The 135,055-nt window shown below is 40.5% G+C and overlaps 23 protein-coding genes, 2 long non-coding RNA genes and 1 other non-coding gene across 48 annotated transcripts; 13 read left to right on the forward strand and 13 right to left on the reverse strand.

The window, feature by feature from the left end:
• Positions 1-1,245: 1,245 nt before the first annotated feature.
• On the reverse strand, positions 1,246-2,512 carry LOC135630966 (uncharacterized). The gene has a single exon (XM_065138300.1). The coding sequence runs from the start codon at positions 2,261-2,263 to the stop codon at positions 1,394-1,396; it is 870 nt and encodes a 289-aa protein (XP_064994372.1). The 5' UTR covers positions 2,264-2,512; the 3' UTR covers positions 1,246-1,393.
• A 2,061-nt stretch (positions 2,513-4,573) lies between these two features.
• LOC135631398 (putative kinase-like protein TMKL1) lies at positions 4,574-7,638 on the reverse strand. Of its 2 annotated transcripts, XM_065139047.1 has the most exons (3): positions 6,880-7,638; positions 5,691-6,311; positions 4,574-5,609 (listed from the first exon to the last, which is right to left on the reverse strand). In XM_065139047.1, the coding sequence occupies exons 1-2, from the start codon at positions 7,379-7,381 to the stop codon at positions 5,725-5,727; spliced, it is 1,089 nt and encodes a 362-aa protein (XP_064995119.1). In that variant the 5' UTR covers positions 7,382-7,638; the 3' UTR covers positions 4,574-5,609; positions 5,691-5,724. The 2 variants fall into 2 exon arrangements, with proteins under 2 accessions (XP_064995119.1, XP_064995118.1); XM_065139046.1 differs by having other exon boundaries at positions 4,574-6,311.
• A 497-nt stretch (positions 7,639-8,135) lies between these two features.
• Positions 8,136-11,674, reverse strand: LOC108952155 (uncharacterized). The gene is made up of 3 exons (XR_001976743.2): positions 10,934-11,674; positions 9,579-9,672; positions 8,136-8,610 (listed from the first exon to the last, which is right to left on the reverse strand). It is a non-coding gene; the product is annotated as an uncharacterized LOC108952155 (long non-coding RNA).
• A 303-nt stretch (positions 11,675-11,977) lies between these two features.
• Positions 11,978-15,481, reverse strand: LOC135631207 (homeobox-leucine zipper protein HAT4-like). Its single transcript, XM_065138686.1, has 4 exons — positions 13,261-15,481; positions 12,804-13,153; positions 12,605-12,684; positions 11,978-12,507 (listed from the first exon to the last, which is right to left on the reverse strand). The coding sequence occupies exons 1-4, from the start codon at positions 13,403-13,405 to the stop codon at positions 12,174-12,176; spliced, it is 909 nt and encodes a 302-aa protein (XP_064994758.1). The 5' UTR covers positions 13,406-15,481; the 3' UTR covers positions 11,978-12,173.
• Positions 15,482-17,608: 2,127 nt separating this feature from the next.
• LOC135631999 (ubiquitin-conjugating enzyme E2 4-like) lies at positions 17,609-28,887 on the forward strand. 2 transcript variants are annotated; one of them, XM_065140232.1, is made up of 8 exons: positions 17,609-17,884; positions 24,278-24,337; positions 24,435-25,465; positions 25,551-25,630; positions 26,206-26,320; positions 26,454-26,506; positions 26,630-26,758; positions 28,614-28,887. In XM_065140232.1, exons 3-8 carry the CDS (start codon positions 25,422-25,424, stop codon positions 28,742-28,744), a joined length of 552 nt encoding a protein of 183 aa, XP_064996304.1. In that variant the 5' UTR covers positions 17,609-17,884; positions 24,278-24,337; positions 24,435-25,421; the 3' UTR covers positions 28,745-28,887. The 2 variants fall into 2 exon arrangements, with proteins under 2 accessions (XP_064996304.1, XP_064996305.1); XM_065140233.1 differs by lacking the exon at positions 17,609-17,884 and having other exon boundaries at positions 24,207-24,337.
• A 648-nt stretch (positions 28,888-29,535) lies between these two features.
• Positions 29,536-33,871, forward strand: LOC135631724 (uncharacterized). 10 transcript variants are annotated; one of them, XR_010494443.1, is made up of 5 exons: positions 29,537-29,780; positions 30,729-32,567; positions 32,694-32,819; positions 32,901-33,009; positions 33,591-33,871. XR_010494443.1 is itself a non-coding variant. In XM_065139521.1 (4 exons), the coding sequence occupies exons 2-3, from the start codon at positions 30,747-30,749 to the stop codon at positions 32,781-32,783; spliced, it is 1,905 nt and encodes a 634-aa protein (XP_064995593.1). In that variant the 5' UTR covers positions 29,536-29,780; positions 30,729-30,746; the 3' UTR covers positions 32,784-32,813; positions 32,901-33,401. The 10 variants fall into 10 exon arrangements, 8 of the variants coding, with proteins under 8 accessions (XP_064995593.1, XP_064995590.1, XP_064995591.1 ...); XR_010494444.1 differs by lacking the exon at positions 33,591-33,871 and adding an exon at positions 33,183-33,401; XM_065139521.1 differs by lacking the exon at positions 33,591-33,871 and having other exon boundaries at positions 29,536-29,780; positions 30,729-32,561; positions 32,694-32,813; positions 32,901-33,401.
• LOC103975893 (dehydrodolichyl diphosphate synthase 6-like) lies at positions 33,863-35,339 on the forward strand. Its single transcript, XM_009391016.3, has 2 exons — positions 33,863-33,986; positions 34,410-35,339. Exon 2 carries the CDS (start codon positions 34,421-34,423, stop codon positions 35,276-35,278), a length of 858 nt encoding a protein of 285 aa, XP_009389291.1. The 5' UTR covers positions 33,863-33,986; positions 34,410-34,420; the 3' UTR covers positions 35,279-35,339.
• Positions 35,340-35,452: 113 nt separating this feature from the next.
• LOC103975892 (large ribosomal subunit protein eL21z/eL21y-like) lies at positions 35,453-37,550 on the reverse strand. Its single transcript, XM_009391015.3, has 2 exons — positions 37,250-37,550; positions 35,453-35,872 (listed from the first exon to the last, which is right to left on the reverse strand). Exons 1-2 carry the CDS (start codon positions 37,484-37,486, stop codon positions 35,615-35,617), a joined length of 495 nt encoding a protein of 164 aa, XP_009389290.1. The 5' UTR covers positions 37,487-37,550; the 3' UTR covers positions 35,453-35,614.
• A 1,025-nt stretch (positions 37,551-38,575) lies between these two features.
• LOC135630944 (uncharacterized) lies at positions 38,576-39,780 on the forward strand. Its single transcript, XM_065138273.1, has 2 exons — positions 38,576-39,182; positions 39,307-39,780. The coding sequence occupies exons 1-2, from the start codon at positions 39,058-39,060 to the stop codon at positions 39,521-39,523; spliced, it is 342 nt and encodes a 113-aa protein (XP_064994345.1). The 5' UTR covers positions 38,576-39,057; the 3' UTR covers positions 39,524-39,780.
• Positions 39,781-43,526: 3,746 nt separating this feature from the next.
• On the forward strand, positions 43,527-51,607 carry LOC103975890 (nuclear transport factor 2). The gene is made up of 9 exons (XM_009391013.3): positions 43,527-43,826; positions 43,908-44,042; positions 46,647-46,953; positions 48,189-48,448; positions 48,524-48,707; positions 49,112-49,233; positions 49,326-49,391; positions 49,717-49,792; positions 51,088-51,607. The coding sequence occupies exons 1-9, from the start codon at positions 43,788-43,790 to the stop codon at positions 51,249-51,251; spliced, it is 1,353 nt and encodes a 450-aa protein (XP_009389288.2). The 5' UTR covers positions 43,527-43,787; the 3' UTR covers positions 51,252-51,607.
• A 465-nt stretch (positions 51,608-52,072) lies between these two features.
• On the reverse strand, positions 52,073-54,051 carry LOC135631395 (noroxomaritidine synthase-like). The gene has a single exon (XM_065139040.1). The coding sequence runs from the start codon at positions 53,779-53,781 to the stop codon at positions 52,195-52,197; it is 1,587 nt and encodes a 528-aa protein (XP_064995112.1). The 5' UTR covers positions 53,782-54,051; the 3' UTR covers positions 52,073-52,194.
• Positions 54,052-55,599: 1,548 nt separating this feature from the next.
• Positions 55,600-60,650, forward strand: LOC135582699 (protein PHOSPHATE STARVATION RESPONSE 2-like). Of its 7 annotated transcripts, none has more exons than XM_065138813.1 (9): positions 55,620-55,752; positions 57,195-57,537; positions 57,643-57,824; positions 58,161-58,371; positions 58,459-58,535; positions 58,628-58,667; positions 58,948-59,005; positions 59,495-59,564; positions 59,982-60,530. In XM_065138813.1, the coding sequence occupies exons 2-9, from the start codon at positions 57,213-57,215 to the stop codon at positions 60,300-60,302; spliced, it is 1,284 nt and encodes a 427-aa protein (XP_064994885.1). In that variant the 5' UTR covers positions 55,620-55,752; positions 57,195-57,212; the 3' UTR covers positions 60,303-60,530. The 7 variants fall into 7 exon arrangements, with proteins under 7 accessions (XP_064994888.1, XP_064994885.1, XP_064994886.1 ...); XM_065138814.1 differs by having other exon boundaries at positions 57,655-57,824; XM_065138815.1 differs by lacking the exon at positions 55,620-55,752 and adding an exon at positions 55,907-55,987 and having other exon boundaries at positions 57,655-57,824; positions 59,982-60,650.
• A 271-nt stretch (positions 60,651-60,921) lies between these two features.
• On the forward strand, positions 60,922-60,992 carry TRNAG-GCC (transfer RNA glycine (anticodon GCC)). The gene has a single exon. It is a non-coding gene; the product is annotated as a tRNA-Gly (tRNA).
• Positions 60,993-61,325: 333 nt separating this feature from the next.
• LOC135631059 (uncharacterized protein At4g13230-like) lies at positions 61,326-62,186 on the forward strand. Its single transcript, XM_065138447.1, has 3 exons — positions 61,326-61,587; positions 61,670-61,783; positions 61,867-62,186. Exons 1-3 carry the CDS (start codon positions 61,468-61,470, stop codon positions 62,074-62,076), a joined length of 444 nt encoding a protein of 147 aa, XP_064994519.1. The 5' UTR covers positions 61,326-61,467; the 3' UTR covers positions 62,077-62,186.
• Positions 62,187-62,263: 77 nt separating this feature from the next.
• LOC135582702 (WAT1-related protein At5g07050-like) lies at positions 62,264-63,919 on the reverse strand. 2 transcript variants are annotated; one of them, XM_065138446.1, is made up of 6 exons: positions 63,694-63,919; positions 63,420-63,599; positions 63,088-63,328; positions 62,759-62,917; positions 62,535-62,686; positions 62,264-62,431 (listed from the first exon to the last, which is right to left on the reverse strand). In XM_065138446.1, the coding sequence occupies exons 1-6, from the start codon at positions 63,858-63,860 to the stop codon at positions 62,356-62,358; spliced, it is 975 nt and encodes a 324-aa protein (XP_064994518.1). In that variant the 5' UTR covers positions 63,861-63,919; the 3' UTR covers positions 62,264-62,355. The 2 variants fall into 2 exon arrangements, with proteins under 2 accessions (XP_064994518.1, XP_064994517.1); XM_065138445.1 differs by having other exon boundaries at positions 63,679-63,919.
• A 2,169-nt stretch (positions 63,920-66,088) lies between these two features.
• Positions 66,089-66,790, reverse strand: LOC135631127 (heavy metal-associated isoprenylated plant protein 45-like). Of its 2 annotated transcripts, XM_065138558.1 has the most exons (3): positions 66,733-66,790; positions 66,575-66,650; positions 66,089-66,492 (listed from the first exon to the last, which is right to left on the reverse strand). In XM_065138558.1, the coding sequence occupies exons 1-3, from the start codon at positions 66,778-66,780 to the stop codon at positions 66,170-66,172; spliced, it is 447 nt and encodes a 148-aa protein (XP_064994630.1). In that variant the 5' UTR covers positions 66,781-66,790; the 3' UTR covers positions 66,089-66,169. The 2 variants fall into 2 exon arrangements, with proteins under 2 accessions (XP_064994630.1, XP_064994628.1); XM_065138556.1 differs by having other exon boundaries at positions 66,575-66,790.
• Positions 66,791-67,404: 614 nt separating this feature from the next.
• On the reverse strand, positions 67,405-68,710 carry LOC135630836 (heavy metal-associated isoprenylated plant protein 44-like). Its single transcript, XM_065138068.1, has 3 exons — positions 68,314-68,710; positions 67,984-68,059; positions 67,405-67,834 (listed from the first exon to the last, which is right to left on the reverse strand). The coding sequence occupies exons 1-3, from the start codon at positions 68,494-68,496 to the stop codon at positions 67,518-67,520; spliced, it is 576 nt and encodes a 191-aa protein (XP_064994140.1). The 5' UTR covers positions 68,497-68,710; the 3' UTR covers positions 67,405-67,517.
• A 1,377-nt stretch (positions 68,711-70,087) lies between these two features.
• Positions 70,088-74,332, forward strand: LOC103975885 (uncharacterized). The gene is made up of 4 exons (XR_010494166.1): positions 70,088-70,350; positions 72,225-72,299; positions 73,480-73,735; positions 73,834-74,332. It is a non-coding gene; the product is annotated as an uncharacterized LOC103975885 (long non-coding RNA).
• Positions 74,333-75,727: 1,395 nt separating this feature from the next.
• LOC135631475 (B3 domain-containing protein Os02g0683500-like) lies at positions 75,728-77,220 on the forward strand. The gene has a single exon (XM_065139185.1). The coding sequence runs from the start codon at positions 75,941-75,943 to the stop codon at positions 76,940-76,942; it is 1,002 nt and encodes a 333-aa protein (XP_064995257.1). The 5' UTR covers positions 75,728-75,940; the 3' UTR covers positions 76,943-77,220.
• A 5,375-nt stretch (positions 77,221-82,595) lies between these two features.
• Positions 82,596-85,640, reverse strand: LOC135630818 (flavanone 3-dioxygenase 2-like). 3 transcript variants are annotated; one of them, XM_065138042.1, is made up of 5 exons: positions 85,327-85,640; positions 85,000-85,247; positions 83,857-83,966; positions 83,642-83,782; positions 83,186-83,529 (listed from the first exon to the last, which is right to left on the reverse strand). In XM_065138042.1, exons 1-5 carry the CDS (start codon positions 85,522-85,524, stop codon positions 83,351-83,353), a joined length of 876 nt encoding a protein of 291 aa, XP_064994114.1. In that variant the 5' UTR covers positions 85,525-85,640; the 3' UTR covers positions 83,186-83,350. The 3 variants fall into 3 exon arrangements, with proteins under 3 accessions (XP_064994112.1, XP_064994114.1, XP_064994111.1); XM_065138040.1 differs by lacking the exon at positions 83,186-83,529 and adding an exon at positions 82,596-83,072 and having other exon boundaries at positions 83,642-83,966; positions 85,327-85,618; XM_065138039.1 differs by having other exon boundaries at positions 83,642-83,966; positions 85,327-85,633.
• Positions 85,641-87,759: 2,119 nt separating this feature from the next.
• Positions 87,760-93,757, reverse strand: MADS2 (MADS-box transcription factor 6). Its single transcript, XM_009391001.3, has 8 exons — positions 93,473-93,757; positions 91,649-91,730; positions 90,268-90,329; positions 90,033-90,132; positions 89,702-89,743; positions 88,411-88,452; positions 88,207-88,340; positions 87,760-88,108 (listed from the first exon to the last, which is right to left on the reverse strand). The coding sequence occupies exons 1-8, from the start codon at positions 93,652-93,654 to the stop codon at positions 88,024-88,026; spliced, it is 729 nt and encodes a 242-aa protein (XP_009389276.1). The 5' UTR covers positions 93,655-93,757; the 3' UTR covers positions 87,760-88,023.
• A 2,254-nt stretch (positions 93,758-96,011) lies between these two features.
• On the forward strand, positions 96,012-101,984 carry LOC103975881 (uncharacterized). Its single transcript, XM_009391000.3, has 8 exons — positions 96,012-96,245; positions 96,334-96,355; positions 99,385-99,441; positions 99,523-99,604; positions 100,895-100,990; positions 101,191-101,315; positions 101,406-101,424; positions 101,513-101,984. The coding sequence occupies exons 1-8, from the start codon at positions 96,146-96,148 to the stop codon at positions 101,711-101,713; spliced, it is 702 nt and encodes a 233-aa protein (XP_009389275.2). The 5' UTR covers positions 96,012-96,145; the 3' UTR covers positions 101,714-101,984.
• A 624-nt stretch (positions 101,985-102,608) lies between these two features.
• On the reverse strand, positions 102,609-109,150 carry LOC135631202 (uncharacterized). 2 transcript variants are annotated; one of them, XM_065138675.1, is made up of 4 exons: positions 108,865-109,150; positions 106,876-107,218; positions 104,249-106,779; positions 102,609-104,158 (listed from the first exon to the last, which is right to left on the reverse strand). In XM_065138675.1, exons 2-4 carry the CDS (start codon positions 107,095-107,097, stop codon positions 102,997-102,999), a joined length of 3,915 nt encoding a protein of 1,304 aa, XP_064994747.1. In that variant the 5' UTR covers positions 107,098-107,218; positions 108,865-109,150; the 3' UTR covers positions 102,609-102,996. The 2 variants fall into 2 exon arrangements, with proteins under 2 accessions (XP_064994747.1, XP_064994748.1); XM_065138676.1 differs by lacking the exon at positions 108,865-109,150 and adding an exon at positions 107,714-108,858.
• A 4,189-nt stretch (positions 109,151-113,339) lies between these two features.
• Positions 113,340-114,359, forward strand: LOC103976347 (uncharacterized). Its single transcript, XM_009391543.3, has one exon. It carries the CDS (start codon positions 113,539-113,541, stop codon positions 114,229-114,231), a length of 693 nt encoding a protein of 230 aa, XP_009389818.2. The 5' UTR covers positions 113,340-113,538; the 3' UTR covers positions 114,232-114,359.
• A 2,121-nt stretch (positions 114,360-116,480) lies between these two features.
• On the reverse strand, positions 116,481-117,998 carry LOC135630648 (E3 ubiquitin-protein ligase ATL4-like). Its single transcript, XM_065137735.1, has one exon. The coding sequence runs from the start codon at positions 117,962-117,964 to the stop codon at positions 116,954-116,956; it is 1,011 nt and encodes a 336-aa protein (XP_064993807.1). The 5' UTR covers positions 117,965-117,998; the 3' UTR covers positions 116,481-116,953.
• A 5,783-nt stretch (positions 117,999-123,781) lies between these two features.
• LOC135631439 (receptor-like protein EIX2) lies at positions 123,782-128,810 on the forward strand. Its single transcript, XM_065139117.1, has 3 exons — positions 123,782-125,594; positions 125,804-126,382; positions 126,592-128,810. Exons 1-3 carry the CDS (start codon positions 123,842-123,844, stop codon positions 128,556-128,558), a joined length of 4,299 nt encoding a protein of 1,432 aa, XP_064995189.1. The 5' UTR covers positions 123,782-123,841; the 3' UTR covers positions 128,559-128,810.
• Positions 128,811-135,055: the final 6,245 nt, after the last annotated feature.

Here is a 135,055-nt window from a genome sequence, read left to right on the forward strand (position 1 = left end):
TGCGAGCTATGAGCTTATTCTCTCTGTTAAAAGCCCACAACAGATCCAACTCTTCGTTCTTAGTTTGGGTCAATATACAGGACGATGCTTCAAGTCAACTCACATGTCAACTTTTGGTGCCACTAACCCACGAGCCATACTCCAAATTTGTGTCAGGATTTCAACGACATGTATAGTCTCCGTCTCTCCTACATTCACAAACTCAATTCCCCAACATCCAGAAGATATGGTGCCCTTGCTATAACGGAGATCATCAGAATTGCAATGACTTTTGACTGAGGACAGACCTGCGATCAAAGATGAAGCAGCAGGCAGGAAAGGCAGCCTTTGGTCCCCTCGATTCATAAATGATGATAACTCGAGAGTGAGCTATTAATTCCGGAAGTCAGCAAGTCTTCTCGCAGAAGAGTCAGAAGGAAGGTAATAGTGTTCCCCACCCCACTCAGTAAAGGCCAGTGATGAAACGGAGTCACGACCTGTTGTAGGTTATATAGGTGATGGATGCATCCATCGATTCCACTTCCTCGAAGAGAAGATCCTGCGATGACAAACATGAAATCCAAGGACTTTTCCTTGGTTTCACAGCAATCTCATGTTACCTTGAGGCGAGGAAAGCATTCTGTATCTTGATTCCAAGTGTTGCCAGGGGACTCTGTTCCATGACTTGGTTCTTGAGCAGCAAGTTGCAGTGAGTTCACTGGCTAGAATGTCTTCGGTACTTCAATCCACACTCCATCCATGCTTACCTTTGGACAAAAGCTGGATTGGATTCCTCGAGTTACTGAGCAAGATGCTTGTCACTGAGTAAATCCAAGTAGGGACCATGCCTGCCATGGATGCAGCGGGGGATCAGCTTGGCCATCGAAAGAAGAAGTTCATCTATTTGCCTAACATATCTAATCTTCTTCATCATCATCATCCAAGCTTCCTCCCATCAACATAGAATTGTTTTGAGAAGATCCAACAAACTATATGTATATATATATGTTACCGAGATTAATCTGCTTTGACCAGTGTAATTCAACAATTGGATCCTTCTTTTCGTGGATTTTTGGCTCTCCTAAGCTTGGCAGAAACACACACTGGTCCACACTTTTGTCCCCAGACAGATCCAAATCCTCTAAACCACACCAAACAAATCCAACAACAAACGAAGAAGCTTCTTACAACACACACACAAATATACAGCTGACACACTCGAGCACGCCAAGAACAAAATGGAAAACTTGAAAGAAGACAAGGGGCAACAGAACAAAAATTCTATACCTGTTTGGAAAAACCAGAGACCACCGAGTCGGTTGACCGAGTTAGAGAATCGGCACAAAGAAAGAAGAGATTTCTTTTTATGGAAGAGAAATCTTTAAGAGGAGGAAGTAATCGTTAATGGTTAGGTTTAGAGCTTGTAGATGATAAGGAAGCAGGGGAGCACGGCTCTGGGATCCAATACCACAAGCTCTCCGTTCCCCAGGCTCACCGACTCGGCCGCCGAGTCGGGGTTCGACTCGCCCCTCACCCGGCCAGCGATGACCCGGCACACCAGCATCGACTGTCGCCCGGCCCCGCCGCCGCCGTACGCATGCGCCCCGCCGCTCCCCGCGAATGTCCGGACCCCCTCCACCTTCCTCCCCGCCGAACACACCGCGCCGCACGCCACGCCGGCGTCGTACACGCACCCGGCGCCACCCCCGCAGTAGAACCGCATCATCTCGTTGCCGTCGGCGGCGCAGCGCGCGTCGTTGTGTGCCCGGGCGCGGACCGCCGCGCGGTACTCCTCGAACCGGACCACCGTCCGGGCCGGGTTGTGGACCCGGAAGAGCATCTCGATCTCGCCCGGGAAAGCCGCAGCACCGCTGCCGTTGCCGGAGGAGGAGGAAGATGCCCAGCTCGAGCTAAATATTATCTCCACCACACGCCGCGAGGAGTGGCCCGCCGGCAGCTCCGCCAGCGTCGGGAACGGGTTCGCGTGGGTGGGCCCCACGAGAACCCGCGCCGTCTGCGGTGGCTTGGACGGGCGGGCGGGCCTCGGTCTAGTGTGATGCTTGGCCCTCGTCTTGGACCGGTGCTTTTCGGCGAACGAGGACGAGGACGACGCCGAGGAGGGGCGCTTAGGGACGAGGGAGACGACTTCCTTAACGGCGTGAGAGGAGTTGCCACAGGAGACGGAGGCAAGCAGCGGCTTCTTGGACGACGGCGTCGGGGGGTAGACGACGTCCTCCACGGCGCTAGACTTGCAATGCAGGGACTTGACCCACCCGGTCGCCATGTCACGGCGACGCTGACGGCTATGACAGCCAAAAATGGCAGAGAGGGAAGGAGAGCATATAAGAGATGATACAAACAAAAGATGAAGAGAAGACGAGAGTTAGTATGGTGGGATGCTGCTGTTGGGGGCGGGGAGAGGAAATGGTGGTCCTGTTTGTGATGTATGCATCATTTATGCTTCTGCTCTGCTCTGCATTAGATTTTGTTGTGACTAGGAGTTATATCTAATACATTCATACTGGATCTTATGGAGAGGTTCCCCTCTCTCTCTCTCTCTCTCTCTCTCTCTCTCTTTCTCTCTCTCTCTCTCCTGGAACTGCTCTCTGTTACATTTACACCTCTTTATTGCACTTAGCTTTGACCTTTTCTCTTTGGGTCCAGAGACTGAAAACATTAACATCTCCTCTCAATTAATGTGTATGCATGTATTCATTCTTTCATGCTCTTCATCTGACTCCAAATTCTAACATTACTTCCATTGTCTTTCAACTTTGCAGGGGAGGATGCTGTTGCCAATTCGGACCCATTCCAAACCTATTACTACATAGCCACAAACACTGTACTTAGTTGGCTACACCCTGCTCCAGCAGACTTGATGTAATCTTCTTGCAGCTAAAGAATAAAATCCAACCTCTGAAATGGTATTTGCAGCTAAAGAACTATGCAATCATATTCTCATGTCATGTGCAGGAACAGTCCACACAAATTGCATGGAGGAGGGATTCGTCGGTAGACATGACATCAACAAGCCAACGCCCATCCCTTTGAGAACTTTCTACGGTGGTCAATGAGATATCTGAAACACGCAATGGACAAGAAGGACAGCGCCATGGAAATGGCATGTGGAATAGACTAAGCTTATTGGAGTCCTTTGAAGCCTTTTCTTTTGCTTTCTGTGAGCTTCTGTGCGCAAACTCTCTCCGAATCCTCCTCTATTGATTTTGCCACCTTTCTGAAGACAGGAAGAGCGCCTTCACAGTCTTCCTCTTTGGCAGGTGCATGTGAGTTGCAGGTAGAGATCCATCATAGGCTTGTTATTGTGCACACTCAACAGTAAGCAGGTCTCTTGCTGGTTAATAAGAGGCCTGGTGATGGAATTGAAGGCCTTCAGAAACCATGGCAAGTGCAGTCAAAGGTGATTCACTCCCCCCCCATCAGAATTCTGTACTGAAGTGAAATGGAATGGACCAGAATAATGAATACATTGTAGTTGTCACAGACAAACATGCACGACCCATCACTGCTGGCGCTGGTTGCGAGGATAACCCATTAAGCATGCAATTGACCTTGATGCATGCTACTTTGGTCATCTTCTTCTTCTCCAACCGGAGGAAGGAAGCTCCTCGATGAAGAAGAGGGTCAGAAGGTGAACCAAAGTTTGAGCCAAAAAGGTAAAGAGGAGTTTCTTTTCGTGTAACCCATCACTGCTTTAGCATCATCATCATCAGCAGTCGTGGAGCTCGGAGCTTGTGGGGGACAAGGCCACGGGAAAGACGACAGCTTTGAGATTTTTGGCATGATGAAGCGATGGAGTGGGGCGGTGTTCAAGGTAATGGAAACTGGAACAACGGAAGCCTGTTTGCGTGAGGATAGTTTGAATGGCAATGGAAACCACTTTAATCGAGGTGAGGGACAGTCGAGCTTATTACTGTCAGCCTTTGTTCACTCACGCCTACTTCGAATCGCAGCCAAATCCTGCATTTTGGGAAGAGGACTGCGTGTCGATGCATCGATGGAGGAAATGAGTGTTGTGAGAACCCTTCAAGTCACCATCGAAAAGGCCCATGGACCTCAGCCTATCACCAGTTGTTTGCAATGATTGAGAGCTCAGCTGATGGACTCATTCCAGCATGTTTCTGATCCAGTAGATAAGGATTGGATTTAGTAGACAGACAGACATATCATCACCATCAGTGTACAGTTGATGCACGACAATCATGTGCTCAAGTTTGATTCCAAGCAGAAAGTGACAGGGTGTCCTGTTCAGCTCGTGAGGGTCTCCTGTTAGATCAATCTCCTTCCACCTTCTCAGAGAGTTCACTGTTGCGAAGACTGCAACCATCTGAGCTGCAGGTAGGGGATGAGAACTTATGTTGGAAACAGATTCAGATGATTGGACCTTGAATGGATCAAATAGGTGTGTGCTGATTCATTCAGAGAACTTATGATACAAGCAGTTCTGTTCTTTGAACACAAGAAAGACCAGTATGCTGGGATAAAAAATTTCTGTGAACGCATCACATGTTGTTGCCACCGAATGAAGTGATCCACCAAACACTGCATACATTCTGGTATAAAGTTACAGCCATCATTCAACATCCAAAGACTACATTTATTCCACTCCAAAGTGGGCAGTCTGTACTACCCCACTAGATTATACAATACAAGTGAAGCTCAACTGCTGGACCATTCTTACACTCTATATGAAGCTAAAGAAAAGCAAGCATCAATGAGGACATCTTTTGGAAAGGGTGAGACAAATCTGCAACTGTGAACATCTCAATTGTTAATAGTGAGTTTATATACATCAAGAGTGAGACTATAGTGAGTTTATATAAATCTGCAAATCTGGCACACCATGGATCATGTGTCTACTGTCAAGAATAATTTCTGGCAGTATGCTCTCTCAGGTGTGGTGAGTTGTATCCACAATTCCTATGGCTTGGAATTGAAAAGATGAAATCCAGAGACAGCCTGCATCAACAGAAAGAAGTTCTTGCAATGTGCTTTTGTAATGCTGTACTTTCCAACTGGCTGCGTCCACCCGAAACCAATCCTCTTTACTAAGTGGCAGTGAAGGTCAAGTCCCTGCACATCTAGCCAAATGCAAATTAAGACTTTTAGAAGGCCAAAAGCAACAAATCCCGATCACATGATCTCTTCTTCAATGCATCAGCTGTAAAGTAGACACTAAAGACCAGATGTACCACACCGGAAGCCTCTGATCAGAGACAAAAATTGATATCATTGGATTTTGTTGATTTCATATCCTTGCAATCTATCTAAACCATCGGTGAATGGTGAATCATGATGCATCTCCAGATTGTTTTGTCCAAAGAAGAGAGAAGGCAACCAAAACAAGGTTCAGAAGTGTTTTGTAGTTCGATGTTTTTCTCCCGGTCTCGTTAGGGAAAACTTTAGATGTCAGATGTGCAAGTGGTAGTATGAAAGTCATCAAGTGGAATCACCATGAGCCATGCATGATGTTTCCTGGTAATAAAGCTAATGCACATCTCGACAACCATATGGTCCATGCAGCGAATCCACCATTCTGACCCTTGCTGAGATATCCGATCCAAAGCTCACAAGTGATGCAAATTTGCTAAACAAACACATGGAACTGTCACCTATAAAAGTGGATCTCATAAAATGTTTGCTATTTCCAAGAGTTAAATCATTTTTGTTGGCACATGGACGAGACAACTTACAGCACTGCAGTTATCACTACCAGATGAAAGATCATCATCTACCGATGTCTTCAAGCCGCCTGATAACTGCTCTGATATCTGGTCGGAGAGCAGGTGAAGGAGAGCAACAAGTCATTGCAAGTTGAAACAGCATCAGTAAACCTTCTTCATTAGTGGAATTCTGATTTATACTATCCTCTAGGAGATTGGAGCTAAAAACATCCGAGACTTTATGCTCAAGAACTAAAATTCTCAGGGAGGTGGGGAGATGAAGGTCTTTGGACTGCAAGAAATTGTTGGTGAGGGGGTCCTTTTGAGTGAGCATTTCAAGAAATACCACCCCCAAACCGTAGATATCGGTCTCTCTGCTGGCATCTTTCATCTTTATCAGCTCAGGTGCTCTGTAACCCTGGGATGTCGGGGCTTCAAGCATCTCTAGGGCAGCTGCGGGATTCAAGATGATGTGCAAGCCGAAATCTGAGAGCCGAGGCTGGAAATCAGCATCAAGTAAAATGTTGTTCGATTTGAGGTTGCCATGGATTATGGCCTTCTCGTACCCATTGTGCAGGTGGTCAAGCCCCCTTGCGACACCACAAGCTAATTTGTAGATAATATCCCATCTGTGTGCTTCAGCAACACCGGCTGTGAATGGAAGAAACTGTTAAATTCCATGAGTAAAACTCAAGTGTGAATCAAAGGACTATGTATACCGAACCAAACAATTTGAGAAACCAAGTGTAGAACAACCAAATAATATAGCCAAGCACAAAAGCTATCTATATATAAGATGGAAAGACCTAAATCTTCAACACCCAAATTTGTAGCATATGTCAACCATTTGTTCCAAATCATTCTCTTTTTCTCCCTAAAAAAGCCTCCGTTTTGTTTCTTAGTACAAGATTCTGGTCCAAATGAATTACAAACTGACAAATGCATGACAATTCTGCCTCTCCAAATTCAATCACTGAACATAACATATAACTCGAATGCCAAATCTAAGAGAAAATATTCAAGTAGCTAATATATAAAACAGAAGATAAACACAAAAGAACGTAAAAAGGAGTACAATGCATATCAAAACTATTCTAATAACAAAACTCATGCAAAATCCTGATTAAAAATGATTTTAAAGTTACATTGCAATCTTAAATGCCACAAATGAACCCAAAAAATAGTTCAAAACTGATGAAAAAGATGACAGAAATCACACCTCTTAAGAACTGAGCAAGAGTTCCAGAAGCATAGAACGGATGCACGAAGAGCTTCTCCTCTCTCGGCCCCACGTACATGGCCCCCGTCGGCACCAGATTCGGGTGCCGGACTGACCCCAGCATCCGGACCGCTGGCAGCACCTCCTCAATCCGCCCGATACAATCCGGCCGGACAAAGCGGAGCAGAGCCACCGACTTGCTCCGCCGAATGCACGCCCGATAAAGAGTCCCATAGCTCGACTTGGCGACCACCTCCCCCGGCGCGTCCAAGATGTCGTGAGCCGTCAAAGTCTCCCAACCGGCGAACTTGATCAGCTCTTCCGTCACCAATTCCTCCTCTACCGCGTACCGAACTCCGCCGCCGTCCTCCAAAGAACCTTCTTTCGTTCTTCTCGACAGAAATCTCCTCCGAAAACAATGATGCCATGCGTACAAGAGGAGGAGGATAAGAAACGAGCAGGATAAACCAAGAAAGACCTTAGCACCGTGGTTCTTCCCCATATCCTTCTTTCTGACCTTGATCTAGCTGCGATACCTCGAAAAAGACTTCACTTTTGCCTTAAAACAAAGGGAAAACAGAGATTTCTTTTTGTTGTTGGAGTGAGGATTAGACTAGGAATGCAGAGACGGGAAGCTTCGGATGTGGGAGGAGGAGGAGGAGGAAATGAACAAAAAGTGGTACCTTCCGTTCTTGGGAGGAGGAATCGATGGAACTTTTAAGGGGGAAGAACCCCAGAGATGCCTTGGGGAAGCAAATGGCCGCCGAAAGACTAAGGGGCGAGGGGAAACTGGTTGGGTTATCATCGTTAGCGTGGTGGGTCACACGCGGAGCGTTCTGGTTTGCTGGAGGCAGACTGTGCGGTGTTCTAGGCCGTGTTTTGGTCATTCCTGGAGGAGGCACGCCGCGTGCGGACGAAAGCGATCGAATCTTAATATTTGTTGCGTGAACAAGAAGATTCGGGTGTTAGGGTTTAGGTACCCCAGAAGATTCCGGTGTTAAAGTACCCCAAAGCAGTGGTTTCGGTACGGTCACGATGTCCTCTACAACCACATAGATGCTACACGTTTTGTATCCTCCACAAGATTCAGAGGTTTGTTCGTCAGAGAATACAAACTCCGTATTAATATTAATCTCAGATAATTTTTCTTTAGCATGTCCTCTCTTAGCAAGAACTCAAGCAAACGTAGAAATGCTACATTATTGAATCCAATTTGGCCTAGATGTTGTGCTTGGGAAAGAAATGTGAATTCATGATTACGATAAACAGGGGAATAACATAAATGGAATAGATAATTACTGTAGTTATGAAGTCACTCAACACAACACAGTAGCATTTATCCATATACAGCATTTGCATCACCGTTGAGTGGACGGAAACAAAACCAAGGAAACGAAAAGTGTTACTGGAATTGTCGGCTTATTTGCTGATTCAGTAAACAGCGATGTTCATTTCTGAGCTGCTCCTGTGTGCATGGCATTTGATCCAGAAATGCGAGAGCCTAGCAAGGGCTGCTGCTTGCCTAGCGATTTCAAGTCTGTACATTAACCTCAGCTCTGCCCACACAGCATTGCCCACACGGCCTGCTTCAATGCTCCCGTCATACCCATCGAGGTCAAATGCTCCAAGGTTTCTAGAGAAAAGAAGCATTTGTGCCTTCACAACAAGGTTTTCAGAATAGATGGACCTTCCTTTCTTTTGCACCCTGAGATGGTAGAAGTCTTGGACGGCCTGCAAGACATAAAATTCACAGGAATCAAGTTAATGAGAAGAGAAGTTTTCTCCATTTATCATGCTGCTCGAGCAACTCGAGCACTATTGAAGGTACGCTTATCAAGACATTTAAAGATGCTATCTGATAAAAGGCTTGCGAGCAACAAATCTTACTTTCCTCTGTGAAGAGGCTAAAACTACTCTGGGCCTGGTCAATTTGACATATTGGTATACTACAGTAATTGGTGTTATGTTCTTATGTTGCAACTATAAAATGATATTTAATACTGATCATTGCATCATACAAAACATAAAAAACTTTTCTAAATAAAATTTGGAAAAGCCAAGAAACAGAGAACAATGGTTGTGCTGCGTCCTCGATCTCTGTTTCTTGATCATTCCTACAGATAGCATTTTCTTCAAAAAAATTGATGAAGAACCAAAAGTGCCACATTACAACAAGAAGAAATGAAACATGAGCAAAGAGATTGAAAAATAAGGACCATAGTATTTCGAAGATAAACAAGAAGATGATTCTCTTATTCAATAATTAAATGTTGGCATCTGACTCTTAACAGTAATCCACCTGCATTTGCTGGCATCTTATGCATGGCAGCTACTTTTGTGCAAAGATACACTTTGAGCATGACTTGGACAAATTTTAGAAAGTACATTTGTGATTCTAACTCTAACAGTAACAACTATTAAAAAAAAGTATTTCACAACATAAGCAATTCGAAAACATAAGAATAAAATTGATAATGCGTCTCAACTGCAACTGCAAGAACCTTAGTTAACCACTTTACAAATTCAGAAGAAAGTTGCAAAAATGTATTCATGACTATGGCATGCAAATCTTTAGCAGGAGCCTCATGACAAATCAAGTACCAATAATGGAGATAATGTAAATAAAAACACTTGTGACGTCTCAAAGGGTATCACAAATATTTGTGTGTTCACAATGAGCAAGAGATGGTGGCGCTTACAATGGATGAAGTCCACAGCTTGGCATATATCTCCAAGTGATGAAGCAAAAAGGTAATCTCTTGTTGGCATCAGCAAATGTTCTATCCCATGAGCCTACTCAGAAGAACCAAAGATTTAATACCAAAACGAACACTTTATGAGTTCATAAAAGTAGTGACCAAAGTAGAAATACATTTTCAGTAAGAAGGGCATGCTACTTGATATCATAAAGAGAAAAATGCAATAACCATGGAGTATGATGATGGTTCCAACTTATGGGAAGACAACCAAAGTACTAGCAACAAAGATAACAATATACAGGAGTTAAAAATTTCACTTACCTTTTAATATGAAACAAGACTAAGAAACAAGCAAAATATCACAAAAGAGAGCAGAGAACAATTATGATCAAGGATGCTTCACAAATAAAATATATATTTCAATTACGAAACATGGTATCTCTATTTGATGTGAAAGAATCTCCAACTTTTGTTTCCGCATGATTCATAAGTTAGATAAAATCTCTTCTGAGATTCAACAATGAAATTTTAAACTCAACAGATAATTACTGAGGTTACTGGACTTTAAGCATTTCTTCTGGTGACATCAAACACTGGCAGAATAACCGGAGGCCGTGAAGGAAAAAAAATATGGTGGAAGATGATGATATAATTTCAAAATATGATAATCCATTATGATTTGCAAACTGAACAGAGTAAATTGATCCGAACATCATATCAAATGATTAAAAATTTTGTTACAGCTGAAATCATTTAAAGATAATAGAATAAAATTTCAGTTGAAATTTCAAACATATTGAATCAACTCTGATGACTAATTGTATAGCTTAACAAAATCCTTTAATGCGGCAAGTGAACTTTGTTTCCAAAAACGACATAGTGATTGTGTATAGCCAAATTTTACTAGTGAAGAAAAAATGATCAGGTTTAAGGATCCACTAATAAGTGAAAGTGAACTTGACTGAGGAATAAGAACACATAGTATCATAATAAGATCAGTCAGATCTATGAAATAATAGAAAACAAATTGTCTTCTCATTTCGTAGAATCTATAGAGCAAGAACAAGGACATAGAACAAGTACATAATTTGATACAAACACATTGACATGGAAAATCTTATAAAAGTATGACAAGATGCATCCTGCACATGATAAACCAAACAGCTGGGAACATTATGGTTCATTATTATATATGTTGTACACCTAAGAAGCATAATAACTGCCGCAATAAGCAAAAATCACTATATATATATATATATATATATATATATATATATATATATACACTGACATGTGCATAGATCTCTTATGTAGATGATATAAATGCCTTACATGTTTTCCATATGTTAGCATACCTGAAGTACAGGGCTCTTGTAGATTTGCTGGCTATAAAGGGCTCTTGAACCCATCTGCTCTCCAATGTGAAGTGTTGCCAATCAAATAAGGCCTCTTCCATGCTTGGCAGGAGGGCTTCACATCGATAGTATTGGAGACTGACTCCTTGATATTGAAAGAATGCATCACAAATGACAAGACTAGCCATGGGAGATAAGGAACCTTCTGTTGGACATTCGCTCCCGAGTCCTCGAGTTCCTTTCTTTTGCGTACAACATTATACATCAGCGTCGTGTAGAAGAGAATCCGAGCCTCGACTCCCACAGCCCCCCTCTTCGCATCCACAAACCCAGTCCTTGGGCCACGAATCCTCCAAACCAACCTTTCCCCCTCTCATCCTCCGACGCAGTCCTCATCTCCTAATTCCTCAATCCACATATATCCACACCAATTTTTTCAGCCTAAAATCACAATCCAAAAAAAGAGAAGCAACGGCGTCGGATCAAACAGCCAAATTGTCCACTATCTTTCCAATCAAGAACAAAGAGGAGACCATCTAGGGTTTTGCGACGGTGGAGGGAACTGTTCAAGATCCGGGGAGCAGTCCTCCTCTGCCACAAACAATCCCCGGTTGCGTGGACTTGGATCGAAGAAGCGATCTCTCTCTCTCTCTCCTTGATTTCTCGTCGCTCCTTCGCTCCAGTAAACAACCACCAGCTGACCTTCTCGGCCACCGCTCATCGGCGCAACAAATTAATACCAACGAGGTGGTCAGGACGAATAACGATAGTTGATCGGGGGAGAAGATTGTATGGACGTTCGAGATCGTGTGGGTCCCGCCGGTTCCTCCGTTCGCGCTTACCGGTCTCGAATGACGCGCCAAACGGAAGAAAGGAGTTTCTCTATTCGTTGGAATGTTTGGGGCCCACAAGCTCGGCGGATCTGTAAGTCAAAAGCGACGTCGTGTGCCCCATGTTGATGTGGTCGGAAAGAAGCCTCCATGTTATTGGTGTAGAACACAAACAATAGAAAATACATAATAATCTGACATTCCAAAAGCGATATTTTTAAGAAAATGAAGATCTAGTCTTTGAGTTTTTTGTCTGGGAAATAACTCATCATAAAGCTCACAACAGGATATATATATATATATATATCATAGTCCCATAAGTGAATCGGCAGGATCAAAACAGTATTGCAAGATATGGAAGTGCAACAGTACTGATCAACCGACCATGGTGGTGCTGCTCTGATTAGTGGTTAAGATCGCTGAGGAATGGAATCAAGAAAAAATGGCTCAAGCGGGAACGGCGCCCATGATGCGGCGGTCTGGCGGTCATGGTTGCTGTACTGATGGTGCTCCGAAGGCTGCGGGTTGGCCGGCGAGGAGGTGGTGGCTGGATTGGAGACTCGCTCACAGGAAGGGCACATAGTGAGCGTGGTGGGAGGGGTCATTTGCATGTAAAGCTGGGGCGACAGCTTCAGGGCTCTCAGCTCCTGGACTTCTTTCTGAAGCCTTCTGTTCTCTTCCGTCAGGCTCTCACAGCACTTCTTGAGGAACTCGCAGTCCACCTCCGTCTGCTTCAGCTTGGTCCTGCAACAACCGCATCAATATTGTTCGGTTTAATCCTTAAATGTCACTCTCATATCTACAATATAAAGACAAATGAGGATCTATGCATGTTGAACACCTTGCTCTTCTGTTTTGGAACCAGACTTCCACCTGCCTTGGCCGCAGATTGAGTTGTTCGGCCAATGCTAGCTTTTGCTTCTGCTCACCAAACAGAGACGGGAACATTATCTACGCAGCTACCATTTCGTATCATTCGCTGTTGTAGGACTGACGGGAAGAGAAAGAGAGAGAGAGAGGAAGAGGGGAGAAAGGCTTACGGGGTTCAGGGTGCTGTGCTTCTTGAAGCTCTCCTCGAGGACGGCGGACTGATCCTTTGAGAGACGGAGCTTCTTGCGGGAGCCCTCGCCATCCTCTTCGTCACTGACTACCCTGAAGCAGGCTCGCTCAGCGTCGTGGTCGTCCCCAGCGAGGGCGTGACGCTCAGCCCGCTTGCCGCCCACGCTTGAGACCGCGCTGTTGAGGGAGGACGCGCCTCCCTCCTCCTCCTCCTCCTCCTCCTTACTGACCTTTCCTGCTGTCGCAGCCACAGACGGCGCCCGATTCACGTCGATCATTGTCAATAGTGGTCGCGTCTCTCCTGCTCCACCCACGTTCGAGATTGATCCACCTGCAACCAACATGTAACGTGTCACTGTTTACCGATAGATTTTAGCAAAAGTGAAAACGGCAGCATCAGATCTACCGAGTCAAAAATGAACAAGGCTGAAACAGTACCTGAAGGACCGAGGAGGCGATGGCTTGACATTGGCCAAGAAGGGGAGGAAGAAGGAGCCATGAGGCTAAGACGAGGAGGGAAGTAATTGGTGGAAGTGTTTAAGCCAAGGCTTAGTGCTAGATCCTCTTTTTCCATCATCATCATCGCTATGTTTGTTTGCTTACAACCTTCCTTCACTTGTCACTCTACTTCCTCTGCGTATTCTCAGCGTCACTGGAGTTCTTTGAGATGACACCACACGAAAAGATGGAGGAGAGAAAGCAGCCGAAAAAAGAGAAGAGTAGACCGGAGGAGGGGGTGCTCTCTTCTCCTTGGAGAATGGAATGCGGCAAGGGATGGGGGAACGGACTATATAGTAGTTTGTGCCCTCTCCATTGCGGCAATGATGACCTGTGTCAGAAGCTCCCCATTTCTTGCAATCATGAATGCTGGTACTGAATCCATCGACTGTTCAGATTAATGATTTGTTCTTATTTCCAAAAGTTCAGTCTCGACAGTTCCATCACTGTTCTCCGTCTCCACGCGTCACTGAACACCATAAACACAGGGCTTTTCCTCCGGTTGACCATTGACCGATTCATGCTTCCACGTAGTTCCACAAAATATCACCAACAAAGTGGGTTTTTTTTCCCTCTGGTAGAATCTAATGTGACAAATTACAAGCGATAAGAACTTTAAGATGAAGAAAAGGACTGGTCCTCTTTTGTCTTCCACAAAAGTGGCACGAGTTGACCGAGTTGTGTGCATTGACCCTGAACAGTCTCGTGAATCCAAAGATGCTACCAATCTATGTGCATCATTTGCTTGGCCTTTTGAGTTGTGCAATTATCACGGTGTGTTGATGACATGGGGAACTACCACTCCATTCCCCTCCCCCATGCCATGGTAGGTGTGGCCAAGCTTCAACCAGCAGTCACAACAGTCTCACCTTAACCAACTCTGCTGTGCAACCATCATCACACTATCATCATCAACCATGATCCATCCTTGCTACCAAAGTCATCTTTTCAATTGCATATAACAGTATGTATAAGAGAACAATCAGCATAAAAATAATTTTCCATCATCACGATCATGTTCTGTAAATCATTAGATAGTTGTTGAATCATTCATCATGAGTTCTATGACTTCATCTAAAAACATTAACCAATATTCCAAAAATTATCTGATGGCAATCTTCAACTATCTTTCCTCAACTTCTTTCTCCTTTCACATGTAAGTGTGAGCAACACCAACTGATCCAAAAGTTACGGGAAACACCAATCCATAGTTTCTCCATCCTGGCACAGCCATGTAACAGTGTTCTTCGAGTATGATCCATATATCAATGAGATGATATGTCATTTTCCCTCAACAGAATAGAACTCTTCTTCTTTCTCCTTGCTTGAGAAAACAGCAACGTGTTCTATGTTTACTTGCAATTTTTTCTAGTGATTAGGGTGCTCACTGAGTTCGCAGGAAAGACGAGAAGAAGTCTTCCATTAGGAATACACATAGATATCGAATTTTTTGCTGCATGGATTTGCCATTTGCAAGTTTCTGAACAGGAGAATCGAATGGGTGTCGCCATCAACACTAAGGAGAGGTTTGTAAGCGAGAAAGGAACATATTATTAGATCAACAACATTTTTGTAGCACTTCACATGACAAGGTGGAAGAACACACCGACAAAAACCTTTTACCTCACAGGCTGGGAATCTTTCGAGCTCCATCGGCAACGTTATATCACGAAAGTCATGGTGTTGAGCCTCGCCAACCGACTCCATATGGCCGGAGATGTGGATCGCGAACGCAACACGCACTCACGAAAGCCTTGAATCCTCGAAACCAGAAGCACCAGTCGTCTGCATGGTGCAAGAACGAGGGTGAAGGGGATGATCCAGATTCCCAGTTCCAGTAGCAGCATCGTGCAGGCTCCTCTTCTGCTGGTTACTTCTTCTTGGCGCCCGCGACCATGCTTGTGTCTGCCACCGGGTTTCCTGCAGATGATGCTTACTAGCTTTAAATGGCTGGAAGACTTCATCCACCTTCCTAAAATGCACAGTCCAGTTGGTCATTCACGCAGAAAGACCGCCACAATTACTGCATGTGATGCCCAAAGTCGCTTGATCAAGTGAAGACACAGGTTAACTTTTGATGGTTTCAAGCTCCAGTAATTTATCGATCGATGCCCTTGGGATTGTGTGATCACATCAGCCACTTGGACTTTGGTGACACTATATACCTTGCTTGGCGTGTCTGCAAACGCAGAAGATTGCCGATACTGAAAGCGTGACATCTTCCTGTCATTTTGCTCACGAATAATAGCGTCATTGCGGTTCCCTTGGCTGTCTTGTCATATCATACAAAGTAATTGTTCATGCATCACGAGGGTGAGATAAAATAATGTTTTCGATTCATATAATACGAAGTCTGGAGATGTACGTACCACATTTGTCTTATTGTTATAGGTTCCAACACTGTTGAGCAATTCAATTATCCAGATCTAAGAACAGAAGTTTGACGAGGCATTGATCAGGATGAAAAATGAATTAGGTTGCGTTTGGATGCTTGAATGAGTGGAAGAACTGTCCCGATCATAGGCAAGAAATGAAATGATCGTGCAAGTAATAAAAGTGATTAAGATCGATTCTTCGTGAACCTTAGGTTATTTTTTGGAGTGAAAATAATATTTACTATCTTCTGAAACATTTCATGTCTCAAATAAAATATATTAAATATTTACAGAATATTAAAGAAATTATCATATCATTTTTTACTATTAAATTACTCAAATTATATGATGATAGTCCTATTATAGATCCCATAGAATACCAATAAGTATTTAGCTCCTTATAGTATTTATCCCTCGAGATATCTCATTTGTAGTTAATAAATTAATATAATTCATACATGAGTCTTCTATTATACATTTGTTTATGGTAAAATGAGTATTATAATATATAAAATAGATTTTCGATCATTGACTTCTTCTTCGTAAACACTTATCGTTTTATCTCATGCCTTCATCGATGTTGATTAGGCATATGACATTGATGATAAAACATCTACATCAATATATATTATTTTTTTAAAACAAATTCAAACAGTTTGAATTCTAAGAAATAAAAAATAGTCGCAAAGTTCACTATTGAAGCTGAATATCGAGCCATCACCACTACTGCTGTAGAACTCAATTGGGTTACCAATCTACTACAAGAACTTGACATTAACTCCAAATCTACATATATAATATACTGTGATAATATCACTGTCACGTACCTATAGGTTAATTTAATGTTTTATTCACATATGAAACATATTGTTATCGACTTTTATTTTGTCAGAGATCAAGTCATTAGACATCCCTGATAAAAACTTAATTTTACAGGGACATGATAGAAGATCATGATAAAAGCATATAAGGAATAAATATCTGTTTTCTCATATCTTCATAGAGGATTAATCATAGATTTAAATAAGTGATTTGATTTCTTGATGAGAGTGATCGAAATACTTTTTTTCCTAAAAATATATATAAATACTCTTTACCTTAACGAGTGAAATCTCAAATTTTCAATTATAATATGAGAAATTAAGAAAACTCAGATAATTCTCTCAGGTTGATTTCAGATGGAGCCCACCAACAGAGGAATTCTCAAACTGCTTGTTTAAACAATATTTGATGATCCCATCGTTTAAATTAAATTCTTCCTTACCGACAGACCATAGTCTAAAATTTATGGGACCATAAGCAAACATATTAAAACGTTATTCAGATAATAGTTTAATTTTTGTATTCAATAATAGTTCAAATTTTCATATATGGAAAAAGGCGGCGTAGGTGTAATGGATATGCTCTGTGCACATAGATAGAGGAACGATAATTTTCGCACCCTAATTATCGATACCTATGTGTCTATCTGCACCTCTATAGGACGAAACGCAGGTTCTGTTCCTGGGCCCCAAAGCTAAACGAGACAACAATGCTTGGTAGTTTTGCGCAGGTGAGAAAGTACGTTCTAAGAGAGACGGTACAAAAATGTTGTAGTCACTACATGCTGTTTGTCATCTTCCACACCACAGCGGAAGACAGTCGCAATCACTCGCCACGTAGACGATTCAGCGGACCTTTATCGGTTCATAGGAGACATACGTTCTACGATGCTTAATGCTTCTCTCTTCGTAGACGGTTCGGTGTGGGCCCATCTTCGCTTATCCAACCACATAACGGGGATGGGATTGGGTAAGAATAATAGAGTCGAGGAATCATTTACGCTCCTCATACCGTCTACAAATCTGCGTCCGCCCTCGCTTCTCTCTGTCCCCTGTTACCCCGATCTCTCTCATTCCCAATCCTCTCTGTTCTTCGGGTCCAAAGCCCTAAGGATTTGGAAATCGAGGTCTGAAGGAGGTTGCTGCGAACGAGGAGGACGCAGCCACACTAGCCACGACTCCCGGACGTGCTCCAACCACTGAGTGAAGCTCTTCGTTGTGCGGCTCGACGGATTCGTCCGGAAGAACAGTAGCATGGAGCACTTCTCCTCGCCGGATCCAACGGCGGCGCGTCGCCAATCAACAGGCCGGAGCCTGGCGACGGCGCCGCAGCGGACGGTTACGCGTCGGAGGATTTCGCCAAGAAGGGTGAGTCTTCCTTGATCTTTCGTCCCTTTTGCTTCAGTTATTCCTTGGTTTTCGTAGAAAAGGAAAAATAAGATTCTTTTAAGCCGAATGTGAGCTTTTTGAACATATTTCAATACGTTTCTTTAGTTTTCTATTATTACGGGACTACTGCAACCATAAGATTTGTTGGTAACCTTTTTCATGAACAAAGTAGGCTGTTGGGGTAAATGCCACTTATGATATTCTATTTTTGTTTCATATTGTGGAATTCTGAAGTTGCTACTGTTCATCTATCTTGCAACACAAATGAATAGTATACCAAATGGATAGTCAGCTTCATGGGCTTTTTCATACTCAAACACAGGAGTGGTCAGTGGTCGATTCAGGGGGTTAGTGTACCTTTTCTTCGATAGATAAGAAGAGCCAAATCACCGGATGCTTGGCAGAAACCAAACCGAAAGCAAATTATACGAGAATAAAACAGATCACCAAATCAACTTTTATGGTTCGATTTGGTGGTTTAGTTTGTTTATTTTGGAGATAAAATTGAAAATAAATATTCTGAAACTTTACAGTGCATGGCGACAAATATCATAGGTTTTGTGGAGTAATTAGGGTTTGAAAGAAAAATATTATGCTTTTTTTGACTGCTGTGGTTGACAAACCATCGCATATTTACTTCATTGAAGCTATTGATAAGCTATTTATTAGTGGCCTTCACTCATATAACTCAGACAAAAGTGTTATACAGCTGTTCTTTTAACCATCGCATATTCGACAAAAGTCATTGGATGAAATCATATTTACTTCATTGAGGCTATTGATAAGCTATTTATTAGTGGCCTTCACTCATATAACTCAGACAAAAGTGTTATACAGCTGTTCTTTTAACCAGGGTGTTTCCTCTCCAAATTACTCTTTATTGTGCTTTTCGGCCATCTTAATGTTTCTTTGGTACATATATCCGTATTATATTCAGATTTAACTATTTACACACTGCATTAAATTAAAACTATTGCTTTGTCACTACACTTTAATGTCAATAATTAGATTAATCTAACTAGAAAATTTATGTTCAATGATGACAAAATGGTACTTCCAACATACAAAAAGCACACATCACACAAATTAGTCCTTTAGCTTGTATTCATGACTTTAATCGCCTATATCACAAAGCAACAGTCTTAGCATGGCTCCAATACTCATACTCTAGTACTTCAGCTTTCATAATCTTGCAAAATTCTTGACTAATATGGATGATATATTAGAGGAAGACAAGCCTTTCTTCTGAATTACAAACAGATGATGTCGGGTGGTGCAACAATTGATGATTTCTGATTATTGACTAACCATTGCTGCCCACTTTTCTTCTCTTGCTAAACTTCCCATCATCAAGAAGGCCATCTTGGTTCTGCTTATTTCTCCAATCATCAAATGATTCTCTAGCCATGCTGTGATGATTGTTCACAACATCATCATAGTTCTGCCGGTTCTCCTGTACTTGATATCTTTGCTTGGAGGCTCGAAGTCCACGCCTTTCTTTGTTGTTTGTTGATTGCAGATCTGAACCAAGAGTTTCAACCAATGATACTATTAGAATCAAAGCTAAGACCTTCATATTTCAGAACAAAACTTTCACTCTTCAGTAAAGAAAAGATAGAGCAGCACAAGTCAAATAAATCAACTAGGGGTGCACAGTAGAGGTGTGGTACATTCATGCTACTATTTATAGAAGCAATGGAATAGCAAATGGAACTGCTATAGTGCAAGTCTCTAATCTGCTTTGTTTGTGGACAATCCACCCAAGTCAAGATCAATGGATGGTGGGTGGTTATATATCACTATACAAGCATATTTTAATAGCAATAATTTGCAGAGTAAAGGAAAACCTAGCATGGGGCACTGAACCTACCAAATAGGCATTTAACAGCATGCTATCATAAGCTCTCATTTTAAGTCAACCACTACTAGTTATAAAGCTTTCTGTTGTGTTATTTAGAGTATGAGGGGGCCTCTTCAAGGAAAAGCAGGATTCTTTAAAGAGAAGGATAGGAGTCAGTGGATCCCTGATTATATTTTATCATCTTCCTATGATGTTTTACTGTACTCTTGTTGGTTCATAGAGCAGAATCAACTTTAATAAAAAGAAAAAACCAAAAACAGTACTAAAATCAAGGAACAATTGCTTGCAGTATCAATGCTTTAATATAAAGAAAAGGGACAGCTACCGTTACTGTACCATTGGCAGTATAAAGTTTTTGTTGCTGATGTATAGCTCCATAGAATTTCTAGTACAAACTACATTATACATACTGTCATGATCGTGTCACCATTGCAAATTGGCTTTTTCTGGACTACTCGTCTTTACTACTAAGATCCAACATGAAGATCAAAATGATACAAACTGATGCCTACATATTCAGTTCAGTTTTGTTACTCTGGTTCATGACTGCATCTGTTAGAATGGTGCAAATTCGTTATATAGAGGTCTCTTTTTTCCCCCAATTTCATGTGGGTTTAATTGACATCATAAATGCTGTCCTTAAGCATCAAGTTTACGCTGATATTGGATCTTCTTTTTCACATGACAGTAAATTCAATGCTTGTTCAACCACTCTCATGATTGTTTTACAATCCTAAACCAGTAGCAGTTCTGGGATAGAAGGACTTTATAATTATACTTCTATTGTTACATGAACAAATATCTTTTACTTTCCTGGACTTATTCTTTTCTGCAATTTACATGAGAAGTTTCAACATAGAACATACCGGGATCTGGCTAGTTGTATCCAATATTAAAGATTTTGCTATAAGGAGATCAATAAAACCAAACTTGAAATCTTTATCTTAATTGATCTCATTTCCATCCATCTATGGCTACAACAACTCAGTTTTTGTACCCTTGGACCTTTATTCTAATAAAGCCAAATTTTCTATATCTGCATGACATGTAACTTAACAGTTACATTTTTTTTTACCTGCAAGGGTTGTGATACTTCATATACTACAGTATATTGGCAAGCACTCTATTATGTAGTACACAGCTACACACTATCAAGTACTTAACATCTTCAGTCTAATTTATGCCACCACCTCCATTTCCTTGGTTGCTTCCATCATCTCCATATGGGGGCTGCTGACTGGTGGCACCACCCCGGCTGTTATATTGATCTCTTGGTATGCTGTGATGGTTATCAACACTGCTGCCAGAATACCCAAGTGTTGTCTTAACCTTTTCCATATCTCCTCTATCTCTTTGATCCAGATGGCCTAGTTTGTGTCTAGCGGAGCTGCATGTCGCCATTATGAGCACAAGAAACAGCAGAAGAGATACCGACTTCATTCTGGGTTTCTTTTGCTTCTTTACAAGAAATATTTAGTTAAGTAAAATGGAAGAAACTGCAGATAAAGTCAGTATTCACTTGGAGTTTGTTCAGTACAATAAGAGGAAAAATGAAAAAGAGAACCTACCTAATAGAAGAACAACACTAGGGAAATTTGAGAGGCAGGCCTGTGTTAGAAAAGGGTCAGGAGATGTACCAGCTTTTATAGTGATAACTTAAGTAAAAAAAATGGTAATGTGGTCTCCACCAATTACCGACATTATTAAGTGGATGGGCTCATGTTTCCGCTAATGTGTATCTAATATAATTAAGTGAGAGGACCACAAGAATTCTGTGATGTGAAATTGCACTGCAAATTGCCCTACTTTTCACTATGCTTTGTGATGTAAAAAGTTCTCTTAAGCATCCACCTCTTTTTTTGTATAAATCAAAGGCTGAGTTATTGTTCAGGGAGCAGGTTCTGCTATTTATTTTGGAAAATTGATCCTAGTGAGGATAGATTTTGACCATTGACCTTTGTAGAGTTTTGATTTTCAGTTTTAATTTACCTTTTAATACTTGTTTGAAGTTTGATTTAATTGAAGATCCATATATAATTCAAATGTACAGGAAAAATTAATTGTAAAGGATGCATATATAGATGTATGGCTTATAGTCATACTTCAGTGAAAAGAATATGATTATAAATATAAACATCTTTGTTAAGTTAAAACTACATGAAATTAAATGCTTAAGAAATGTGTATGAATGCAAAGGATGTGAATGTGACTGTGAAAATTTTAGTGGTAAAGAGAATACAGATATATTTTCAAATTTTAAAGACAGGTCAAAATGCAGTTGAAACATCAGATTTCCTTATTAGTCAAGTTTTGTTGGTAATCATAAATTGGGCATCTGTAGGCCACCAAATACCAATGATTTCTTTCGTTAATTATGTAATATCATCACCAACAAAAACTAACTTGTCATTATTTCACTTCCATATGCATTGAACCATTTGCTGAGAATGATATCAGAGTTAGTGGTTTGGTGTTGCTATGCATGCAATTAGGTTTAAGCCATTATAGGATTACATTTTTGCCACTCAGTGGGCTGCTTCTTTTTGAAAAGTAACTTTTACTTGCCTGTAGGAAATATATCTTCCTTAACTTTACTGAGATTACCATTTCATTGCTTGTTGCCATCTAATCCTTGAATAAAGAAAACTGAGCACCAGACACTTGGCTACCATTTGAAAAATCATCCTCTAATTTGATATTACATCTGAGAGTACATTACTGATATCACATGAAACAGCTACTAGATTCTCTAGTAAAGGATTATTCTTTTATCTCCATTGCCTGCCTTACATGTTTACATGGTTTGCTTCAGATTGTATGTAGTATTGATGTTGAACAACATGGTAAGGCTCTGAGGCTCAACCTAGTGCCAAACCAGTATTAATAACTACATTTGAATGCCTGTAATATCATGATGCAGGAAGGAAATCTATTTATGAAGACCTCATGAATCATTTTACCACAACACTATGGCTATTAAAAGAACAAGCACTATTTACTGAAGCCTCATCATGAAATAACATACATAGATCTATTAATTTGTACTTACTAAGACCATGTCATGAAAACAACCTAAACAATAACAATCTCTCTATATTTAGAGGTAAGTCTGGGTACATTAACTCTCATGATCTCATATTGACGGGAGCCTCATGCAAGAGGTATATCTTTTATATCATTTTCTAATCATGGGATTAGTTTTCTAATCTTAAGGGGCTATTATTGTTCACCATTAAGAAAAGTGGACTCCCTGCATGTTCTGGATTTAACCAACTTTTAGGGAACAACCTAAATTTAGTTAAGAATGACAATCACCTACTTCCAACACCTGTTTTTTTATAAATTCATCAACTAAATGTCAGATAAATTACTTAAAACCTGGAATATATTTTGGAAATAAGTTGGTATTTAAAATTAGACATCCTTTCCTAAGTATAATTTATCATCATCTTCACACATGGATTCTTCCTCTATTGGTAGGGTTCTCATTCTGTGTATATATATAATCAAGGCTTGCGGTTTTCACCTCTTTACTCCATTAAAATAGGTTTTGAAGACTGAAGACTAGTAGAAAGCTATAGGGATTGGGAGATTGAGGTTTTAAATGAGAAGAAATAGAGACTAAGCAAATTCTTTGCCTTTTATTCTCATAGTGCTTGAAATTATTGGATTGGCCTCTTTAGATGGTTAATGTTCTTTTACTGATACAAACTCTACTAGTATTAGCACTAGTATTTTAATCTGACATTAGTATAGGCATACTGAAAAAAGAACAGTGAAGCCAGATGGATGAAATTATGTCTACAGTACAACAGTACATATGAGCAAATAACTCTACCATGGATGAGAGGATTCTGCTGTAATCTGACAATGCCACATGGGATACAGGACAGCATGATTGTTGATTCTAATTCAACATGATGTTGCATGTTCTGAATAATCAGAAACATTTCTGATCTAAACATCACCGTCCCTGAGATAATCTTGCTGTGAACATGAGATTGACTCAGGGATTGAATAATGCCCTTGACTGTGATGCAGCAGCTTCCTAGGGTAGCATTATTGATACTCTCCAACAGCTTTTGCAAGAACTGATTGAGAAGGCTGTTGACAGCTTTTATACTGAATCCAAAAAGTTGGAACCAGTTGGATTCATTGGATGGATTAGCATTGATTAGATTCAATGGCTTCACCTACCACCAATGCAGGCCAGCTATCATATTGCTTCTTGTTTGTCTCATCAGAATTGAAATGGCCCAGTGATTTGAGAGAAATATGACTTGGGAAATGGATGGTTTAGCAATTTGCAGTTGTATACAGTATCTTACATGATTACTGAAATGTCTCATGGTATATGTGGATTACTTTGGTACAGAGATCTGTTTCATTCTTTAAAGAGTGGACAGGAGGATGGGAAATGTCCATTATGGCTGACAGTCTTCAGACTGTTGTCTCTTTAGCAGTTGTAATAACTTTTCATGAGTGTCTTTGTCATGCTATTTCACTTGCAGATTCAAGTATCTGAATTCTCTGTCTCGCTCTCTCAAGCCTGCAATCGTGGCTTTCGCTAGGTATGTTGCCCATCCAGTCTCTTCTCCTCTGTGATTTGGTATATGCAATCAATGAGTTAGGCTGTTCATTTGCCATATCCTAACATGTACTTGGTAGGTCTTGGAAATCAACTGATGTGACTCGGGAGATTGTTCTCTTGCCAAGAGTTCAAGAACAAAGTGTTGGAGCATAGTGAGCACAGCCTGTGAGGATCAAAAGCTCTCAATCATTGCAATGGACAGCATGTAGATGGGAGCTGCATGCAAAAGCACAAACCTTTGGCGGTAAATCGAGAAGATGCCTGTGGATTCCACGTCACATAGCCTTTAACATCTGAGATAAGGTGGAAGGTATTCTCTTCCCAGTCTCTAATTATATTATCCTTTATAAACCACAATTAATCCTCTCCAAACCCCATCCATATTGCCAAGAAACGATAAGTAAGAAAAGATGAAAAGGAACACTCTGAATCAATCATAAGAATCAATTTGAAAAAGAACAAACATCTAAAAGTTAAAGGTATTTATTTCAAACGCTGTGGATAATAGTATTTGTTATTTTACGTTTTTAATATTTTATTAAGTCAACATCACTGATATTAACCATAATAAGTCCATCTAAGATTTTTGCAATGAATGTTAATGGAAGAGGTATAATAACTAGAGGATTTTAATATTTGAAAGACATATATGGTATATTAAAATTATAATGACAAATATGATATTTGTGCATTTTTACAGTAATATATTGGTAAAAACTAAAAAAAAGTATTTTGCCATGAGAATAAAAATAAAAATAAAATGTGAAGGGTGTGAAAAAGGAACAAAGGCTAAGCAGATTTAATTATAAAAAGGGTGGGGTTTTGTAGTGTGGGAAAGCCCATCAAAATGCAAAGAGCGGCCCCCTGCGGCACACGTCTCCCTTTCTTTTCTCTGCTCGTGCTTTGTTCTTTCGTCAATCCCTTTCCCCTCCTCATCCACCGCCTCCGTCCCTTGCAAGAGAGGAGAAAGCAGAGAAAAAGGAAGAATCTTTTTTAGACCACCTGCCCAATCTCACCCCGCCCAACCCCAACCCTTCTCGATCTCACACGGAAGGTGGATCAAGATGTCGTCACCGAGCAAGCGCCGCGAGATGGACCTGATGAAGCTGTACGTCTCCAGAAAAAAGAAGCGACTTCAATCTGATTCCATTGGTTTTATCTTTGATCGTGTCTTTGTTTCTTGTGGCGTGTAGGATGATCAGTGACTATAAGGTGGAGATGGTGAACGATGGGATGCAAGAATTCTTTGTGGATTTTCATGGCCCGAACGAGAGTAAGTATATCAGCTACTGTTCATAAATATTTTATCTTTCGTTTCTTCCTTGGGTTCCTTTTGCTTGCGGATCTAATTTTGACTATTATGAAAAGAAGTAGTGTAGATCGGCAACGTTTGTTGGTTTTCCGGTTTGATTTCTTGATCAGTGTCTTACTGGTATGAGATGTTGGAGAAAGTTAATAGTAATTGCTTCTTTCGTTAGCTTTCATTTATCTTCCCCTTATACTTTCTCTTTGTTGGCCTGGAATAAAATAGGTATGGTGGTCTTGAGATGTTTCGTGTATTGATTTAGTTGTTCGTTTAGATTGTTTCACCTCAAAATTTTATTTTCTGGCTGTTGTATTTAGATACAGAGGTTAATAAAAAGGTTTGACACAAATGTGCACGCTTTGGATTCTTGGATTATTTATTGGCATTAATCAGTTTGGCCATTGAGCCCTTTATCACACAACTAATGGTTTCTTTGTCTTGACTTAGTAGATCAAAATTTTCATCATTGGATATTTGATCATTTTGTTTACTTTTGGTGCTCAAGGTAGGAGGGTTTCTTTTTTAATTGTTTGATCTAACAGGTCTTTATCAAGGAGGAGTGTGGAGGGTAAGGGTGGAACTACCAGATGCGTATCCTTACAAATCTCCATCAATTGGCTTCATTAATAAGATATATCATCCTAATGTGGATGAAATGTGAGTGTCTGAGTGCTGCCTTCTGTTGTTTCATATGTTTAGCGGAATATTCTTCCACCTTTTGCAGTTTGTTTCCATTAGCGATCGAACAATTTCTGCACTTCACACAATTTTTGTCCTGCAAAATTTTCAGGTCTGGTTCAGTTTGTTTAGATGTTATCAACCAAACTTGGAGTCCCATGTTTGGTAATTGGACTTGACCCGTATCATTTTTATCCATGAACTCAAAGATTCACACATGCTACAATGTGCTACAGCTGATAATTAGCCATTTCTATTCCTTATAAGAATGTGCAACTTTCCTGCCAGATCTTGTCAATGTGTTTGAGGTTTTCCTTCCACAACTTCTTTTGTACCCAAATCCTTCAGATCCCTTGAACGGAGAGGCTGCAGCACTAATGATGCGTGATCGACCTGCTTATGAACAAAAAGTGAAAGGTGCGGAGTTCCCTTTTGTGCATAATATATTTGTTTACAGATTATAGGCACTGCATTTTACCAAATGATGGTAATTCTTCTGACTGCAACTGCTTTATTGTCAATTTCATGAATTATCATTGAATATTTATGGTTTCTCTGCTTCAAATATTTACTTATAGATATTTGCTTAATTCTAACTAGTTTTGATTCACCTAAAAATCAATGTAACTAGTTTTGTGGACTTAAACTTATAAGGTTTTGAATTCAACTCATTGTGCACCAAAACTTGGCATATCTCTGAAGTCTAAACATGAACTCATTTCAAACTGTTAACATGATAAATTCTAGTTGACTGTAGATCCCTTTGAATGAAAATTTTAAGGCAATGAAGTTCAGAATGAATCTGGTTGCCCCTGACATTCGTCACTTCCCATTTATTTATAATGGCTTATGTACTTCATCTCTAAATTGTCAGAAGTTAGAAACATCAGACACAGTCCTTTTCTCTAACCTTCCTAATGTAGGAGTTTGCATTAAAATTTTCTCAAACATCAATTATCCATTTAAATTCCTCATGTTATCTGCTTCCTGAAATTCAGACCTGTAAAGCATGAGGGGTCATGTGTCTATCTCATTTATGACTATATTCTCCATTGATTTTGGTACTCAGTGGATGAACAGGTGGAAACCAATACAGAATTGGTTCTCTGTTGTCTGAAAACGAATTTAGAAAATTTATTATCCAAATAATAAGATGCTTGAGTTTCTCGTCATCTCATGGCACATTATTATTCTATTGGTCTTCAAGTGAGCTTCTACCAAGTTAAGAGCCAATCATTAGCATTCTTTATGAGAAGTGGGAACATCAGGAAAGTTATTAGTGAACAACTTTGGTTCTTTCAAATCATTGATAGATTGCAACAGTTGTTATGTGTTTAATATTTGTAAACAGTTATTTGTAGTAAAAATGGATCAATCATATGAATTATCTGATGTAGTCTTCTTTTGCTTTTTTACTTCAAGAGTCCAGTTAAAGAGCGGAATATCTATTTCTCTTCAGTTGTTTAATAATGCCGAGTCCCTGATTGGTACTGCTTCAAGATGGCTTTAGTTTATGGTTTGGATTATGCAAGTGAAAATCTGAAGTTTATGTGGCCAGAATTTGCAATTGCTGCATCTATTTGAATTTCCACATCTAATTTAGGTAGCCATTGTGATTTCTGTTTATAGTCAGTCATGCTATGGGAGGAGTGCTTGTGAACATTGTGTAACACCTCGGTTTAATCCTCATATCATTAGTCAGTACAAAACATGGACTAACTTATAGGCTTTTGATGTCTGTACTAACATTAATGCTTAAGCATTTTGAGTTAGTAGTCCAGCCTCATCAATTTAATGTATCAATTATCTCATCAAATAGAATTGTGACAAATGATATATATTATACATGATAAGGGACTCGAGTAAAATAGATGGATGAGATATGGAACCACCATAGGTTAGGGTTTGATTTGATTTTGGACTATGTCGATGGTTGACAGTGATGTTAAGTCATTAAGTGTAGAAAATTATAACATACTAATATAATCCCACATCGGATAGGAGCAAAGACCTGAATAAACATAAGTGTCTGTATTATCATTAATTTGGATTTAAACATTTTATCTCATTAGAGACATGAGATGGAAGTAATCGAAACTGTTCAGTATGGGAGGCTTTTCTGTTGATCTGAATCCATCCTTCGTCTGACTAGGTGCCAAAACCTGTGCATATGGTGTTGATAAGACGAGATTCTTTGTTGTTGTTGAGTGTTTTTTCTTCTTTTTTCTTGTATTAAGTTTCTCATTCCACTTCGTTTTCCCTCATCGTCCAGAATACTGTCAAAAATATGCAACGCCCGAAGATGAAGGCGCTTCTTCGGAAGAGAAATCAAGTGAAGAAGAGCTTAGTGAGGATGAATATGATTCTAGCGATGAACAGGTGGTGGGCAAACCTGACCCTTGATAGGGCATTTGTCTGCTAATTGTACATGTCTGATTCACCTACCTACTGAAAAAATCAAATTCTTCCTTTCGTGTGCCATTGTAAATAAGCATCAAAATCATGAAGTCATTTATTAGTGCTGCATGAATGAACTTTTTTAGTGAGACCTGAAACTTCACAAAATTATTATCTCATTATATGAAGTTGTTTTATTACATTTTATGTTACCATGTGAGATATATATATATATATATATATATATATATATATATATATATATATATAAAGAGAGAGAGAGAGAGAGAGAGAGAGAGAGAGAGAGAGAGAGAGAGTGTGTATGTATGTATGTGTATGTTTATGTATATATATGTGTATATATGTATATATACATATATATATATTTATCACTTATACTTCAAGTTGATGTGAAAAATAGAGTTGAATTGGTGGCGTAACCCCCCCTTTTTTTTTTTCCAATTTCTAAGCTTTTAACTATAAACAAAATATAAAATTCACACAACTCACTCTCGTTTTTTGAGAAAACATTTTTTAGGGACTCAAAGCATTTTTCATTTTGCCTACGTAGGATTCTTTATATTGCTTTCCTCACGTATCATTTTATGATTTATGCAATCTAATACCAATTCGGTTAAAACAGGGAAGAAAAAAGAGACTTTATTTTCCGAAGGAAGCAATTATGAATAATTAGGCAATTACATATTTTTATGTCCACGTGACAAGATGACCAGCCAACTTACCGGGGCGCACGTTAGATATAGTGGGCCTTATGGTGCGCCGACCGGCCCTTTTCACCACTTCTCCCTCGGTTTTCTTTGGGGACGCAACAAAAGTCCCTCTTTTCGAGCTCCCGGGCGAGCCCTCACGCCAGAAACCCTAGGCCCCGGTTAAAATCGAGTCCAATCCGCTAATCTTCTTCCGTTTCCTTGCTCGTTGTCCCTGTCAGTCCATTGCTGCGTCAAATTCCGTATCTGAGGTTGGAGAGCCTGTGGCGTGATGGAGGGCTTCATGTTCTCGAGTCCGATGATCATTTCTCCAGGTGGGTTTCGGTTTAAACAACCTCTGATCTTGGCGTCCATTTTGGTGGATTCTATGTGACGTTTTAGATCTTCTTCTTTGTGCTATGCTCGGCGCGGTATTTGATTTGAATGCCCTACCGACGAAGTCGTCTCCCTCTGTGGAGGTTCATAAGTTGGCCTCTTCTCGTATACGTGCAGCTTTTGTGCCTGTTCTGAAGTAAATGGTTCACAGAATCCGATCGCTTGCGGAAAGCTTTTGTTTGCCGTGGTATTAACTAGCCAGGATATTACTTTTGTAGAGCTGCCATTTGGTCTTTAAGGGTTAGAGAAAGAAGAGCCTTGTGGGAAATTAAGATATATGGTCGTTCTCTGTCGGGACATTCAGGTTGGTTAGTGCATTGTTGAACAAAGTGATAGGTCTCCGTGTGAGCGTCTCATTTAATGTAATGAAAATATTTTATAATTTTTTGAAAAAAATAGATAAGCGGTCGGAAGCGAAGACGTTTGAGTGCTAGAATTCGTGTTGAGTCCTTGTGAACAGTTTGTTTCTTTTTGTGGTTCTTAGTATGTTTTGTCTTGTAATTACAATTTGTAGAAGAAACAGTGGATATTGAAATGAGATACTGCTTTACTGCATGCTTTTGTGGCTTGGTTAGAAATGCTAGTTTCATGTAGCACGACCGTAAACCATGGCAAGGGTCTATGGAAACGTAACCAAAGTTTTGGCTGTTCCAGTTTATATCATATGTCAATATATGAACTATCAATCATCTTGGTTGTTCTTCTCCACTTCCAAATGTTCTTGTAGATGTTGAGTCTTATGCTGTTTGCCTGTTCATAACATGGTTTGGTGCATTTAATGTTCCCAAATTATGTCGTGTAAATGATTCTAAATGCTGAAAATTTTGGTCGATCGGCGTTGTCTATAACTGCATACCTTCACCTGATCTGTTACTTTGTGGTTGCAGTGGTATTTGCTTCTTGCCATGTACAATGAGTGTATACTATATGTGTGCTTCCTGATAAATGCCTCTGTCTTGGCAGTTGATGTGGAGCCTCGCATTGCTGATGTCGATGAAATGATAGAAAGCTCTGTTGGGAGAGAATTGTTTGAGCCGATTTTGGAACCATATGAAGGCATGGAATTCGAATCTGAAGAGGCTGCCAGGGCATTTTATCATACATATGCGTCTCAGATGGGTTTCAAAGCACGCGTTAGCTCATTTATCCGTTCAAAACGTGACAAAACAATTATTTCTCGGCAACTTGTATGCTCAAGAGAGGGTTTTCGTTCAACAAAAGATACAAATGGTGAAGGCAGAACTAAACGGCCTAGAATAATAACTAGAGTTGGCTGTAGAGCTATGATTATGGTGAAGAAGCAAAGCTCTGGAAAATGGGTGGTCACAAAGTGCGAAAAGATACATAATCATGTTCTTGGTACACAAGGGAAAGTGGTGATGCTGGATTATGATCCATATCTCCATGAGGATGAAGAAGTGATAGAAAACCCAGTGGGGAATGAAACAAGTATGAACAGTGGAGCAATAAGTGATGAGATGGTAGTCCTTCCACCTGAGGGGGAACCTGGTCTTGAACCTCATGAAGGAATGGAGTTTGAGTCGGAACATGAAGCACAGATATTCTATAAAGAGTATGCAAAACGTGCAGGATTTAGAGCCCGAATTAGCTCATACTATCGATCAAAACGTGATAATTCAATAATCTCTCGGTTGCTTGTGTGTTCAAAGGAAGGATTTCGTGCAAAGAAAGATGAAAATGCTGAAGAGAGACTTCAACGACCTAGAGCTGTTACAAGGATTGGCTGTAAGGCGATGATAATGGTGAAGAAGCGAGATTCTGGAAAATGGACTGTTTCAAAGCTAGTGAAGCATCATAATCATGAATTGACTCCAAGATCAGCATCAGATGATGAGTGCTCAGCGGAAGAGGATGATGAGTTAGTTGAAATGGAACGGGCCTTCGTTTTACATGAGGGTGATGCTATTACTGAACCATATGAGGGCATGGAATTTGAGTCTGAAGATGATGCAAAGATATTTTATATTGCATATTCAAGGCACATTGGCTTTAACATGCGTGTTAGTACATACTACCGGTCAAAGCGAGATAAATCAATCATATCTCGTTTATTTGTGTGCTCAAAGGAGGGATTCTATGTGAAGAAAGATATGGGTGGTGAGAGTAAGATAAAAAGACCTCGAGAAGCCACCAGGGTAGGCTGCAAAGCGATGCTTATGGTAAAGAAGAATAATTCTGGAAAGTGGGTTGTTTCAAAATTTGAAAAAGATCACAATCACCTGCTTGGTTCTTTAAGCAAAATAAGGAAGTTTCGAAAACAGAAGCTTTTATCTGGTAGTCCAGAGGAGAACCAGCTTGAACTAAACCATAATGGTAGGGAGTCACCAACTACTCGATACAACAACTTGTGTCGTGAAGCCATGAAATATGCTGAAGTTGGTGCAGCATCTCCAGATGTTTACAGTGTGGCAATGCATGCTCTACGAGAGGCTGTCGAGAAAGTTACAGCTATTAAAAGAAAGGCAGGTGGAGTTGCAGATCTTGGACCAGTTGTAGGTAAATGTAGTATAGAGAATAGGAATAAACAGGACAGCCAGATTGAGCCTTCTACTCATCTCAATCAACAATCTAGAACAAGATCACACCCTTCAGAAAGTCGGTCCAAGTCAAGTTATGACAGGCCTCCTCGGAAGATGAGAATCTGCAACTCTGGCAAGCAGCCTAGGGATCATATCGGTAGGAGTTGTCCATCAAAGCAGGTGCAGGTGAAATTTTTGGAGATAGTTCTTACTTCTTAGTATAGCCTTTTAAGTAGTTCTGTATTTTTCACGCTGGTTACAATTTTAAATTGGTTGTCTTAATCTTCTTCCTTCTTGGTTTCTCATTTGCAGTTGCAGCAGATCGACATAGTTCCTCATGAATCAGTTAATATGCTATTTGATGAACCAGTCAATGAGCTCATCCAGAAGGGTGATGGATAATATATAATCATGTATATCAACAGTATAGATGTAAATGTAATGACTCTCGCTGCCTTAAACTTTAGTTCTGTATTTAGATGATGCTGATGATTTATCTTATTTCTGTTGTGTTTTCAGGTAGATACAGGTATACTAGATTATCGTGACAGCTTGAATAGATGGCTCATGTCTCGATCACTATCCACCGGTGCTGTGTATTCAGATACTGATTGGTCAGAGCTCAGAGGTAATCAGTTTTGGACAAAGGGCAGTTGTACTTAACATGAAGGATAATTTCATCTTCTAAAATCTAAATGACAATTCTTTCTTTTCCTGCTAAACAAGTATATTATAGTCTCCAAGTTGATACATACTAGTAAGAAGAAGAATATATACAAGTTTGCTGTTGTTGTGGAGCAGATTCAGATGTAATGTCAAGGGCCTATATGTCATCTGGGAACACAAACAGCTAAACCAATAGCATCTCAGTACCTATCTAAGTTGTTACCTATCAAAAAAGAAGAACATGTACTGTTGTTGAGCAGATTCAGATGTAATGTTGAGGGATTGCATCGGCCACTTTTGACGATGAACACATTAGAAAGGTTTAAGTGGGAAATCATGATGAGAATTGCATTACTGGTTGTCTTGGATTGTCATCGTCGCTGTCATGTTTCCCTTCGAAACTTTCACTTCCCATCCAAACAGCAAAAGTTGGCGAGTGACTCTCTGTGTGTCCTTTTCTTATCCTGTCAAAGCAAAGATTTTTAATCGAATCAAAAGCATCCATTGATGATCTAAATCACGTTTTTTCTCTCTCTGTTTCAGTTCCTACCACTCTCTTCAGCTTAGTTGACTCGTCGACGCCACCGGCTCTCCTTCCGCAGGCTGAATTCAGAGCCTGCGCCCTACCGAACAGGGTGCAGGACTTTCCTCCGATAGAAGCGAGGGGAGTCCGCCCGTTGCAGCTGACACGGGTGATGCCGGGCGGGGAGAAACCCAGTTTCGTGTCTGGGAAGAGACGGTAGATCACACGTAGTGAGTGCATGCTTTTGACGTGTTGGAACAGGTTTTCTATGCTCCTCTGTCTGTGATAGCCGCTCCCACAGGTAATTCCAAAGTCCATCTTTGCAGGTTATATATATACATTTATATATTTATATTTATATCAACGAACGAACGTTCATCAGAGCATATCGGACACATTAGAGTCGAGGAGGAAAGGTGTGTGTCTTCTCCATCCCCTTCTTCTCTGATCGCTAGATTTATTTATTAGCTTTGGCTTTCTCGACCATCTTCAGGCACTTCTTCTTCTTCTTCTTCTTCTTCATTTGATATGTTTTCTTCTTTTTATTAATTTTTGGTTTATAATTCACCAGAAAAAAAAAGTAAAACTTATTCCACCGATATTATTTTAAATCTTTAAATATTTAAAATATTATTCTCATAACTTCAATCCTGACTTCACAAATATAAAACGATGAAATGCAATATAACGCAGAGTTCTATTTCAATCATCTCGATGAAGCAATCTTTCATGCAAGATAATAACGTGTATCCTTGCAAAATCCATATCGAGTTATTTGGCTTTTTGTATTACGTATTTGGTGTAGCTATGCTAACTGTTTCAAACGTTGTGGACGTCAGGAATTGGAAATATGAGGAAGCGTAGTCGGAAAATTGTGGCCAGAATCATTGGCCGTCTATGGCGTCTGTTTCGCAGGTGGCTCTTTTTGATGTTCTCCTTTGGCCCCATGCCGCAACACATTGCGTTCATCCTGGATGGGAATCGCAGATACGCCAAGAAACATAACCTCAAGATGGGCGCCGGTCACACCGTCGGTTTCAACTCTCTTGTCGCTGTTCTTCGATACTGCTATGAGTTGGGCGTGAAGCAGGTAACCGTGTATGCTTTCAGCATCGACAACTTCAGGCGGAAACCGGAGGAGGTTAAGGGCCTTATGGCGTTGATGAAGGAGAAGATCGATGAGTTGTTGGATGAAGACACCATCGTACACAAGTTCGGATTGAGGATCAACTTCTGGGGATGCCTGCACATGTTGAGCGAGCCGGCGAGGGCGGCGGCCGAGAGGGCGATGGCGGCCACCGCCAATAACACTGGACCGGTTCTCTCTGTCTGCGTTGCCTACACTTCCACTGACGAGATCTTGCGTGCCATCAAAAAATCGTGCTCGAAAAAGACAGCAGAGGGGTGTCTCAGATTCACTGGCGATCCAGTTCGCGACGGTGCATGCGGTGCCATCGCTGTGGCTGATCTGGAAGAGAACCTTGACAGCGCCGATTGCCCGGACCCTGACATCCTCATCAGGACATCAGGGGAGACTCGGCTCAGTAATTTTCTGCTGTGGCAGAGCACGTTGACCCACTTGCAGAACCCGCTTCCTCTATGGCCTGAGTTCTCGCTGAGAAACCTGATCTGGGCCATCCTGGAGTACCAGAGGGTCTACCCTTACTTGGAAGCAAGGAGACGTAGTCTGGCCAAGAAGCATAACTAAACCTCATTATTATGATGCTTTGCTTTCGACCGATGAATAAGTAATAAACCACCTTACAGCATGTAACTCATCACAAGTCAAAACTACTGCTATATGTATCGCACATGAAAGAATCAAATGGAGATACAGCTGATGACGGTGATTATCGTGCAAAGGGATCCAACTAGCAGACCATTTAGAAAGATTTTGTCTTTCATAAATAATGGTGATTAAGCTTTCGGACAGGGAGCACAAAACAACAGTCTTCAGAAAAATCTGCCCAAAACAACAACTATACTGAAGTCTTGCAGCAAAAGTAGGATCGGGCAAAGAGGCAACGACGATCACCTAAGGAAACTAGTAGCCACCCTTGAGGTCGTTGACGACATCATAAGGAATGGGAGTCACAGTCTCGAGCGTGGCACCTTCCACCATGAATCCGGGCTTAGGGCCCTCGGGCTGCCGTTTAGTGCTGATGATCTCATCACGGGCTTTCGCCTCAGCCTTCAGCTGGTCATTCTTTTTCACCCTAGATCGGAAATCCTCTTGGCACCTAGATTGCTGCACGTGCTCCACCCGGACATGGATCCTTTTCTTGATGATCCTATTACCAACCTGCAAGAACAAAGAGTTGTTCCACCAACGGTTGGCATGTAGAAAGGTCAGCAGTATTTTTGAGTAGGTGGCCAAGTACATGAGGCACCACCCAGTGCATAATCTGAAGTGGGTCAAATGCAAACTGCCTATTGCAGCAGGAGAGACTGTTGTGACTCAAATCATGTACAACCGGAGTAGAAAGAAGCAACGTTAAGACATGACCACCGAAATATGGGATGAGGTAACTACAACTTGCACCATCATTTATATACCATCATTCAGAACACAAACAATTTGTCTACAAAGATGCATTATAAAAGTATTAATCTTCTCTAAACTATAGATCAACCTTAGTTGCCATATTGCTCTGAACAAACAAAGGTAGTTTCATTGGATTTAAGGTTTCAGTTGGAAGACTCATAAGCTACAACCAAAAAAGAAAATGGAGTTTCTGAATACACTAGTAAACAATGAAAATCTCCTGACTTCAAAGAGTTGTGACAACATTGGATCAATTATGTAATGAGATGCATTTCCAGTTTTTGAGAACCATTTGCATCATTAGTTGTTCAAATGGTTTTAAAAAATTCACACAAACAAGAAGCTTTCTTTTTATATGGCACGATGTTCTTATGTATTCTTTATGTAGTTTATTCAATTGTTAATTCATGTAGTTTATTCAAGTAGATGTTAGTGTGACGAGAGATCCACAACTATGACGACGGATCCGTTGCCAAATATAAAGCATGTCTGTCGCCAAAGGGTTTCATCAATGACCTGGTGCCGACTTTACAGAGACATTTAGTCCCGTTGTTAAACCCACAACAATCCGTCTTAACCTGAGTTTGATCTCAAAGGGCTGACAAATATAACAATTGGATGTTAACAATGCATTTTTACAGGGGTCTCTTACTGAAGATGTCTTTATGCAACAACCCCATGGTTTTGTTCATCCTCAGTATCCGAGGCATATATGCAAACTACAAAAAAACTATTTATTCTTAACTGTGATGACAGTTACTTATTCCTTACTTGCTCCAATAGGGTTTTCTCATCAGACTTAGGCAAACAAAATTGGCATGAAGCTTAAATCTCACTTTTTTTAGTGACCTACGAGCAAAGATTCAACAAACCACACCATCTTTCCATAACCCCGAAAGAAACATAACATTAGGTTGTTCGAATCCGTAGCAAGATCAAGCCGTTTGCCCTACACTGCCTACCAACAATCACATAGTTTTTTTAGTCTATGACCTCTACAGAACATGTCGGAGCAATCTTTCCATGGATACTCATAATAACTAGATTATGCACCCATTGCTCCTGAAAGATAAGGAACTTTCTATCTTCAAAGATAATCGATCGACAAATCAACAATTGGGTCGGAAATCGGACCTGCTTGTTGACCTCGACGCCGATAGCGCGCTTGGTGACGTTCCAGACCTTGCCGGTGCGCCCGTGATAGAACTTGTGGGGCATGCCCTTGTGGACGGCGCCGTTCACCTTGATGTCGACGTAGTCGCCGATCCTGTAGGTGCGCAGGTACGTCGTCAGAGGGATGTACCCCTTCTTCCGGAAGGGACGGGAGAAGAGATCTCTGGTGCGAGAACGAAGACCATGACCCGCCGGCATCCTCTCCGCCGCCTGTCTATACGACCTCGGCTTGCCAACAAAACACGAATCAGAGCGCAACTTAGGGTTTTTCCGTGGTGTTAATAGTTATAGTCAAGTGTATTGGGCCTAATGGATTCCACGGTCGGCCCATATAATATCATCATGGGCTGATCCATGTGAAATTACATAAAATTCAGATAACCGAACATCCAAAATTCAAAATATTATATATATATAGACGCTTCTTGCGCGGGGAGAGATTGAGAGAGAGAGAGAGAGAACGATGGAGTCATGGGAGTTGTCGGCGGTAGAGGGCGACGACGTCGACTTCATCGAATACTTCTAAAGCCTCGAGCCATCGCAGACGCCGATCCGGACAACCGTCGTCGCTCGTGCCGCCCCCGCTCGGCATCGTCTTCTTTAACTCCTTCGAGGACGACTTCGACGATTCCGACACCTGATGGCGTGGTCGGAACGCCGGCATGTGGTTTCGGCATCTCTGCCTCACAAACCAGGGTTTGGTGGATGTGCTGCTGCTAGTGTTCATTCTTGTTTCTCTTCTTTGGCAAAGATTAGATTGGTCTTTAGCTTGGCAAATAGTTCTGCATCGGTTGATTCGCGGAGGGAGGAGGTACATCGATGGTGTCTGAGCGATCTTGCGTAGTGCGCCATCGAACGAAACAATCGTGATCGGTATATTGCTCTCCGATTCTTGTGGGGTTAGAATGTTTAATCTCAAGCAGGAGTCGCTCGCTATTCCATTGCCCTGCGCTTAAAGATGCCTTGGTTTCTGATGCATCTCTCTACTCTTTGCTTATGGGAAAGACCCTTCATACCTAGAATTTTTGGCTTGTCATTTTTTTGTAGACTTGCTTTATGACTCATGTGGAATCAAGATCAGATCGTACTTGTGTCTAGCATTTGTACTTGCTCTTATTGTTTGCTTACCTTACCTTTATTAATGGAGTCAGTCATATTTGTGCACATTTATTTGTTATGCAAAAATCTTAGAAATTGAACAAAATATAAAATCACATTGTATAGGGCTCACTGAGTCACTTGAAATCTGCACAAGTCGTCATGTGACCAAAGAAGAAGAAGAAGAAGAAGAAGTATCAGCACTGACTCACATCAATCAAAAGGCAGCTCCATTGTCATGACTCCCGAGAAGGATTCAAAAACTTTCGGCATTCCCCGTGTTACGGCATTGATTGCATCGCCATCCAGCGATGTACAATGATCATGTCCATCCCCACCTCCCGCGTGTCGGCATCTTGGAGAAAGTTGCGGCCCCTCACAGTCAAACGGTCAAACCAGCGTCATCCAATCATAGCGAGCCGGTGTAGCCATGTCACTTAGCGTCCACGGTCAACCTTTTGACCGTGAGGAGTCCTCCGTTATACAACAGCAATATCCACATGAGCTCTTCACCGAGACATCACATTTCCCTCTGTACTTTTCCTCCATGTCAAGCTACCCGTCTCTGACATATTAATTAGACGCGAGCAGACTCAAAAAGATAACCACCACCTTCTCTCCGCCTCCGTCGCCTTCTTCTTCCTCTTCCTTCTCCGCTATCTCTGACATCCATGGCTACGAGCTCCTCAAAGCAAGGCGCAATGGAGATCGACGCCACCGGATCACTTGCCATCACCGTCGAGAGGAACCCTCCCGAGGCGCGACTATTAGAGCTTGGCATCAAGTCATGGCCCAAGTAATGAACCGTGTTCCCTTCTCTTCTTCGCCATGTGTTCCTCAGAAGATTAGCACCATACTTGCTGTGAGTTACCGTGGAGGTTATCTTTCTCTTTTTCTGCCTGTCGTTGTTCGATATACAGGTGGGGTTGTCCGCCGGGAAAGTTCCCTCTCAAATTTGATGCACAGGAGACATGCTATCTGCTCAAGGGCAGGGTAAAGGCCTCCGTGAAGGGTTCTTCCGAGTGCGTGGAGTTCGGCGCCAGAGACCTCGTCATCTTCCCCAAGGGACTCAGTTGCACCTGGGACGTCTCCGTTGCCGTCGATAAGCACTACAAATTCGATTCATCTTCTTCGTAACGCTCTCCCAGTCTGTTCATCTTCTTCTTGTTCTTCTGTATCACCAGTTGGGAGGAGTTTAGGGTTGTTAAGCTTTTCCAGTCAAAACATGTTATCAGTCAATGCAGGGCCCATTCAAAGTGATCCTATTTGTACTTTTGAATGAGCTTTAAATGCTTCTTTGACTACCACCACCTTCCCCTCCGTGTCCGAAGGGATAACTTGTGTCTTTAATCCTTTCGACTTTAGTGACATCTAAGCATATAACTGGATGATGATGATGATGATGATGTTTGAACACTTCCCTTTTGTTACCTTCTCTTTGTTTATGCCTTTATCTCTCGAGATTTCTAGGGTTTGTTCTTCACTGGTATATAATGTGGATCATTCAGAGCAGACTGAAGGGTGATTAAAGTGATGGGAAAGTTTTCGCTGTTGGTGTCACTAAGAGAGAACATACCAAAGGGCTAGGGTTTCTAGTTGTAGCAAGAAGGTCCCAAGTGATGGTCTTTTTCTGTGGTGTTTTTGGTGAGGTACTGCCTGTAATCCAACCTGCTGTGCTCGCTATGTGCGTAGTGTTTCTCTTGGAAGGATGCCCGCCTGAGATAACAGGCTTCAACCTCATGCTTTTGTCCTTGGACTGCAATTGACCTTACTGGTTTGTTTCCTAGAAATCAGTCACAGACTTTACCTGCCTAATATTTGGACCTTAGGTTGATTAATGACCATTCTATCAGCCATGTTCTCTAGAAAATATCTGGATCAGATGCTTCCTGTGATGCTGATTTGTGAAGTGTAAGAGGTAGAAGAGGAAAAAGGATCAGAGATAGGAGAAGACCAAGAATTTATTGCAGATAAAAATGAATGATTCGGGAAAGAGAAATGTGTGATCTTCTGAGATAATTGAACAGAAGCTAAGGAAGATGAAAGAAATAGGGATGGAGGAAGGGAAGAGACAGGTTGATGATTCATCTGTCATTCAAAGATTTACTGAGACAGAGGTAAGAGATCACATTGTATAGCATATTGACATGATAAACACACAAAGTGATCCAACAATAAACAATAACAGTTGCCTAAGGATAGAGCTAAACAAATTCCAAAGTTTTTTGCATATAAAACTTTAAATGTTGTATAGCTTAGTATAATATATATATATATATTTGATGGTGGTATTTTAATTATGAAGTTAATAGCACAAGGTCCTTAAATGCATCCAATTGCTTCCTGTTAGTGAAGATTTATATGAGTTTCCAGTCTCATTTTGCTATATTCTGCATCATGCAACTAGCATGCAAATGCAGGTTGGTCTTTATCTCTTTGAAATTTGATTCAGTGCTCCAGATTAATTTTATGATACTCTTTTCTCTACTTGTTATTAGCTCCTTAAGATCATACTCTAGTCTGATTCTGTTTTAATTGGTCATCTCCATTTATATGGTAGGAATCCTTTGATATTCCTTGATGTCTGTGTTTGCAGTTCATATTTATGTCATTCATCCTTACTTAGCATTTGTCTTCATTTTTGTAATCCAAGTAGCAATCTAAAACGATGTCTGTTTGCAGTTCATAATTAGGGAAGATCTATAATTTTAATGACTTTTTTTTTTCCTTTTTTGTGTGTAATTATTATGAAATTCAATTTTTTATGCTAAGGACATGCCATGAAGTTATACAATAAAGTTCCTAAAACCAATCTAATACAAGCAAGACTAATGATGCAAAGAGTTTTGTTCCTCCAGTCCCTTCAGAATTCTCTTTGAAGGTTCCATACAATGATGAACTCAGTGACCCAGTTATCTTCTATATTACAAACACTAATCTGCTTCTCTTCATCAGTCCACAACTACACCCAAGCTGAATTGAATAGAATCCTCCTATGAGTTGAATTAAGCGTATCAAATCTCCCACGATTCATGTAAGAAATTACTTGGATTCCAGAAAAGAAAACACAAAAGAGACGGAAATGTTCATGCTTTTTGGAGATGGAAAGCACTTCAATCGTATGCCAAACATGTCATCTTCTACAATCTTTCCTTGAGATGCAGAGGTGGGAAGAATGCAATGTAAACCCCACAGAGTTTGATCTCTTGTTCTGCCAGCTCCAGTGAACAAGGTGAAAGAATCATTAGTTGAGAGCCTAATCAGAGGTCTTGTTTATCTGCTTTCACATGCTTATAGATCCCTCCCTTTTAATCTAATCGACAGGCAACATTTGTTTGGAATGCAATGACTGAAACAGTTCTTGAGATTGATAGGGCAGACTGTGATGAAAAAGTTAAGCTAAACAGGTAGTCAACCTCTCGCTTGCCTACCTAAGAATAGCCTATAAAATTAATATAAGGATGCAGTTATTATAAGCTAACTTTGTGCATTCCACCAATCATACTGACTGCATTAGAAAACTTCATCTTCTGACCAACAATGAGTAGTCCACTTTTCCTTCTCCTCAGTAGCTTAGGTTATGATCTTCGTTTGCCCCATGAAAATAGCATATCCAAGTGAATCTGATCAGCTGAAAACACCAATGCATCACTTTCAAATGCATCAGAGCAGTCCAGTCAACTTGATGACAAGAGAGTGATAATGGACTCATCTGACTGACTTCCACAGAAAGTGAAGGATTTTTTTAGTTCAATAACCCAGTAATCTGTCAAACAATATTACCCATTGAGGTTGGCAACCTAAATGTGTGTGTGCTCCAGTATACACAAACCATAACATCAGTCATCTTCTTGAGGCTGACATTCCCATCAAATGTTGAGCAAGTAGCAGATTCCAGTTCTTGTTTCTTCCCAAATGAATGGGAATTTATGTGCTACCTACAAAACTGTTTGTTCACCAACCCTATATGATCTGACTAGTGAGAAATGAACTTCTAACATTACCACCAATATATTATCTTGCATCAAGGCTGCCAAAATTCAAGTCACAGGTTTATGCCTCCTAGATCTGTACTACACAAAAATGAGTGTGATGCATGACATCTTAGACCTTAGATAAAGCTTGGTTCATCTGACTTATCCAACATGAGTAACAGATTTTTCCATGCTTAGATAAGGACAGCAGCAGCAGGAAGTCTACCATTAGAAGTTGGTGGCACCCCCTACAAGCTGCAGGCATACTCCTCTTTAAGGAATATGAAATGCTCAGATCAGTGCATTAGATTCCCTATTCTTATTCAGGTGCCCATTCATAGCCACAGATCATACTCATTCAAATCATCTTTATATTCTTTCTTTTTACCCCAAAATAAATATTGCTACTGTGAAGTTTGATTGCCTTATTATGTTCATGTGCTGTGCAGAAGCTCAACTTTATATTGCACAATTCTGATCGTTTGTATTATACTTATAATGGAAAAGAAAAGACTTTCCCTTCCTCTAGCAAAATCATGGACATATAGGATGCCCCACAAAAAAGCATAAAGATATCATACCTACATATATCCCATGTAAACCTTAGAAACTATCCATATATATCTCTGATATCAGATTTCATAAGCTCATTTTAGGACCCATTTTCCTAAATTCATATTTTAAATAAAATAGTCATCTATATGATCAAATTATTGGTCATTGTTACAAATATAAAGGTGTCAATAATGTTTAGATCAGAGTTAATTCCAACTATAACTTTGGATGCTCATGGGAAATCAATTGAAGAAATATATATTTGTAAGAAGTTAACAAGAGAAATATATATATCTTACATGGGTGCATCAGATATTTTTTGTATTTATTATTTCTATTATCTCTCATATCGGCGGTCACTTTACCTAAAAGTACGTTCACGTGCGGTGCACGCGATATGTGAAGCTGGTGCGTGCAGCTGTGAGACGGGGGTAGTTTTTGGGAGGGGGGAGGGGGACGCAGTGCTACGGTTCGCAGCATCCACGAGCGGGGCCCGCTGATCCAACGGCTGGGATCGCCTTATCACGAAGCAGTGCTTACCGCCCGCGTCAGATCTCCGACGAAACGTGTCACGAATCCCCTTTTTTTAAACCCGCGCTGCCTCGAGATCTCGATCTCGCACACTCTGTCTCTCTCTCTCTCTCTCCCCCACTTGTGGCGAAGCGAAGCGGTAACAGAAGGAAAGCGGCGAAAGAAATCCCCCATTTGCGAAAGCCTTCCCGAGCCGGTGGAAGAGCGAAAGACCCTTTCCCTTCTTCTTCTTCTTCTTCTTCTTATTCTTCAGATCGTGTCCCAGCCTCTCGCGGTGGCCTCACTCCAAGAGGTTCCCCGGAGATCCAGGGCTTGCAGATCGATCCCTTGCATGCGCGGCGATGGCTTCTTTGTACCCGGGTCATGTCGGCGCCGTCCAGGTAATCGAATCGAATGCTGTTTCTTAAAGAAAACACCGCCGTTTGAGATCGTTTTTGTTTTTGTTTTCTTAATGGATGCAGGTGGGTGCTTATTTCTTGGAGCAGTACTATCGGATTCTTCAGCAGCAGCCAGAACTAGTTCATCAGTTCTACACGGATGTGAGCTCCATGGCGCGATTTGATGGGACCGCCACTGAAACAGCCACGGGGATGGTGGTATTGTTCATCATATCAGATGTTTTCTCCTTTTGATTTATTCATTATGGGTTTCTCTTTTCTTCAGATTATTGCTTACTAGAATCTTAAAGATATTAGTATGACATCATAAAAGAAGAAAAATAGTTAGATGGTTTGTCCGGTGGTTAGACATCACCAGAATCTCTCTCTGAAGTTTCTCAACCTGTGTTTCTCGTTGGCCCAATGTGGTCAAGAGGTGACAAACAGGAGCTGTGAGAGGCTGGCACTGAGACAACTCTAGTTTCCTTCCCTTGCTCGTTTTAAATTACAAGTTAAGCATGTCAAGCCACCCCAGAAATTCTATCGGATGCTTTAAACTAAGTTACTGCTTGTTCTTACAAAAAAAAAAGAATCGAAAGAAGAATACTAAAAAGGCTTAGAGCAGTCAGTGGCTGAATCATTATGCTAGAGTATTGGAATATAATCTGCCAGCCTTGTTAAATGTTAAGTTGGTGACAAAACTTATTTCCCTCTAAATTATATCTGCTGCTAGTGATCTTTAAAAAGTTAGATCAAGGAATTTTCAATAGCCAACACTGGACTTGAGATTATTTTGTCTCTTTCCATTATCTCGCATCTTGCTGTCCTATTTTCCCTGGAGAAAGCAGGTGACATAACATGAGTGAAGGGGCAAAGAATGGTGAAGGAAAGGTGGCCCTGACATCATTTATGCCAGAGAATGTGGTTAGGAGTTCAGAATTCTTGGGATATCTTTGAGATTCCAACTCTGGAAAGGAGCAATGATTTTATTTTTTGGAAATTTTCAAGATGTGTATTACTGTATCCTGCCTTTATCTCATCCAAGTCAGGAACTCTCTCCATCCCTAATATATAACACTGCCTTGCACATACTGGCACAACATTGTACGATGCCTATCACTGCCCTGTACCACATGGTTTTAAAGTCATGGGTCAAAAAGATTCTTAGGGATTCAAGTCAGTTATGAACTGAAAGGGCAATGTGTCTTGTTTGGCCATTAGAAGATATATGTTTATCCATTAGAAGATATATTTCTGGATAACTGCATCCTGTATAATTAAAAGCTACAACCATTAATTTTGATCTTGTTAGCATGTGTTGTGATTGCTTTCTTAAGATTGTCCTATATTTGCTTAGTCAAATGTGGCTTGTATAATTATCAAATGTCAATGGCTTTGTGATAATTTTGGCCAAGAATCAGCTTCATGGAAGGACCAAGTTTATAAGATGTATCTTATGTAATATCTTCATTTTTTAGATTTTTCACATTAGTTGTATACAAATATAGAAGTAAATTGAAGGTATAAGTCCTCACTTCCTTTTAGGTACCTTATGTAGTAAATTTATGTAAATAAAGGTGTGATATCTTTAGTGTTTTTAATAGGTGCTTGCCTAGGTGCACAGGTGAGGTTAGGCAAGGCCCGAGTGCCTCGCACAGCTTCCGGGCAATGTGCTTCATTGAAGCACTGCCTAGGCACTCGCTTGAGCCCAGGCGTTGGGCACCTTGGCCAAGTGCCCGAGTGAATTGTAACTTGAGCTCCTGCCTGGTTCAATTCAATAGGCAAATTTCAACTAAACCCTAATACTAAAACACCCCCAATATCACCTCTTTAAAGCTGTTTACCATTAATCCCTCTTTAGAATTGTTCTCAGTCACTCTTTAAACTTTAAAGCTGTTTAGCACTGGCTAATCCCTGTTTGAAACTGCTTAACACTGTTTTAGCATCGGTTAATACCCTCTCTGAAACTGTTTAGCACTGGTTACTATTAAAAAATATATATTTTTATTTTAATATTCTGGAATGGCTTGTTTCAGTCAGGCAGGCGCTTAGTGCCTCGGGTGTTTTGAGACCTTGGCGCTTGGTACTTTTAAAAACACTAGATATCTTTGCCTTATACTGTTGCTCCTGATGCTGCTTATGTAATAGTTGATATGGTTACTTCTGTTTGTGGCATCTCTTGCTCAGAAAGCTGTCGTTACACTTGAACCTGGTCTATAAGATTTTTTTTTTTTTGCACTGGATCTTCATTGTTTTAGGTGCTTATGAGTCCACCTGTTGGTTATAATGCTTTTTTTTTTTTCTGGTGGAAGGGGATGCCTAGCTTTTCAACTCATATGATAAATTAATGTCCCAAAATAACTTTGTTTATTATTGTTATCATTATTATTCTTGACATATGAAGCTTCTGTTGCTAACATATTTTTTCAAAACCTGGAATTAGTCAGTCTACCTATGTACAACTTTGTGTCAAATAAATTAAACACCATTGTCTGTAACTAATTGCACATTTCTGTAAACAATTCGAAGGTCATCTTTTTGTTTTGTCATTTCAGGGTGTTGACAGTTTTAGATGTCTAAATGAATTAATCTATTCAACTAAGAAAAATCAAAATTGATGGAAAGGTTATGGGCTTTGCTTCTGGTTTGCTGTGGGAAAAGTAAATTAATTGCCCTTGTCTTTTTCAGTCATTTATTTCATTATTGAAAGATAAATCAAGAAATGATATGTTGCTGATATTCTTCAACTTTAACTTGTAACATTTTTTGACTTCAAAGTTGTAATTTTTCATTGCTGAATAGTGTCCTGCTAAAATTGTGCAGCAAATCCATCGTCTTGTAATGTGCCTGAATTTTAAAGGGATTGAGATAAAATCAGCTCACTCTTTGGAATCTTGGAATGGAGGAGTTTTGGTGATGGTTTCCGGTTACGTTCAGCTGAAAGACTATAGTGTTAGGAGGAAATTTGTGCAAACCTTTTTTCTTGCTCCTCAGGAGAAAGGGTTTTTTGTTCTCAATGATATTTTTCACTTACTTGAGGAGGAACACGTTCATCAGCACCCGGCAGCTATCGTGGGACATAGCAACTTTGAGACCAACTTAAATGTGTCGAGTTCTGTACCAGAAACAGGTAAGTCTTACTTGGAAAAGTTCCAGAAGTCAATCTATTTCTTAGTGACGCATCTGCTGCTAGTAAATGTTCAATCTGTCCTTTTCTACTTAGAAGGCTAACTTGCTGCCATGTTTTTTCTTTTTTTTTGGATCATGTCAAAAGTTGAAAGGTAGATTTTGACGTAATTGTCCATGTATATAGACTATCGTACATACTTAATTGGTAATATTAATATTCACATTTATTGAAGATATGATGCTTGTTTAGAGACTATGTAGTCATGTATGTATCTTTTCACTCGAAATTTCGAATAAAATTTGGTAAAGAGTCATTACTAATTTTCAAATGATTGGTCCTCTTTGTGCAAACCAAGTATTGCCTCTAGTGTTCTGTGGTACAGTATGTGAAATTGGAGCTTACAAATTCCCTCGTGTTATTATGTACAACAGAATTCTGTCCAATGAAAACTGTGGAACTACAGTCATATCATTGTTTGTCGATCTTGATTTTGATTTCAATCTTGTGAACTATGGAGTGTAGAAGATGTGATTTTCAACTCAACCTTATTACTAGTTTCCTACCCTGGAACCAACTGCACTCCATATTTTTTTTGGTCTTTTACCCTGGAACCAACCTTATAGTTTTTTACACTGGAACCTTATGAAGTTTTTGGTGGTTTATTCACAATACTTCCTAACATGTTAAAGTTTTGTTGAATCTTCAACGACTTATGTGTTTTGATGCTTCATAAGTTCAATCTGTTAAACAATGAGTTGGTTTTTCTTTCATCAGTTATTTGATATGATGGTTATCATCATGGTCTCTTTATTTGGTGGCTAAGAAAAATAGCTGAGGTCGGATTATTGTACTTTTATTCATTGTATTATTTTATCCTTAGATTTAGGAAAGACAATATGAAGTTGCTACATATAATATACTCTTGACTGGGCATGAGATGCTACTGCATAAGCCATTTAATGACTGTTTATTTAGGAGAATGTATGAGCTATTGCTTGTTTTCTTTTATTTCTCTATGGTTTTTCTAGGATTACTCTGGTTATGATTGTTAATTTGTTAACAATGTGAACCAAGGAATGAGAACCTTCTCCCCAGCCTACCTATTGCATGTATGCCTTTTATTTTGTAGAAGACGAAAAATAAACCTTGGACATGAAAAAGATGACCTTGATGTCTGGACACTTTGGAGGCATTTTTTTACTTGTAAGTCCAACCTTGTTGATTGACTTTGGCAGTTTCTGACTACATGCTGGGAGAACAAGTTCAGGCTCAGGACTTGGTGCCTCCAGTACATGTGGAGGAAAATGACATAGTTGAGAAATATAGCATTCCTGAAGCACCACAGCAGCTTCCACAACCAGATGAAAGAATAGACGAATCTCCTGCTGAAGACACTGCTTCATATCCAAGTGGATTGGATACTACGAGGGAACCACCTCCTGCTACACCAGAAGAACCTGTTGGAGAGCCAACTAGGCAGACTTATGCATCCATTGTATGTTGAATTCTTCATTTCCGTTATCTTCTTGTATGGAATCTTATAGCAAACTAATATTGCTTGTATCTCAAGCTTCGTGCTAAAAGCCAATCTGGACAATCCATTCCTCATCCGACATCTTTAACAAAGACTACTCATGTGGCTTCAGAATGGGCTCATTCCTCGCAGTCAACCGCTCAACAACCACAGCCTGCCATGGTTCCTGAAAAGTCCAGCTCAGAGGTAGTTGAGGAGGCTCCGCCAGTTGAAGATGAAGGTTTTTCCCCTCATTGTTTCTGTATTTTCTGTGCAATATTTTCTTTGAACAGCCCAGCATATTGCTATGTTGAAAATGAAAGGTCAATGGCTCAAAGAGTATGATCGCGTCTCTTAGTAATTACTTCAAGAGTTCTGCAGTAGCATTTGTGCAAATAAGTACATGGAGTGTGGATGCAAAATTCTAAGATATTTTCTTAATGCTTGAAAATTGTTTTCTGCAGCTTAGTGGAAATTTGAATTTCAAGATCCAAATAATCAAACCTTTTTTTTGACATAGGCATTATCTGTTCTAGAGCTTCTGTTGTTTTTCTGTTTCTGTTAGGTTTTATTCTGTTATGGTAGAGGATTTATCTGGATCATTTTTTAAGTTTGTCAGAATGATCACTATTTCTTTGGTCATAGGTGAAGCAAGATCTGTTTATGTGGGAAATCTACCTTCATCTATTTCTGCTTCGGACCTTGAGCAAGTCTTCAAGAACTTTGGTAGACTTAGGTCTGATGGTGTTTCTATCAGGAGCCGCAAGGTAAATTCCATTGAAGCTCGTCATACTATCTTGACTTTATTGACATGGGTTGGAATTTTTGGTTCATTAGTCTTGTTCATGTGAATTTGCAGGAGTCTGATGTTTTTTATGCCTTCATTGAATATGAGGATGCCACTGGTGTACAGAATGCACTTAAGGTTTGTCATTTTTCTGGCAGATTGAATCTGAACTAGACTCAGATTCACAAAAGATGATCCTGCATAAGATTTTGATAGTATTTGTTTTTATCTAAATACTGTTGATGTTGTTATTGTTTGTTAATGTTGACCTGGTGATTGTACTTCTGCAAATATCTGGATTGATGTCCTCGTATATTTTTTGACCTCTTTCAAGATCAGCAACATTCTTTTATATTTATAACAGTTAGGTGATGCATAAGACAGTTTTGTGCTCTCTGATTTTGTATGTTTGAAGTGTGTCTCTCAGATTTGTATTTTTAATGGAACAAAATTTAATCCGCAGGCATCTCCAATACAATTAAATGGGAGGTTGATTCATGTTGAGGGGAGAAGACCTAACAGTGGTGCTTCACGAGGAAGTAAGTCATCTGAATGTTTTTAATTTTTCAATAAGTATTTTTCATCAAAATTTTCAATCTTCATGCAAATATCGATTTCTGAGACATTTTAACTAATGAATTTTTATAAACACTGATTTTTGTTTATTTAATTCTGTGACTGGAACCTTTTTATTGCTGGAGGATAACTTAGGACCATTAAGCATTTTGTAGAGTTCTTGTGTAGAACTTAATTAAAGTTGGAGTCAGACTTAGTTCATTGTCCCCAAACGACAATATTGATTTTGTCAATGGGGTGTAATATGTTGTTTTGTGTGACTAACATTGATAGTGCAATGTGGGATGGAATATTTAAACTTTCAGGGAATTGAAGCATGTAATATGCATGAATCTTTGAAAACGATGGATTAATGAGCCAGCCTTGGCTTTTATGATTTCATGACCATGTTGAGTTTTACATAATAACCAGATCCTGTAAAAACTGTTAAAAGACAACAGTTCTTATCCATTCCAACGGAGTACTTCCTTTTTCTGCATCCCTCTACGTCTTTTTTTTTTTCTTGTCTTTTCTTTTTCTGCAGACCTTTCTTATAATTGATCTTGATCCCTTGTGTCCCTCCCCACCAATGCTTTTGCTTTGAGAGGTCCGAAATGTTTGTTTCTACATATTAATGGAATCTTAGACACAGTTCTGAATACCCATCAATAATTTTTCGGGCTGATATTGTGCCAAGATACCAAGAGGCATACAGACATATACGACCCAGTCTCGCTGAAAAAAATGATTAAAAAAGTGAACAGTATACTGAACTGCAGTAATATGTATGGTCTGAGGTCCGATACTAGTGCTTGTATGACTAGTAACTACCAATTTGTCATATCGATTTTATTGGTACTTTGAACTTTGATTGTAAAATGCATATATGCATTTAAACGTATAGGATACACTTCCTCTTATCTTTTTCTGTTGATGACATATGGTATCCCCAACAAAATGCTGAAAAGTATGTGACTGCTAATCTCTTCTTTGTCACTATGCATATGTTAATGGTTATTGGTCAAAATTGGTTATCTTTATAGTGCACATTAAAAAAATGAAACTTTTAAATATGCATAAAACAGCATAATTAAATGTCCAACAATTTTCTTGTAATTTTTTTCACTAAAAACTCATGATATGTTTTAGCAACTGAATATATTGGGAGCTCAAAGACCTGTGTTCTTGGAGTTTACTTTTCTCGTCATTTATAATCCATTCAAGTAAAAGTCTGGTATCTGGTGAGGCAACTTGGTTTCTGTCTTTCCTATTTCTTCAGAAAGGGGCAGGGGAAGAGGTGGATACCCATCTGACGCCTCAAGGGGGCGTTTTACCAGCCGGAACTTTGGTCGGGGTAGCCGCCAGGACAGCTATGACAGGGACTACAATAGTCGACCAAGGGGCAATGGCTACCCCCAGCGAGTTCAAGAAAGGGGTTCTTAGATGTATGCATGCTCCACCTCCAAAGCGCAGGCGCAAGTTAGATTCCCATTATGTGGGAGACATTATTTCCTATTTTTCGATGTGTTCTCTATCCAGCAATTTCCAAATAGTCTTATGTTCTCTGTTGGAGTGGCAATGTGTGGTTTCTAATTCGTGGGGTGTCATTTAATTAGCTTGCAATGCGTAGAAGCTTCATCTGTGGTCTTTGGGTGGGTGTGGCCTCCATTTTTCCTTAAACCCTGGGAGTATGTATCTCTTGGAGTTGCAGGATAGTTTACTAGGAAATGTTGTTTCTGAAATGATGTCTGACTCGATCTGATGAATCCCAGTTTTTCTTTAAATTTTCTTTTGGATTACTCTTTCAATAACATGTCAAATACCCTCGGATTATTGCGTCTTCCATTCCTCGTGTGTTTGACCTGAAGCTTGAGTGCCAACTTCCTGCTTTACACATTTAATCCGTTTTTTATTGTTATGTTAAAAAATGTGGTAAAATATGACGGTTTATAGTTATGGATTTTTACTGCATCTAAAAATATTTTTAAGATGTATAATGTTTTTTTGGGCTAGTGAGATAGTCACTAAAAGAAGTTTTTAAATAGCAATCCTTTTTTAAATAGCATTCACCTAATAACTAAAGTCAATCATTGCTAATCATACTATTATTTGAATTATTTATAAAAAGACAAAACATCTCTTTTGTCGATATTTTATAACCATTTGATCTTTTTTCTAATACTAAAAAATAACATCTCGTTTAATCACAACAATTGACAGCATATATAGGTCTTGCAAAGGCGTAGAAGAACCGTGCACTATCATACCGATATAAGCATATATAATTTATTTCGTTTCGATCATTATCAATACATATATATAGGCTACAATCAAAGATGTAAGTCCCTTTTATTACGTATATCCCACACGCAGCACTGCACCTTCATCACTTGCGATCCCTCCTCCTCTCGATCCTCGCCATCAGGCCATTCTTCATCTGGAGGATGATGGAAAGCTTTGGTGCAGCCACAGGGCCTCGGAGCACCTCCACATGGAAGTTGTACACCATTGCAGCCACCACCGTCTTCATCTGGGCGAAGGCCACATCTTTCCCCAGACAAGCCCTGGGTCCTGAGTTGAATGCTAGGAACTTGTACGATGGCTCATACCTCATCCTCCCCTTCTCCGAGATCCACCTCTCTGGCCTGACCTCCGCCCAATCACCGCCCCACACTCCCTCCATCCTTCCCATGGCGTACGCCGACACCAAGATCTTTGTCCCATGTCCGACTCTGTGCCCACTCGGGAGGACTTCACTCTGCAGCACGCTCTTGTGCTCGAAAGGAACCGGAGGAAAAAACCTCAATGACTCGCACAATGCCGCGTGCAAGTAGACCATCTTCCCGAGCTCGTCGGTGCCGAACACGATCAGCTCGTCGGAGCTCGGTCTTTCTTTTCGTAGAGACGTCGCCTCCTCCAATTCCTTCAGAATCTTTGCTTCCACCATGGGATTCTGCGACAGCAGCCAAAAGAACCATGTGAGCGCTGCTCCGGTTGTGTCCCTCCCCGCAAGCATAAAGTTCACGGCCGTGTCCCTGAGGAACTTGTCGAACTCGGTAGATCTCTTCCCATCCATAGCTCGATCGTTATCGTCGTCATTATCGTTGATATAAGCCGATAGCATATCGTCATTCGCTTCACCTGATCTCTTCTTCTCCGCTATGTGTTCGGCTATGAAATGGTCCACTTCTTTCCATGCCATCTCCAGCTTCTTCTCCTCGCCGACCCTCAACCACCTCATCAGCTTCCACCAAGCCGGCGGCACCGTCTGCCTGGTAAGCAAAGCGGCCATGGCGTCGTCCATCGCCCTGGCAAACGGGATCGTAGGGAACTCGACCGAGAGGCAACGCGGATCGACTCCGAAAACCAAGTTACATGTGGTGTCGAAGGTCAGCCTCAAGAAGACATCTTGCAGGTCCACAGCCACCCCTCGCTGTGCGATGTGGTGGATGAGAGGGAGCAGCCCCTTCTCCACCTTGCTTCGAGCAGAATCCGCGACGAAGGTCCGGAACCTTCGACCGCTCATGATGCTATGGGCCTTCGTCCTCTGCTCCTTCCACGACTGCTCGTCGGAGTTGAAGATGCCGTCGCCGAGGATGTCGAAGATCTCCAGGAACGCCTCCCCCTTGGGGTAGTTGGAGAAGTTGGCGCCGAAGACATGGTGCACGTTGGCGGGGTCGCACGTCAACAGATGGTTCATGCCCAAGAACCAGGGGCCGCGGAACCAGAAGCTGCAGCCGGCCTCCCGAAGCACGTCGGTGCCCCAGTCGTGGAGGCGGTGGAGGTTGACGAGCAGCGCCGGGAGCATCCCGACCACTGGCCAATTCACTGGGATTCTCGACCTACTACGACAGATTCGGTCATAGTAACAGTAACAGAAGAAGAAGAAGAAGGCGAAGCAAACGAAAGCTAAGACGATGTCAGGGTAAGCTTGCAAGAAGGTCTTCGTATCCATCAGCCAACTCATGTCCATTATTGTTGCAGAGAATTAGCTCGACAGTTGTATATATACACCACAATTTCTATGGGAAATCATGCAAGGTTTGATTGCGGATCATTTGGAGCCATCATCAACCACTAACTAGCAACTTCTACTTGCTAACTGAGCTCCTCCTAACACTCTCCCGCCCGCCTTCGCTTAACCTTTACCGCCCACCCACAACCTGCATCTCTATGGCACGACGTCTGTATCATCACGGCTGCAGCAAGAAGACGAGTGGATGAAGGGATAGACATGTGATTTGAACTCGGTTTCTTAGGAAAGGATGCGATCGAGGCTTTTTAGTCCTAAAAATTGTCTTTGACCAATTAATTGGGGCTTTCTGGGACAGATATCTTAATTTGACTTTGATTTTCTATATTTTCTGAAGTTTATTCCAAATTATAACCATTTTTTATAACATTATGATACATTTTTCATATTTTCCACACCCAATTATTTGATTGCCACATAGAAAACCTTCCCCTTATCAAGAGCTTGTGGTGGATGCACCTCTCAGAGCACTTCTTTCTCATTCAGAACAATCAAGTCTTTGCCATACTGTATGTTGTGTCCTTTGGGTCACAAAGAGATCTTGACTCAGCACATCCATAAATACACACTTGAATCTCTGACTAAGAGAGAGAGAGAGAGAGAGAGAGAGAGAGAAGAAGAAGAAAAGCATCAGAACACTCTAATAATACATGCACAAGATCCTGCAACAGAGTCTGCAATGGAGGGTGAAAAGGATGGCACTGATGATGGTGTGTGGGAGGTCAGAATTAGGATGATGAGTATGGAAGACAAAGAAGAGAAAAGAGACACCAAAAACCAGCAGTTGTGGAAAAGGTCCAATAAGAAGAATCCCCAAGTGATGATGGTGTCATCCATCTACCAAAGAGCAGCTCATCATTATTATCTTAATTCATGTTAAATACTCTGCTGCTAATCCCTCCTTGGAAGATGTGTCAGTCTTCTTGTCTTCTACATATATGATTTATGGAATCGATCGGCAAATGTGGTCCTCATTCCATACCTGTATTTTTCTATCACACAATCGAAGAAGAAGAAGAAGAAGAAGAAGAAGAAGAAACATAGCAAACAGCAGCAGAAGGAATCCATTTGCAACCCACTTCATAGTCTATAGCATAAAAAGAAGTGAAGGCTGGTGCATCATCAAGGAAGAAAAGGTTGGGTGTCTCACAGCATAAACAACTCTCAAGAATCTGCAACATCCAAGCCTGCAAGCTCATCAATGGTTTTTGCTCCTCATGCAAACCACCAAGACCCTGCAAGAAACCACCATTCCACCAAGCTCTGGGTTGTGTTTGACACTTGTGAACCATGTTATGGATATTGTTTATGTCCCTTTCTTTGTGATCTACATGACCAAAGATGATTGTCCAATCTCTGGGTTGGACTTTGGCATTAGATGATCTAATCTACACATATTGTCTCAACTTTATGATTTCGCTTGACAAGAGTTTATTGTTAGCTAAGTCCCGTCCATAAGCTGCCACGTGTTGCGCATATATAATAGCTTTTCTTCCAATATCATATATGTATGTTAGGGATAAATATATAAAAAAAATTTTGTTTGGGATGTATATGTAATTTTTCTCTGAGAACTGGGAGGGCTGATTTGTAAAATCAAAAACTCCTGCGGGGCTGTAATCAAGTTTTATTTCTACTTACGAAGGGTGTATTTAGAAAAACAAGTATTATGAGGGATTGGAATGAATAAATAACCAACATGTTTCTTTGTTCTCGTTGTCGGAACAATCCCTCTATAAATCGTGCTCTTTGGCAGCGGAGACGGAGTTGGCGGCCTCCTCCGACGAGTCGAACCATCTTTTACTCGCGTACTCCGACCGCTGCAATTTGCCTTGCTTGCCCTCCTCGTGGGATCGACAGCGGCATCTGAGAATTCCCCCAGCGAACCAACCCCAGCGGGAGTTTGATTCGGTATCGTCTCCCGTTTTGTTTATAGACTTTCCCTTTTGGAGTGATTTGGTCGTGGCCCGGCAAACTTTTCTCGGGTTGCTCGCCTTTACGATAAGAATATCGGGGGGTCAGCCCCGTTTTTGTTTTCTGGTTCCTTCTTGTTCTGCTTTATCGGAATCGATTGAAGGTGGAGCCGTGGAGGGCCTCTTTGTCTCTTCGGTGTGCGAAAAGAGCTCCACCTTGATCTCGGTTTATCGTATGTTTTCCTCTGTTGTCCATCGATAGGATGTAAAATTCCCATCTTGGTGTGTTTTAAGTGTCGATTCTGTGACGGCGCACGCATGTCTCTGAAGTTCTTCACGACTGTTTCTTTCCCCTCTCCGGGTTTTGTCGAGTGAGGAATCATCGTGGTTTTGGTGTTTCTTTTTCTTTGATTGGATTGGAAAATATTGGAATGGCTACTTAAAAAAGGAATCTTACTTGTTGTTTCGAGTTAGATTGTATCCCTAGGTAAGGATACAGATTGTGTTTTGATGCCGGAATCACTTTTCTGGTTTTGTATTGTGCTACCGGTATAGTATCTTACTCTTGTTTCTGAAAATTTTCTGTATTGGAAGCCTCACTAGGCTTCAACCAGAGGTGCTTTTATCTCTCTCTGTTTTGGCCTAGAGAATCAGCTTGTATAACTCTTCCATGCTCCATCATGTCAAACGAAATATCTCCTTTGCTCGATGGAGTTGGGGGCCTTTGGTCTTATGTCTGTTGCTAGCTTTTTTCTTCCCCTCCCTTTCCTGTGCTGCAATAGTTCTGTTCGGTGATAGTTCCACATATCGGAAGCCTTGCATCAGGAATACTGTGTATTGCAACAGAATAAGTCTGTAATCTTGAGCTGGAAATCTGATACATCTACTTGTTGATGCCCTTTGAGTTCTAAAACAATTGATTGGTCTAGATCACAGCTGTTTTTCCCCCACTCCCAGTTTGAAGTTCTCTTGAACTGTACCAATTTTGTTGATACAATCCAAATGGTTAACATAGTGAGGAGAAATTAAATGTGCATTCTTCACCAACTTGGAGAAAGTTTTCTCCTTCGTTGTTGGATGCAAAACTATCCAAAACTTTAATATACTTTGACCTTGGGATCCTTCTTGCAGTCCACGAAGATCATCATATACAAAACCAGTGGTGTTTGTGTGTATAAACAAAAATGCCCAACATGACATTTCTCATGAGATCATTGATGCCATTAGATTATCAAGAAATTCGTTAAATTGATATTTAAATGGCTTGTATAGTAAAGATGTTGTGAAATATTGTTTATATATAATCACTTCACAGATAGAAGTGGTTATTTCTTCTGTTCATAATTATGCTGATATGATGTTTTCACATTGTTTGAGTTTTCATCATGTTGTACCTTCCAACGTTTATTTAATGTATTTCTTAACATCGTTCTCTTATAGGTGAATGGTCTATTAGCAATGTATACATGGAAAGAAATGGAAACACGATCAGCTCTGCCAATGGGGAAGCTTAACATGGAGCAACTCAGTGATGCTAGAAGCTCTGGAGTTATGTCATCAACTCTACCTGTTAGACCAAACAACTCTGGAGAGAAGTTTCCTAAAATACCAGATTCCCAACTAGTTCTGATGGATAGGGAAATAAGAAGCAATCCTTTGCCTTCCGATTATACTCCTTTTGTCTCCGATGGTGGGAACGTTGGACCCTTGTTTTCATCACCTTCTGGACTTTCTTCAGATCTTCATTTTTCTTCAAGTCTCCCCCATGAGAGGCATACCAATGGTACTCCATTTGCTAATCAATTACTGAATGCTGGAGTTTCTTTGTCTTCAACCTATTCCTCAAATACTGGAATATTTCAAGTGCCAAATAATAATTTACCCAAAGATCCAACTGCAGTAACCTGGTGTCCAGAAACAGTTCAAGGCATCGGGAACAGTAAAATCAACGACAGCTTGATTGTGGTTTCCAATGATCTCAGTAAGCAAAATGACTGGTGGAGTGATATCATGAATGTAGATTGGAAGGATCTTCTTAATGACACAACTATTGCTGAATCTCAATCAAAGGTACTTGAATTATCTGCTGATACTTGTAACATAAGAAAAACATATTGGTTACTTCCCTCTCTTGTATTCTCCATTAGAATTGGCGTTTATTGCATCCAGTGTAGTTGGTTAAGTCATGCATGATCCTTGCCTGTTCTTTATCTTTTCTTTTCTATACAAGATAGTTATGTTTCTTCTTGAGCTATCTGATGTTTAACAGTCTAAGGCACTTTCTATTTGTACGATTTAGGTGCATAATCATCTTCTTTATGGTGCTAAATTTTCCCATACTCAGTGTGACTGTAATTTAATTGTTGAAAATTACAACTGGATTATGTGTTTTCCGATTTTTTATAGGTTGTCTGCCCAGCTGCTCAATCCTCTCCTGATATCTCAATGCACCAGCTGCAATCCCATCGATCTGTTCCATGTCATGCTGGTGAGGTTTGTTCTATCACTAGTCCAATGTCTGCTACCACTAGTACTGCAACCAAGCCACGCATGAGGTGGACTCCAGAGCTTCATGAACTATTCATAGATGCCGTCAACCAGCTTGGTGGTGGTGAAAGTAGGCTATCCTGGATGTTCTTTCTTTCTGTTCCTGCTGGATTGCTGATTTTTCAGTATTTACTCTTCATTGTTTTTCTACCTTCAGAAGCTACTCCTAAAGGTGTATTGAATATCATGAAAGTGGAAGGATTGACAATATGCCATGTGAAAAGTCATCTACAGGTCTAGAATTTGGTCTCCTTCTGGATATTAATTCACTTATACGGTATTTTTCTTATATCATTATTTATAGTTTTTTTTTCTTTTTGTTCCAGAAATACAGAACAGCTCGTTATATACCGGACTCGTCAGAAGGTCAGTCAACGTTGGTTATGAGTGGCGAGCCAAAATTTTGATGGATTTATATTGTTACAGTTCTTGAAGCATCCGTCCTAAGTTATTTCTTTATTTTCTGTTGATGCAAATACTCCTGGTAGATGTTCTCCTTAGTTTGTAATCTGGAATCTATTGCACTTGTATCTTTTTTATTATGCTGTGTTAATTCCTTAACTGAAATCTATTAGCTATGGTTATATGCTAAGGTAACTTTGTATGGTTTCTTTTATTTGAAAAATGTTATCTCTTGATGTATCAGGAATGTCAGAAAAGAGGATCACTCAGAGTGAGGAATTACCTTCATTAAATCTGAAGACGTGAGTAAACCTTTGCTAAATATAACTATATGTTGTCATCTTGCAAAGATTTACATAGCTTTTCTGGTGTTGAATGGTTCATTTTAAAGATGTAGATAATTGTCAGCTTCCAGAATCTATTTTCTGGTTGTATCAAAGGAAAGCTATGAGAGTATGTCTGCTAAAATTCTTTGTTGTTAATTCAGCACGCATCCTCCATTTTATCTCCAACATCTTGATGTTTAACCAGCAATAGAGCTAAGCATGTGATGTCCATTATTCTTAAAAAAGTGATTCTTTGCTTGATACTCTATTGGGTCCTGGGTTTATTTTAGTATTTAGTATTGAGTTAATTTTTCTTTCTTTCTAATCACTTATTTAGATGATAGGTCCTTTTTCTGATCTCGTGTTTCGTTAGCTACTATAATTCCGCATCCTATGTTTTCATTGTAAATAGGCTGTGAGATCCTTCAGTTAAATAATTGATCTCGCATTCCTTTTGGTTAACAGAGGCATTGATTTCACTGAAGCATTGAGACTCCAGATAGAAGTTCAGAAACGCCTGCATGAACAACTTGAGGTATGTTTTCGCAGTCAGAATAATAAGCATGCTTTAGGTAGTTTAAGTTTTGCTCTACTTGTAAATTGACTTCTGAATTTTCAAGTATATTAAATGAATTTGTTTTGGTAACTATAACAGAACTCCAGAGTTGTTTGTAATTTGGATCAGTGTTTTCTCGAATGCATGTTCCATAACTCAATCATGAATTTGTTGAGACAATCGAAGATAGTGTATCCTGGTTTCTAAAATTATTTACCTTTGCTTCCTGAAGCAATTGGGTTTTGTTTAGACAATTGAAGATAGAGTGTCTCATAATTTATTTCTCCCCTGCGGAAACCACCCTTTCTGATGTGTTTTGTGATATAATGCCTCGCTTTAGTGCTAATGCAGCTAATTGTCTCATTCTTGCACATATTTCTCTCCATTCATTTGCAGATTCAGAGAAGCATGCAACTGAGAATTGAGGAGCAAGCGAAACGCCTGCAAGTAATGATCGAGAAGCAACGTAAGTCAACCATGGAAAAGCAGCATGCTTCTTCCACTCCATTAGAACCAACTCCTCATTCTACTGCTGAGATCGAGCTCCCAGAAGGAGGAAATAGCTCCAGTAGTATACAAAGAACAGAGGACTCTAGGCAAGTGGGTAACAAGTGGAAGATGCCTGAACTCGAGACTTCCAATAAGAAGGGAACAGATGCCATCACCGGTTGCCCTTCAACATCCAAGCACATCAGAGTGAGCAATGAGGACGCATGAATGAATGCCAATATCAGCGTTAGTCTAACATAACAGTGTGGATGGCAAATTATCCAGAAGGTTATCTGTGAGGCGTCACCGACTCTTCTAGCAATCATCAAAAAGAGATCTCTGGTAGCATTTCCAGGTAACTCGTTACCTATCTAAGTCAGTAAACGATGAAATTATAGGGTGTAGAAATTGATCAAACGGCTGGAATGCTCAGTAAAAGAGACAGCCATGTATTGTGAAGACTGTAGTCCTTTGTGTAAGATGTATCGAAGTGTGAGTAGTGATCCGTCACGGTCAGGTCATTGTTTTTTCTGGGACAACAAAATCATAAAACATGTATACTACTTGTGGTTGTCAGTCTTTGATTGCCGCATTCTATCGTCCTTTGTCTCGCATCGTAATCTATGCCTACGTCCTCTGGCTCATCTCCGTCATTTGTTTGATCGTCGACCAGTTCCAGAGCAAGCGATACCCCGTCACCAGCGAGACCTACCTCGACCGCTTGCCCATGCAAACAAGAGGAGCACCAGTTCCCTAAGCTCCTGATGGGAGCAGAGGTTTAAGAGGTAGCAGACTAACTTAAGATTAAATGAAACATAATAAAATGAAATAACACAATTTCATCTGAGCACCAGTGGTCTAGTGGTAGAATAGTACCCTGCCACGGTACAGACCCGGGTTCGATTCCCGGCTGGTGCATCTTTTATTTTCCATTTTTAACTAATGAAATCAAACTAAACCAATAAAAATAAGTTGGCTCTTATTTTAATTGTGCTGGAAAACAAATTAAAATAAAATATTTTACTCTAATTTTGAAAGAAAAAAATGATTTAATTTTGAAAGACCTCATAAATACACAAAATAATTTATGGAAAAAAAAAATTTTCCATAAATTCTTAATTTGATAAAATTAAAGGCATGCAGCCAGTGATTACCCAAAGATTAGGACGAACGCAAGGATCAGTTGACCGCTCTGCACCTCAGTTGCCGGGTCAAACTGCAAGGAAACCGTCAACACGCCCCCATGCTTCGCTCACGTTCTTCCTCTTCTTCCTCCTTCCCCCCCAACTATAAAATAGTGCGGTTTCATCAACCATACCCACTCGGTTGTCTACCTTTCTTCTCTATTGTTTTCGACAGTAGTACTAAAGCAGCCAAGACGAGCAAGGGAAGTATGGGCATCATTTCTCTCACTGGAAGCATGTCCAAGTCCTTCCACCTTGCAGCATCCATGGCTAGATGCAACTCCCGGAGCCCAAGATTCCTTGCATTTGCCGCGACGAGGGGTTTGCAGGTTATAATGGTTTCGACACTGATATCATCAGTTTGTGATATCTGCACGGTTTGATGCATTGCCGCTGCTTGTTGTCGATCAGGGGAGTGCGGAAAGGGATGCTAAAGAGACTCACAAGAACATCAAGGACGCGAGTGGAGAGATCAAGAAGACAGCCGAGAACGTCAGGGAGAAAATTAATGCGGCTGCTGATCAGGTTTTAAATGGTCTCACCATATACTTCTCCGGAATGGCAATCTTGGAACGTACACAGACTCAGCTTCTTCCTCCTCTTAACAGGTGGTGGACAAAACAATCGAGGCAGCTGGTAATGTGATCGACTCAGTTCAGGGAGGAAGAGCAAAGGGAGTCTCGCAGAGTGCGTGGGGGTCGGCCAAAGAAACCATGCAGAAGATAAAGGACACAGTCGTAGGAAAGGCTCAAGAGTCGAAGCAGAGCATCAAGGACGGCGCAGAGAACACCAAGCGCGCCATGGACGCCAAACACTAGCACGGCTTTTATCTTTCTTCAGAGAGCACCGAGCAGTGTGCATGTTTCAATAACAATGTGTAAGGTCGTAGTTATTGCTGAGCCTCGTTTGCTCTGTCAATCTTGGCGAGCTCCATTTGTTCTCTGTTACTGAATTATGGATTGGAACCACTCAACTCCATTGGCATGAACTCATGAAATAAGTAGATAAGTCATGAATTTTCTTTTCTTTTCTTTTCTTGTCTTTTTATTTCTGACTTCTGATTAGGGTTGACATGATTTCATAGAACTCTTCTCGTCCTACTCATTGGAGTATCTGCTTTTTCCCCAGAGAACGCAATAGAGTCCCACAATTATGATGAATACCCCGATCAAGCTATGAGGAAAGAAAGAAAAATGATAACAGAGGAGTTAGTGTTGGATCACTAAATCTAAATGATATCAAGCATTGTTAATACTCTTTTGTGCCGATCCTTCACCTGCCAATATGAAGTCGTTCGGCGAAAATGAAGGCCGAGAGGAATCCTACGATCACCAGCTGCAGTGGGATGAATGTGGCGGCAAAGACCGGTCCCTTCTCACCAATACAATACGTCAGCAAGTAGTATGTGAGGCAAGAGATCACAGTTCCCTGCACAGAGTTTGATGGAAGTAAATTGCTGAATGATACTACTCTTTGGGCAGGGCAGACGGGAGAACATACGCAATAGATGATGGTGAGGAGCTGTAGGTTCCAATTCAGTCTCCATGATGCAGCATTCCTTTCGAAGACGAGTGCAACTGAAGAAGATTGCAGTGATGCAAAGAAGCAGATCATGGTGTTCAATGATAGTCTGGCTGGATAGACCTCACAGATGATCGCCTGAGATATATGCTCACTGGTTTCAGTCTGATGCACCTTCACTCTCATCAAGAACACATGAAATGACTTTATAATGTCTGCATTATCTTCTACCTTTCAGATAATTCAAGATGTGTTTCTATGCTGCTATGTCCTAAAGCGAGCGAGAGAGAGAGAGAGAGGTCCGTGACCTGAAGAATAAGCCATGCAGTGTATGCGATGTAGCTGGTTAGGATAAGAACAGAGCCTTTAAGCCAGTCTTCTTTGTGATGCACATCACCTTCGGCATGCATCTCAATCAAAGGTCTCTTGACAAAGCCTCCCAACAGAAAGCCTTTCCAGAATGTGAAAACTAGGGCACCACTGATGCAAAAGATGGTACCCACAATCCTTGCCCTCCCCTTGGCACTCCTCAAGCTGGCCTTCTCCATCCTGAAGAGACACCGCAGCACCCTTCCAGTCAACTTGCAGCTCATTACAGAATCTGAGTTCCAAGGGGCTTCAAAGTACTCTCTGTACTAACCTCAGGATAGCTGTCAATATGAAGGTGAGAGCTGGGATGACATTGCTCAAGGCACTGGCGACGGTAGGAGAAGTGTAATCCAGTCCGAGGTAGTACACATTTTGGTGAATAGTTATCCCAAACATTGCCAGAATGAAGACCTTCACGAGCAGAGGAAATGAGAGGGAGGGCCTCCGGTTCCTGCAACGAGCAAGTGATTCAGCAGATACAAGAAGATACATTGACGACATCAGAAAGTACTGCAGGCTGGTGTTTGAACCTCTCGAGAACATACGCGAGAGGAGCCAAGATGAGCAAAGCGATGAGATGCCGGTACACGACGAAGACGAGGAAGCTTAGTCCCTGCTCTAATGCAAGCTTGCAGAGGATGTTGGATCCTGCATATGCTAATTGGACCACAACAATGCCAAGGTAGGGAGCACAAGCTTTCGTGGATTTCATCTCTGTGCCAAATGGGTTACTCGCTGCGATTGTCTTCTTTGTAGAGTAAGAAAGCCCTGTTGGTGGAGTTCAGATTCAGTGGTGCAATAAGGCCACTATTGCTGAGCTCTCTTATATTGCTAAAGAGAGATGAAGTGGAATCAGGAATAGGATTCAAGTTCCATTGATGGAACGCGTACATGTTAGGCAGATCAGGATGAGATGATGTCGATAAGGCTCTCCTTGCAAGAACTAGCAACCTTTAATTCATAATGCTGGCAGTGACATTCCGGTTACAGCAGATGAACAACGTGAACACAGGAAAAGCTCCTCGGCATTAATGTGTCAATGATCCATGTTGAGTTGATGGAAGAGAATGCAGAAGAGAATGAACTATCGCTTACAGAACCACAAGAAGAAGATCATACAGAGCATGTGGCTGCTCCATCAAAAGTCCAATGGATCGACCCCGCATGAGTCTCACTTATGAAACCACATCCATATCTCATCAGCATCATGTCAACACAATGTGTCTCACATCCCTATGAAGTTAGCACATATGGATAATGAAGCTCATCCGACATCAAGACAGACACCGGCTTTGGATCTTGTTGTAATCTACCATCCACAATTGGATAACTGTCTTTGAGAAAAGATTAGTGCTACTTCTTCATTTCCAATCTGGATAAAGCAATCACCTACAGATCCAGTTGTTATCTCTAACTTCACTGCTGCGTTTGACATCACTTGCTTCAAACAGAGCCCCATATTTTGAATGGAAGCAATGCCCGTAAATGTTACTCCGGTTGGAGCTCTGTTCTTGAAATCTCTACCGAGAAGATGTGCAATTGTAATGTGGGTAATGGAAATTGCTGCAGCTCATGATGCCATCATTGTTTACTCTTAATATTCTTACCAATGATAGATGTCGATGGCTTAATTGTTAGGTGAGAATGAAACAGTGTCATGACACTGCCAACACCATTAACCCACTTCATCAACTGGAGAAAGAATTGGGAATACAGATGTTTCTGACTTGGCAATCGCATGTTAAATGAACTGATGCAAAGGGAAGAGACATGGAGAGAGCTCCTTCAATCAACAAATGTTTCAAGCACATCAACCATGTGAAATCATTTGTTGCAGGCAAGAACACCTGTGCCATGGCCCATTCTAAATCCAGGTTAAGGATTCCTCAGAAGAACCAAAGGTGATTATACTTTGCTCCCATTTGTGAGGTGATCAGAGAGAATCTTGAAAAGGGCAAGGTGCTGAGTTCTGAGCTCAATTGTAAGCCCACTTTGTGCAACGAGATATAGTGGACATTATATTCCAATTGTATTACTGCAAATGGCACCATTGATCCAATGGGTCGCTCTGATATATCCCATCAAATCCTCATGTACGATTCTCTGAGGCATCAAATATATGCTTCCTTTGTGTTGCCTTCCATCATTCTCTCTCTGTCTCTCTGTTTCTATAAATTCCTTCTTTCTGTTTCAGAACACATCAGTCGAAGCATCCTCAGAACATTAACTCTGCACATTTATCTTTTCTTCACTGCCTCTTGTTTATGTAATCCTTCTACTTTCTCTCTTCACCTGCGACTTGATATCTGTCAGTGTCCTTGAAGGGCATGAGATTCTCAAAACAATGGACCACAGCGGAGCAACTTATATTCTTTTATCCAGCATGCATGCAGCTTGGTGTTTCATTCTCCTCCACCATTCTTATGGGTACACCTCCCCCAACTCTTCATGGCACAAAGTATCTCCTTCCATGTCTCAGTGCCATATCACACTTGATTTATGGCAGATAAAACCGAGGCCGCTAGTTGCAGAAGAGAACCATTTGCTTTTGAAGCAACAGGATATGATCCCAACTTGCAACAAAGCTCAGATTGCCAATGTGCTCTTATCTAACACTTATCCTATAAAATGGTTATGATGAACAACATGATGACACGAAAAAAAAATATCATGCACAATTTTACAACAAGGAAAAGAGAAAGAGACTATAGATCTGTGATCAGTGATGCAGGTTTTGTCACCATTGCTGCCCACTGCATCCTGCAGCAACATACAGAGTGAATTGTTGTCATAAGCAGATCTTGATGATGCTCTGTTGATTGAGGAATCGAACATTCCTACAACCCACATGCAGATTGGGAATGCAAAAGGCATCGGGAATGATGTGACCATGATGTTTGATCTGAAATGGAAAGTGCAATAAATAAACATGCCTCTGAGTTATCAAAATCGCTGTTATTATTTTAGTGGTTGATTTACGACTGATCGAAGCCCAATGACTATATCAAATACATGCGATGTTTACATGATCACACATGCATGAACGTTGTCATCGTTGAAAAGCGCAAAAGCATGATCATCGACGATCATGGAGTAGGCGGGGTCAGGGAAGTATCCATGCACCGTCGAGGTGTATCCATGGCGGTAATAATTGTGGGTGGAGGAGAAGGTGGAGTCCTCCAGATACTGAAGCGCGAACGGGTAGTACTCGGCGTCGTAAGGGAACGGCCACAGCTCGGCCTTCCTCCCCGTGCGCCGCACCGCCTTGATCACCTTCCTCTCCTCCACGTAGCCCGTGACCGTCACCTTCTGCTTGTCCATGTCGATCTCCACTGTGTCCACCCCTGCGTCAGTAAGGCTTCCACTTAGCGGCATTTCTCCATTGATGACCACAGAGACGTGCAATCGAAGTCTGCTACCTCCTACCGTTTAGCTTGGAGATAGCTTTTCGTACTCTCCTTTCGCATCCTTCGCAGTCCATGTGAACCATCAGCTCCACGATCTTGTGACATGCGATGGATACAAGAGTACGTAGATGCAGGAAGCAGCCAAAAGACCGAGTAAGCATGAATTAAGACACTTACGGACAATGCATCGGACGTGGATGTCTTCTGCCGTCGAAAACTAAACATGGCTGGGAGGGTGGGAGCGTCGGGAGCAGGGAAAGGGCCGTATATAAAGAAAGAGGTGGCAGGATCTAATCACTTTTACCAAAAGATACATTGCTTTCGGAACATTAAATCCGTAAATAATGAAAAGATAATGACACAGGAATTCTTGGGACGGCTGAATCTATCATATCAGCATTAGCCCCACTTGCCATATACTTATATGGAGTAATCATCCGCGATGATGACCATAATTTGAGTTTAGTTTGGGTGCAAGTGTACGTGGAGATGGTAATAGGTGAAGAAACCCTATTGGCCAAATCTACGGCTGACATTTATTTTCCCATAATGCAACTAAGCCTCACACTTGCATGAATCTGATTCACTATTGATGGACCAATCTTATGCCAAAGTGAAGCCCACTTGTCGATCCAAGGTCAAGAAAAGAAAGTTTTGGCAATTGGAAGGAACTCTCTCTCTCTCTCTCTCTCTCTTCAAATTTGAAACATGAATCATTTTGGCTTTAATTTTTTATTTAAGCTAATATACTTTTGATACTGTGTTAATCCATTATTATATACAATACTAACAATGAATTTTGGATCTATCATAGATCTGAGTCCATATTAAACCTTTGGCTACAGCAGATAAATACGTGCTTGTTACACAACTTCCTTCACATATATGAACTGCTACAAGCACACCGTCCATGTGCACCAACATGACCATACATATATACCCAGATGTAGCGCTTATCATAATTACATGACGCTGCATGCGTTGACGTCGTCGTCGTTGAACAGGTTACTGATGGGGTCCTCCCCGCGCTGCGGCACCGGGATGTGGCCGTGGTTGTCGCCGTTGTAGCCGTGCCGCCAGTAGTTGTAGCTGTCGCGGAAGGACTCCTCGTCGTAGAAGTAGTCTTTTTGGCTCGTGAAGTAGAGCGGCAGGTCAGGGTTGGGCCAGAACTCGGCCTTCTTGCCGCTCCGGCGCACCTCCTTGAGCACCTTGTTCCGGTCGACGTACCCCATCACCGTCACCTTCTCCAGATCCAAATCCACCTCCACTGAGTCGATGCCTAAGAGAAGAGAAAAACGAAAAGGCTCTTTCTTTCACTGGTTTACTTACACGCGCTTAATAATGAATGAAATGTCGTGCGAAGAGTATTAATGATTTGAGGCTCGAGCTATTGATGTAAGTCACTACTATTGTAATGATTTCAGTCACCTCTAAGCTTTTGGAGAGCGTGTTTGACAATCCTCTCGCAACCTGTGCAACACATCCTCACTTTTAGCTCCACTGTCTGCGAGGATGAAAAGAGTAGATAAAGCAAACAACACAAGTGAACAGTGCCGAAGAACATGCTAAAGTAAGTGGGTTACTACGATTCCTAACTTTCAGCCCAGGAGAAGAAATGTTGCAGGTCTAGTAAACCGTGCATCCTTTTGATTGAATTCTCTCGGAGAAAGCTTATTGATTCTGTGCTAACACAGAGGGACAAAGATTTTTCCCTTGAAACTAAACAAAATAGCGGGGAAGCAAAGGATGAAAGCCAACCTGCAAAGAAAGAGGCCTTCCCTTGGTGATCCTCATATTGATCATGTTATTGTCTTCAGTGTGGTAGTGGGTGTTGCTGCTGCTGTTGCTGGTGTTGTAGAAGTAACTTCTGTAATTGTAACTCCTGTGGCCGTCACCGCCGGAGAAAATTGTGGAGAGCAAAGAGCTTAAGACTCTTCCCATGGCTCACAGGATTTGCAGAACTAATTGGAAGTGGGATGGGATAGAGTTAGTAGCATGCAGACAGCACGATATAGTTCCGCCAAGGCATCGCTTCCCTACATCATATACTATTATATCTGCTAAGATTCCAGTGGTTTCCTCTAGCGGCCTTCTTTCCTGCTGCCGGACCGTGATACTGTGCTCGTTCTTCAGTGCTTATTTTCTTTGGAATAATTTATCCTTTGTGCAGGGAATGATATCTTGGTGTCGAAGGCTTTCTCCCCTTATTAATGCACGAATCAAGGGTCAAGAGCCCCCACAGGAGGACATGGCAGACGCCTAGCAGAGAGAAGGAGAATGGATTAGGTGAAGTCAAGTGCTGGAGCTTGCAAAGGGAAGAACAATATTCTTAAACCTGCTTTTTCGTTTTCAATCTTTTTCGGACACCATCAGACTTATGCCTTCTGCCTGGAAGCAAACTGACAGGTAATTCCAGGCATTACCCACTCGTCCTCATTTTTAGTAAGCTTATATAGCGCATTGTAATGGAGAATAAGCTCCACTACTGTCATCACAAGAACCATATGTCCTGTCTACTGAGGAATCAGTAGCTTCAGCAGAAAACGAGGCCTTGGATCTGCACTCCACATGATCTACTTCTAAATTGCCTGTCTTTGGAACTAGATTCTATTCCAACCAAAATTTAAAGATAATAAACATATATAATAAAAAGATAAGGAATTGCTGTACTGCATATTAATTGTATCTTATGTTAAGAATGGAGGACACTTCAGCAGAAACAAAGCTGATGCTCAAGCAGCTAATCTTTATTTGTGTGCTAGGGATAATAAATGATTCAGTGCCTTGGTTACTAATTCATGGATCTTTAACAATTAGTTGTTTGACCAAAGACATCAACTTTATCTGCAAGGAATATGATTTCCCTGTGCATAATTATGATCAGTAATCATTATGGCTGTGGTGACAAAAGGACACCTAATTGCTTTTCCCTATAGAACAAATATATATAGGAGTGCCACATATCAGCTTATCATTGATGTATTGGAATTCTGAGGAAGAGAGCCTACTAATTGGAGCTTTTGATGCTCTAAATTGGCCCTTCCTCCAAAGCCATACACAATGGAAGCAACTGCAAAGCTAAAGAGTTGAGGAAAGGAGCTTTTGATGCTCTAAAGCCAATGGTTTGGCTTTCTATATTACTTACTATTCTATAAAATGCAGCTCCATTTGTTCAGCAAAATATTGGAAGAAACAGATTCCAAGCTTCCTCTTGAATCCTCCTACGAAAATACATGATTTCCTATTGGTTGGGAAGCACAAACAATATCGCATTGTGCTTCGTCAACTGCGTGTTGTGATGGTTTCCACTTACGCAAGATTTGGTGCAGATGATTAATAGATAATCAAATTATCTATTTACCTACTTATGCTTATCTAAACTTGATTAATAGATAATTTGATCCAAATTAAGTGGGTTAGACAACCGTGAGCATACTTTTCCCTTTGACGACGACGATGGTGATCATCAACACAAATTTTGACGCGTTCATATCCTTTAAACCTACCTCTCCGTTTCTCCCGGTCTAATTGCGTAACCGAAATGAGTGGAGGAGCCATGTCGATCCATTCCGCTAAAGAAGCCGTGTTTGGACTCGCCTGTGGCGGCTCCCCACCACCGCCCTCCTCGATCGCGTCGCCCCGGTCGCACGATGGGTGGGCCCCGTCGTCCTCCGGCGCCGCAATCTCGCCAACGCGCTCGGCTCCCTGATCTTGGATCTGAGCGACCGGAGCGGGCGCGGAAGGCGATTGGATCGGAGACCGTGCTGGATGATTCATCTCTTTCTTCCTATGGAGGTAAAGCTTGCCTTCATCCCCAATCTAAGAATAATTCCCTACCTTCTTCTTATCAATACTAGTTTTCCGATTGCATCAGTGAGGTTTATGATCGAATCTCTTCGATTAAAGTTGCTAATTTAGTGCCTGTATTAATAATTTTAGATGATCCGCCAAGGACATAGAATCTCCGTCCCATTGCCTGTAGAACACATGGGCTTGATTGATCAAGCCCGCATAGCCAATGGGCCAACTTATCACAATTCAGTCGATAACAGTTTCAAATAGGGTTAAAGAAATAGAGATTTTGGTCCTTTTTTTTATGATGACTGATCGAGCCTTAAATAAATGCATTATTATAAAAGGAATTTTCGACCCAGCTAAAGCTAGGCATACTATTTAGGTTGTTTTGTGTCATGGAGAATTTTGTTGGATGTATCCTAAGATAATTCTCTATGTCAGCTCTAAGATTTCATATTGATTTCATGTAAGTCCTTGAAAGAACCTCGGATGTGGTATGATCAAGAACAAAGGAAAACCTAAATAGGACTCCCTGTCCATCATATCTAACCTCATAATAACTATGCTTTATGGTAGATATGGATGTGGAATTCACTGATGCGTTAACATTATCAAGAAAAATCTTACTTTTATTTTTGAATGTCCCTTTCTTACCATGGAACAGCACTCCGCATGTAAGAAGTTATTAGTTTTTGATATACTAATTGTAGAATTGAGATTCTTGAAGAATGAGATGCCGTACACAATAATTTCAGCCGAATGTTAGCCACTTTGACATCACGTGATTGCCATAGTAGTGCAAAATTCACAGCAATTTACTATGCTCATAGATGGAATCACTGGAAGACAAGAGCCCCAGCAACAGCTTGCAGAAACCGCAGCTTTTCAACCTCTCTCTCTGTCTCTCTGAGCGCAGAAGGCAACCTAACAGCTAAGTCTCAGCTGTTTTGCCAGGGTTTTAGGGGGGTGTAGGGTGTGCAACTGCACTTCATGCCTGGACCTCTCCACCGGGCATGCAGAAACTATTTCGGTGTGTTCAAATAAAAGAGGAGTAAATGAGAGAGGGGCCAGATAGAGGATGGAGTGAGGATGTTCTCTCTGCAACGTTGTGTTGCTTAGATCTGTAGACATGCTAGCACATGATGATGCTGCTATACACTAGCATGCATACACAAGACAATAGGGCTCATCTGAATAAGTGATGACTGAGGGATGGAGGTATGAGTCAGCTATGCAGGTCCCGCATGAGCCAACCTTCTTCTTCAAAGCCATAATGACTCATAACACATCTTCAGTGATCATAACATTGACACCCAGAAGAGTCACTGTGAGTTTGGTGGCCAGTCTCAGTGACATGGGAGAGGTTGGGGACATTCCAAGTGGCACGACTCACATGGTAGCATCGTTTATGATATGGATATGCCCCATCTGGTGCCTCCTTTTTCCCAATATCAGGATAACTGTACCTCTACTGCTAAGTCAGTCCACATCTATAGGTAAAGATAATAAAATAATGGTGGCATTTCAGGATGTTTCATTGCAAAAGCATACCTCAATCTGGCTTTGAACTACTGGTCCATGCACACACACACACACACACACACACACGTTGTATAGCTCATACAGGATAGAAACTAAGCACGAAGACAGCAACATTGGTCAGCTGCCTACCTCGCAAGGTGAACGCTGCACGCACTGTATCATTTTGCTGGCTCCTTCAGTTGTCACATTCAGCAAATGGACCCCCTCTGATGATCAGTAATGGTAGTGTCATCAAGTGGACCTTCACAAAGAAATCTGATCTATATATGTATATCTGCATACTCCAATCTGACGGTTTATGTTATGCTCTGATCAGTGTATCACAATGACAGGTCTCTCCATCTTTGGCAGTGGGGATGTTTCATGGCTTCTGGTTTGCTGTTGTAGGGAACCATGCAATGGATAAGGTAAGAATTCCTTTTGAGCTATCTACATGAAGTGACCATCAGTTTGCAGTTAATAATAGTGTAATAGATCATATTTGCACTGGAGCATATTAATGATACTAGTAAAATAAAGAATTATCAATTGTTAAAATTTTAAACTTTTCCTGATCATTCTGGAAGATTAAGCTTATAGACGACAAATATAATGCATTTGTAGTCTAGTATCTGTTCCCCTCAAGTTAGTGTGAGCTAGCAGTGCTGTAATTGAGGGGAGTGTCTTTGCTGAACCCCTAGGTGTTGACTTGAAATGATTATAGATGAACTGCGCATGTCTTTACATATACCCGCATTAGGATGCAAGTGTATTTGTGAACATTGAGTGCTTAGAACATCAATTGCAACTATTCTCTATGAACTTTCATGTTGTTTTGGTTGTGTAAGATCTTCTAATGAGAAGTTTTTTTGGCTACAAAAAACCTCCTTTTTTTGTTTTGTACGAAAGAAAATGTCTAAGAAAATACTTTATATGCTTCCAGAAAAAGTTAGCATTTATTGTTTAGATTTATTGTCAAAAAGCAAAAAGAAAATCTCCAATTTACTTCTTACAATTATTGCTAAACAACTTTTTCAGACTATAAAGCAAGATTTGGTTTTCGTACAGTCAAATACATAGACAGTACGATATTTGCACAGATGACATGAATATTAAATAGCCATTAAAATCACTATAGAGCTACAGAACCATAAGGAAAGGAATTTTGGCTGTCAGTGCTCAACTTGTCACACTTGGCTCTTTAAAGGGAACATATCTGTGTGGTTGTTATTCATCTGCGTGTCCTATGCCCTGCGTGCTGGGAGTAACTCTGGCATACCAAAGTTGAAGGGCTCTCTTTTGTTCTTCTTACATCCGCCAATACGCATGTAAACTCATTTTAGAAGTTCAAGTAGAATAAACATAATGCATGAATAGAATTGCAGCTGATTTTATATACTGAATCATGAAGCCACTAAAATTTAACATTAAACGAGGGGTTAAGCCCCATGAGCAACTTCCTACCCTCTTTAATAGCTAATAAGTTGCTTCTTCGTCTGAATGCATTGATAACTATCTTCCACAAACTGAGATGATGTGTGTGTTTACCTGATGATGATTTGTTCATCTGTGTCAACTCTTTGGAAGTGACATAGGAGCTGATTGCAGGTGTTTAAAATATGCTGCCATGGGGAGAAGATATGAGATTCAAGTAGGCTAATGGACTGATGTGGCCAATTCTGAGCGCCATGCTTCGATGGCAGACATGCTTCTTGATGCATATTATAAGTTTTTTTCTTTTTAAAAAAAATCAAGTAAAAGGAAGGAGGGACTTGGTCCATTATATTTTATTCAAAGAACACAGTACACAAGTACACAAAGAATAGTCTGAAACATGAAAACGAGAAGAGAAGGATGACAAGAGGTAAGACATCAACCATGTCACCCAAAGATGCAATCAGAGTTTAGGCATGCTGGTTTCTCTCTCTCTCTATCTCTCTCTCTCTCTCTCTCTCTCTGCAGGCTGTCTTCGTCGGTGAGTCCATGGAAGGAGATGGTGGGAAGATGGACTGAGAACTCAAAAGTGCAGTCACTCGTGAAGAATGAATGGGTATCGGACTTGCAGGTATCCTTGCTCGAGGACATGGAACCATTCAACCAAGGCAAAGTTTACTGCTTTGAAGTAGCACACTGGTAGTTGTGCAGGAAAAGGGCAGTGGTAAGTCATATGGTCTGTAGCTTGGAGAGGACCACAGGGATGGGGGGGGGCGGCGAGGTGGTGGCGGTGTCTGTGAGGTCTGGCTCAGCATCAATTAACAGTTGGTGACAGGTAGTAAGGGAGCATCAACCAATATTGGACCTGTCGTAGGGGAATTAAATTATTAAACTATAGATAACAGGCGTCAGATGTACAACACTGCTGCAAGCCGTTGATGCTTTGTCACTGCAACACGATACACAACACGTCAGATAGAGTGACCTTTTTTTTCGTGTTAAAAGAATAATAAAAAAACATTATTTATAGCTTTTCTTTCTTTTTTTTTTCATTAGACCTTCAGATCATAAACTTAGAAAATAGCACGAGGATTCAATTTATTTTGGTATACATGAATCGTTCATTCATCAAACGTGTTTATATCGTAGTTGGGCAAATGTGCTGGAAATCCAAAAGCCCTCCAACTGTGGCACCGAGTGGTGACATGAATCAGCCTTTCCCACCTCCCTGAATTCCCTCGTCCGCCCCTCTTTAGGTCTACACTTCAGTTGGTACATGTTGTGATACTCTTCAAATTTGATTTGATGAGCGTCGAGTAGCATGGGAATATGGTGATATAGATTTTTATGTGTGTTAAGGTTATTCTCGATTGCACGACCAATCAGATTCAACAAAGCAATTGCATGTGTTTAGAATCATATATGCAATTGAAGGATTATTTAAGATACATACGAAATAAAAATACCAATATATTTGCATGAAGATTGAGATTGAAATATATCTCTTGAGAGAAAAGATAGAAGTACTTAACCACAAAAGTTGTATTAGGTTGTTCTTGCCTTTTGATCCGGTGGTTAATTCTAAAAAAATTCTAATAAAAAGTATTTCATATCTTACTTGTACGGAAGAGTATAATGGTAAAGTTATTCTTTATCTAATTTCGAAAATGAATAATCATGGTCATATGATTAGGGATTTTTGGTTATTATCAATACAGAGAAAAGTCGGAGTTCAAGGTGGATGCTAAAATTAATGCTGTTTGATGTGGATGTCAAACACTATTGACCCATTTATGATTATTAATTTAAAAAATATAATGAATCGATAAACAACTCAATTTACATAACGTAAATCCAAATGAGAAATGAACATCCACAAATATCAACAAAATATCGAAATATGAAATAGATTCAAGATTCCAACTCAACACAAACATAAAAGCTTAAACAGTCAGATTTTCTCGAATTATGGAAAGAGAAAAAAAAAATAAAGAAACGCTCTACGGTATCTATTCATGGAGAGTGAGATTTTTGGAACCACCAAAAACAAAAAAAAAATCTATGCTACAGGAAATCATATCACTGTCACAGCCTCTTCTTTGCCTACCTCCATTAGATGTTCTCCATGTGTAGCCCATGACAAGCAAAACCAAAAAAGACGTCCCAATAGTGACCATCAGAAGAGATACCATTCACATTTGTAATTGACAAAATCTTTCCACAGTGTGTGTGTGTGTGTGTCTCTCTCTCTCTCTCTCTCCAATTTCTTCTTCTTCTGAGTCACACTGGCAAATCAGGCTCAGAACAGTTTATTCTACAACTGGCTGTATGGGAGAGTCTACCCCATTATGTATATATATATATATAGATATATAAGGACATGCTCACATGTGCTCAATTAGATGGCTTATGGTTTATCTCCTCCATTACTTTATGGAGCGGCTGCCATCGGTCTCCCTTTCTCTTATAACGTAGCTATCTTCTTTCAATTCTTCTCTGACCGAAACCAGTGGTGAAGCTGTACCCAATTCTTTCTCTGGAAGCCGTTCCTGTATAACCAGAATCTGGCGATGTACAGGTGATGAGTCGGTAGCAGTACCACCACCGGCGGTCTTCTGAGACTTCAATCCATCAGATGGAATTCACGCATGGAATAAGAGATAGGCTTTCGACCACTGATCGGCGAGAAGAGCAAGTCGAGGTCTCCACACACCTCCCTTTCATCCCTTCCTATCCTTTGCCGTCATCCTCGTCGACCGCTTTCCGGTGGCATGATGATTCTTCGGGCGCCGGCGATTGTGCTTCTACGGAGAAGGAGCACATGTTCTACAAGGTCGTGACGCCCAGCGACGTCGGCAAGCTGAACCGGCTGGTGATCCCGAAGCAGCACGCGGAGAAGTACTTCCCGCTGGACACGTCGGCTAACGAGAAAGGGCTGCTGCTGAGCTTCGAGGACCGGACGGGGAAGCCGTGGCGCTTCCGCTACTCCTACTGGAGCAGCAGCCAGAGCTACGTCATGACCAAGGGCTGGAGTCGCTTCGTCAAGGAGAAGGGCCTCCAAGCCGGGGACACCATCTCCTTCGGCCGTGGCGTCGGCGATGCGGGACGCCACCGCCTTTTCATCGACTGGAAACGACGACCTGAGAACCGCGACCCACCCCGGATTCCACTTCCTGAGCTATCCTTTGCGAGATCGGCCGGGCCATGGAGCGGCCGGCTCCTCGTCCCACCGGAGGCCGGGTGCGGCCACACCTGGCAGGGCCACATGTACCCTGCCGCGAGCTTGGGTACGGGCGGCGGGCAGTGTCTGTACTACAGTTTGCCGGCGGCTAGGCCACCGCAGATGGAGGTGCAACACGCAGGCCGCAGTGGATTCCCCATGGTTCTCGGATCGCCATTGCCCCTCGTTCGCAACCAGCCGGCCGTCAAGCGAGTTCGGCTCTTCGGCGTGACTCTGGATTGCCCCGAATCCGGAGGCGGTGTCAATTACGACGGCCACAGTCACTCCGTCCGCGTGCCGCAGTTGCATCCTGGGGCTGCGCTTCCGCTCCTCCAATCTCCGGGTACGGCCGGCGAGTCAACGCCGTCAGGCTCATCATCGGTGTACAAGAAACAACACTCACAACCGGATCTTTAAAGAAGAAGGATACGATCGTAGGGGACAAATATACAATGAATTGAACGTGAGGAAGTACTTAAAGTTGCCTTTTCTTGTTTCTTTCCGTTCTCGACTTCCTGATTTCTTTGGTTGAAGGGGTTGGAATAATTTGCATCCATCCAAATTATTCTTTACTCGCTCTCATTCGCGGCCTTCTCTTGCAATTGTAACTAATAACATGGATTCAGAGAACTCTATCTAAGCCCTACATGTAATAAACAGCGGTAGTATGAGATTTTGCTTCTTGTTTCCTCAAACCTTTTCTTGGTCTTGATTAATCTGTATCATCGTACCATTTGACCTTAGTTTGTTCCGGATGCTCCTTCTCCAGCTACACCTTCTTCAAATACATCAGCAGGCGGCCGGAGAAGATACAGGTCAGATCTAGATCCCACACCATCCCTTCTTGTTTCTTGGTCCTACCGATTCATCTTTGCCCGCTGTATGTCAAATTTTCTACATCTTTTTGTGAAGAAACAGCATCAGTATTTCTTTAAGGTGGTGGGGAAAGAGAGGACCAAGTACTGTGTCTTCATGTAGTTCATTAAGATCATCAGATGTAAGCCAGGCTTTGTCTCTGCCGCATATGAATTGGTTTTGATTGCACCTGGCTCTGCATGAGATACCCGTCATCAATTTGGCTGAAGGATGTCTTGTTCGATTACAGGTTTAATTGTTTGGCTTTCTGGTCACTAACCAAATAGAAAAACTATTGATTTAGGAGGGGGGATAAAGGAAGAGAAATCAGAGAGAACAACAATCATCTGCCATGGAATTCTTACCATGAAAAATCATCTTGCCTAAGCATTATGGTTCTCCCTTCTCTCATCTCCATGATTCACTGAGCACATAGGTTGCCATTTCTTGGTCCTGTTTCTTTATTCTTTGCAGATCACTAGAGGAAGTTATGCAGATTCTTTCAAGAAGCAAGATTGACTCCATTCTTGACAGGTACATTTACATTAGGAATACTCCCTCCCCCTCATAGCCTCAGTGCATTCTTCAAACACTGTGCTATATCCTTGTATAGGTGGTAATTAAGCTCTTTCAAACATAGAAATTGCACTTTAGAGAAAATGATATGTTTTTTTTTATTCCTCTTAATAGCTCATTTTCATTCAAGTTCAATCTAGCTATACATTATAATAGTAGAGTTGTAGTGGCTCATCATACATCAATCATTTCTTTGATGAAGCAGCATGTATACCTTGATGATTATGGAACATTAACTAATATTTCCTGGACTGTGGTGATGCATACAACATGTTATGTTTTTGTTCTTAACTAAAATTACTGATTCCTTGTAACAATTAGGATGTGAAAAGAGGACAGTGGTATGTTTTTCATGTTCATATCCACTGTTTGTTCATAAACTGGATTTAATGTTGCAACTTTACATTGTTTATTCTCTTGGAAATATTGAATTCAATTAGGACGCGTTTAGAGGCTGCTAAGATAGCATCATGACAAATGAAATAGATCAGTGCAACACATATAATTACTCAGAATTATATGTATTTGTAAATGTGCATAAATACAATTAAATTATGACATTACACTTGAATGATAGTTGCATAAAACAATGCACTTGGTGAGTATCTGATTCCAAGGAAATAAATATTCTTACTGGTCTTTGAAGAAATTTAGTGCATTTTATGAACATAACATCCCTTGACTGATTTAAGCACATACATATTGAACTATAATGTCTCATATAAGGATTCAGGTGGAGATTATAAAGAATCCAAATATGAAAAGCCAGCATATTGATATTATCAAAATTTTCATTTTCCATATTACAAAGGCCATATCATAAAGACCTAATTTATTTACACATACTATAATTATAACAAAAGGATTACTTCTTTTGTTTCCAATCTATGAATGATGATACTTTTTCTATGTTATATGAAGAGTCAGAAAGTGTTTTTTTTTTTATGTATCTGTTCTGCATAAACTTCACCAGTTGGTGCACACAAGTCATGTTACTACTACTTGTCAAAAGCTTGACAGAGCACAATGAGTTTTCTTCTGCATACTTTGATGAACATTCTTTCATGAGTTGGAAGTTACACTTGATCAAGTGCAGAAGGGAATGGAAAATCTGTGATCATATAAAGAAGATAAAAATGTTGTCAAAGAAAGAAGGGAATGGAAGGCCAATGTCAAGTGAACATGCTTAGGTTTCTACAATACATCTTACCTCCCTTATCAATTGAAGAAGCAAAACATTTATGAATTCAAGATGTTAATCTTTGAGATTTGGAAGTTCTCATGTCAGTTATTGCTCCTTTTTCTTTTTTTCTGCCCTTTCTGTCTTACTAGAACACTTATATCATGCTAGTTTCCAATGGTTGGTAGCTTTTATATATATCTCTCATAATATCCTTGCACATGATATTGAAATTTCCATTGCTTGAGAGAGTACTTGATGTGCATTTGATGCATGTGATAGATCCTGGATTCTAGGATTTCCTAAGTTTTCATTCTAAAAGTACACAATTTAGAACTTGGATGCTGATGGAAGTCAGCACAATATGCTTAGACCTTTATAGTACTTCACCAAGCAATGAAGTCAGACTTCAACTAGATGATGGACCAACCAGGATACGTGGTATTTAATTATAGTGTGCTTAGCCAATGAATGAGTTTAGATGACTTCTCCGAGCTCACTTAGATGGCCTTTCTTCTTCTTCTTCGATGGTTCGACCACTGACAGGTTCATCAAAGCTATGAATGCATCGTCGCGTGAGCATGATTGCTCATCATTTATGGAGAAGGCTGGCGAGTTCCTCACTCTCAGAGAACACACCACCCTTCTTCCCTCACATGTGGAAGAGATAGATACAGCGACAGCTGGCTCTGGATCAGATGGTGAAGTAGCTCCCAACGAGAAAAAGGCAAGGTAGGTGTGTCCTCATCTTCCATGGTGGTCCAGATGCTAAAGCTTGGGCGCAGCATATATCGCTGTGCATCAAGTCCTCGGCGGCATCTGTTTTCTATCTCATGCATGCGCCTCGCCAACGTCGCTATAGTCCATGTGATGCAAATATTTTGGCTAGGAGCATTCCCCTTCCTCCACCGTCTCTCTCTCTCTCTCTCTCTCTCTGTGTGCGATGGTGGTGCGATGACTGTTCCTGTGCTTTCTTCCACTCATGATCCCATGCATTATACAACAGTCAAACTCATTATACCGGCCTCCTTGCAGCTTTAACCTTTTTACCTAGCCACCTTTGTTTGTATGTGTGATGGAGAGATGTGAGTATGCTGATTTATATCTCTGTACATAAAGATCCCTGCGGTAGTTAAAGTGGAGTTGGGGGTTGGCATGGAAGAGTCTGTAGGCGTGTGGGAGCCGATTAATGAGTATGGCAGAGAAGAGGGGGAGGAGGCCATCCAAGGACTGAGAGCCTGAGGCTTGCGAGGGACCACGTCGTAGTTGCCTTTCTTTAATCTTGCACAGGGGGAGGCACGCTTCTCCATGGTCAGCTTTATTCCACGTCGTGAGTTGGAACGCGCTTTGGATACTGCGTTGTTCTCAGTTTCCAGACGTACGGTTGTGGAAATTTGTGAAGGAATTGTCAGAAGAAGAAGAAGAAGAAGAAGAAGAAGAAGAAAAATGTTCGGCGATATGGGGCGAGGCCGGAAAGAGTGAAATAGACACAGCGACGACGAAGGATTCAGACACAACTTTCAAAGTCTGGATAGCTGAGTCGAGAAGGACTCATCGGATCCACCCTTTCGTCCATCTGTTAGGTCGTCCGGATCAAAAGTTTGGAGCAATTCGAACCTTGCATGCATGAGAAGATGCGATCGAAGGACATGCACAAAGAAAAGCGATACCCGATAAGCCAACCCGGTGAATTTGAACATAGTACACAGAACGCAGAAAAAGAAAAAGTAAAGATGAACAGTCGGTACCGTCAGAAGAACTGTGTGTGTGTGGACCATGCATCTCCAGGACTCCATCATCCAGTTCTGGCTTTGGCTTGCAGCAGTAGGTCAGCAACTGCTGCGCTCCATGCCTTATCTGACTTCTCCTGATGAGCTCCCACTGTTTCGGTACAGTTGAATGCGCTTGGAACGGAAGCACATTAGTTTTTTTCTTTTTTTCCTTTTGGAAAAATAATAATAAAAAATCACATAGGACTAGAGATCTTAAGATATTAGTAAGATCGTGATCAGAAGTATATCATACAGTCTAATATATTAGGGGAGAAGAGATTGAATATGTTGATGAGTTTCATACAGTCAAATTTCATCGCATAGTTGGAAAGGCGAAGTTGAGTTGGTATATGAAGAAGACCATCCAAAATAGTATGTAGCATTCGATGTGTATAGGACTAACAACATGGTGCGGAGATTCCATATCACTGTTGACAAGGTAAACTCCAGAACCTGCAAAAAGAACTCATGTTAGAATAAGACTTATCACAAAGAAAAGATGGTGAGTACTCCACCGAGTTAGCAGGATAAGTGAAAGTGACCCCATGGCTCATAAAAGAGGCATCTTCTTAAAGAGAGAGAGAGAGAGAGAGAGAGAGAGAGAGAGAGAGAGAGAGAGAGAGAACCTTAAACCATAAAAAGGATTGGGAGGCAGGGGCGACTATTGAACCTACAATTATATTTCTGTTTCTTCCGGAGGTATCAGAGTGATGCCAATAATAGAAACAAGTAAAGAAGAGGAAGATTTGTTCATGTCACTCTGCCTTCATGTAGCCTGGTAAAGAAGAAGATGAAGCATATTAGTTGAACAACTAAGAACCTTTTTCCTCGCAGATGAATTCCCCCAAGTGGATAATATGCCTTCAACAACAAGTGTTGCTGTCTACAGGTTATCGTGGGTTAGTCAAAAAGGAAAAAAACATAAAAAAAAGGGAGCACTGAAGGTTTTTTAGGTTTCCCTCTGTTTGGCATCGACATCCCAGCTTGGCTGAAAGGACATATTCTTCCTCCTTTCCACAGTCAATATTAAAGCTCCACTACCAACAGTATGGTGGAAAATGAAAAGAAAGAGCAGTCACCTTTGGAGGTGAGTCTCCATCTTCCTCGTTCCTTTTGAGTTCACAACCTCCATCTGCCGAAGCGGATTGACCCAAAAAAAATCTGAGCCAGCCCAGCATGTTTCGACCCGATCCACTAATTATATGGGCTGAGTCCAGGCAACCAATCTCGTGCCCAATGAGGTGGAGAAGGGAGGGTGAAAAGAAGAGGAGAGGTCGCGGTGGGAATGGGCAAGAGGAGAAGCAATAAGAGTGTAAGCATAAAGTAATGTTATGCTATTATTATGTAAAAAATCTCAATATTAAAATTTAAAATTAAATAATAATAAATCTAAATATTGTGATAAGTAACTTTTTGATATTTTTTTTAAAAAAATTTATCTTTAGGAATATTATCATCGAATCCAAAATCTATAGTGATGTCGATATACAAAGAGAATTATATTCAGGTTGACGTGATTGATATATAATTCAAGCTTTGAACTATGATATAAATTTTATCTTTATTAAAAGTCCTAAACCAAAATTATATATAATCATAAAGTTAATATTTCAATATCCATAAAGTCTACCTTCAAAGGATTAATTCTTCATAGTTCTATCGATCAGAGCTAAAACCTGAAAACACATAGGTGTAAACACACTTTTATTATGAGTTTTCCAAGTAAGTGATAAAGAAATAGTAATCATACAGCGGCGGAACAAAGAAGACCAAATGCATCCATTATTTTCCGCTCCGCACTTAACAGAGTCTTCACCAAACATCGACGAAAACTAGATTTAAACAAAGCGAACGTGTGTGTGTAAGTCACGGAGGAGGCAACTGCTACTGTTTCATACGACCTGCCTCCTGGGCATCATCGCTGGCTCTTGAAGAGCTCCAAACAGTGCTCGTCATCCAGGTTTCTGCTCCAGAACTTGTTGTAGTACTCTTCGTACGTGTAGCTCCTGTATATGGCGGGAGAACCATCGACGACCAGCTTCTCGGGGGTGCTGATGACCGCGCTGTTGCAGGGGCAAAGGAACGACGCCACCGACATCCTATCCGTGTCCGAGTTCACGACAGCCCGATGACAAACGCTCCTGTATCTTCCATTGCTCAATGCCTGCAGTAACGTATTCCATATCTATAGTACCGTTCATCGCAGTGCAAATACCACCCTCAGATAGAGTCAGTGTGAAAGATTGACTCGGATGTTATCTACGCAAGAAAAAGAAATAATAAAATCTCTTTCTTTTTTTTTTCCCTTCGAGTCCTCTTTTCAAGATGTTCAAGATTTGTGTCTGGTGCTAGAAATAGAATGATAATTCACGGGAGATGGAATCGATTTTTGGATCGTGAGCTGTTGAAAGAGGAGCAATGGAACAGTACAACTTTTTCTGTTCAACTTTTCCAGAGAGGATAAGAGCAAGATGATAAGAAGTCCACAGGAACCGAGGCGATAGGATGGCATCGTTTGACTTCATCTGCAACCTCCAAATGACCGTGACAAATTTTGGTGGGACGAAAAGGCATATCGGAGCAAAAGATTTCGCTTGGATGGCGTCGTTCATGATTTCTGCCTTCAGCGGCCACCAAGTAACACAGAAACGATATTGACCAGAAAACAAGAAGAAGAGCAGATATGGACCACAGACTGCTTCTCAAATGATATCGCGAAAGAAACATGGATACCTGTAGCTGGTCGCCGATGTTGATGACATAGGCATCGGGTTGCGGATTGACAGCGATCCACTTGCCGTTCTTGAGAACCTGCAGGCCAGCCACCTTGGGGTCCTGGAGAAGGATCGTGAGGGCGTTTGGGTCGGTGTGCGCCTGCAAGCCGTACGTTAGCTCGGGTTCCGGGCACTTCGGGTAGTAGTTTACAGCCATATGCTGCTCTTGCTCACCGAGCACCTTCACCATGTAGTCCTCCTCCAACCCTAGGCTGAGCGATATCAACCCGAGGAGTCTAAGCCCTAGTTGACGGACTTCCCTGCAGTAACCGCTGACCACTTCCCTGAGAGAGAAAGAAACCATAACCATTAAGTTCTTGAAGACCAGAAGAACACCTCCGCTTACTGAATCATTTCCACAAAATCTGAAACACAAAAATCAAGATTGTTTTGACTAGAGGTACAACCACGTCGCTCGTGATGCATTGCAACCATTAGCTTCTAGTCCCCTTTTTTAGTCCAACTATTTCTTGTGGCCTCACACGCTGGTGGTTGATGTATGCATGCTCATGGTCATCCGCCGTGTAATAAATCTTCCATTCTACAACACAATCATTATGAAGGACCAGATGGGAGTGGGTGGGGTGGAACAAGGGCTGTTCCTCCACCACTTGTTTTTATTTTTCCTTCTTTTGAAATTTCTGCATCTTTTACTTGTCAAAACGAAAAAGATGTCGGATCTAATCCAGGTGGCAAGTCTCCATTTAGAGGAGCAGTTCCACAGTTCTAAGCTCGACGCACAAAATCTCCGTCAAAGGTCTGGACGAAATAGAAGAGATAAATCGACGATGATTGTTATGGCTCACCAATCGAGGCCTCCTGCTTTGACATGTTGGTTCTTCGATCATCATCAAAGCTGACACAACTGAAAACCATTCCAACTTTCCAGCAATTAAAAGAAGCAGGTTTCGAAAGCTTCTCCATTGTCAAATCATATATATAGATTACGTCCAAACTAGATTAGTAGCTCAGGTTTCGAAAGCTTCTCCATTGTCAAATCATATATTCGAAAGCTTCTTAACCCCATCTTTTCTGTCGCATCCAAGAGAATTGCAGTTTTACGTTGTACTTACTGTAAAGCCTATTTATAAGTGCACCGGAGAGAAAGCTGTATTATATATATATATATATGTATATGTATATATATATATATATATATATATACGTATGTATATATATGTACATATATATACATATGTGTGTATATATATATATATGTATATATATGTATATATGTATATATATATATATGTATATATGTATATATATATATTAGACTTACATGAAGACAGAGTTGGAGGTGGGAAGAAGACTTACTTAAATGAAGCGGGATTGGACGGCCAACCAGGCACGAATTCCTCGAGCGGATAGCAATGGAGCCGTAGATAGTCTCTCCAGTTGCGGACCGTCTCTTTCCGGATGTTGAAGCTCGTCGACAGCCTCATTTTCTTCGTGGGGTCATCGGAGTAGTGCTTCGCTTTCTCTTCGGGAGGGAGGCCGAAGAACTCCGAAGCCACTGCCATCATCGCCAGCATCAGCTCGACCGGCACTCCATGGTTCACTACCTGTGGACACGCAGCGAGGAAGACTGGTCAAAGCATGCAGCTTGAGATTTATCTCGTGTTGCAGAAGGTGAGCATGTACCTGAAAGAAGCCGAAAGACCTGCAGGCGTCGCCGACTTGGGCTATGATCCGGGACACGTCTGGTGAGCCTAGGTCGATGGTGGGGATGTTGGCGTCGCGGACGACTTCGTGGAGGCGTGGCCTTTGCGACTCCGGCCTGACGTAGGTGTCGGGGAGGGAGCTGTGGTGGCTGACAGTGGAAAGAAGTTGGTCTGCCATGAGACAAAGCAAGACAGAGAGCACAAGAGAAAGAAGACCGAGATATGTAGAGGCAGAAGATTGAGAGGAAGAAGAAAGCAGGGAATCTTGAGGTCGAGGACGCTATGGCGGTGAAACGTGGACTTGACGAAAATGAACAGAAAGAGACTATTTTATTGATTTTGATACCACTATAAATATATAAATAATATCTCATCTTATCTGGATCACGCTAATTAAAATATATATTTCCCATTCAAACTCTTCTCCAATCCGACTCAATAGTTGTAACCACTATGTCTTTTCATGTTGACCCGCCTACAGAACTAACGTTGACCCGTGCACAATTAACTGTAACCTCCGCTGAACCTCCTGTGAAAAGTTTTAAGGGGGATTGTTGCCGTTGATGTTGTTGACTAGTGAGTCGGTACTGTTTGATTTGATCATGAAAATGTAAGCTTTGTCCAAAAGACCCATGAGGGATGGTCACGTGAGGAGATCAGAGCGGAATGTGAGTTCGGTTAGCACAATCTTGAGGCATTATTTGCTTGTTAAAAATGAGTTTTGGAGTCGTCTCGAGGTACGTCTTAGTTTCGTCGAGCTCCCTTCACAAGCGATCAATGGAGATTTTCGATTTGACCCATTCGATGATAAAAATCAATTAGAAGTGTTTATTTTTTTTAAGTTTCAGGATTAGCTTTTATACCTAAGCGATCCATCGTGCTACTAGGTCTAAGAGTTCTTTATGTTTTATAAGGACTCATTTATGTCAAGAGTTGATGAGCATGTTTATCTGAGTGTGACGTCAAAGAAGGATGACGATAAGAGTGCTGCTCATCAGGAGCTTGCTTGAGATAAAAAGGAATGGTCCCCTATACCAAAGTGTTCGGATAGGGGGACTAAGTCATACTGCTTGGGATTAAATGCCCTCTGTAGTCAAACGTGTGTTTTCCCGTAATCATGATTACCGAGATGATAGGTCGCCGATGAAAGAGAAAAACGAGAGAATAAGCTTTGCTGCTTAGGATTAATATACCTTGTAGTCGACTCGAGTAATCCCTTCGGAGATCGAGGCGGAGAGGGGCGGAGAATCGTGCTCCCGCCGATGACGGTAGGGAAGGGAAGGAGTGCGAATTCTTTCACGTATGTCTGGCGCCCATGTGGCAAACCAAGATTAGGTAAGGTAGCATGATGATGCGTACGCCAATATTTTCCTATCAAGAGACGATGTGCTCAACGAGAGTATATCACGGATGTGAGAGGTCTCGTCGCCGCCCAGCGATTTCACAGGTGTGAAGTCGGTCCACCTGTGGAGTGGCGTGCAATCGTAACCGCGTTCGATTTGACTTGACTTGACACACGCACTTAATGACGCGTTAAGCGACGAGTCTTAGTGCAATATTATGCCTACGTCGCAGTTGACGTCATCACTGTGACGGCAGATGGTGCCATCAGCCCACGTCATCTCTTTCTGGATCGCTAACACCAAAGAACATGATTAAGTTGATAGACTATCTTGTTGTTGGAATTTGGATGGAGTTTGGAATGAATATGAATAGAAAAAACATTATCAACTAGATAAAGCAGTGAAGCTACAAACCTATAAATCCAGACGCGTCCTTAGTAGATAAGCCAAGCGGCGAAGTCACATCCACTTATTTACAACTCGGTGCCCCCATTTGCACCATTAACTCGGCGTGGACTTCGTCATAGTTGTACCACTGTGGTCAACGACGGCAATGATGAAGCATCGTCGACGACAGCGTTCCTTCGTTTTCAAACGCGCATAATGGGAAGGCATCCAAGGTGCTGCTGACGTGATCAATGACGTATGAAGTCATACATATTGATTGTTACGTCCACGTGTTCGCATACGGGTGTCGTGTCATCCTCAGCTGTCGCGTTGCTCAATAGCTGAAGCACGTATGATAAACCTTTCGAGTCGTGGCAGAAATCACAATTCATATTTTGGATGCCGAGTTAAATGATATACATCAGATAATAACTCAATTATTTGGATGTTACTTTTGCGTGATTGACACGCTAACTCACAATCGTTTCTTTTCTTTTCGTCATTATTCTCATGTGATGTTGGCTCAGTCGCGCTCATTGATGACCTAATGAAGGCTGTCTTCATAGCATGAATTTTGAGGCCTCCCTTGGTAATATAACTGATCGTTAGTGCAAGTAATGTAATGTAGTGTTCATTTGGATAATGTCAAGTTTGTAAGGTAAAACAAGCTGTAAACAAATACGTAGAAATTGGATGCAGATATTTAGCACAAGCAGCTGCACCCACAAACACTAGATATATAGTTTCGCAAACACAGTAAAGACAACTTACAGTAGCAGCAACACAGGATGTTCTACACCGACAGCGCAACGTCATGCAGGGTTAAGGGATTCAACGTTGATTAAGTATTATACAGAACATAAATGTAGGAGACAACCAGACAAGGAGAGTGAGACTTATGCATGGAGATGATGAGGACCGCTGCAGGCATCTCCTTCTTCATCCCTTCAGGGAACCCATTCCAGCATGAAATTGTTCTCCCCAATTGGGTTCCTGGGAATCGCAGCATCAGCAGGAACAAACTGGTGATACCTGTTACAGGAGAATTCAAGTGATGCAGTAGCTCACTGATCTAAATTTGGCTGATAAACTAATATAAATAAATGTAAAGAAGGAACAACGAGCTCTACCCTATACGAAGCATCGGTTCGCGGTCCATGCCGGCGGAGTGTGATGGCTGTGCAGCAAATGCATTGCTTCCTATCATTGCATCTGAACACCATGAGCCCTGAAAGGCTTTCAAGGTGGCACCTTCTACCTCAATCTGGAAACACAAGATGATACCACATGAGCAGTTCATATAAACTTAGTGGCAGTGGTCCAAAACAAAAAACCTGGTCTCTAAGCTGCTTGTTTATCTCCCCAAGATGGCGCTCCTGCACCACAAATTTGGTGTGATCACTCTTTGATTTACAAGCATTGAAACAAAATCAAATGCTTTACTTGTTTCTTATGATGATTCTATCAGCTGGTGCCAGAAGATGGGTTAAACATCAATCATCTCCTAGAATAACTTAGATGAAGGAAAGTTGCTTTCCTACCTCAAGTGGATGTCTTGTAACAAAGATAACCACAAAGGATGTCAACACATAAATAGACATAGCAAAACTTACAAGGTGTCTCTGGATATATAGCTAAACAATAGACACCACATAGGAATTGGATTTAGAGCTGAAAACATCTGGTAATATTGTCCCTGACTCTTATGTTTATATATATACACACAAGAATCGAAGAAACAACAATGAGTAATATATCAAACATACATATTTATTGCAAGTTAATAAGAAGGCTGGGAAACCAAAGAAGAGATATTGTTAGCAAGATACTGATATACACTACCACTTAAAAAGGTGTTATCAGAGTTTCATCAAGTTTAATTGAAGAATGTAAAAACAAGAAGTGAGCTACATCAACTTTATTGTTTTTATATTCTTGTGGCAAATTTAATTTCAATTTTATGGCCATACTTGATTGTTACATGAAATATCTGAACATCACAAGATGATCATCCATCATTTCTAACATGTACCTATCTAAAATGCGAAAGTATATGCAAGATATTCATGAGAGATGATGACAACAAAGTGATGATTCGCAGTAATCATGATGACTGGAATCCATCATAATCCTCAAGAAATCATCATAATATAGACTTCAGAGCAATTTGATTTGATCAAGCCTCTTATTGGTCCTTAATCAAATCATACAGACTACTGAAAAGACAAGTACTCAACAAATTCATTCAAGATAAGAATGGACTACAGATAGAATATATATATATGGAATACAACACAGATGTTGAACCTGATAGGGCTGAATCAAAATATTTATGCATCAAAAATTAAAACATTTGTTGAACTATAATGGACATTCAATACCTTATAATAATATACCACAAAATTATGACAAGAGGTCTTGCTGAACAATAAATATATAACAATGAGTCATGGTGGTTCATTTGTCTATATTTCTTTAAAAATGAATGTTATAGGGTCACAATCGTAGCTAATTCCCACAAAGTCCAACTGGTCTTCATGTAGAACATAAAGCCAAATGCACAAGATAAAGATGCAGAAATAGAAGATAGCTGAAAGAAATGTTTACTGGTTGAATGTTGCTTACTTTCTTACGAAGTTCTTCCATCTGCTCCAGGATCAACTGACTCTGTATTTCAGAAGCATTGCTTAAGCATGCGTTTGACCATTTAAGAAGAGTACAAAAGCACTGTCATGAACAAACTCAGAGGGGTGAACCTACCCTACATATGTCACCATAGCCTCTCTCTCTCTCTCTCTCTCTCTATATATATATATATATATAGAAAGAGAGAGAGAGAGAGAGAGAGAGAGAGAGAGAGATGAATTCACAAAATCGAGTCAATATTTGCAACTCAAAGTGTTTATGCATGGGAATCAAGAAACAAAAGCTAGTGAGATCTAAATCTCAGCATCACCTTTCTTTGCCTGGCCTGTGAGAGTGCAGACTCGAGTTGTCTTTCCAATTGTTGCAGTTCTTTCACACTCAGAGGACCAAGGTCTTCCCCCAGCAAATGCCTTCACATAATATGAAGTTACTATGTCGAATACCGTAAACAGTATATTTCTTGACCGCAAAGAGACAATAATTGAACAGAAAGCAAATGGTGCAGTTGTCCTAATACTGCCTATTCTTTTAGGAAGAAGGTTAACCTCTGGGAGCGTTGGAGGGACTCGAACTTTGCCTTCAACTTGGACATTTCTTGGCACCAGTTCTGCAATGTGATTATAAGCAACCTTTGAACTAAAAACATCTTTTTCTCAAAACAAAATGAACTAAAAAATAGCAGACATACTAAACGTATAATCTTTTCAATGACCACCGAATAATTAACCGATGATCTAAACATCCCCCACCTATAAGAGGCTATATGTAGGCTAATAACTTGATCGACACTTTATACGAAAACACTCACAACCGATTAACATGATAGTCACCTAAGCCCATCAATAATAGTAAGCCCGGGGATTGAGTGGAATGATAGTAAGCTCCTTATTGTAGAATATTCTTTTGGCTCAATCTATTATAAAAAATCATTAATTTACTATTATTTAGATAAGTTACTGTGCATCCATGATTTTATTTTATATTTCAACTCTAATTTGAGCATCGAAGGAACCAAGTCAAGAACCTGACCGACATTGGTCTTCTTATAGGTTGGCTCCCAAGTTATCATCTTGTCCGTTATTTTTGGACTTTTGCACATATGACGCAACACTAAACAAAGCTTATTTCAAAAACTTATCTCACTAAATATATGTGACATAGAATTTATAAGTGTAAGAAAACTTTTGACCCTAAACCATCTCACTAATCATAATGTAAAACTTGCGGGGTTCTTGTGAATGTGATGTCAGTGTAAAGCCACGGCCACGGATAAAGGTTATAAGAAAGATTAGACATCTCAAAACAAGAAAAAAGGAGCAACAACTCCACATTACCACTTAAGCCTTACATATATCTTTTGACCATTGGCGTATAATATTTTCCTGAGTGTAAGCATAATGATTTGTTGACAAGGTGAAAGAAGTGTGCCTTCTCTTATCTTGGTATGTATAAAAATGCTATCGATATGAAGGCAAACCTTAGTCTTAATATCCTACATTGTGTCAATTTAATAAACAGTGCACCATGAACACTTGCATGAATCAATCCCTTTATGATATCATACTATGAGAATTTACGGACCACAAATATCGACTGAATATATATAAGAAAAACGATCATGTCATTTCCGACTGATCACAAGAGTTTTATCCGTAAGCAATGGTAAAAATATTAATTTAGCATATGGGTTTATAAATAATTTTAACTCCAAAGTAAATCAAATGGAGCATCTTCTCTAAAACTTGACCCATTAGATTTCTTTCCAAGTGATATCTGAGAGATGCCAAACAAATTGTATTCAACTCAAAGACAAAAAAGAATTAGCAGAAGCACAATTATCTTTTCTTACAACTAAGCAGTGCAAGAGAATAACAAATCACAAAAAGCTTGATCAAATGGATGTGAGACAGTCGAAAGAACACAGACCTGAGCATTGTCGCGATTAACGACATTAGGATCTTGGGATGCATAACACCAATGTTGATATCGCTCCAATGTTTTGCTCATTCTATGATAGAAGCAATTCATTAGTACTTCATATCTGAGTTCTAAAGACAAGTCACAAATGAAAAGTGTCATTAGTATATGATTATAGTCGCATATGTGAAGTTGATTTCATGATAGCCTTACAAAAGAAAAGATCTTAGATAAATGGTATAATTACTTTGACCATGCATTCTTATCATCTAACCTTACAAGTACTTTTGATTGATGCATATAAGAACCATATTTTGGACATAAAAGGGTTCCTTCAAGTGTTTCAAGTAAAAACAATTCTTAAATGTCATCTATAACTGCTTGCCAGTTAAGGATGAATTAGATTTCATCTTGAGAAGTGAAATCCTAGATGATTAGTGCACATATTTGAAATTGGAGGAGATCAAGAAGCCTATGCAACATAATATTTACCCTCCAATCAACTAGATCGGTATGTCGAGTTATGATATGCGAGTGATTGGTAGAAAACCTTGAACCCAGCTGTAGGTTTTGAGTAAACTTTGATCATAAGTATTGATTAATAATATTTTAATATAACACAACCCTAATAGAACGAGAACATGTAATTGTACCATTAGTTTTATGATCTAATGCACATGAAAGCTGTTCTCGATCCAATGCCATTTGACGTGATCAAAGTTTGCATCATTTCATCCAAACATATGCCACATCAAATTTCAAGTAATATCATCTTATTTATGGAGTAAATCTATCCAAAATGTCCAACCAAAAGAAAGTAGCATCTGTTTTATCTGTGACAAAGTATCCTACATTGGTAATCCCTAATGCTTTTTCAGTGTCAAAATCTATCAGAAAAAATCGAAGAAATAATGCAAGTCAACTTTCAATTGCACTGAATAGAATACTCGATCGGAACCTTTTTTACCTTTAAATGAACCTGCATGCCTAAAATAGATAAGAAGGTCCAAAACTGAGGCTACATGTGTACAGAAACATGCTTGGTTGTCTTCTTGCTCAAGTTCTGGAAAGATAATTAAGATTTTACACCTTGATGGATGATCTTTTCAGCCTTTCTTTTCACTAAACTGAACAGATTGTTTGGTTTATGCCATCTCCTATCTAGTAAAGTTTATCTATAGCAGATCGGAAGAAGTCTTTTTGCTGTTTTGTGGAGAAAGGAGATAATACATTTCATGGTATCTTAAGAAAGATGATTAAGAACAGACAAAAGAACAAGGTATCTTAAGAAAGAGAAGAGATCTGTGAGGACTAAACCCATCGCACGTCAAGTAAACGAAGATTCGACACCAGAATGTCTGCAGAAACACAGATCTATAGAGAAAAAACAGAAGCAAGCTGAAACGAGAGGAGTCAGAAGGTCTGTAGACAAAGATAGAAAGAAGGAGTTGTTTTGTCTTGTGATCTACTTAAAGCATCTTAAGATTAGGGTTTTTTAGAGATTCGAGATCTCGGTGGGACTGTGGAAGCATAGTCGGCCAAGAAAGCAACGGTAGGTGATACTATAAACAATGGAAGTGAACGTTCAAAGGGATCAATCATTAACCCTAACAAAATGGCGAAAGACATGAAGTAGCAAGTGAGGCGCACTACTTTTTACTCTCTTCCTTAGCATATAAATGGCAAGGGATCCAAACCTCAGGTTTCAGAATCGACCTAGACAAGTACTATAAGCACGTCGTAGATCCAGCGCAGATCCATGATTTGGAGCGGATCACAAAGAAAAAGGTTGATGTATGCTGGGAGAGTGAGGGAGTTGGTGGGTTTGATTACCCAACGCTGCCGAACTCGTAGAGCTTGCCACGGCTGGAGAAGATGATGAGCGCGACCTCGGCGTCGCAGAGGACGGACAACTCGTACGCCTTCTTGAGCAGCCCATTCCTCCTCTTGGAGAAGGTCACCTGCCGGTTGATCTTGTTCTCGATCCTCTTCAGCTCAACTCGTCCCCTCCCCATATCCTTCCCTTATACTACTACCACTCCTATCTGCTTCCCCTCTCTCCAAACCTTCCTTCTCCGGTGTGGTTTGTGTTGCTCTTGGCGAGGAGAAGAGAATATAATAATGGCGAGGGCTGCAGCCGCTGGGAGAATTTTGTAGGTGACAGCGAAAGGGCACGAGTTACTGTTGGCTATCACTTTCTCTCTTCCTTTTTCTCTTGTGATCTCTCATCGGGTCCAAGTGCTTAGCATCCTAAAGATCTTGTAATGAACTTACATCTGCTAATATCATTATCATGTACCACTCCCATCACATTTCTTGTCCCCTTCGCTGTCCTTTTCTCTCTGCTTCTTGGATTTGACGACGATACAGCGCGAGGGAGGGAGTGAAGTATTTTGATTCGAGCAGGTTAAGTCTGGAGGTGGAAGTGATCGCCCCCTCCGGAAGACGAGGAAATAAAGGAGCGGTAGAAACCGAGGGCGCTGCTACGTGTCGCGTGGAACAGGTTCATTATCTCGTCCAGATGAGTCATCTCGCCGTCCGTTGTGCAGCTCAAGTACTCGTAGGTTCTATCGGTTGTGGCGCCAACCTTGACTCCCGTCATTCTTGTCCTCGCTCGAGCTAACATCATCGCAACCTTAACCTCACAAAACATCATCCTTGTTTCACGCACATCGATATGCTCCTGACATCAACCGGTTAGAATCCTGTGGAGCATTTACTGTTCCTCTCTCCATCCAGTAACCGAGAATACGTGACCCAGCTACAGGTAGTCTGCTGGCACCTCATCACCGACAAGCTAGGGGTTGAGGCCACCGCATTAAGAACGTAATTGCTGCTTGCGGCTCCTCTTTAGGTCTAAAAGCAGAGAAGTAAACCTTGAAAGTAGATCGATTTCGCCTATCAACAATTACTGTTGCTCATTCCCTTTAACAAACCTCACCTTCTCTTTGCTTCTTAGTTAGCAGGAATTTCCCGTATCCGAGAAAGAAGGAACTAAATGGATAAGGTTGGAATGCATGAGCCATTAGTTCCAAAGCAGAGAAGATAAGATTTCAGGAACAGGAGGGCTGCTGCAAGAAGAACGCGATGATATTTTTGGTGAAAGGACTGGTCTCCGAGAAGCGCACTGCCCATCGTAGTGGGTAACTGGGTGTGAGGGCGACCTCTAACTCTTTGTCTTCTCCGTCTCCAAGTATAACAATCCAACTGTGTTTGGCAATGTCACCGTCTGTCTTTTCTCTCTCCCCCCCCCACCACTTCCATTCGCTTCTCTGATCCACATTCAAGCAAACGAATAATGAAGATGTAGAACAGAGTATACACTAGAGGAATGCTCATCAAATTGTTTTTGTAAGTTTTCAGGTATAGCTCCGTGAGATTGGTGCCGTCATTCTCGTACGAGCTTTGCGAGAGGCTTCACTTGTACATCCAGGCGACGCCATGGCGTGGATAGATATCTATGTCAGCTACCATCCCCTCGTTACATGCAGTCAATCTCACTGTGCATCACGCCGACTGCTACATGCGCATAGCCCTGCGCTTGGCTCAGCCATAGCCCTGTCATTGTACATCTCTCTCTCTCTCTCTCTCCCATTCTCTCTGATCTGGACAAACTGTGTTTGCATGATGATGACTTGAGATGCCCTGTATGGACTTAGTAGCTCTCTTTATTCATAGGGTGAGTTTCCTTCCATATATATATCATGAATCAGATGATAGCAAAGTTGAGGTTAGGTTGATCCATCAAGGAGAAGATAATGTAGACCCGAAGATATGATGGACAGGAGCTTACATGAGACCATATACGCTGCATATGGCCGTCAATATCGTGTTCCCAAAGTGCCCACGTCAAAATCTGCTACAAAGTCAACTACAATGTCGTAATGGATTAAACATCTGTCTTAGTCGTATGGCATCTGTTAATCTTCGGACTGCATCCGCCTCCCCTGTCCTTCCTGCATGCGAAGAGTTTGAGATCGCATATAGAATTTATTGTAAGATACATGCCCCTCTTAATTAAGTAGAATTCGTCATTGTTATGAATTAAACATTTAATATGTAAATATATTTATTTTCTCACTTAATTCTGTTTATATAATATTTTATTGTTTGGCAATTCTTGAATTCATGAAAGTGCCTTGAGATTAAATCATTATTTCTCTTTCTTCTCTCCTCCGTTTCTTTCCACCATGGATTCCCCAAAGCAACGTAGCTATTAAGTATTTCGAAATAATTTCACACTCTGTTAGGGTTACACAGCCAACTCCCTGCCATGCCATTGATGCAGCACTCGAGTAAGCGGGTCCCGCGTCGTGGGGTCCATCGGATGATGGGAAGGTAGATCGAAGAGATGGGTGAGAGACGAGTCTTGTTGACCTCCTCAGTCGTCGTCTAGTCGCGGTCAGGGTCGTCGCTTCTACTCGCGGACGAAGTTCTCGATCGCTGCGTGCTTCCTCCTCCTCCTCGATCTGTCGCCAGGTTCCCGTCTTCGATCGGCGACCGGCCATGGCTTCGCGGGAGAACCTCGACAAGATGCAGCTACGGCAGAGCTACCGGAACCTTTGGCACACCGATCTCATGAGCACCATCCAAGCCGACTTCCCCTGTAAGATTCCTCCCTTTGCCCCTTTTCGTCTTTGATTTCTTGTTACCTTTCAAGATCTCTGACGGATATGTCTCGATCCGCGTCGCAGATTGCTGTCTCGCGCTTTGGTGGTAAGCGCTCGGCTTTTCAACCCCTCCGATTCGCCTTTAATTTGACCCCCATGTTGCGAATAGATCCAATGCCGGTTATTTTCTTGCCATCGTACTTTCTTGCTCACCTCATGCGTTTAGCCATTGGTAACTGGAATCTTGATGTGCCCTAAATCGGAGGATGGCGGACGATCTTAATTTTTGTGTGTTCTTTTTCACGAATCTTCTCACGTATACTTAAGATCTAATGGAAAGATCGATTATTACAGAGAGATTACATTGTATCTCGAAGGGTGGGGAAAATATAATGCGAGAATACATTAAGATTTCGTAGTTGGTGGCGCCTTCACTGTGAAATTGAAGATGCTTTGTTTAAGTGTCTTGGCTTGAAGGAACGTATTCATGTCCTTCTCCATCTTATGCCTTAAATTAATGACATTAGTACTGTTATTTCTGTGTAAAACTGACATTCGTAGGCTTCCCTAAATGATGGCCACTTCCAGTTATGTCCTTCAGTTGGTACCTTTTTGTTATGTAATGCTAACTATCAGGAGGGCTTTTATCTTTCTATTGTACTTGTTTTATCATATTGTTTAGGTAAAGTATCATCTCACATCAGGGGATTTACTTTCCTCCCAAAGTCGGAAAAACATCAAAGTTAACTTCATAGTTCCAACTAATTTACTTTTCTCTAAATTTTTCTAGCTGCACAGTTCGGCATCTACTTAGGAGCAAGAAAACATTTGTGGCAGTAATGCAACTTGGGTTTTTCTAGAAGTATTCATGAATAACTTATGTGCAAAATAACTATGTGGTATTCTGTGAGAAGTGAGGTTGAAGCTGAAATGATCTTTTCCTTTCATTAGAATTACCAAAATGTAGTTCTGAATATTTAATTAATCTTCGACGTGCTTTGGTATCATGGTGACTGCATGTTAATGTAATTCCACTATCTGAAGGTTATATCAAAAATGTTAAGAAAAAAGAAAACACCTCAGTCTTGTTTAAAACATGATACATAATATAGCAAAAGGGCAAAGATATGACACCACAGAGAAGAAGGATATAGAAAATTTTAAAAAATGGACTATAATGGTGGAGAGAAGAAGATGAGATAAATGGTAAGGTAAATTTGCATCTCATTTTTGAAGAAAATCGATATCCTGCTCATTCTTGCCTCAACTTGAACTACCTTCTTAAAAATGGTCTATGTGGAATTCTTTGACCTAATATAGGAGACAGATAGTTCAGTAGAAACTTGATAAAAAAAGTTCTGGAATTTGCTTTTGTTTCTCTGAATATACTTCCTAAATTAACGGTAATAACATTAAAATATTCTTCCTCTAAAAGAACTTCATATGCTTTTGCCTAGGATCCAATCTTTGAAGCTGTACTCATGGTCACTTTGGAGATTTACTTGTGCTCTTGTGCACAAGATTCCCATGGAGAGTTCAGTTAATGGTAAAAGCACCATTGCTGAGCCAATTTTGTTCATGAGCTTGCATGGACTCTTGTCTGTAACCAATATTTATCTTATCATGTACTGAGCATGTCTTGAAAGAGGAGGAAGTCACTGGTGGATACTTGACCTTATCTTTGTTGGTGAAATGACATTTAATAGAGCACATGGTATGGTCGCACATCTCTGCTGGACAACCTCTTTTTACCATCTTAAAATCACACTTCTAAAATAGGGGATTGGCTTGAGGATGAATCATGTAACTTTACATTAAGACCAGGCTGGAGCAGTTTGTTTGATCAGCATCTGGGCCGAAATAAGTAAAAGCACAAAGTAAACAAACATTAAACTAACAAAAATAGAAAGAATAATATTAAGAAATCAAGAAACTCACTATATAGAGTTGACCTAGAGAAATTGGTGAGAAAAATGTTGCTACATAATGTAACAGAACATAAATGAGTCTTCTTCCTCAACTCTTTACATATTAGAGAACTTCTGGTTCTGTTTTAGTTCAGACGCTGCTTATATTCATCTTTACCCTCTGAAAGCAAACAAAACTTGCATTTCCTAATAGGTCTAAATGTAGATATATATCATTTTAGAATTTTAGTGCTTCCATATGTGCCTCATGTTTGACATCCTTCAAACAAATATAACCCCAATATCATTTTTGTAGATTCTTAAATTCCTTTTTACATATTCATATTCATCCCTTAATACTGCACATATTCAGATGCATGATTCATTTTAATAATGCATGTAACTAAGGGCAAACTGGTGGTATGAGCTAGTCTTTTGACTAGAAACCAATAATAATATGGTGAAAGTTGATGAAGTATCATTAAGCAAGTTAGTAAAGTGCATAGGCAAATTAGGAGATATGATCTCTTGAAAGTTCTTTTTACAAATTAGGAGAGGAAAAGGGAAGTAGTCTACAGTATAGATGAAATCCAGGCATAGACACTATTTTCTGGGTACAAATCTTTTGAACAATGCCACTGATGCTGGATATTGTTCAATTTAACTCAATGACAAATCTTTTGGAACTAATGGCATGCCCAACTAGGCTTGTTCTTGCAACTAATCACATGTTGATGATTTTTTAAGTATCATTTTGTATATAATAAGTTAATAACTGCTAAGTTATTTGTAAAACTTGTGCTGCAATGAGAAATTATTAGATTTGATTTTCCCTTTTCAAGATGGTTGAGAATTCTTAAACATCTGAGGTATGAGATGAACTGTACGGATGAAAGTGATGAATTTCCATGTTTGGCTTGTCATTGTAGTATTTGTGTGTGATCTGTTTGTCAGCTCATCTGTCCCACAACAAAAGATGGTGAATTCTTGACAAAATCTAGATTCTTTTGATGTAAGCTTGTTTATGATCAAGGAAATGAGATGATCACACCATTACACATTTATCATAATAATTTTGCATGTGTCAGATGACTATACATTTGTCTCTATTGCTTTTTGTTTTTGTAAAATAATGGCATTCAAATTGAATATTAGTGTCATTTTCATATATTAATTTTACAATATGAAACTATTGTTATTTTCTGATGCATCTATTTCCTGTTATTAGTGGACCTTGTGTCTCCTACATGCTCCGCAAAAGAGCTCTTTACAATGACATGTCAAGGTAATTTCAGTTCAAATATTTTACTATTTTGGTTGGCAAACTTTAAGAACTAATTTTAGTTTACATTTCTTTCTTTTACAGGTACGTCTGTTGTGCAGGTTATATACCGTGTAGTGGAAAATGCGGAGAAAGTCGATGCCCAGAGTTCTGCCTTTGCACTGAGGTAGTGAAATGGTTAACTTGATACTTCAATATATTGTATATTTTCCCATGACGAGGGATATAAACTATGCTGGCAGCATTCATTAGCGCTAACATACACTACGTTACTCATGAGCCTCATGGACTGATCCAACACCTTGGTTACTGAATGAAACGTCAGTAAAAAAAAGGGAAAAAAAGGACAGCATTCTGTGCATGAAGCTCTTGCCAATGCAAAGTCTTAGGTCGATGCAAGTTATTTCCTGATTCAAACTCTTAAAACTGAAGTTGTTAAAAGGAATATCCTTATTCTGGTGCCAATGCTTGTCCTCCATTGTAACTCAATTTAAAATTTTAGTTGGAACCTAGTCCAAACTGGGCAAAAGAATATAACTGATAAGTGATCTGTCTCACTTGCTTCACTAGCAAAGTGTATCTTTTTGTCACTTTCAATAATCTGTTGATAATACTTTCCAAGTCAACATGATGAATTCAGAATGAAGTGTTGTTTCAGGACTCGATAAAAGTAAGGAATCTCTAAAGGTTTTTTCCATATCTTTAGTAGTTTGTGGAGTGTCCGCTTGCTTTTTCCTCCAGTGCGTCAAATATTCTTTGTCGACCATAACGGTTAAATATATTTTACTTGCCTCATTCAATTGTTGTGATTTTCTAAATTTAGTTATTTTATATCTTTACTTAATGACATTTCAGCTTTGTTCTTGATCTAGACTTGCGAATGTGGTACATTCGAACCTCTTTTCTCTTTACTTAATTGAAACTGTCCTTTATTTCTAATTCTTTAAGTTAAAATACCCTGCCTATGTTTATACTAATTTACCATTGATGTATTAGATTTTGGTGCATTTTGATTCATTTGACACGCTATGTTACCGTTCCCTTTTTCTCAACTTAGATATTTAAATCAATTTGTTATACTTAGATATTTAAATCAATTTGTTATGCTTTAGCCATAACTTTGCAGAAATTTGAAACCTGGCCTTCTTCAATTATGCACTTTTCACTTCACAGTACTTCTGATCTGGTGCATATAATCGATAATTATATCTCGTTCAATATATGTGTGACATACCTAAGGACTTAATATGTCAGACAATATGATAAGATTTAGTGATTTAGTTTCATTTGCATCTTAGGCTAGTTCATCTATATGTTCCTTGAGAGGGAACCAAAAGTAATTATACTGTATTTTCTTCCCATAGCAAAATATTTTGCTAATAAGTATCTTTATAGCAATTATCGGTTACCTACGTGGTACTTGATTTAAAATGTGCTCAAGTATTTTACTCTCCAGGTCTTCTTGTGCTTTGGAAATTCTGTTGCTTCAACTCGCTTCCTTCTCCAAGATGAGTTCAACATACAGACAACTCAATGCGATAACTGCATTATCGTAATCCCTTTATCTCTGTGGCTCTTTCCTCTACCTACTCCATCTAGCTCTACCAATGACTGGTAGCCAGCCAGCCAGCCCATGAGGCTCTTCAGCTATTCGGTGTAAAGAGGCCTGTTTCAGGCCCATCACTGGATATTTATGCATAAGTCGGATATTACTATCTTAACTTTTGCTTTGTTCTGTGGAATTAACTGCAGGGATTCATGTTTTGTCTACAACAAGTTGCTTGCATCTTTTCGATTGTTGCAATGATTGTTGGAAGTGGGGAGATTCAGGAGGCTTCCCAGATACTATCCTGTATGTCTGACATCGTATACTGGACGTAAGGCCAAAGTTCCTTCCCTCATGCTTTTTAGTTCAGGGTTAAGTGATGTCAAATATCTCATCCATTCACTTGCAATTTTCTTTGCAGGGTCTGTGCATGCATGCAGGTACTAAACTCCAGAAATATCTCAATTACATTTCCCCCTTGCCCTATCAGGCAGTGTCACCAAACAAAATTTATTGGTGTGGTTGCAGACACAACACAAGATAGAGATGGACAAGAGAGATGGTAAGTTTGGACCACTGCCAGTTATGGCAGTGCCTCCATTCCAGCAGATGTCTCGCATCGATCAGCCTATCCCACCTCCTGTTGGGTATGCCCCTCAGCCTGCTTATGGGCAACCATATGGTTATCCTCCACCTGGTTCGTATCCTCCTGCTGGCTATCCCAAATAGAAGGTGTCGATTCGAAAGCCATTCCATTTGATCCTCAATTGTTGCTGTCTGATGATCAACTGATTGTTGATAGCTGGGTGTCGTTGCTACTGCTGTTGTTACTGTTGCCATTGGTTGGGTTCTGTTTTGTCTGCCTTCACATCCATCATTATATTTTAAAATTATAAAATACTGCCTCTGGTATGTTTCAGAAATAAGTTGAAAGTTGTTGCAAGGTAGAAAGAAATTTAACGTGTCACAGTTATGTGACACGTAGAAATGGTTGTTGCTCTGTTGCTTTTGTTCCCTGTCAGATTCATATTTCTTTGGTGAAACAATTCATGTTCCTTTGCGGCATCAGCACGAGGCCTTAAATCCACACGGTCGGCGTCGGCATACACGATGGACATTGTTGCATTAATGATGCTATATTATAACCAAGAAACAAGAACGGATGGCGAATGTACAATACAACTGACTTGTCGGGAGAGCGCTCACAACCGACGACTTGACTGCCCAACTAATTGATATAATTAGTGCTGACTCATACTTACCATGTCACCGAGGGAAAGAAGCATTTACCTTTTGGAGTCTAACGCAACATCACGCTCACTTGTGGACGAAGGTTTCCTGAAATTATAACATAGGCAATTTGGATGATGAAGGTATATGCCCCACACATGAAATACCCCATAAAACAAATTTCGTAGAAGAAAAAAACAAAACAAAACAAAAGTCCCTTGTACGAGTCACAATCACAAAGTTTCCTCCGACAACCTTCAAACAGCCCTCAAGTTCAAGAACAATGCAAAAAAAGCCAGTGGCACATTTCCATAGAAGACAGGTTCAAAACTTCAATTGGTATTTGCCACTACATTCAAAATGTAGGCTAACCATCGATGGGCACAGAATGAAATTTCAGTAATCAGTTATGTCGCAGTGGGATTATAAAAGGGAGGGCATCCCCCGCTCAAAAATCTAACTTTCAACATAAAATGTAACCAACCTTCTTTACAAGGTATAAATATGAGACAGCATTCCTGGACACCGCTTCACTAAAAAAAAATGAAGTATTAATGGGTTCAGTCTCTTTAGTTATCCCACAAAAGCAGCAGACCAAAGTATGTATATGCTTTACAGTCTTTGAACCTTTGGATACCATATGACACGAAACTGGTATCAGCATTTGCCCTCCAATTGTTTCCATCGCTTATCTAGGTCTGCAAGGTTCTCTTGGGCTCCCTCTATGCTGAAACCCTGCGGGTCTGTGCCCAGAATCATGAACCTGCATACCTCAACACATCTTACCTGAAGCGCTTCTCATTCTTATCAATGTTGTACTGCCTCATAGAATGAAGCACTTCATATTTACTACCGCCGCCCCGTCTTCTATTATTACTATCCTCAGACTTGTATCCCCTGCCAAAACCATCAAATTCTGGGTTGCTGCTAGAGTGAAGATGATGATAGTAATCATCAGGCTTTGGTCTTCCTTGTGAATCCATGGAATCCAACCTATGATTTCTAAACACCTTCACAGGTGAGCTTCTTCCAGAATATCGCTTGTACTCATGTTCCTTTGGATGATTGGATGAATCCTTCCTTTCATCAATCCATCTTGAAGCATGTAACGATGAAGCAAAGGTCCTGGATGCTGAACCGTAAGTTATCATGTGTTCCTCAAAAGTAGGTTGTGGGTGGGGTGACCTCATCCTCTCCATTCTAGCTATCGGAGACCTGCTGCGTCTGCGAGAAACAGGGACATCATTCATGCCAATGTCATTTCTTCTCCTTGGCGATGCCCAACGAAGAGGGGAGCGGGTTCTAGATCTTGAAGATCTGGTGCGTGAATGAGATAGATGAATTTGCCCTCTGCATGGTGAGAAACTTCGATCTCTTGTTGATAAATGGTCCGCTGCTGTGGACGATTCTATCATGTCATCTGGCCGACGTCTGCAATGCCGATCCCTGACCATTTCAATAGCATGTTTATCAACCTGGCCCCTACTAACAATGAAGTGCCTATCAGGACTCATCTCCCTTGAATTTTTATGTCTTCTCTGCATACCACATGCCAGATCTCTCTCAGGCTGTGACCCCCATCTGGAAAGAGAAGGATGTGCACTTTGCAAAGAAGCATTCGCAGATTGTCTGATCACACAGCCAGAAGTTCCAGCACCACCTGCCTTAACTAAGGTACCATCAGGTGCAACAACAAAGCCATTACTCTCTACCTTGGCAATGGCAGCTGCAGCTGCATTCCTTGAAGCAGGTCGAGCAAAACTGGGTGTGTCATAGTAGCCTGGTGAATCATGATGCCTGTTACCATGGCGATTGGAAGGATCAAACCAATGTTTATCCCTGCCCCTCCCTTGGGTATCCCGGAATGATCCACCCCACCCTGATGATTTAGAAGCACCAGCATTCTTTTCAGCTTTTGCATCTAGACTATCATGATTCTTCGACCTGAAGATATCAGAACAAATGCAATTACCAGACATGATTATAAAGTTTGTAAGGTTAATATACCCAAAGACAAGCTCACGATAATATTACCTGCTTAATCTGGGATAAAATTTGTCCTTCCTATATGACTCATCTGAGTAGTTTGGCCTCTCAACCTGAGATGATAACCCTTCCCTGAATGAGGAGCCAGATCTTACTGATGATTCATCATCACCAAACACATCTAAGGAACTGGCAGTCTCATCTTGTTTAGCAGAACCAATACGAGGGTCCAAAAAGCTATCTCCGGTATTCCGACGGCCTCCAGGCAACCGATCCCATCCTGACAACTTTGTTCTCTCACATGTTGAAGGTTCCCTTGTGCTATCACCTTCATTGTGACATCCATTGTATCTCACTGGCTTATCACTACCAGGAACTGATGCCAATGCATCAGTAACATTTCTTTGCTTTCTTTTCCTTGTTAATGTCAAATGATTTACGTGATCTGTTGCACCAATAACCCCAATGGTTTTCTTCCCTTGTACTGCATCTGAACCATCTGATTTGGATGAGCACTTCGATGGGGGTTGAGAAAGAGCAACCTGACTATCCTTGCCAGTAGGTGGTCCATCAGCATCTGACATATTGCTCTCTTTGCATGCCACATCCTCAGAAGAGAAAGAAGTAGAAGCAGGTAATGCAGAATCTGCTTCAAAGGTATCATTCTCTCTGTTGTCGGACTCGGATCCATAATCCACATGTTCAGATTCCCCTTCATCAATTCCATCTCCCCAGTCATGCAGAACAGTTTCTCTCAATTCACCATCCTCAAATTGAGAATCATCATCTCCCAGAAGGTTGTCTTTTTCCAGTCCAGTGACTTGGACACTATCAACTTGAGATGCATCTGATTTATGGTCACAATGCGAATTTACAGAGCTATCCATGTTTTTTTCTGCCTCTTGAGTGTCCACAGCACCATCTACCAAGCTGGCATCAGTTTCGGCCATAGATACAACAGCTGAAACAGGAACAGAGGCCTTGGCACCAAAACCATTGTTATCATCAACCTTCATATTTGTTGCCGTCTCTTCATATTTAGCAGCACATGCGGCCTCAGAAGTCAGCTCGTTAGGATCACATGACCCTGGGCTCTTGTGTTGATGAGCATTTGACAGGGAAGGGCTCATGCACAGTGTTCCAGAAGATTTATCAGCACAGTTGCCATTGGTAATATCTAAGCCATCAGAATGTACAGTTTCACCAGATGTGCCACGTGCTACCACCAAATTCCTGCCTATATCTCCATCAAACAATAAGCTAGTAGCTTTCTCAGCAAGGATAGGAGACTGATTATCATTTTCTACAATATTCAGAAGTCCATGCTTCTCAATCTGAGTGCTGGTTATGTGAATAGACTGTCCTGCATTAGCCGGGCAATGATCATCAAAGCTGTTATCAGCATTAGATGCATCAACACTTCCATTTTCATCTCTGACAGGTTTACTGATTGATTGGGCCATGTTTGGATCGAATTTACATGCATGGGTATTACAGTCACCAACAACATTCTCACAAAAAGGCAAATGAGAAAGCCTTGGTTCAGTTTCTCCCTCAAGCCGAGAACTCGCATCACCCTTTGCTTTATCATTAATGAAGATGTTGTTCCCTTGGTTGTGTATGAGCTTTGCTTCTTCAGTAAAGTTCACCAAAGAAACAGCAGTAGCATCCAAGTCATGCTCCGCTTCAATCAAACTATGACAATGCTTTGCTTTCTCATAATTGGAAGCTGAAAGCCCATTACATAAATCAGGCTTTTCCAATATCTCATCAGCTACAAAAGCACAGTGATCCCTTGCAATGCCAGCTGTCTCCATTAAGCTTTCACCAAGTTCTGTAGGGCATGATTTTTCTCCATTCTCTACCTGGCATTCACAAGATTTTGAGCCTTCCAGCTTCTCATTTGAGTTACCATTTTCAGCTACAAGGTCAGTGGCCAGTGGCTCGGAAATTACATCATCAAAATTGTTATTCCATGCATCCATTTCAGTGTTAAGGTCCCAGTGAAGCCTTGAACCAGTGGAAGACTTTATTTTATCTGAAACATTTTGCAGGGACCCCATGAAGTTCTTTTGATTCTGCAAACCATCACACTTCGTATCATCTTCAGCAGGAACGAAGGTAAGACAATTTTCCATAGAGACATTATGGTTTTCTTGCAAATCTTTACATGAGGAATATGATTCATCACCATCAGTGTCTTCCAAATGGTCTTCTCTAGAAGAATTTCCTTTTGAAACTAATCTTCCAGAATGTATAGCGTCAGCCACCACTTCACTGTTGCATGCAGCAGTGGCCAATATCGAAATACCAGAGAAATCTGCAGCATCAGTGGCCTCTTCAATTACATCATTCAAACTAGTTCTTTTGCTAGCAATAAATCTCCTTTCATGATGTTTGTTATATGCTAAAGGCTCCTGGTATGAAGCAGGCTGGCTTTCTAACAGGTGATCGGAATCATCTGAATAAGAAGATTGCAGTGGCGATGATGGAGAACTAACAAACAGAAATCTCCTTTTCTTTATGGGAACAATTTCGAGGGATTCACTAAAGTGTTGGCCAAGAATACTTACACCGACCTGCAACCGGAAAATGAAATTGTTACTAATCCAAAATAAAGAGCTCCGGCAAAAAGTGGTACTCTAGAGTGACACTAAAAAGCTACGCAGGCAAACCTTCTCAGAATCAGAAACAGGGATGTCTTTTGTTCTCCTGGTGTCCTTATCCATAGTAACCTCACTCCCTTTGGAACTTTTGACCACAGACTTCTTCCTTCTTCCCTCAGCAAATGAAGTTCTAGCTCGTCTGACAGCCCACTGCCTGCCCTTAGCAGCTGTCATCCAGTTCAAGTTAGGATCTCTAGCTCCAGAAATTTCAAGCCCTATGTCATGCAGCATGTTCCCTGACAAGATCCACAATCATCAACTGAAGATGTGCCACCAAAATTCTTGCAGGATTCCGATCCTTGATGGTTTCAACGTCTGAAATGAGACCTCCAGAACAAGTACACAGTTGAATCTGCAAGGTAAACATCAATTTTTTAGATAGGAATTGTACTGAGAAGCATTTCCCAATGATTCTTATATTGAGTCTATATGTTTCAGAAGATTACAGACAACAAGAGACAGAACCCTCATCCTGAGAACCAAAACACTTTTGACTACATCAGAAACATCAAATGATTTTTAAGAATAAGATGCCCAAGTTGAGTGGACAAAGTGATAAAACCAATCACCGACTCAGTAGTCCTCATATTTTTTTCTAGAACAATCAAGAATAGATTGACCAATCAACTTGCAGATCCAGAGCAACTGCAGACAGTTTTCGAGAGAAAAAAAAATCATTCGTGTGTTAGAACCTATAGATCTCAGGGCAACCTTTCGGATGGTACGATCTGTCCAACCAAAAGAAAAATTCTATGGCACAAAAGCCAAAGGGTTGAGAATGACTGCTTGAGAGTATCATGCTAACAGTCTATTGGACCTCCTGTTCCAGTTCAAAGGTAATAAATACCTTCAGAGAAATTATCAGTGCACCAATCTAAGATCTTCAAGCAATGCAAACAACAATACGTAAAGTCTAGTATGGCTCCTGCACAACAGTTTGAGACAATTGGCACAAGAGAAGGTAGCACAGCTATCCCATTCTTTATTTTAGTCCAATCTCTACTAGATCATCAACAATGATTATTCTGCTCGAACAAGTATATTGCCTACCACCATCGTCCTCCAAAAGATGTCCTCGTTAAACAAGTAAATCTTGGCTAACATCCAAATTAAGATATTCCAGATCACATAAACCACTATCTGCAAGAACAGGATGCAAATGACCGCTCACGGGAAAAAGTGACCAACAATTCCAAAGCCCAAACGACCAGAAGTCCATAAGCAGCACAGACTATCTGGATCAAGACGAGCAGAACCAACAAAGACATAGTTTGCCTTGGAAAGGAGAGGATATGTCTTAGAGAAACAATCTGCTGGAAGAAGCAACAAAAATCAAAGATTCTTGAAGGAATTCTTCAACCCTGTGAACAGGCAGTCCGACAACAAGCCAACCTCAGCTGACCGACGGAGATATAGCCGGCTCTCTGAGTTGGGCCAGCCGTAAATAAGAGGACGATGATGCAGATAGCAGATCCAGGCCAAAGTCAAGACCTAAAAGAGTTAGGCGAGAGGTAGATTGTGGGGGTGTACGGCAACGAGAAGGCACAAGAATAAAAAAACTTGGCAGAAATTCTCCAACCCTGTGTCAATCAACACCATATGAAACCTCAGAAAAAGATGCACCAGTCACGGCCGATCATCGAAATATACAGCCCTTGTCCCTCCTTTTTGTCCCTTGTACATCCCTAAAGAAGAGGGCGACGTCGAAGACAAGCAGATCCAAGCCCATGCCAGGGCCCTAAAGAAGAAATCGGCAACGGGCAGATTGCATAATCCGACCGGCAAGATCCACGACCCAAACCCAGAGACCACATCTTTGTCCTCCCCTGTGACCAAGAACCCAAAACTCTGTTCCGGAAAGCGAAGGAGACCATCCAAGAACCGAAACCCGGCAGATCCACGCCACTTGGCCATCTTAATCCCCTCTCCGGAGGGCAGACTCGAGTTGCAAAACAACCTAAAGAAAGCGCACAGAGATCAGAAACTAGGTTTCAATACCTGGATCTAAAGATGTGGATCGGAGCTGCCTTCCTCCCTTTCGATCTGTTTCTCTTCCTCCTTTTCTTTCCCCTGTTCTCATCTCGTCTCTGCCATCAACGACGGATATATAGATCGATGGATGGATTCCTTTCTTGATCTTTCGTTCTTCCCCTTTTCCTATCCTCCACGCGATCCACAATCCCACCTGTCGACGATCCCTTCTTCGTCCTCTTCGCTTCTGCGCCTCTTGTATATAATAATATTGCTGCCTATCTTCCTTCCTCCCCTTGTTGATGCGGTGGGTGGTTGTCTTCTTAAGACCCATCCCCCCCGACCGGCCGCCTTTCAACTGCCCTCTGTTACCGCATCAAATTACGATACCGCCCTTAGGTCATGGGCGATGACATTGACGAATGGTAGGGGCAACGCTGATCCTACGCGTTTCTGGATTATTTATCTGAGCCCACATTTTCTTACCAATCATGCGGATGGTAGATTTCGGGGTAGTCAATAGCACCGTCCCTTGCCTCAGACGATGGTTTGCTCACGCCGGTTCGAGTCGACTCGGCGCCGCAGAATCCGGAACCCATTGACGAGGTACAGCTACCTCATTTTTTCCACGCGCGTGGTGACCCAGTGAAAGCGAAAAGGGCCCCACGGATGGTGAGAGCATCCAATTGGTGGTGGCTTTTCTTTGCAAAGACCTCTCCGGCCTTTATTTCGATGTATAAAATGGCTGGAGAAAGAAAGCACCGGAATCTGTAGCCATTTCAGTCCAATGGATGTTCTAATAAACATGATTCGCTTGCGAATTGCACATCGACAAACATTGATCATTAAATCATCACCAAAACATGATTTAATGGTACAGTGACAGAACAGGATGTGAAAGAAATAAAGATATAGGTTGTGGAGGCACGATGAATACCAGTAAATGTCTAACAGTATATCGGTTGTGCCGGAGAGCTTGGTAAATGTGGGTTATCAATTACCAAACAAATGTTCACCGATCAGCAGCTGCAACTGAGATTGATGCTATTATGCAAAGCTCTTCTTACGGGCAGAAATCTCAGGCAGAGAAACCCAACCTCAATCAAAATCCATCCACCGTACATATTGAGAATATATGAAGTACTCGGACTTGTGCATGTAGCAACTGCATGTAGCAAGTACAGGATGATTTCAATAACCACCTCAATCATGATTTAGTAGTTATAAGGTGGTTTCAATAACTACCTCAATCTAGTTATAGGGTGGTTGTCACTGAGTCCTATAAATAGGATCATAGTTCATGAAGCAAGTAAGATAGAGAGAATTTGTGTGCATTTGGTATCTTGTAAGTGTTCTTATCAATCCTCCTATTTTTAATACTACATCAGTTTTCTTAAGTCGAATAACTTCTTTTTATTTGCATCGTAGTATTCTGTTTTTTCCTTGCTCCTACATCTCCAACATTTGTGGTATCAGAGTTTAGTTTCAATATAAACTAAGTATTATGACTTTTAACGGTAATTTGTGGCATTGTTCTTCATTCAACAAGCTGTACATGAGACGATCTTCTCAAGAATTGCAGCAGTGATAACCTCAAAGCAAGCTTGGTTGATACTTCAAAATGAATTTCAAGGCTCATCAAGGGTGATTACGGTAAAACTTCAAACCCTTCGTCGTGAGTTTGAAATTTTGTTCATGAAAAGCAATGAATCGGTGCAAGATTTTCTTTCGAGTGACTGAAATTGTTAGTCAAATGAAATCTTATGGTGAACATCTTCGTGATCATATAATTGTTGTAAAAGTTTTGAGAAGTTTAACTCTGAAATTTGATCATATTGTTGCCGCAATTGAGGAGTCAAAAGATTTATCTACTTATTCATTTGATGAACTAATGGGTTCCTTGCAAGCACATTAAGTAAGATTGAACATGTCACTTGAAAAAAGTGAAGAAAAAGTATTTCAGGTTAAGGGAGAGTCTTCTACTTCAAAAGAAGATAAAAAATCAATAGGAAGAGGACGTAGCAAAGGAGGATTTCGTGGTAGAGGAAATGGAAGAGGAAGAGGACACTTTGATCGGCATGATGAACAAGGGCAATCAAATTATGATAAAAAAAATTATAAAAGTGGAAGTCAATATTTTTTATTATTTACAGATGATTATAGTCGCATGAGTTGGGTATATTTTTTGAAATTGAAATCTGAAACATTTGATAATTTTCGAAAGTTTAAGGCACTTGTAGAAAGGCAAAGTGGTAGATATATAAATATACTTCGGACAGATAGAGGTGGTGAATTTTTATCTAATGAGTTTAGTTCTTTTTATGAAGAAAATGGTATTCACAAAGAGTTGACAGCGAAGCAAAATGGTGTAGCTGAACGTAAAAATCGGACTGTCGTTGAAATGACAAGAAGTTTGCTTAAAGGAAAACATCTTCCAAATCAGGGAGACCAATAAAGGTGAAACATAATTGCAGATTCCAACAGAACTAGACACTCCGCAGAATCAAGTGACAAATCCTGCTCCAACAAGTTTATTGTCAACCTCACCCAATAGCAGTTCAAATTCGGATTTCAAATTCGGATTCCTCAAATGAAACCCTCCAAGAAATTTCAGATCATTAACAGAAATTTATAACTTAACATTTGCTTTGTTTATTTCAGATCCAACAACCTTTGAGGAAGCAGTTAAAAAAGAGGAATGGAGAAAAGAAATGAAGGAGAAAATTAAGTCAATTGAGAAGAATGAAACTTGAGAGCTAATAGATTTACCGAAAGAAAAGAAAGCGATTAGGTTAAAATGGGTGTTCAAAATAAAATTTAAATGCAAATTATTTGGTTTCACTGATAGTGATTGTGCAGGAGCTTTAGATGATCGAAAGAGATATTGTGGCAAGTGGAGCCATAACAATGAAGTATTGTGAAACAGATGAACAAGTTACGGATATCCTCATCAAATCGCTTCTAGTTCGAAAGCATGTTTATTTTATGTCGCAAATTGGTGTATACAATTATGAATCAAGGGGGAGTGTTGAGGTTTTGATTCATAGTTATCTATTTAGATAATTATCATGATTTAATGGTTACATGATGATTTCAATAACCACCTCAATCACGATTAATAGTTATAAGGTGGTTTCAATAACTACCTCAATCTAAGTAAGCAAGATAAAATAGTTATTTGGTTATGTCATTGCAGGTTTCATCGGTATTGTTCTTTTATATAATGTTTATTTTCTTGAAATATTTGGTCCACAGTGCTGCTCTGCTAAAGACAACAATGCAGTCGCTCTCCACCCTGGAAAATTCTCAGCTTCAATATGCATTTCCAAGAAGTTGGCAAGAAGGAGAGCGAACAGACCTCGACTCGGTGAAGGTTGATGAAGCTTAGACTTCTTCTGGTTGTGATTCGTCCTCGATTTTCCGCGAACGAACACAAAAACCATATACATCAAGGATTTTTCATGCTACCATTTATGTTTTTTCTTTTTTTCGATGGAAGTCTGTGTTTCGCATAGTGGTTACAAGTAAAACATCATCTCGATGGAATCTCTCCCAACAAATCATATAGGTCCAAGTCTTTCTTGCCAAATCTGTGTTTTGCCTTGAAGAAAGAATGATTTGGTGTTCTAGAGAATCGAGGAGGATTAATGTACACAATTACATGTATTACAAAGCTCTGAGATGCTGTATTCTCGTCTCTTACACGTCCGACAGCATAGCTGATACAAGTCGCCATGGAAATTTGGAGCACAGAAGTCATGCCCTCAGTAGCGCATCTGTTATGCAGCTCCGAAATCAACGGCGACTCTTCTGTGTGCCTTCCAAGGCTTCGTCTTCGTCAGCTCCTCATGTGCCATCCCAGAAGTTGAGCCAATCTCAGGGAAGTAAAAGCAAACTTCGTCAACCGTGTTCATCTCGATCCGTGAGACTTACGTCGATGGCAGGCTCTGCATGATTGGCTTTTCTTCTGATATGTTTGTGTGATTCACATAAGCAGTATTAACCCCCCCACACTCCTTGTTTACTGTCAAACTCGATTTAAGTATGTTTAGGTCGTGAGATAAGTCGATCCTTTTGGTGAAACAACGGGAACAATTCAACCGTTCGACCAGTTGGGTTTGACAGCAGCATAAGAGGACAAAAAGATCAAATTCGAGTGAAACAATCATATTATATTCCTATTTGTCTCTTTCTTTGACTGGATTTAATTATAGATCCTTGACTCATCGCTGTTTAAATACATCAAAGGCCCAAAATTTCAAGACCGATATGGAAATACTCCTTAATCGATCAGATATGTAAATATATTTCCTATATTTTCATTCTATTTTCCGCGTGATGTGTGCAGAATTCACAGAGATGGGGGCTGAAGTGGTCAAGTTGAGAAGCTTGATACCTGACATTACTCCAAATTTGAAGTCAGTCAAGCTGTGAAGCTTCGGATCGAACTCATCGAAAGAGGAAAAAGTCCGATTTTGTTGCCTTGACTTGATGCCAAATCGTCTGCTTCTTCCCCAGCGAACAATTCAAACCCTTTTTTTTTCCTTTGGTTCCAAATAAATATAATCCAATTAGCGTAGTAGCAGCAGCAGCGAAGCCATCATAACTCGTCGATTTGAACCACCACACAGCATCAGCAGCTCGTATTCCATTTGATCTCTTCTTCTTCTTCTTCTGTTGGATGACGGAGACGAGACGGAGATGAAGTGCACGCGGCACCCGTTAGAGAACGGCGTCGGCGTCTGCGCCCCTTGCCTCCGCGAGCGCCTCCTCGCCCTCGACGCCGCGACCGCCCCATCACCGGATGACCGGAAGGCCTCCACACAAACCCCGTCGCCTCCTCCTCTCCTCTTCCCACGCTCCGTCTCCCCTTACGTCCCCCGCTCTGCCGCTGGCGGCTCCCGGCGGGCCTCCTTCCTCTCCGCCCTCTTCGGCCGCCGCAGACATGGGAACCTGGAAAGGAAGCCTCAGCGATCCAGCTCTTGGCTCTCGGCACTCCTGCATGGCCGTCGGAGGAAGATGACCTCGTGCATGTCCGTTGCGGACGACGCCGCCGAGCCGGGACGGGACTGGGGCATCTCGCCGGAGAGATCCCGCGGCGGGTACGACGCCGAGCCGCCGTGGCGTCCACATCGGTCCTCGATGACGTGGGCCACCGCGGAGCACCACCATCACCACGGAAGCGGCCTCGCCGGTTTCGCCATGTGTCTCAGCCCGCTGGCGGCGGCGAGCTCCAGCAGGAGGCGGTCTCGGGTGGCGGAGTTCGGCTTTTCCGGCGAGCTCCCAAGGACCGCGTTAGGCCCGCATCGCCACCGCCGGCACGCGTCTGCCGGAGGGCCGGTGATGTGGCCCGACACGTCGCGGAAACCGACGGAACTCGGCAGGTTAAGATGACGGTTTTGCCCCCAAAAATCACCACAAATTACACAGTCTGCCATTACCAATTTCCATACAGGAAAATAAATATTTTGCATTTACGTTAAGAAAATATTAATAAAATTCTTGATACTCTGAACACAATATATTCTATCTTTGTAAATTAAAAGTAGGCTTAAATTCTCAGGAATTTGCTTTAGAGCAATCTATCTTCTTATTTGCTGGTCAAAATTGCTTAAAAGGAGAGTTTATTTTGAACAATCGCATTTGAAATTTTCATTTTACATACAGTATAGGCATATTAAATGCAAGGAATTTTTTGTTGGATTATTGAAAGAAATAAAAAGAAGACAATGGCTCAATACTGGCCACGAGGTTGACAACATGTAAGTGGTCAATATTAGAGAAGATTGCCTTATCATTTATCTATATTATTTGGCGTGGAGCCATCAAGTAGTAGTCTGTGATTTCTATTTAGTATCATGAACATTATACCACAAGCAGCAGGTTTCTATTCAAAATCTTCTTCTCAAGAAGTATAAATATCATCAACATAAACATTGTACTGGGAGAAAGGAAGATATAGGGAAGAAAGAGCAGACAAATAAAAACTGAATCCAAGAAGAAACAAAGAAGGGGATTACAGTGAGGAGATTCCAAATCTTTCAACTTATAGAATCACCTCAAACTCATCCATCGAAACCTGCTGAAACAAGAAGATAAACCAGTCCAGGCTACAATGGTTGAATTAACTTCACAGACTAATTAGGTATGTTGATGTAGTATTTCACAGAGCCACCAGTTCATAAACTCTTACACCACTAAACTTCTTTAATTAGGTATGTTTCTCAGTAAGGATCGATACGGATTAAGATGTTTTTTACATCGATTTTGCCTAATGTTAACACGCATTAATATGTAGATAACATGTTGATATAGTTCTCTTTGCTGATCCAGATAAATTACAAATCTATTGACGAATTGGTAGACAAAAGTTTCTTAGCAGTTGTGCTTGTCTTGTTCTTCTTCAAAATGGAACCCGATTGACACTGTAAAGAACCGAGTTAAGACCTCCAACATGCAATGGTTACGAACCATCTTATAGCACCTTGGGCACCACATTAAGCAACACAAGACCCATCTCTTCGTGCCCTATAAAGCTGAAAGCTTGACAATACTAATCTTTACACGCTTGCACCATACTGCACAGGCATGACACCAATCTATCTGCCCGTCAACAATTGCCATAAGAGTAGAAAATGTCTGGAAGGCAGTGACGGTCCTTCAACAGCCTTATCAACCCTCATAGGAAGGAGATGGGCTTTAGATCTTCATCCACTCTCAACAGAATCCTTGGCAGCTCAAATAAGCTCACCAGTTCTTGGGTCAGGGATTACTTGCTTCCGAGTCTTACCTGCTTGGCTAAAACAAGTTGATGAGCCAAAAACAGAAGCCATCTCAATGCTCCTGGCTTCTTAGACAATCCTTTTGAGAAATAAAGGTGCAACTCTATATATGAGCGTGTTGTATATCTAAAATTCTCATGTTTATGAACCACTTGTAGCTTGATTATTCTTAGCTGTAGGAGAACACTCACTGCGTATGGTTATTATGCCAAGTCAAGTTTCCAAAGGACTTGTAAATTCCAGACAACATTATAATTTTGACTGCTAGTTGTACTTCCCCCTAAAATATCGAGAGGGTTTGAGCTGTGAAACCCAGAGAAAGGAGAGACAAACGTTGAAGGCCATACATGGTTGGCCATTTATTTGTGTATAATTTAGCTTCACTCCAGATGAAAGTATTCAACGATATAAACTCGACTTATCAAGACCAATCAGCCAATAGATTGAGGGAATCTACATGGTGTCTCTACTGTCTGTTGTCAGAAAAATGGATAAGATCTTGTCGCCTTGTGTCCATATTATACAGTAGAAGGAAGACCCCGACGACGACTTGACTTGTGGTTTTTAGGTGTGTATCAAATACTCGAGTCAATAACAAGATACGGCAGAGGGATCGGCAATTGAGAGGAAATGATGTTGTACACGTATTCGCCGTGTTGGCGTACGTCAATGCTTATCACGTCCGGTTTTAGTTTTGTCGCTTGACTTGACTACAAGAAAGCCACGCATGCTTTCAAAGCATATATTCTCTCGGTTATATGACCATCCAAATATGTGTTAATTAGTGTACAATTCAATGTATACAGCATTGTTAACAACACATGAAACATGTATGTATTTTTATGCAACAGCAGTACATGATAGTTTCAACTATTTACAATCTTTTTCTTTTGTCACAGTGGAAATCATACAGAGAGAGGAAGAGAGGGAACAACTCCTCCACCTGCACCATCAACGTACACAGACATGAACATACGTGTTCAACTTAAAATGGGGTGCAGGTGGCCGTGCAATGAAGCAGGTATTCATGGCAGCGGTGCAGCTGCTATTGCCTCCTTCCCCTCGTCACCAACTCCAACCAAAGACAAACAAACGCTAAGAATCCAATGTACCACACGTTACTGCTAATTAATTTCAGCTCGATCCGGAAACGTTTCCGAGGAAATCACTTCCGCTTTGTTTTATGAAACAAGTGTGGGTCTCACCACGAGATGTCAGCTCTTGGCCGTCCGATCCGGGAGATGGATGGAGAATTGCTGCCGGGATGGTAATGGTCGCGAAGGAAGCGTTGGGTATTCCGGTAAATGTAGTGCGATGATGTCGAACGAAGGGCACTATGCGCCCATCAGCCAATGGAAGAAGTCATGTAGGCCACTCTCCTCCACCTCTTGCCACGCGGAACGCTCCAAATCCCATGAGTTCCGTACCCCGTCGCCGTCGTAACGGTGGCTCCAGCGGTTGGAGAAGCGTAGAGACGAGAAGGATGAGGACGCCGAGGAGGACAGCTGATCGACGTACTCCTTCAGCAGCCTTGGCCCTCCCCCCGCAGCCTCGGCCACCGCATCCCCCGGTGGCGCCGTAGCCGCATCGGCTTCGGTGCTGGTGTTGGTATCCCCCCGCTTCTCCACCTTCTCCGTCCGTCGCGTGATCCTCGCCACCACCGCCTCCACCTCCTCGTCCACCAGGTACTCGAACGACGACCCTATCGAGTACGTCCTCAGGGACGACGGAAGCGGAGCTGGCAGTGGCGAAGGATTTCCCGATAACTCCCCCGACGGTGTCATCCGGCGGCTGACGCTTCCTATCTCGATCCGGAAGCTGCCTAATCTCGAGGAGTCAGGTTCGTCGGAGAGTGGCGGCACCGCCGACGGCAGCGCTGGAAGTAGGGAGGCGGGAAGGGAAACGGAAGCGCGGCAAAGGGGGCAAGAAGGAGTGGTCTGGAGCCAGGGGTCGACGCAGGAGGAGTGGAAGGCGTGGCGACAGGCAGGCAGGAGACGGAGCTCGTCGTGGCGGCGGAGAGGGGAGAGGCAGACGGCGCAGTCCGGCGAGGACTTGGGGCTGGCGGCTAGTGAGTAGACAGGGAGCGAGTTGGCCTTCTCCTGGTCGAAGGGTACAAAGTTGGCGGCGGCGGCGGCGGCTGAGGAGGAGGCTGATCGGGAACGGTCGAGCGGCAACGGCAAGGCGGCGACAGAGGAGCCGCGGCGGCAGGAGAGGAAGCGAAGGAAAAGGTGGATGAAGAAGGAGGCGAGCACGACGAAGACAATGATGGCGGCGATTATGATCAGACTCACGCTGAGGGATACAGAAGATGAATTGGTAGGGGGCTGAGGAGGAAGCGAGTCCATCGCGTTAACGGGAGAAGCAAAGCTTTGTATGTGAGCTCATATATATAAGCATATATCGTATAGATCGACTTTCTATTTAATTCTTTTATTATATTGCTTTCCTTTTCTTGTTGATGAAAGTGGCCTCATAATATGGAATTGGAATTGATGATAGGTTCGAGTAAGCATAGTGATTTAATATAATTTTAAAAACCTATTTCTTAAAATATATCGAATAGATAAATTGAACACTTTTTCTTTTATTTTTAAAGAGAATTTCCCCTTTCTTCCTCCAGTTGAATCGATTTAATCTATCAATACAAACCGGTTCAAATTAATATTATATATTATAAGTTTAATAATAAAGACTATTTTTATATTAATAAATATAAGTATTTAAAATATAATAAAACATAACACAATAATATTAATTATATATTAATAAAAAAATAAAAATAGATCAATAAAATATTTAAATATTAATCAAAGTTAATGTGATTCTAGTGATATGTAAAATAAATAATATTAATTCTATTGAGACATTCGAGTTGATCAGTGTATTATTTTACAAATCTCAGATTTGAATCAATGAGTGAGTATTTTTTTTGACGTAATAATACATAATATTATTTTTAATTAACATTTTAATACAAAATAAATTAAATAAAAAATAGGTAATATTTATATACACTTTATGTAGAAATTTTCATCTTAGAAACCAATATATTTCATACTTGAATCCCTATTCTCATTATTTTAATAAAATTATGATAAAAACCTCTACATAAGCATGAATTTCTCTAACAAATTCATGCTAAATATATATTATCGCTCATTCTCTAAGACTATTAAGGTTTCTTTTCTGAAAACTATTGCGTATTTTCCGAGTTAATCCAACTCCATGCGTGGCTGATAAGACAAAGGCGCGCTCTCTCTCTCTCTCTCTCTCTCTCTCCCCTCCACATAAGAACGAAGACAAAATGACTTGTTTGCCGACCTCCGGACTGAGAATTATAAATAAAGAGATGGCAAGTCCTAGCAAGCAAGAGAAGAAGCCTCGCAAGTTCGCAATGCTTCAAGAAATTAGCCATGAATGCTGCTGAAAGATTCTTCATGTTATCACACGCCATCGTTTGAATTGCTCCATCTTCCTTCTGCATCCTGCTTCTTGTCCAAGCACGTACACAGTATGATAGAGAGCTGACCGCAAAACCATGCTCTCGCTCGGTTTGCGGACATGATGGATGCCGTCATTAGCCTCAACTCGTCTTTGTATACTTAACGGGGAGTTGTATGTCGTTAGGAAACCCACGGACGCATGCTTGCATGCATGCATGCCTGCATCCTAATTTGCTTCTTTACTGCTCCAACTAGGATTCTGTATATTGATCATCTTAAACTTTTAGAACTACCGATCACCCTTTGTTTATGAAAGGGTCAAATATTCTTTAATTATGTGATTTACACAAATCATGAAGTCATGGGAGCAATTGAGGAATGTCAAATCTTTTTTATAAGAAGACTATAGATTGGTCAGAACCATAATTAAAGAATTGTGATCTCGTTTCTTTTCGAGCCTCTTCTGATGCCTCATACGTACGCAACAACAAAACTTGATGCCACGGCTGAATTCAATGCTTGCTATGGATGTACTTACAAAGCTTTTAACTACACAGAAAAAGAATGCGAGAAGCGAAACAAGACATGCATAGAAGAGTAGTAGAGTTGTCTCAAGTTTACACAGAAGCGCGGTGTCCTAAACATTTGACTTGGGTATGGCTGTTGATCTGCAGGAAATAAAAATGGTGGTGGTCAACATTCCTAATCCACGATAAGCATCTCAAGGTTTTCTTTGGTGCTAAGTTTTCTTCCCTACTACTTGTGACATCATTCCAATTCCTAACCCATACATAAGAAACTTGTCATACTATCTGATCTATTCAAAGCTTTGACCAAGTTGGTGCATTAGCTGATCCCTCACCTAAACTATTTTGGATACCACTTGAATCACCAAATATTGATCAACACTTGGGCAATTCCCTTTTTCTTTAATGGGGACAGTAGGAGGCATTGGAACAAAGATGATGCACAATGCAACATATAGATGAGCTGGAAGAGTGCTTAAACCTTTTCATCAGCTAATGATTTATGCTGATGCAAGTTCAAAGATCCATCTATATATAGATCTAAATTGCTTTCTTGATCATTTATATTATATATATATAATGGTGATCATGGCAATGCTCGACAATTAATCGGTTGCATCGATGGAAGGGCTTGCTGTGCATTTAGAACTTGATGCACTTACATGTGGCTGTATACAGAGAAACCATTGAGGATCAAACAAGTCGATACGACTATTGCAGCAACAAAATTAAAATTTATATCACTGAATAGAAATTAACCAGAGATAAAATGATATTCTTAATACATTACAAAATAGATTAATACTTTAAAATCATAACTCTTAGGTATTTGACTACTATTATATACTAATCCAATCACTAATCTTTGATGATACATTATCATTACAATTGAATGATTGAAGTGAAATAAATGACAATATTTAAGTGACTTTTCTTTCTTTTATTCATTCAAAAATTGGATAAATGGTTGGGTCAAGTAAACAATGGTAATTCATAGTAGCTTTCTTTGATTGTGAATAAATTGTTTGACACGATATGATATCCTTAATAGTAATTAATTTGGGAAAAGTTATATCTTTAATATATTGCAATATAGATCAATGCTCCAAAATCAACATTATTGAGTATTTGATTGCTTCTGTTAGGCACTAATTCAATCATCAATCTTTTATGATAAATTTTTGATTTAATTGAATGATTCAGACACATTAATGAAGTCAAGTAAACGATGATGATTTAAATGACTTTTCTTTTTTTTTATTTAAGAATGGGACAAATTGCTGGGTCAAGTAAATGATGGTGATTCGTATTAGTTTTCTTTGGTTGTCTTTGGTGAATGGATTGTTTGACACCACACGATATCCTTAATATATTGCAATAGAGATTATTACTCTAAAATTGATACTCCTGAATATTTGAATGTTGAATCAATCACTAACCTTTGATGATAAATTCTCGACTCAATTGAATGATTCAACACATTAGTGAAGTCAAGTAAATGACAATGATTTGAGTGACTTTTCTTTGTTTCCTTCAATCATGAATTAGACAAATCGTTGCGTCAAGTAAACGATAGCTATTGAAAGCAATTTTCTTTGGTTGCCTTCATGGATTGTTTGACACAACATGATGTCCTTAATAGCAATTAACATGAGATAAGTTGATGTCCTCAATACATTGAAATAGAGATTAATGCTCCAAAATTAACACTCTTAAGTATTTGATTACTTCTTTTAGCCACTGATTCAATAACTAACTTAATTTTGATTATAAATTCTCCAATTCAACACATTAAGTAAATGACAATGATTTGAGTGATTTTTTTTGTTTTCTAAATTTAAGAATTAGACAAATCGTTAAGTCAAGTAAACGATATCGATTAAGAGTAGCTTTCTTTCGTTATCTTCGATGAATTGATTGTTTGAAATGACACCGATTGTAGATGAAAGGTCAACAAATTTTTAGCCATGCCATCTTGAATGTACATTGTGTCTAGAAGATATCTTAGACAAGTATAATTAATACAGAATAGTATAATTTATATCAATTGGAGTTAATTAATACATCTCTTAAACAAGAACAATACCATCTTCAATAGTATATTAATAATTAATACTTATTATTATAAATAATAAGTCATCTCCAACATAGTATTGTCTAGTAGAAATCCATTCATTCAAAAGATAAGTATATGTCATCTTCATAATAAAAAAAAAAGAAAACACACATAGGAGTAATTAAGTGCACCTCTATAACTACGGACAATTATTACTTTCCTATTGTTTGGTAATAGGAAAATGGATATATTTATACATTTCTGTTGGGATATATTTAAGAATGGGACAAATTGCTGGGTCAAGTAAATGATGGTGATTCATATTAGTTTTCTTTGGTTGCCTTTGGTGAATGGATTATTTGACACTACATGATATCCTTAATACATTGTAATAGAGATTATTACTCTAAAATTGATACTCCTGAATATTTGAATGTTGAATCAATCACTAACCTTTGATGATAAATTCTCGACTCAATTGAATGATTCAACACATTAGTGAAGTCAAGTAAATGACAATGATTTAAGTGACTTTTCTTTGTTTCCTTCAATCATGAATTAGACAAATTGTTGCGTAAGTAAACGATAGCAATTGAAAGCAACTTTCTTTTGTTGTCTTTAGTGAATGGATTGTTTAACATAACATGATATCGTTAATAGCAATTAACATAAGATAAGTTGATGTCCTCAATACATTGAAATAGAGATTAATACTCCAAAATTAATGCTCTTAAGTATTTGATTACTTCTTTTAGACACTGATTCAATAACTAACTTATTTTTAATTATAAATCCTCGACTCGGTTGAATGATTCAAAACAAGTAAATGACAATGATTTAAGTGATTTTTATTTGTTTTCTCAATTTAAGAATTAAATAAATCATTAAGTCAAGTAAACGATCATGATTAAGAGTCGCTTTCTTTCGTTATCTTCAACGAATAGATTGTTTGACAAGATACTGATTATAGATAAAAGGTCTATACAATTTTTAGCTAATACAAATAAGAAGTCAGTTACACCATCTTGAATGTACATTGTGTCTAGAATATATCTTAGACAAGTATAATTAATACATAATAATATAATTTGTGTCAGTTGGAATTAATTAATACATCTCGTAGACAATAACAATACCATCTTCAATAGTATATTAATAATTAATATTTATTATTATAAATAATAAGTCATCTCCAACATCGTATTGTCTAGTAAAAATCCATTCATTCAAAAGATAAGTATATGCCACCTTCGTAATAAAAAACATAAAAAAACACATAGGAGTAATTAAGTGCACGTCTATAACTACGAACAATTATTACTTTCCTATTGTTTGATACTAGGAAAATGGATATATTTATACACATCTGTTGGGATTGAACGTGATTGAAGATAAGTTCATCAGCCTACCTCCTCTGGTTAACGATTGATGCTGATGTAAGATGTCGAAACAATCGCTCCATTTATAATTTTCAACGATATGTATGACATTTCAAATATTTATCATAAATCATGGTAAAATTCTCAATTTCTTTGGATTTTTTTTTTTATTAAAAGAAAGATAACTTTCATTGAATCAGAAAAAGGCAGCAGAAGGGTTGAAAGGTATGCCTATGGCATCCTGCTTATAACATTGTGAGAACCCAAAGTTTCTAGCAAAAATAAATAATAATAATTGGTGCACTTTGCAATTTAAGAATCATGGTACATAGATGAGATCAAAAGAGTGCTCTTTTGCCATAAATTACATGCTACACTGACGAGGGCTTTTTACTTCCACCACCAATCTCCAATCATACAGTTTGGATGTCTGCTTATATATGTGGTTAAGCTCGGTTAGTGATACTGTCTGATGTATAATAAATACATCATTTCTCCAATGGTTTGACTGACTGGTAGTAGATTAGGATTATGATCAGGAATGCGACACCAGTGGTGGAAATTAAGCTATGGAAAAGCCTCCACCATATGTGAGTTCCCAATTTGTTTTGGACATTGACTTGCTTCCACGTTGCTTGACTTTGACTAGTGACATTTTTGTTGGACACATCTTCGTGTGAAGCGTTCAGCCTCATCTAGGAGTTCCCTCCTGACAACTTTCTCCTCTAACGGGGCACACACGCATACGTTAGGCAAATATGAGCTTATATACACATATGAGAGCTGCCGGCTTTAGGGGTAGAGCTCACCGTTAAACATGGGTGGGAGAACCCCTCTTCTTGTCCTCACCTTTTCTCTTGCTGTTCTGAGCATTGAGTTTGGGATTTCTCATGGCTGCCGAGAGACGGAGAGGAAAGCCCTCATCGACTTCAAGCGTGGACTTCATGATCCTTCCAATCGTCTCTCTTCCTGGGTCGGGGAGGACTGTTGTGCGTGGGAAGGAGTTGGCTGCAGCAACATCTCTGGTCATGTTATCAAGCTGGATCTTCGAAATAGACGACGAATGCATCTATATGAAGACTGCACTCATCAGGAGGTGTACTACTTGTCGGATGATGACCCAGGATGCAAATGGGCAGTGCGTGGTGACATAACTCCATCACTGCGTTCTCTCCAACAACTTAATCGCCTGGACCTCAGCGGCAACTATTTTATGCATAAACCTATCCCCAAGTTCTTGGGAGCTTTCAGAAGACTAACATATCTTAACCTCTCAGGTGCAGGCTTCGTGGGTAGAGTACCTGACCAGCTCGGAAATCTATCCACTTTGCAGCACCTCGACCTTTCTTATAACCGCTATTGGGATGATGAAGGTGATGGCTTCTTCAGCTTGTACCTTGAGAACACGAGATGGATCTCTATGCTCACTTCCCTTCGGCACCTTAACATGAATTGGGTCAATTTGACAAATGCATCCAACTGGTTGCAAGATTTGAACGTGCTACCGCGTGTTCAAGAGATTGAATTAAGTTCTTGTGACTTAGGGACCTTTCCTCGTTCGTTGTCTCATATAAACTTCACATTTCTCATCACTCTTGATTTACGAGGTAATGATATAAACTCCACCATACCAGATTGGGTGTTCAATATTACTAGCCTCGAGTTCCTTTATCTTGGTGGGAATGACCTGCATGGATTCTTTCCTGATTCTGTTACAAAGTTAACGTCTCTCAGGGCACTCGACTTGTCTGGGAGTGTGGTCCAAGATGGCTTCATGCAGCTAGCTCCTATATCCAATCTCTGCAAGCTCCAAATTCTCTACCTGAGCCAAGTGCCTATCAATGATGTGCTTGCCAATCTAGAAATGGTTTTCTCTAGATGTCTTAAGTATAGCATCGAGGAATTGGATCTCAGCGACACCCAGCTGAGTGGTTCCTTTCCGGATTGGCTAGGGAACATCAAGAATCTCAAATCTCTTGATCTTTCTTTCAACTCCCTCTATGGATCAGTGCCTGCATCTATCGGGAATCTATCATTGCTGCAACATTTAGTTTTATATTCCAATGATTTGAATGGGACGATTTCGAAAGGCATCGGACAACTGAAGAGCCTTGTTGATTTGGATCTCTCCAATAACTCGTTGAGCTTATCGGAGGATGACTTGGTTAATCTATCGAGTTTGAAGTATTTGGACATTTCGTACAACTTCATTGAATTGAACAAAAGCGATGATTGGATCCCTCCTTTTCAGCTTCAAAGCCTCTCCATGGATTTCTGTCAAATAGGGCCCACGCCCCAATTTCCAAAATGGCTCCGAACACAAACCATTCTTCATCGATTACAATTGTCAAGTGCAAGTATCAAAGATATGTTTTTCGAGAGGCTTCCTTCAAGTCTTGAGTATTTGGATCTCTCCAATAATGAGATCACTTATGATGCACAACAATATTTTCCAAATCTAATTATGTTGGATCTCAGAAATAATTCTTTATCCGGACATCTTCCTCCAAAAATATTAAACATGATGCCAAGACTCAAATATTTGGATCTCTCCAACAACAAGATTACTGGTGAGATGAGTTTTTCTAGATATTTATTTCTCTCAAAAAACTTCTTCTTAGGGCATTTTCATCCGAGAATATCAAACACAATGTCAAACTTACTATCGTTTGATTTATCTATCATTTCAGGCTCTTTATTTTTTCTTTTTGAAATACTCCAATTTTAAAAATGGTTCCAAACACAAATATCCCTTCATGTTTTATATTTTCACTTGCAGAGGTAAAAGACATGATTCTCGATGGGCGTCCTTCTAGTCTTGAGCATTTGGATCTTTCTTATAACTCTCTCAATCGATCACAACTTGTATCTCTTGGAAACCTCTCTATGCTGCGATCTTTGGATTTAGGATCCAACAATTTGAAGGGGATGCTTCCGGAAGGCATCAAATGGTTGAAGGGCCTCGTAGATTTGGATCTCTACGATAACTCATTGAGCTTATCGGAGGACGACCTGGCTAATCTATCGAGTTTGAAATATTTGGACATTTCTTACAACTTCATTGAATTGGATAAAAGCGATGATTGGATCCCTCCTTTTCGGCTTCAAAGTCTCTTCATGGATTTCTGCCAAATAGGGCCCACGCCCCAATTTCCAAAATGGCTCCGAACACAGACCACTCTTCGTGATTTAGATTTATCAAGTGCAGGTATCAAAGACATGTTTTTCGATAGGCTTCCATCTAGTCTTGAGTATTTGGATCTCAGAAATAATTATTTATCCGGACATCTTCCTCCAAAAATATTAAACATGATGCCAAGACTCAAATATTTGTATCTCTCCAACAACAAGATTACTGGTGAGATGAGTTTTTCTAGATATTTATTTCTCTCAAAAAACTTCTTCTTAGGGCATTTTCATCCGAGAATATCAAACACAATGTCAAACTTACTTTCGTTTGATTTATCTATCGTTTCAAGCTCTTCATTTTTCCTTTTTGAAATACTCCGATTTTCAAAATGGCTCCAAACACAAATATCCCATCATGTTTTATATTTTCACTTGCAGAAGTAAAAGACATGATTCTCGATGGGCATCCTTCTAGTCTTGAGTATTTGGATCTTTCTTATAACTCTCTCCATGGATCACAACTTGTATCTCTTGGAAACCTCTCTATGCTGCAATCTTTGGATTTAGGATCCAACAATTTGAATGGGATGCTTCCGGAAGGCATCAAATGGTTGAAGGGCCTCGTCGAATTGGATCTCTACAATAACTCGTTGAGCTTATCGGAGGTCCAATTGGCTAATCTATCAAGTTTGAAATATTTGGACATTTCATACAACTCTATATACTTGAACAAAAGCGATGATTGGATCCCTCCCTTTCAGCTTAACACCCTTCGCTTGGGATTCTGTCAAATATTGCCCAGGCCCCATTTTCCGAAATGGCTCCGAACACAAACCACTCTTGGTGAATTAGATTTATCAAATACAGGTATGAAAGGAACGATTCCCAACTGGCTTCCATCCGGTCTCGAGTATTTGGATCTCTCCAATAATATGATTGGCGGTGATGTACCATATTATTTTTCAAATCTAACTACGTTGGATCTCAGCAATAACTCGTTATCAGGATATCTTCCTCTAAACATATCAAACATGATGCCAAGTCTGGAATATTTGTCTCTCTCCAACAACAAGTTTACGGGTGAGATGCCACAATTCTTTCCAAAACTGAGATATTTATTTCTTTCAAATAACTCATTCTCTGGGAATCTTTCAACAAGAATCACAAATACCATGCCAACTTTACAATGGTTCGATATATCTACGAATAATATGAGTGGTGAGATTCCCTTTTCTTATTGTCAATTGAGGAATTTGGAAGGGCTTCAGCTTTCTGAGAATAATTTGTCAGGAGAGGTTCCTAATTGCTGGAAAAATTCCTCAAATTTACTTCTTTTAGACTTATCAAGCAACAAATTAGTAGGTGGAGTCCCTGATTCGCTCTGTAATTTGCAAACTCTAGAGTCACTGCACTTGAGTCACAATAATTTATCCGGGCCAATTCCTCATTGTTTAAAGAGTTGCACAGAACTAGCTACTCTCGACTTGGGCCACAACAATTTTATTGGGAACATACCAACTTGGATTGGAGAAGGCCTATTGTACCTGAAGACGCTTAGCTTACGCTCGAATGCCTTCAACGGCAGTATTCCTCGATTATCTTCTCTACCATCTCTTCGTATCTTGGATCTCTCCAATAACAATCTTTCAGGAACAATACCACAGAGCTTTGGAGACTTAAATGCATTGAAAAGCGTTCCTATGTATCATTGTTGTTACTTCAAAACCACTCATCTCTACGAGGAAGATATGTGGCTTATTATAAAAGGAAGAGAAATTAAGTATACAACCATCAGACAACTTTCAATTGATACACTTATTGATCTCTCCAACAATTACTTATCTGGAAACATTCCTGAAGAATTGGGGAATTTGCATGGATTGCGGAGCTTAAATCTGTCCAGAAATATCCTTATAGGTCAGATACCATGGAGCATTGGCAGAATGAAACAACTAGAAGTCCTCGATCTCTCAAGAAATAATCTCTCGGGTGCAATTCCTTCCGGTTTGGCGACCTTGAATTTCTTAGACCATTTGAATTTATCATATAACAATCTTTCAGGAAGCATTCCCACTAGCAACCAATTGCAAACTTTTACTGATCCATCTATCTACATTGGCAATCCATATCTTTGTGGCCCTCCTCTGCCCATAAATTGTACGGTAAATATAGCGAAGGCCATTGAAGAAGAGCAAAATAAAAATTCTTCTGAGAGCAGAATGGAAACACTTTGGTTATACACGAGCATCACGCTAGGATTTATTACCGGATTTTGGATGATTTGTGGAAGTCTTTTGTTACGACGGACATGGAGGATCACGTACTTTCGTGCCATTGATAACATGATTGACAAGCTATACGTGGTGATGGTAGTGACCGTAGCAAAATACAGAAGGAAGCTATGATAACTCTGTTGTTAGAGGGGGTCGACATAATTCATCCGACTTAAGCAATAGCAATGGTATTGGTATCGATCAGTATGTGATACGCTCATGGTTTGCATGTCTTTTCATAACACACCGTCACATGATTTTAATTTTTCCTTTTTGTGCATACTATAGTGACTCTGTTATATGATCTGTGATGTATGTCTACGTAGTTGTTTGTCAAAACTTTATGTCATCAAAATACGAGTCCTCTGTCTATGGTTTATGAGCTGTTATTTGTTTCATGCAGCAGTGGTTATGGTGTTCATATCTATGCTTGTAAGGTGATTCATAATCTAATTAACAAATTCTAACTCTGTTGTTAGAGGGGGTCGACATGACTCATCCAACTTAAGCAATAATAATAGCATTAGTATCAATCAGTGTGTAATACGCTCATGGCTTGCATGTCATTATGTCACAAACCATAAGAGTTTTAGCTTGACAACATCAAGGAAAACCATGTAAACCGTAGCATGGGTTTCATTGGACTTATTATTGACACTAACAAGAAGTAAATTACTTTATCATCGCGGTAAATTATAAGGTGGATCATTGGACTTATTATTGACACAAAGAAGAATCTCATCTCCACGTGGAGACACCTCACAAATGTTTAATTAGAGCACCACTTTGTTCCCGCTACATTACATTAATTCTAGGGTGCTCATCATAATACATATACATATCTATCTATATATATATTGCATAATATAAAAGTGTAGGAAGAAATAAAGACTTGTTATTTCAAGGGTGAAGTGTATCGAGACATGTTCCACATTGCCAAAAGCTTAGATCTAAACAATCTACATTGAGATTATAATGTGTATGCTTGTAATAATTTTTTCTTTATTTATGCAAACTTGTTTTAAGTTGAGAAATACTTATTTTGATGTTTGACAAATTCCCTTCTTCGTATCACCGCACCTTCAAATTTTCCTTATTTTTTCTTTCTTCTTCATATTATCCCATTGGTTTTAGCAAACAAAAAAGATTATGAAAAGTTTTTTTTTCTTTTAAGTGCAGAAATACATGTAAAATATCACAAAAAACTCAACCTCAGAGTATCACACATTATAAATTGACAAGAGTAACATGGACACCAAATCAATCAAATAATTCAATAGGAAATATTCTGTTTGGCTTTAGACAAACCTTACACACATTATTCTTTGTATCGATTGCTACCTAAGGGAGGCACACTTGCTGAACATCATGTGCTCTTCTTCACCCTAAACAAATATATAAGTATATTATACATAAGAAGGAAGCAACATGGTTTATTGGACCATCGATTATTGTTTTGGTTAACGGCTTCATTAGTAATGTCTTAATTGATAATACAATGGACTCTTATTGGCTTAAATTTGCATAATTGAATCCTTGTTCATTTAAATTAAAATGTCGAAAAGATAAGCAAAAATACCATGAATATTCTTATTGACACAGAAGAGTTATTAATAATTGACTTTCTACATCTCTATTCCACCGGTCAGAATGATTAAAGTTTTTGGATTTTGCTTTACTAAGGGATTGATACGAAAAAATATTTGTCTTTAATCAAAACTTTGACACAGGGGTACCAATTTGTTTAAAAAATAAAAATATAATATATTCTCTAGATCGTGAAATATTGTTCTCCTAAGCACTTATGCCTACTACCAGAATATATCTACGCTTACATCATATAGATGATAGATCATTTTTATTATTTTACTGCTGACCTTTATTCTGTCATGATCTCATTGTGAGCTACCTTCACCATATTATGGGAATCACCATTACGATGAAATTACTATTGCACCACCTCTGTTTTGTTTTTGTCACGATAATAACCCCCAGCAATGGCTCCCACAACGATCACCTTCATAGCAATGACCCCTATGGCGATAACCTCCGAGACCCTTAGGACTTTCCTCTCCCTTGTCTTTATCGGGTGAGTTAGAGAGGGAGGTCTTAAGAGCAGCACGACCTTATTATATTACGATAAGAATGAGGGTATAAAAGATGGATGAAGGCACGAGCTTGAAGCTTCCTCGAGAAGGCGATGTAGCCTTAGACGCATAATGATAGTGAAGGACGAGGGTGAGAGCAAGGGCAAGAGTTAAGGCGATGAACAAAGACGCAAGCACAAAGCTAGCATTGGGAGCAAGAGATGGAGAGCGAGGTGGGGCCAAGATAAACTTGTCTTTTAAAAAATAAAAAATATTTTATGAGAATTAAGCAAAAAGAGGGAGCTCTCGACGAACAAATAGAAAATTAAAGTTTTTTGTAGAGAATATATAATAATAATTATTATAATACTAATAATTTTGCCCAACTTTTAATCGTGGTCTCGACGTCTCTACCGCCCCTACAACAGCGGTTCGTTTCTTCCGACGACTCTTATTCCTACTACTTTGTCGGAAGAAGCGACGATCTCGAGTTCCAAGAGCTGAGCTGCCACATCTCAGGGACGCCACGTGAACTAAGGGGTTACGGGTGAAAGAGGAAGGAAGAGCAAAGATGTCGGAGGATCGACTGGCTTTAACTACGGCGATGTCACTGCGTCCCATTAGCATTAGAAGTGTTCAGGGTTTGGAGGGAATAATGTGATGACACTGAACTGCTCGATCGCTACATGCATATATTATCGTGTCAACCACACCGAATCAACTCAGAGAGGGAAGGACCAGGCAAGCTTTTCCAATGGTTTGTTGGCATGGATCCCGCGACCGGTCGCGGTTTGGAATCCACCTGTTCCTCTCTCTCTCTCTCCACAAAACCACCCACCCCATCAATGTTGTACCTTCCACCACTTCTTTATACACCAACCTTCTCCTTCTCCCTTCAGAAACCGATCCCCTAACCCCCGTCTCTGCCCATCTGTCACTACATCCTTGCAGAATTCGAGCTCATGGGCTCCTCTTCCTTTTGCTCCTCCTCCTCCTCTTCCATGGATCTTTAAGCACGATCGAAATCCAAGTTGCCTCATAATATCGAAATGAAATTGATAATAGGTTCGAGTAAGCATCGTGGTTTAATATAATTAAATTTTTTTTGAATTATTGAACAGATAAATTAAACCGATCGATCGAACACTTTTTTAAAATTTTTAAAGAGAATTTCCCCTTTCTTCCTCCAATTGAATCGATTTTATCTATTAATCCAAACTGGTTCAAATTAATATTATATATTATAAGTTTAATAATAAATACTATTTTTATATTAATAAATATAAGTATTTAAAATATAATAAAACATAACACAATAATATTAATTATATATATTAATAAAAATTAAAATAGATCAATAAAATATTTAAATATTAATCAAAGTTAAAATAGTATTCTTGATTGGTATGGACCTCGTGATTCACGTAAAATCCATATTCTTGATCGAACCAGCAATACGCGAGCATCAAAAGAAAAGGATAATCAAGAAAGGGAAGCGGCGTACAAGGGACGGTAACCATGAGACGGATCTGGGGATGGAGACGGATCTAAGAAGAGAAATTTCTCTCGGTAAGGAATTTCCATTCCAATCTCGCACCGGAGCTCCTGCTGCTGCTCGCGTTGCCTCCGGTACCGGCGACAGACTCCAAAGAAGACGAGAGCGGCGACGAAGAAAAGATCACGTAGATGAGGAGGAGGAGGAGCTGCGACAGCGGCCCTCTCGTCGGCGGCGACAGCTTCGACGGGGTTTCTGGAGACCAAGGTGGGTTCGCTCGATCTTCCTCGCCCGTTTGGGCCGGAATTCAAATCTAACACATCATTTGGGCTTTTCTTGATTCGACCGTGAGCTACGGGCTCGTGTTTTATCGGATTCGATTTCAAGATTCGACTCACCAGTCTGCATTTGTATAACCTTCCAGAGTCTGAACAAATTCTGAACAAGATTAGAGCTCAAAATTTGTAGAAATAAGATATCGTTATAAGCTATTTCACAGATTAGATATCAAACATGTTTCGGTACAATGTTTTAAGTTAGAGAGTTACCTAAGGTCGCTAATAGCCACCATAATGTTTTAAGTCAAGAAATTTCATGAAAGATGTTACAATGTTCAGGGCCTAAATCTTGGTTGTTTTGATGGAAACATGAATAGAAGATTAATCACATTCTATAATATTTCTCTGGTCCAAACGAATGCATTTTATTTCTGTTGGGAAACACAAGAAGTTGATTCATGATTCATGATATGATAGGATTATGAATGCCACACCTGTGGTGGAAAGTAAGCAATGGAAAAGCCTCCACCATAAGTGAGTTTCCAAATTTATATTGGACATTGACTTGTTTCCATGTTGCTTGACTTTGACTAGTGACGATTTTGTTGAACACATCTTCGTGTAGAACGTTCAGCCTCCCAGAGGTGACTCCTAACAGCTTTCTCCTCTAACGGAGAACTCATGCATGCTTTAGGCAAATATGAGCTTATGCATGTACGCACATGAGAGTTGCCGGCTTTAGGGGTGGAGCTGATCAATAAACATGGGTGGGAGAACCCCTCTTACTGTCCTCCTCACCTTTTCTCTTGTTGTTCTGAGAATTGAGCTTGAGATTTCTCATGGCTGTCGAGAGACGGAGAGGAAAGCCCTCATCGTCTTCAAACGTGGACTTCACGATCCTTCCAATCGTCCTTCTTCCTGGGTCGGCGAGGATTGCTGTGCGTGGGAAGGAGTTGGCTGCAGCATCTTCTCTGGTCGTGTTATCAAGCTGGATCTTCGAAATAGACGTCAGACGGATCTAACTAAGGAGTGCACTCATTTGGAGGTGTACGACTTGTTGGATGATGATCCAGGATGCAAGAGGGCACTGCGTGGTGATATAACTCCTTCACTGCGTTCACTCCAACAACTTAATCACCTGGACCTCAGCGGCAACTGTTTTACGCATAAACCTATCCCCAAGTTCTTTGGAGCTTTCAGAAGACTTAACATATCGTGCAGGCTTCGTGGGTGTAGTACCTGACCAACTCGGAAATCTATCTACTTTGCAGCACCTCCACCTTTCTTATAACAACTATAGGGATGGTGAAGGTGGTGGCTTCTTCTGCCTGTACCTTGAGAACACTACGATGGATCTCGCGGCTCACTTCCCTTCGGCACATTAACATGAATTGGGTTAGTTTTACAAATTCGTCCAACTGGTTGCAACATTTGAACGCGCTCCCACGTGTTCAAGAGATCGAATTAATTTCTTGTCACTCGAGAACCTTTCCTTGTTCGCTGTCTTATGTCAACTTCACATCTCTCACCACTCTTGATTTACGATACAATAATATAAACTCCATCATACCAGATTGGGGGTTCAATATTACTAGTCTCGAGATCTTTTATCTTGGTTGGAATGACCTATACGGAATCTTTCCTTATTCTATTACGAAGTTTACATCTCTCAGGGCTCTCGATTTGTCTGGGAGTGTGTTCCAAATTGGCTTCATGCAAGTAGCTCCTATATCCAACCACTGCAAGCTCCAAATTCTCTACCTGTGCTCTGTGCCTATCAATGATGTGCTTGCCAATGTAAAAATGGTTTTATCCGGATGTCTTAAGAATAGCATGGAGGAATTGGACCTCGGTGGCACCCAACCGAGTGGTTCCTTTCTGAATTGGCCAGGGAACATCAAGAATCTCAAATCACTTTATCTTTCTTTCAACTCCATCTATGGATCAGTGCCTACGTCTAACGGGGATCTATCATTGCTACAACATTTGTTTTTAGATTCCAATTATTTGAATAGGACGATTTCGAAAGGAATCGGACAACTGAAGAGCCTTGTCTCTTTGGATCTCTATCATAACTCGTTGAGCTTGTCGAAGGAAAACCTAGCTAATCTATCATGTTTGGAATATTTGGACATTTCGTACGACTTCATTGAATTGAACAAAAGCGATGAATGGATCCCTCCTTTTTCAATTTGGGAGACTCTACAAGGATTTTTGTCAAATAGGGCCCATACCCCAAATTCAAAATTGGCTCTGAACACAAATCATTCTTTTTGAATTAGATTTATCAAATATAGGTATCAAAGAGATGATCCCCAACTGGCTTCCCTTTGATCTCCATTATTTGTATCTCTCCGATAATAAGATTACTGGTGAGGTGTCACAATTCTTTTCAAAACTGAAATATTTAATTCTTCGATCAAAAATCTCAAACACAATGCCAAGCTTATAATGATTTAATCTGTCTACGAATAATATAAAGTGCCGGGATTCTCTTCTCTGTCGATTGAGGCATTTGGAAGAGCTTCAGCTTTCCAAAATTAATTCTTATAATGGTTTAATCTATCTACGAATAATATAAAGTGGCAGGATTCTCTTCACTGTCGATTGTGGCATTTGCAAGAGCTTCAGCTTTCCAAAAATAAATTGCCAGGAGAGGTTGCAAATTGCTGAAAAAATTCCTCAAATTTACTTCTTTTAGATTTATCAAGCAACAAATTAGTAGGTGGAGTCCCTTGTTCACTCGGTAATTTGCAAACACTATGGTCA

The sequence above is a fragment of the Musa acuminata genome, chromosome BXJ3-2 (assembly GCF_036884655.1).
Source record: "Musa acuminata AAA Group cultivar baxijiao chromosome BXJ3-2, Cavendish_Baxijiao_AAA, whole genome shotgun sequence".
NCBI lineage: Eukaryota > Viridiplantae > Streptophyta > Magnoliopsida > Zingiberales > Musaceae > Musa > Musa acuminata.

Coding starts and splice junctions, on each gene's coding strand:
- LOC103975890 (XM_009391013.3), top strand. CDS start 43,788: ATGGCTTCTTTGTACCCGGGTCATGTCGGCGCCGTCCAG. Junction 46,954..48,188: donor GAGTTCTGTACCAGAAACAG/GTAAGTCTTACT, acceptor TGACTTTGGCAG/TTTCTGACTACATGCTGGGA. Junction 49,234..49,325: donor TTTCTATCAGGAGCCGCAAG/GTAAATTCCATT, acceptor GTGAATTTGCAG/GAGTCTGATGTTTTTTATGC.
- LOC135631127 (XM_065138556.1), bottom strand. CDS start 66,716: ATGCTTACTCGGTCTTTTGGCTGCTTCCTGCATCTACGTACTCTTGTA. Junction 66,493..66,574: donor AGCTATCTCCAAGCTAAACG/GTAGGAGGTAGC, acceptor TTACTGACGCAG/GGGTGGACACAGTGGAGATC.
- LOC103975881 (XM_009391000.3), top strand. CDS start 96,146: ATGGCTTCGCGGGAGAACCTCGACAAGATGCAGCTACGGCAGAGCTAC. Junction 96,246..96,333: donor CATCCAAGCCGACTTCCCCT/GTAAGATTCCTC, acceptor TCCGCGTCGCAG/ATTGCTGTCTCGCGCTTTGG. Junction 99,605..100,894: donor AGTTCTGCCTTTGCACTGAG/GTAGTGAAATGG, acceptor TTTACTCTCCAG/GTCTTCTTGTGCTTTGGAAA.
- LOC135631475 (XM_065139185.1), top strand. CDS start 75,941: ATGGAATTCACGCATGGAATAAGAGATAGGCTTTCGACCACTGATCGG.
- MADS2 (XM_009391001.3), bottom strand. CDS start 93,654: ATGGGGAGGGGACGAGTTGAGCTGAAGAGGATCGAGAACAAGATCAAC. Junction 90,330..91,648: donor TTAATCGCGACAATGCTCAG/GTCTGTGTTCTT, acceptor ATCACATTGCAG/AACTGGTGCCAAGAAATGTC. Junction 88,453..89,701: donor TGGAAGAACTTCGTAAGAAA/GTAAGCAACATT, acceptor TTTGTGGTGCAG/GAGCGCCATCTTGGGGAGAT.
- LOC135630836 (XM_065138068.1), bottom strand. CDS start 68,496: ATGGGAAGAGTCTTAAGCTCTTTGCTCTCCACAATTTTCTCCGGCGGT. Junction 68,060..68,313: donor GAAGGCCTCTTTCTTTGCAG/GTTGGCTTTCAT, acceptor TCATCCTCGCAG/ACAGTGGAGCTAAAAGTGAG. Junction 67,835..67,983: donor CGCTCTCCAAAAGCTTAGAG/GTGACTGAAATC, acceptor CTCTTCTCTTAG/GCATCGACTCAGTGGAGGTG.
- LOC135631999 (XM_065140232.1), top strand. CDS start 25,422: ATGTCGTCACCGAGCAAGCGCCGCGAGATGGACCTGATGAAGCT. Junction 25,466..25,550: donor GAGATGGACCTGATGAAGCT/GTACGTCTCCAG, acceptor TGTGGCGTGTAG/GATGATCAGTGACTATAAGG. Junction 26,321..26,453: donor CATCCTAATGTGGATGAAAT/GTGAGTGTCTGA, acceptor CAAAATTTTCAG/GTCTGGTTCAGTTTGTTTAG.
- LOC103976347 (XM_009391543.3), top strand. CDS start 113,539: ATGAAGTGCACGCGGCACCCGTTAGAGAACGGCGTCGGCGTCTGCGCC.
- LOC135631724 (XM_065139518.1), top strand. CDS start 30,747: ATGTACAATGAGTGTATACTATATGTGTGCTTCCTGATAAATGCCTCT. Junction 32,568..32,693: donor GTCCATCAAAGCAGGTGCAG/GTGAAATTTTTG, acceptor TCTCATTTGCAG/TTGCAGCAGATCGACATAGT.
- LOC135631398 (XM_065139047.1), bottom strand. CDS start 7,381: ATGGGGAAGAACCACGGTGCTAAGGTCTTTCTTGGTTTATCCTGCTCG. Junction 6,312..6,879: donor TCTTGCTCAGTTCTTAAGAG/GTGTGATTTCTG, acceptor TTCCATTCACAG/CCGGTGTTGCTGAAGCACAC.
- LOC135631059 (XM_065138447.1), top strand. CDS start 61,468: ATGGGCATCATTTCTCTCACTGGAAGCATGTCCAAGTCCTTCCACCTT. Junction 61,588..61,669: donor CCGCGACGAGGGGTTTGCAG/GTTATAATGGTT, acceptor GTTGTCGATCAG/GGGAGTGCGGAAAGGGATGC. Junction 61,784..61,866: donor TTAATGCGGCTGCTGATCAG/GTTTTAAATGGT, acceptor TCCTCTTAACAG/GTGGTGGACAAAACAATCGA.
- LOC135631207 (XM_065138686.1), bottom strand. CDS start 13,405: ATGATGATGATGGAAAAAGAGGATCTAGCACTAAGCCTTGGCTTAAAC. Junction 12,685..12,803: donor AGCACAGCACCCTGAACCCC/GTAAGCCTTTCT, acceptor TTTGGTGAGCAG/AAGCAAAAGCTAGCATTGGC. Junction 12,508..12,604: donor TTCCAAAACAGAAGAGCAAG/GTGTTCAACATG, acceptor CGGTTGTTGCAG/GACCAAGCTGAAGCAGACGG.
- LOC135630818 (XM_065138039.1), bottom strand. CDS start 85,524: ATGGCAGACCAACTTCTTTCCACTGTCAGCCACCACAGCTCCCTCCCC. Junction 83,967..84,999: donor TCCAATCCCGCTTCATTTAA/GTAAGTCTTCTT, acceptor TTTCTCTCTCAG/GGAAGTGGTCAGCGGTTACT. Junction 83,530..83,641: donor ACATCGGCGACCAGCTACAG/GTATCCATGTTT, acceptor TGGCCGCTGAAG/GCAGAAATCATGAACGACGC.
- LOC135582702 (XM_065138445.1), bottom strand. CDS start 63,860: ATGAAATCCACGAAAGCTTGTGCTCCCTACCTTGGCATTGTTGTGGTC. Junction 63,600..63,678: donor CTCGCGTATGTTCTCGAGAG/GTTCAAACACCA, acceptor TGCTCGTTGCAG/GAACCGGAGGCCCTCCCTCT. Junction 62,432..62,534: donor GAACGACTTCATATTGGCAG/GTGAAGGATCGG, acceptor CTTTCCTCATAG/CTTGATCGGGGTATTCATCA.
- LOC103975892 (XM_009391015.3), bottom strand. CDS start 37,486: ATGCCGGCGGGTCATGGTCTTCGTTCTCGCACCAGAGATCTCTTCTCC. Junction 35,873..37,249: donor GCGTCGAGGTCAACAAGCAG/GTCCGATTTCCG, acceptor TTGTTCTTGCAG/GTTGGTAATAGGATCATCAA.
- LOC135630944 (XM_065138273.1), top strand. CDS start 39,058: ATGGCTACGAGCTCCTCAAAGCAAGGCGCAATGGAGATCGACGCCACC. Junction 39,183..39,306: donor GGCATCAAGTCATGGCCCAA/GTAATGAACCGT, acceptor TTCGATATACAG/GTGGGGTTGTCCGCCGGGAA.
- LOC135631395 (XM_065139040.1), bottom strand. CDS start 53,781: ATGGACATGAGTTGGCTGATGGATACGAAGACCTTCTTGCAAGCTTAC.
- LOC135582699 (XM_065138816.1), top strand. CDS start 57,213: ATGTATACATGGAAAGAAATGGAAACACGATCAGCTCTGCCAATGGGG. Junction 58,536..58,627: donor ATGTGAAAAGTCATCTACAG/GTCTAGAATTTG, acceptor TTTTTGTTCCAG/AAATACAGAACAGCTCGTTA. Junction 58,668..58,947: donor TATACCGGACTCGTCAGAAG/GTCAGTCAACGT, acceptor TTGATGTATCAG/GAATGTCAGAAAAGAGGATC.
- LOC103975893 (XM_009391016.3), top strand. CDS start 34,421: ATGAGGAAGCGTAGTCGGAAAATTGTGGCCAGAATCATTGGCCGTCTA.
- LOC135630966 (XM_065138300.1), bottom strand. CDS start 2,263: ATGGCGACCGGGTGGGTCAAGTCCCTGCATTGCAAGTCTAGCGCCGTG.
- LOC135631202 (XM_065138675.1), bottom strand. CDS start 107,097: ATGCTGCATGACATAGGGCTTGAAATTTCTGGAGCTAGAGATCCTAAC. Junction 106,780..106,875: donor CTGTTTCTGATTCTGAGAAG/GTTTGCCTGCGT, acceptor TTCCGGTTGCAG/GTCGGTGTAAGTATTCTTGG. Junction 104,159..104,248: donor TTTTATCCCAGATTAAGCAG/GTAATATTATCG, acceptor TGATATCTTCAG/GTCGAAGAATCATGATAGTC.
- LOC135631439 (XM_065139117.1), top strand. CDS start 123,842: ATGGGTGGGAGAACCCCTCTTCTTGTCCTCACCTTTTCTCTTGCTGTT. Junction 125,595..125,803: donor CTCCAACAACAAGATTACTG/GTGAGATGAGTT, acceptor TTTCACTTGCAG/AGGTAAAAGACATGATTCTC. Junction 126,383..126,591: donor CTCCAACAACAAGATTACTG/GTGAGATGAGTT, acceptor TTTCACTTGCAG/AAGTAAAAGACATGATTCTC.
- LOC135630648 (XM_065137735.1), bottom strand. CDS start 117,964: ATGGACTCGCTTCCTCCTCAGCCCCCTACCAATTCATCTTCTGTATCC.